This window comes from Pelmatolapia mariae, linkage group LG3_W (genome assembly GCF_036321145.2).
Source record: "Pelmatolapia mariae isolate MD_Pm_ZW linkage group LG3_W, Pm_UMD_F_2, whole genome shotgun sequence".
Taxonomy (NCBI): domain Eukaryota; kingdom Metazoa; phylum Chordata; class Actinopteri; order Cichliformes; family Cichlidae; genus Pelmatolapia; species Pelmatolapia mariae.
The window spans coordinates 64,031,572-64,175,750 of NC_086229.1; the positions used below are offsets into that span (position 1 = coordinate 64,031,572).

At 42.4% G+C, this 144,179-nt stretch overlaps 2 protein-coding genes and 1 long non-coding RNA gene across 6 annotated transcripts; all 3 read left to right on the forward strand.

The window, feature by feature from the left end:
* The first annotated feature begins 33,997 nt into the window (after nucleotides 1-33,997).
* On the forward strand, nucleotides 33,998-34,988 carry LOC134624724 (uncharacterized). The gene is made up of 3 exons (XR_010093628.1): nucleotides 33,998-34,073; nucleotides 34,181-34,282; nucleotides 34,837-34,988. It is a non-coding gene; the product is annotated as an uncharacterized LOC134624724 (long non-coding RNA).
* A 2,608-nt stretch (nucleotides 34,989-37,596) lies between these two features.
* Nucleotides 37,597-60,723, forward strand: LOC134624714 (protein NLRC3-like). Of its 3 annotated transcripts, none has more exons than XM_063469735.1 (10): nucleotides 37,597-37,715; nucleotides 39,690-39,821; nucleotides 40,126-40,257; nucleotides 42,755-42,990; nucleotides 43,113-44,898; nucleotides 46,715-46,888; nucleotides 50,868-51,065; nucleotides 53,781-53,981; nucleotides 56,350-56,525; nucleotides 60,531-60,723. In XM_063469735.1, the coding sequence occupies exons 1-9, from the start codon at nucleotides 37,684-37,686 to the stop codon at nucleotides 56,456-56,458; spliced, it is 3,000 nt and encodes a 999-aa protein (XP_063325805.1). In that variant the 5' UTR covers nucleotides 37,597-37,683; the 3' UTR covers nucleotides 56,459-56,525; nucleotides 60,531-60,723. The 3 variants fall into 3 exon arrangements, with proteins under 3 accessions (XP_063325805.1, XP_063325804.1, XP_063325806.1); XM_063469734.1 differs by having other exon boundaries at nucleotides 37,598-37,715; nucleotides 43,110-44,898; XM_063469736.1 differs by lacking the exon at nucleotides 50,868-51,065 and having other exon boundaries at nucleotides 37,598-37,715; nucleotides 43,110-44,898.
* A 44,845-nt stretch (nucleotides 60,724-105,568) lies between these two features.
* On the forward strand, nucleotides 105,569-132,992 carry LOC134624713 (NACHT, LRR and PYD domains-containing protein 12-like). 2 transcript variants are annotated; one of them, XM_063469731.1, is made up of 11 exons: nucleotides 105,569-105,653; nucleotides 112,184-112,349; nucleotides 114,785-114,919; nucleotides 116,403-116,644; nucleotides 116,758-118,546; nucleotides 120,390-120,563; nucleotides 124,667-124,861; nucleotides 126,564-126,761; nucleotides 129,467-129,667; nucleotides 131,783-131,956; nucleotides 132,630-132,992. In XM_063469731.1, exons 2-11 carry the CDS (start codon nucleotides 112,210-112,212, stop codon nucleotides 132,637-132,639), a joined length of 3,258 nt encoding a protein of 1,085 aa, XP_063325801.1. In that variant the 5' UTR covers nucleotides 105,569-105,653; nucleotides 112,184-112,209; the 3' UTR covers nucleotides 132,640-132,992. The 2 variants fall into 2 exon arrangements, with proteins under 2 accessions (XP_063325801.1, XP_063325802.1); XM_063469732.1 differs by having other exon boundaries at nucleotides 116,761-118,546.
* Nucleotides 132,993-144,179: the final 11,187 nt, after the last annotated feature.

Sequence of the window (144,179 nt, forward strand, 5' to 3'; positions counted from 1 at the left end):
ATATTGACTATGTCAACAGATAAAGGCACGACTGACATCACAGACGATATCACATACAGTGAAATGAAAATATCACATCGTCGGCAACAACCAATCAAACAAAGCGGAGGTAAAATTTTGCTTGTTTTCAGTAACTCGGGGTGATGGTGGCTGTAGCCGAAAACATCACTGTGTTTGCTGTGATGCATTGTTGAATATGTTTCCTGTTCCGGCTGCTGAAGCAGGAAACATATGGCCTGCTTGTTGTCAGTGTAACAAAGGTAAAGCATTTATAGAGCTACCTCAAATTTTAAATGCTAAAGGCCTAAAAGTAATTCTACAGTGACCAGGTTTTATGGTCAGGTGAGGATATTCTCACATTAGATTACAAACGAATAATGAATAATTTCCTTCTTTTTAGTAATGTACCAGACTGGCCACTCTAACAACTTTGGTTTGCTGTTCATCCTGATGATGGTTCATTTCTTCATCAACATCTCTCTTGACCTTATATTGAGAGTTCCAGTGAACGACTGCAAACACTAGATGTTTTACCTGCTTGATGCACAAATCGAATCCATTTTATTGTAGTTGTAGAAAAGCAGAGGTGTACGCAAACATACACTTCCCTCCTTTTTTCTAGGTAAGCAGGTTCTTGGACACATTCCTCCAACTTACATAGGAGGCGCCCATTAGTCAGATGCCTATCTACCTATCTATCTATTAGTTTAACATGTAAAAAGTCACAGACTGAATTATATAAAATGTCTACATTTTTGACCTCATTAAAGTTACTCATGTAAAACCACAGCAGCAGCTTCCTGTTGCTGACTCCAGTTAACTGCATTCTGACTGAGACATTTCACCGCAGTCTGTCATGCTTTGGCTAGTTCATGTTCATGAGAAAACATTTGCTTTGTGCTCTGTGGTGCAGTGCACCAGCTTAGATCAAAAGAAGATAGCATCAAAGATATCCATCTTCCTTTACACAGAAATACCTACCAGTTCTCTCTGGTCGATTGTTGTTTTAAAGCAAAGGTATTAAGAAGCGGTGGGAAAAACCCTCTGAAAGGATGCTCCAGTTTCGAAAATGTATCGCTTAATTTAAGCACGAAAAAAAAAAAATTGCTTCCACATGGAGTGAAATAATTTTTCAAATACTCTTGCAGTTGTGCCTGGAGAGAGTGATCAAGCTGTGGTCTACTCAACAGTGAGAACTAAAGATGCCAAATATGGACAAATAGGTGTCAGACCAAAGAAGACCACAGGTAAAGCTGCTCTTTATTTTAACTTTGAACAAAGAAAAAAATATTCTACATTTTGTCTTAAAGAATATCCTTCATAACAAAAACAGAACTAAAATCTCTCAGGTTTCCATTTAGATTTGGTCCCTAAACGTCTCTTGTTCCTGCGGTGGAAGATTATATTAAACATGAACAAAGTTTGAAATAATTAGTTAAGTTGATGTGCCAAGTAATACAGTATGAGACAAAAGCTTGGACTTAATTTCACACAGTTTTTTTCTACCCTTTGATCTGTGTGACATCATTAAATTGAGATATGCCTAATGTGGAATCTTAGTCAAAACTGCCCATCCAGCTGCTGTTCAGACTGTTTGTTTTTGAAGGGTAGCTAGAAACCTTGAAAGAGTAACGCTAAATCATTTAGTTTCAGGCTGAGGATTAACTCAGTTGCACTAAGGCCCATTATACCATAACAAATGTCTTTTTTGTTTTTAGCTATAAGTAAAAATAAAATAAAAAAAGAGTATCTATGTCTTTCCTCCACAGTGGAAACCATTATTAGACTTCACCAAGTTTACAATCAAAATGTGGAGAAACTGGACCAACATTTTGAGAATCAACCAAAAAAAAGTGTTTCAGTTCCCTACACGTCTTTGTAGTATATCATGGAAATCGTGTACACCCTTGTACTTACGCACGAACCTGCTGTCAGTGAACGAGATGTGAAACAGGCAAGCTAAATTATAGACTGTAAACCTAAACAGCCAGAAAACATCTACTGGAGTTTTTTTGCAAATGCAGGCTGGTTCCCAGTGCAGTCAGTTTTCACTTGTCTGAACTGGGACGGTGTGATGCAGGGGAGTTGAAGATGAAAGTTTTGATTAAACCACAAAGCTTGTAACCATGTTTCCTGTTTTTTGAACTGTGTGTTTTTCTGTTCACACCTTAAACCAGAATGAGATGTGATCGACTCTTCAGTCCACCAATCCAACCACTGACATCCAGCTTCTGGTCTCTATAATGTCAGCTCTCCATCTCAGAGGAGACCACATTCACTTGTTGATAAAGATGTATGTTTTATGTCTTTTGATGACTGAATAAGACCCAAAAGTCACATCCTTTTTTAACAGGAATTTTAAAAGAGGTTTTTTTCTGTAATATCAGTGATAATTATTTAAATAAGTTCATATGATTTATGTCCTTAGTAACTTTTGTGTTATTTATATTTTATTTATGTTTGTTGTATTTTAGGATGGATCAATAAACTTTTGATTTTACTTGCTTTTCACACGTGGTTCTGTGGGTTGCATGAAGGTCACACATGGAAAATTTGATTTGTTACAGTCTGCATGTGGTTAACCGATAGTGCAGAAAACGATGAAAATTAAACCACAAGTGCAGACTAAAAACTGCAGGAGCGTCATTCAGTGGCTGTAGGATGCACAGAAAAGCATCAGTACAGGATGTGTGCATGTGTGTGTGTTTGAAGCTGAAGAATTTGATCTTTTTTCATTTCCGCACTCAATGAGAAACCAGTTGGCAGCAGATGACGTGGCAATTTTTTTTCCCATTTTTCATTGAATAATTCTTGACTTTTTACAGCAAACATGCAAAAACCCATTTTGCTATTTTTTATTTATTTCATTTATTTATTATGATGTGTTTCAGTGTCTGATTAACTAAAAACTTATGAACATCTCAGGCAGACTGGATCACACCACCTGAAGCTGATTAGAGCCCCATATGTTAAACATCTCTGTGAAGATTAAAATCCACAAATCGTACAGTCTTCTAAGTCTTCTGGGACTTAGTGATAATTCCACCTGGGTGTTTCAGATGGCAAACAAAGGATTTTGCTAATCACGTTCACAAGATGCAAATCTAAATTAGGGGGGGGTTCAGATATTGTACAACTTGACAGGACGCATGAATTTTGAAATTTTCACTTTTGAGTACTGCAGTAATGATCTGTCTGTTAAGTATCTGTTGTGTGCATATTTTAGGATATCAAACATTTAGTATACAGATAACATCTGTCAAATATCTAGTTTTGGGACATTAATATACAGAATCTCAAAACTGGATATTTCAAAGATAAAGTTAATATGCAAAGAGATCTGAGAACAGCTCTTCGGTGGATTAAATATTTGGATTTTGCATGTGTACTTTACTCATCTACTCATGAGGGCCTTTTGAATCGCCAAGACCAATTTGCCATCGGTGACCCTACCTGGGTGCAAAAGCCGCCCTAACAACACAGCTTATGGGATCCCTAGTGTTTTTTTACTGGACTTCTGTGCAAATATACAGTTTGTCCATAACAAACACCATGTTTAAAAATAAGGGTGTCTATAAGTACACATGGCACCAGGACACCCTATGTCGCAGGACAATGATCGATCTTGTAATCCTGCCAGACCTGCAGCCATTGTTTCTGGACACTCGGGTGAAGAGATGGGGGATATCTCGCCTATCACTGGGTGTGAGGTCACTGAGGCAGTCAACAACTCCTTGGTGGCAGGGCCCACAGGGTAGATGAGGCTTGATATAAGGAATGAGAGAACTGACAGCTGTTATTTTAATCAGCCTGTCTCAGTTGTTTTAACTCTCAGTATCACAAAGTAATGTGGTAACATCTGGACTGACGAGTTTACTGTCAGCATTGTAATCGCTAGTTTAAAGGCTGTAGGTTGCAGCCATTGCTCTAACACCGTATAAATGTAACAGGGCTCAGTGCTGGTTCTAACAGTCTGAGCTGCTTCCAGCTTTATTTGTGAAGAGCACAGCAGCTTACGAAACACGTAGCTAGCTCGTACAGCTGCGACGTAAAATAATTCATAAGCTAAGATGACCTTAAAATAACGGGGCTACGTGCGGTGATGCTAGCATTAGCCATGTTAGCACGTTACCTTCAACAGGTGCTAACATGTTGAAGGTAACATGTTAGCACCTGAGTAAACAGGCACTCAGTTTGGCTCTCCGTTTTGGTGCAGGGTCCCTTCATTCTTCACATATCCCGAGGCTGAACAGCCTTTGTACAAGCAGACATGCTTCTTAGCAGGCTGTGAACACAAACAGTAGCATAGAAAAATCCAGGCAGCCAGCCTGTGTCTGTCCAACCAATCAGAGAGCGCCTTACATCTCACGCTGTGGCTAATTTGCCTTGCAGCAGAATTTTTTAAATGAGGAGTGGAATTGCCATTTGAAATGTCAGAAATAAATATTTGATTTTTGAAACCATTAACTTATTTTGGAATTTGAAAATTTGTTCTTCTTCCAAGCTTCTCTTTCTTTCTTCTTTTTTTTCCCCATCCCCTTTTCTGTTCTGACTGTAATAACTTAAAATAATAACAACAAAAAATTCTAATTAAAATCTAATACACAATGACAATCAAGTGGACCAGTATAGCAAAAGTCGTAATGCTCCACTTGGGAAAGCAAACCTGCTGTGCATTTTTCTTGGCCTTCAGACAATAATTCTGATTGCCACACGGACAGGACAGGCAAATTAAATAAATAAATAAATCTTTAAATAAAAGACAACCATTTAATGAAAACATGTGCATTTTGAGTGTGCTATTTATTTATTTATGTTAGCCTATGGAGGCAGTATTGATGGTTGGCTTTTCTGCCTGTAGTGTTTCTTTATTAAACCGTGTGTGAGAACAGCCCATATAAATATAAAATGTAACTCCTCAGTGTGTTTCACTGTAGCGGCAAATTAAACGTACCAATTTGACCTGGAAGTGGCAGTGATGTCTCTCTGCATTAATGTAAATATATATATTATCATCTTCACTGTAAAATCCACCTTTTAAGGCTTTTCTAAACATCAGGATTATCAATATTTTGTCACCACACAGAATTATTTTAATCAGGTCACAGTTTAACAGTTTTTAAAGTTCGAGTGAAATTCTGATCAACAACCAACCGGTTTATTCATGGTAACCAACCGTGTCAGCTGCGTGTGACAGAAAACAAAACAGCATTTGACAAAGAGCAGCTGGTTTGAAGTCATGCAGACGGTGCTTGTAAATCCAACCGACAAGCCACAGCACGTTTCAGAAGCTGCTCAGCATTTTTTTAAAAAGGAGTGTCTGGGTAACTGGTTATGATAAGGTCACAAATGGTCAAATATCAGCAACACTTCCTAGTTCATAATTGTTAATTATTTAATTCACACATCCCTGTGTTAATACACGCTATGTCATTTTCCCAGCTTTCAACTGATTCTAGAATTAATCATTTCTATGTAAAAACAGTTTTTTGCTTGTTTGTGTTTTAAATAGAAGGTTAGCGATTACTCGAGCCACACCATTACTATTACAGCCTATTAGATTTATCCAGTGTCATGTTTCAGTCTCACCTCAGTGATGTCTTATTTTTATTTATTTACAGAGTCAATTAATCAAAATTTAGAATAAGAATCTTTATTGTCATTGTGTTTTAAGAACAGAAATTGTATGCAGTTTATGTACGCATTACAGCCTGACGAGGAAACTCTTCTAGCCTCAGGATCCAGAGGATCTTTCATTACTACTCTGAACACTTTTGTCTAGTTTATGCACATTTTTGTTTGTTTCTTTGTTTGTTTTTCAGTAGGATGTGATTTGAAATGTAACTTTTCAACCAGCACAACAAACGACAGCAAACACCAAAACTGGTTCTGCACATTTCATAAACATCACATTTTAATTTAGTGTTTGAAGCAGATGTAAATGCAGGTTGCTGAATTATGTACTGAAACAAACTGAAGCACACTAATTCTGTGTCACTCAAACTTTGCATGAACATCCTCTAGGACTGTTAAACAGTTGAATAGAAATTAGCACAGATTGAACTGGTTAGTTTGTAGTAGTGTGGTGAGCTTTACAGTGATGCACTATACTGGTTGCATTTGCAATGTTAATAGATCGCATCAGGTGAAGCAATCATCATATTTAGATTCGTTCAGTGAATTCGACCTTTAACTTTATGGTCCCAAAGGTTAGAAATCAGCCACACAGCTCATGAAACAGCTGCTTATATCTTACTGGTCAAATCCTAAAAAGACCAGTGAAGATCAGCTGATCACAGCCTGCACAAACTGAGATCTGCACAAAAAACACGTTATTATGTGACTGACAGGTTAGGCCTAATTTATATTTACGTCTCTTTTGTTCTTTGTATTTATTTATAAACTATTTTATTCACAGATACAGAGATGCAACAGAAGAAATACAGATTGTGAAGGTTTAAATGCATAAATGACAGTATGCAAGTATCCGACTGAAAATAGTTGTGGATGATTACTATACCTTTCTAATGTGAGGTTGTTGTCCCTGCTCTCTTTCTCTCTCCCTCCCTCCCACTGTGTTCCTGTGCTACTGAGAGTGTAACTACCGCCCCTCCTCCCTCTTCCCAGCGCAAAGCACAAGGCTCGCGTGTGGAGTCGTGATTCATCAGACTTATGTTTGAAGTTGCGGTTGAAAATTAAATCTGGTCGCACAGTTATGCCTTAAATTTGAGCTCTAAACTGAGGTTATGTTATTCCCCGAAAATATGCACTCTGACTTTTATAACTAATATCTTTAGAAGATCAAAGGACGGAAATGTCTGCTGTAACGGATAAACTCTGCCTGACTTTGCTGTTTGTCGGGTTCTTCATGTTTGTCTCTGCAGGTGAGGTTTGACTGTTTGTCTGTGTGTGATATATACGGGTCAGAGTTGTAGCACGAAGGAAGCTGAGCACAGCCAGGATGTGTTTGTGTTACTTACTGTGAGTGTAACTGCCCCCATGTCAGCTGGCAGTGACAGGGGGGCAGTTATCCATTCCCTGCTAAACAGGGCTTTTTGTTCCAAGGTCTGTGCGCCCGCACGTTTATGCGACTCCTTCTGCACAATTTTTTTTTGTGTGTGTCGCCTCAGCAGACATCATCAGATGATGAGGAAGTGGTGTTTAAAGCTGAAAGAGAAATGAAACAGTAAAGTGCAACATGTTGCTAACATAACAAAAGACGAATGCTGTAGAAAAAAATGTGGTGATTTGCTGCACAGAGCGGTAAAAAAAAGAATATTTAAATATGAAAAAACAACAACAACAGAAAACACTACAGTTATATTTTAACACCGAATAAGCTCTTAGTGCTGCTGGGGTTTTTTTTCTAATTTAACTCATTAGAGCTTTGAAACTGTATATTGGATCCATTCAAACATTGAAGCTTAATGTTTGCTGATCAGAGGCAGAGAATCTGTATTTTATTTAAAATACACTGTAAATAAAATATGTCCTTTTTGATGATGTCTGGTAGGTGACACTCATAGAGATCATTTTCTGTGGGAAAAAAAAGTCATATGATTCATGAAATGGCACTTTTAGATTAACAAGATAGTGTCAACATGTAAACACGTACTGGCTTAGTTGTACCAGCTATCTGTAGTTACTGACTTCCACTCTCAGAGTAAGTGAATCCAGACAATGGAAAGATGCTTTGATTATGTTTCTCCAACTACAGAAACGGTAGCATGCAGAGACCCACAGCTTTAAGTGCAACAATTACGAGACAGTTAACATCAGCATCTGCCAAGCAAAAATATTTCTAATCTGTCCTTTAAAAATGAGTGCTTGACTTTTTAGAAATGCTCTCTGGTGTCTCGCCAATGATGAAATCAAATATTCCTACCTACTTAATGCCATTAAAATCCCAAATAACTGGAAATCTAACTCAAACATATACACAAACAACACCTTTAAAATCACAAATCACTGTGAATCAGTGTAAATCATTCCAATCACAGTTACCCTGTAATATTTACACACTTGGTACAGTCCACTTAGCAGTTGTTCTGTTTGTGTGTGAGAGTTTAATATTTTCTGTAGCTGCTGTAGATATGAACAGTTATATTTTGACCTTTAACCTCTCTGCCCTGTGTTGTTTCCTTTTTCAGATCAGAAAAACATCACAACTGAGTCTGGACAGAACATCATTCTGCCATGTCGAGCTTCAAACAACAAAACAATCAGAGTTGTAAAGTGGAGCAGAGCTGACCTGGGAGATAGATATGTGCTATTGTACAGGGTTGGGCACTTTGTTCCAGATGACCAGCATCCATCTTTTAGGAACCGGGTGGATCTGCAGGACAGACAGATGAAGGATGGAGACGTGTCTTTAATTCTGATGAATGTGACGACTAATGATGCTGGAACATATGAGTGTCAAGTCTTTCTGGAAGAAACACGCTCCTTGCAGTCGTTCACAAACATCCACCTTCATGTTGATCTTCCAGGTGAGTGAGTAGAGTTGAGTGTGTGTGTGATCAGAGGTGAAGCTGCTTCCTGGTTGTTGATGTTTGTTTCTAAAGATGTTGTTGATGAGACTTTGTAGAAAGCAGCTGGTCTGAGTGATGTGATCAGAGTACAGTAGATAATGTCTGACAGCAGTTTGAAGAGGAAATGGATTCTGTTCTGTTCTTCACTCATCACCTACCTGACAGCTGACACCTCACACCTGTTTCTCACCTGCAGGTCAGCCAAGAGGATTCAGAGACCGTGGACTTATAGTCAGTTTGTCAGTTTGTACTGCGCTTGTTGCTGCTGCTCTCATTGGTTGTTTGATTTACTACAATCGTACATAACAGAGTCCCCAACCCAAGTAATCAGACTAACCACTCTTATCAGTAATTTTCAGTTAAATGTTCTTACCAATACACTTGGTCATAATCAGTAGCAGTAACTGAAAACACCATGGCATTATCAGCCGTTTGGATGAAGAGGAATTATGCATTTTGGGTTTAGAAAAAGAAGGTTATAATCTGTGAATAATGACTGGAGCCAGCATACACCTCAAAGTGCTGCACCGGGGCCTCCAAGCACAGTGGTGCTGTGCTTTAACTGATTGTTACAGACTGAAATGCACTTTGACACGATTGATACATTAGTGAGATTGATAAGAGAATCAACTGTGTCTGCACTATGCTTCTACAGGAGCCACGATAGTAACCAGCCATTCTAAGGAAATGGGTAAGCTCACATCTGATGTGAGGCACAGGTAAATCTAGAATGGCCTGAATTTCAGCAGTGACTGACTCACCTGACTTTGTCACACTTCATTTGCTAAGTCACAGCAGCTCTTAATCACATTGAGCCAGACTTGAGTTGAGGATTGGCTCCTACAACCTGTCAAAAATAATTTGGGGTAAGCTCAGAACAGGTATACCTAACAGTTTTAATCAACAGCAAAGTAAATGAATGAAGTTAATGATCCAGATCATCCAACAGACAGACCTCAGACAGAATGTAGCTTGATTATGTATTTTGTCATCAGACATGTTTAGTCTGTCTGTCAGAGACTCTGTAACTACTGTGTTTGCTCATCTTGTCCATCAGTGTTTCCATTGGTTTTGTTTGAAAAGGGGGAAAACATTGTTTGGTATCAGGTCATGAATTTACTGTACAGTAAGTACAGTATTGGGATCAATGTGTGTTTTCATTTTTTTTAGCTGCTAGCTTAGCGTTTGATGTCGGTTTAATTTTTACATTTCTACCCTAATGAATGTGGGACATCCAGGATTCATGTTGCAAACAGACATAAAAACAAACAAAAAAATCAATTTCTGAATTAAACCTTTTCGACCTATTGGTTGTTTATTCTGATTACACATGGATGCAGTGTCATGTTTGTTACAGCAGAGAATGAGTCTTTGTTTTATCTTCAGGTTCAGAGGCTGTTTTAAGATCAAACATCTTCTGTAAGGTTTGAACCACAAAAACTGATCCTTATGTAGAGATCTGCAGTTACAGTATAGATAAAACAAACACTGTAAACACAGAGTGTTGATGAAACTCTGCATTATAGACAGTCATTCATCTGCCTGATGGTGCTCAGGAGCTATTGATCAGCTAAAAATGAATGATGTGACAGTATTATGAAACACAGGAGATGAATAACTAAGTCAGATGTTCCCTCCCTGTGATCTGTGAATTATTTTTTTTTTTTACCTTGAAGACTCTTCAGTCTGTTGTACTAATGTTGGTGATGTAGTTCTTCTAGTTTTTGTTTAATAAAGACTTACACGCAGTTTTGTTGAATGGTTTTCTTAATTCACCCTTTTTTTGTTCAACAATTTTATGACCTGTGAAATCACTCAATCTGGGTTCATGCAGTTCATTGAGCAGATGTCAAGCAAAAAGCAATAATTTTACTTTGATTTTTTTAAACCTTTAGATTCATTTTAATGGATATTTGTAGAAACATCAAAATGCTTAGTGATCAAGCAGTCGATGCTATGCACTAATAAGGTTTTGCATTGGGAATCTTGGTCAAAATGTACACAGTATTCACATTATTGTAATATTTTTTTACTTGAAAATTCTGGATTTGAAAATTTTGATGAGTTTTATTACAAATAGCAAATGTTCAGCAACCAAGAGTTACAACAAACCTTTGAAGCATCGTTGATGATCTGCTTGTATTCATGTTAGTATGTAAAGTCCAACATCTCCCTCTAGTGGCCATATATAAACCATGTGTGAGGATGGTGTTAATGTAAAATGTGAATCATAGTGTTCCAGTCAGTCATCAGTGTGTCTCTGCACAGCTATAATTAAAATGTGTTCAGAGGGCCTCAGTGTCTGAATGGTTCCAGTTCAGCTCCATAACAGCAGCGTCCCTGGTTTGATTCCTGTGTTTCAGCTCATATCTGCCTCTCTCACTGAGGGGGACGTCCACTAAATGGAAATGGAGCAGTCCTCTCCTCTGTCTTTGTACTGATTTAAAAGCTGGTGCTCAGAGGAAGAGGGCGGGCTTTATTTGGTGTCAGTGACAGAAATGAAAAAAAGCTCAAATGAGTGAGAAGGACGATGAAGAAAACATCTGTGCTGTGTCTGCTCTGTAAGTAGAATCTCTGTGTTTGTTTGAATTCTTGTACTTTGACTGTCTGCAGATTTTTTTATATTAAAGATCAATACAAAACTAGGAAGGATGAGGTGTGCAAAATTTGTGCAGTACAAGTAACAAAAAACACTTCGAGAAATTGTAAACACTTTTGACATGAAAGACTTGTTTTGAACTTACCAATGGCTGTGTCAGTAATCACGCAAAACCTGCCAGAAAATATGTTTACATGGAATGAATAAAAAGAAAAGATATTAAAAAACTGAGGAGATACAGAGATGAGTTTGTGTGTTTGTCAGCTGTTTGTGTGGAGTTGTTCTTTATGTTCACCTCAAATCAACCTGAGTGTCATTTCTCTTTAGTTCTGATCTCACTGCTGAGCTGCACAACAAACCAAGGTCAGTAACCTTCTTCTGTCACAGTTTAAACCTGAGAAATGCTCACTGATATGACCTGATTGGGTTCATGGTTCAGAATATATACAAAATAACATATTTTAATCCTCACAGCTCGTCTGACTGTGAGTCCCAGCAGCTCTCAGTTCTTTGAAGGAGACTTTGTGTCTCTGAGCTGTGAGGAGGACGACAGCTCTGCTGGATGGACTCTGAGGAGAAACACAAGCAAAGGACAGAGGACTCAGTGTGGAGATGGGTGGGGGAAACCAGCTGGTTCCACTTGTGACATTGTTGTATTCCCATTGGACAGTGGAGTTTACAGGTGTGAGTCCAGAGAGGGTCCCATCAGTAACATGGTTAACCTGACAGTCACTGGTAAGCTGAGTGTGTGGAGTTAGTGTTGATGAAGCTGTGTGTAAATGGATGAAATGCTGTAGTTTGTCTCTGTGTTGAGGTGGATCAGTGATCCTGCAGAGTCCTGTCCTCCCTGTGATGGAGGGAGATGACGTCACTCTGCTCTGTAAAACAAAGACCACTCCCTCCAACCTCCCAGCTGCTTTCTATAAAGATGGCTCCCTCATCAGGAAGCAGCCTACAGGTCACATGACCATCCAGCATGTTTCCAGGTGTGATGAAGGCCTCTACAAGTGTGACATCAGCAGTCATGGAGAGTCTCCATCCAGCTGGATCACTGTCACAGGTGACACACTCACCTGTCTGTGTTTCTGCAGCTTTCAACATTCACAATGTGACGACAACTTCATGACTGTGTTTGCTTTATTTTAGGGGAACACACCACCACACCTCCACCTACATCCACACCTCCACCTACATCCACCTCACCTCCTGGTTCCACCTCCATCACTCTTCCTCCATCACTCTCTCCTCCTGTTCTCTCTGTGTTGTCATGTGTTGGCTCCTTGTGTATTGTGGTTCTACTGGTGTTACTGGTTCTACTGGCGCGACGATGTGTTCACAGGAAACCTGAAGGTGAGACTCAGACTTCCTGATCTTTGAGTTTGTTATACTGAATAATCTGGACTTTTCAATGGATATTTTTTTATAGTGTCAAGGTGCTCTGCACTGAAATGTTAACCTCTGACTCATGTACCGGGAGGCAAAAAAAGGAGATTCGGTTTAATCAGTTGTAACACGTAGTCAGTTACGTCTGTAAACAAACACAGCAAAGCCTCGTTAGCATGAAACCGCGGCTAATCAAGCAAACAAGTTTCATCGCGCTAAATCCAAAATTTAACAAACTAGCCACCAAAGAAAACTACTGTCTGACGCTTGATAAACAATAACCCAATAACTTGTTTACAAAGCAAAAAAATGTATTTGATACTTGTTTTCTGACTAACTCGATCTCCCACAATGACTTAGAGCTATTTCGCTTTCAAAAAAAAAACACAATTTTTGGGCCAGTTAGAGAGATGTGATTAGATGAGGGCAAGTGTTGTAGATTTAGCATTAACATTAACATGACAGTGGTGGAATTCCATTGGCTCAAATGCTTAAATAGAGGTGTCTGTCATGTAAATCAGCAAATAGAAGGTAAAGTTGAAAAGTTCCAAAACTTGATTACACAGAAAAAAAGGCCCAATGTACCTGAGTGGGTGTGTAATTCTTAAAAATATATATTAAAAAAATAATTAGTAATATGCAATGTAAATAAAGAATATCTGTTTTTCAACTGACAGATGGTGCCAAAATGTGCCAAATGGCAAAAAAGCAGGTTATCTATTCATTAAAGTGTGTAATTTTTACACAGAAAATTAACTTTGACACAGTAATATCTGTTGTAATATTTACACCTCTGATGAAATCTCACAAGTTTTAGTTTTATTTTTATACCAAGATTGTGTAAGAAGAGTTTGCAATTGCAGAGAAATACTCATTCATTTTAGACATGTCATTTTTGAGCAGGAACCTCAGAAAGATTCTTGTGGCTCAAGCTGTAAATCTTTTTTAAAAGCTATTTTGGAGAAAAGTCATCAAAACATTTATCAGCATTTGTAATATTTCAAGTGCTGTCAAAAAAAATGCATCAACGCAAATTAATCCGCCATCACAGCCAACGAGATTAAAATTTTTAACGCAATTAACGCATCTGGAGTGCAGAATGATTCAAAAGCCCTGAAAAGTTTCTGTCAACGCATTTCTGGCAGTTTGTCCAAGTAGAGCTACCGTGGCACATGGTAAATGGTAAATGGCCTGTATTCATATAGTGCTAAGGACCCCAAAGCGCTTTACACATCCCGTCATCCACACATTCACACACTGGTGATGGCAAGCTACATGTAGCCACAGCCACCCTGGGGCGCACTGACAGAGGCGAGGCTGCCGGACACTGGTGCCACCGGGCCCTCTGACCACCACCAGTAGGCAACGGGTGAAGTGTCTTACCCAAGGACACAACGACAGAGACTGTTGGAGCCACATGCACAAATGGGCAGTTGATCTGGTAGTGACGAGAAGCTGAACCAATCAACTCAATGTGGAAGATGAGAAACACACATTAGCCCTCTCGATGGGAAATTTGAGTATAAAAAAAAATAACAAGACGGAGCACACAACTGACAAAGCATTATGCAAAAAGGAATTTCTTTTCACTGAAGACCTTCCAGCTTAAAATATCACATTGACGCGAAGCATACGCTAGTTGGTGATGCTGCTAGAACTTTGGCTAACACGTCACCCAGCTTGCCACAAACCACTCACGGAGCATCGGGGACTCAGCAAATCTTCCTCGGACGTATTGACTGACACAATTGCCCAGTGGATTGCAACAACCTTCAGACTTATTAATATCATTGAGAAGACGTACTATGGTTCTTCGTTTCAAGGACTTTTAGTGCCTCCCCAAGAGTGACAGAGAGAGAGTTGATAAAAGTTTACAGATCTTTTGTTAACATGAATGTGCAAGATGTTCAATTAACTTATGTGCGTATATTTTCCCCTTTTTACTAGAGACGGTTTGCTCCTGCAAAATGAAATGTGATTAATATAGAATAAGGTACTGCGCTACAGTGGCTTGACTCATATCTATGTAAAACAGAAATCTTTTTTCACAAAAATCTAAAATGAATAAAAAAAATTAAGTTGCATGTGTTGAACCACAATGGTTGTAGATTAAAAACATAACTTATTCATAAGGACATCAACTGAACTTGTATGATGTGACTTTTAGCTGACTTTATGTGATACCAACATTTTAAATTCCATAACATCAGTGATGTACTATCTGTGTTTTATTTTGCAGAGAGTTATGCAGCTGCAGTCTGCTCAGCAGTGACAACAGAAGATGTCAGTTACGGAGGTACAGCTGCTCTTCTTTGTCTCTGTCATAGTTCACGTCTATAGCCAGGAGCTCAAGTTCATTAAAAGTTCATTTGAGATTTGGACGAAAGCATTTTCGGTGCAGTGCAGTTTTTAAAACCCAGACCAAAAAGTAATAGTTCCCAGTAAAGCAGCAGGACCTTGTGTGGCTACAACTTTCCACAGAATTACTTTGCATGCCCCTTATAATACGGGAATTTTTGGCTGCATGCTTGGTGGACAATAACAAACATGCCCACTAAAGTCATGGTATTTTGTTTAATTTGTTCCTACTCCTAGAGAGAACATATTGAATTTTTTTAATTAGAGGATCCCACAGTCTATCCATTTTCTTCTGCTTATTTAATTCAGTGTTCAGATTTCGTCCTCTTTGTATGAAAGGCTGGGGACAACCTGGACAGTTGGTCAGTCTATTGTAGGGTTACCACAGAAAAGACAGGCATTCACTGCCACAATTAACCTAAGCTCATGCATGTTTATGGACTATGCGAGGAAGCCAGAGTATCTGGAGAGAGTGAGGATGTGCAATCTCCATACAGAAAGGCCCTATACAGCCCATCTTTGCTGCTTTCATAGGAAATATAAAATCTCTAACTCTACAGGCATCGGTTAGCATGTTAAATGTTAAAGTTCATGCCAGTACAATGAGAAAAAGAGTGAATGATTGTGGCTTGTTTGGAAATGTTGTCAGGAGAAAGATGTCTTTGGTTTGCAAAGGAAGTCTTGGAGCACATCATTCACAACTAGCTGAAAGATTGTTGAAGTGTTAGTCAGTCTGACTGGCATTACTAGAAATTCAAAATGCTTCAACGGTGGTTTGAATGCAGACTTCAAAAAAGTTTGTAGTAGCAGTTTTGGAGTGAAATGTTTGGTGTTTCATGCAATGTTCAGAAATCTTTTACTTTTTGTAGTTATATATTTTGTTTTTAAATTCATCAGGTCCCAATCGGCCCAAATAGCAAAAAGAAAATAAAAATGCATGACATGAAAAAGTTCGGGTCTTAGGAGGCTAAAATTTGTGGCCATCCATGATCTCTGTTTCTCTGTTGTTTGGTTCCATGTTAAGCTCACTCTTATTGTTCTTGTCTTGACTGCTGCTTTAACGGACTGACTGGGCACTTGTGTATTTTTGTGTTGATTTAGGAGAAGTTCAGAAAATCAATCTATAAAGTCGAATTTCTATTTTATTCCAAAGCAGATGATTTTCTCAAACAAATTAGAAATAATGTATTGGTCTGGTTCTGATATGCAAAGGAGGACGAAAGCGTTGTTAAAATCAAAGACACAAAGAGACAGACGGAAAAGGCCAAATGACCTGCATGCAAAACCACAGCATCTATTTCCTGTTGATGATTCTAGTTAATTGTACTGTAAGGCAAATGACACTTGCCACCGCAGTTTGTCCTGGTTCATGTCGTACAGTGTTCATGTCGTGAGAAAGTGTTTGCTTTGTGCTCTGTGGTGAACTGTATCAGTTTGCACAGAAAGAAGACAATAGCTTTCTGATAATCTGCCTTCCTTTTCACACGATACCTCACGCACAGGAGGTTAACAAGTGAAAAAACGTCTTCTGTTTTTAAAAGTTATCACACAACCTCTGCATAAAAAATAAAAAATGGCATGACCATGGCTGCAATATAATATTGTTATACTTGCAGTAATTTAAATGTGTTCTGTTTTGCAGAGTATGATCCAGCTCTGACTGTTCACTCGGCAGTGAGAACCGAAGACATCACTTATGAAGATATCACCATCAGCCCAAAGATGGCCAGAGGTACAGCTGCTCTTTGCAGCTACATTTTAGCTGCATTATAGTTTTAAACAGTGCAAAATCTGTCATTTAAAACAAACAGTGAACTTTACATTTTAGCATATTTTAATATGATAAAACCTTTACATATAACAGCTTTTGACTCAGCAGATCACAGATCTCAGCAGTGCTTTATCTGATAATTGGTTGCATTCATGTTATTTTAGAAATAACTCTTTTTGTCACCAAAGATAACTTATCTTCGCGTAAGCAGGATGTCAGGCAAGACAGTAAATAGTGAAAACTGACCCCAAAAAACACATAACTTGTTGAACATTTGGGTGAAGGCCTATTTTCATCCAGTAGTCTAGTAGTAAGCTTTGTGGTTCCTGTTTTAAATTCTGAATGTTTGGCCAGTCCGACAAATCTTCTTTCTGAGTTGCAAAAACAGAGAGAGGGAAGCTGGAAGGAGCAAATATTTGAGTTTTTAAAATGTCATTTAATGTAGAACATGAGTTAATTGTTTGAATTTAAAGAAGCAGCTAAAGTGTGGCCGTTATAGAAGCTCTCTAATTTGTATCTGAGCTGGTTCACAGTAACGTATGAACTATGTGATGCAGAGAGGTGAAGACTGGAGGTCTTGATTGAACTACAAAGCTTGTAATCATGTTTCCTGTTGTTTGAACTGTGTTTTTGCTTTCAGACTTTAAACCAGAGCCAGACGTCGTCTACTCTTCACTGAAATAGTCCACTGCTGCCCCCAGCACCTCAGACCTGAGGACATCCATATGTTACTATTTATTAGAATAAAATAATTAAAAATAATGTGCTATTTTAAAAGTGTATTTATCCACAAAATCAGCAATAATAATAGAAATATGTTAATGGGATTTATGTAATTTAAATTTAATATATGAGTTTGGCACCTTGCTCTTTTTCCACTGGCACCACTTTAGTCTCTCCGGTTGTTTTAATAAACTCTTACTCTCACTTTTTTTTTCTCACATGGTTCTTTGGATTGTAGAAATATGTCAGATAGAAACTTTGACTTGTCTCGGTTTGATTGATGCTAACATGGCTACACTCAAATTAGAATAACCATAAAATTGAAGAAGCTGTGACTTTTTAATAGTTGAGTTTTTACCTCAGTATACGTCACACAGAAATTAACCGGCAGCAGCATGACATCTGGAAGGCACACAGAGTCTTTGCAGACTGCTAAGGATCAGACTGTTATGGTCCTGGGCCGGTGACCCAGTGTTTTTGGTTTTTGTACTTTTACTTTTGATTTCATAAAGGTTTGTGACTGTTTGTGTTTTGGGTTTCTGTCCTAGTGTTAGCTCCCTAGTTTCGTGGTACTTCCTGAGTTCTGATTTTTAGGTTTTGTTATTTGACCTCCCAGTGTTAATTCCGTGCTCCCTCTGTTCTGTGTCATCCCTACCTGTGTATACCCTCTAGTGTAGTCAGGTCTCTGTGTAAAGCCCGTGTCTCTGAGTCTGTGTCTTCACGTGTGTTTTGAGTTTCCTGCTTTATTGTGAAAGTCTGTGTCTTATGCCAGTGTGTTCAGTTTGCATTTCCCCTGTCTCGTCTTGTCGATCACAATCAGCTGTGCCTCCCTCCTGTGTGCAGCCTCGTTCCCTTCTGTGTATTTATAGTGTGTGTTCACTCATGTTAGTTGCTAGTCCGTCTGTGTTTCTTCCCTGCGTGTTTCTCCCAGAGTCATCCATTCAGGTTCGTTTTGTTAGTCATTCCCAGTTTAGGTCACCTTTAGGTTTTGCTTTGCTCGCCGTTTTTCTGTTTGTGCCACCTGTGTTAATAAAAACTCGCTCACTTCCAAGCCAGTGCCTGATCCTGTCTCACACTCATCACACGTCTGCCGCCGCAGCCGTGACACAGAGATCCTATCAATATGCAATTGATTATGTATCTCTAAGAATATATGATTAAATATTTTTAAGCATAAATGACAATCCAACAATATAAACCTGACAATTATTATTAGTCTTAGTTTTCAAAGTATAACAACTCCCTCTAGTGGCCATGAACAACACATGCCTAAAAATGGTATATAAACCATCTATAAGGATATTGTTAAATCTGTGGTCTGGAGCACAGGAAGTTGTTGATCAGGGCAATCTAAAGAATGATCTAAACATTTTGTTTCCTTATGAAATCAGCAAGGGGTGGGGGAAAGCCATTCACCAGAGCATATCTGAACTGCTGTTGATGTGGGCTGGCCTTCTCTGAACGCTCTTCAGGGCCGCTGTGTTTTCTGAAAACTTCTAACATTTGACATTTTCCAGCAACCAGTTTAACCTCAAAATCACATTGGTTATGACAATATCCGAAAAACTTTGCGCTGCCAGGAGCAATTTTTTTAATGAATGTGTCGTCTCCCTGTGAGGCAGTCTTGCTTACTCGGGAACCCATGATAACAACAACAACCAGTGCCACAGACCACGCCTGCACTCATTCACACAAACGCACACAAACAACACAAATTAGGCCTATTGTCTCAACGCAGTCTCACCCAGTGGGTGCATGCTTTGCTGCACTTAGTGCCAAAGACTTGCAACTTACTTGGTGTTGTTGTTGTTTTTTTCTTGTTTGCTTTTTGCGTGCAGCATCAGTCTTGGATCCCGTCAATCGTCACTCATCGAGGAGGAAAAAACACCATCCCACCGGCCTGGTGTGAATTTTACGTCACAGGTCCTGTAAGACTCCGGCATGTCGCATGCCCCTCAGTGAATGTCGATCCCAAGGATCCAGCTCGATAAGGACCAATTAATGATGGGTTTGCCTAGCACAACCCTAGTTCTACTGTAGTTCTACTACAACAGCAAAAAGCATTGGACACCAAGCAGAGCCCTTTGATCTCGTGCACGAATGAGAAAACTATGACAAGCACCGTTCCTTCGCTTGACCCCAGTCGCTCTCGTCTGCTCCCTCATAACACTGCTCTTTATTGAGGTTACATGAATATGCATAAGTTCATTAACATATGACGTCTTACATAGATATACATGTAACCAAAGAGTACCGTCTGTGTGTATGTGTATGTAAGGCAGTGACTGGAATAAGTCACAAGGTGTCGCTGTTGAGCTGCATATGTATGGTAGATTTTAGCAATTTTGGCCATTTGTCCTCTGCAGGACACCGTAGTTCAGATTTCTCGTTCGCGCGGGCGCCATCTTGGTTCAGTGTTTACTGTGATTTGCAAAGATAAGCACTGTCCGTGGTGTACTGCAATGGTTTTGTTTAAAAATAAGTGTTCCACTGCGTAAAATGGCGATTTGCTAAGCATATATTGTGTTTATTGAGATGTTCATGTACTGTCTGATGAGAGTACAAGGAGTTTGTGTGCATGTTTCATTCTGTAATATCTGCCGCGATTTCGGGTTACATTTCCGCTAGTTAGCAGAGCACTCATTCGGGCAAAGTAATGCAAGATGAAGCATTAGCTTTTCAGCAACAGTTCCCTGGTAATCCTGTAATGTTAGTTTTGTGTTATACTCATTCCTGAAACCGAGGAGTTTTGTAAAGAGATGATTATTTTTGTGTAATGTGTTTTTTTTACATATTTGTTGTTGGCTTTCACTATGTGTTGATAATCACGTTCAGTGTTTACTGTGATTTGCAAAGGGCCAGCAGCAGAGTTGGAGTGGTGTTTGCCCCAGCATTTGAATAAACAGCACGGTCCGAGCCACAAATTGAACGCCTGTGTCCGACTGGTCTCTCTACTGTGCACCCCAATCCAACACAAAATTACACAACGCAGAGTCCGGGGTGCAGGGAGGCCCCTGCACTGGTTGGGTTACATCTTTGGTGCCGTGACCCGGATTTGTGGCACTTCGAGACCGAAGAGAAAGCAATGCCGACACCCCCCAGCTACGCTACCGCAGTAAGAGGTGTTGCTATCTGATGGGGTACCGAACTAAGTTATAACTGCCTGTGCAGCTGTATTACTGGGACTTTCACCTCCCCAGGCATATCCTTTGAAAGTGAAATCTTGGGGTGGTTTCCTTTGAGGGTTTTCTGTCATTGGAAAAAAAAAAAAAAAAAGAAAAGAAAGAAAGACTCAGAGACCTGAATTGTAGCGGGAATGTTAAATGATGTTCCCTTTCTATAATGATAATCATTGAATACGGCGAAGGAAACGCTGCTGATTTGTGTCATTCACAACCTTTGTGCTGAAGATAGAGTTTAACTGCACCTTAAGTTTAATGCTGTTTTTTTGTGAATTCTTTTTTTGCGCTATGAGATGCTAGTTGTCTTACATCTGTGTTGTGTTCTATTTTACTAGAAATAGATTGTACTTACTCACAGTTAAGCATTCTACAAGTAACCCACACACATTTTCTGGTGCAGCTAAATTAGAGATACAGGACAGTGAAAATGATGAGAGACTATGCAGACACTCCAAAGAGGGCACAGCCTCATCTTTTGAACGAAGGGGCAACAGCTAGCGCCAGTACAGTGAACCAACAGTCATCAGTGAAGTCGAAGCTAGTCACCCAGTTCCCCAGCTTCACTGGCCAGCGGTTACAGTACCACACCCCAATCAGGGACCTCACCGACTCTGGACTGAGCACACAACAGACCCCACCACCAACCATGCTCTCACCCCAGACTGATCTTGGTGTGGCTCCAGCTCATGCCCCACCACTGCCAGCTTATGGAGGCCAAATGCAGGTGCCCTCACACCTATCTAAAATTCGCCAAAGTTCAGTGCCAACCAATCAGACAAGCCAGTCCAACCACAGCCCTCTAACTACAGCCCCTCCAGTGTTTCAGCCAGATGTACAGATAACTATGCCCCCTGCTTTTTCCCCTCAGGCCAGTGTCCATGGGCCCACTGCTACACCGGCACCCCATGTTGCCTCATATCCCAACTACCCAGCGGTGCAGAGTACCCAGCAGCCCACCCTGAACCAATCACTTAACGCTCCTTACCCAACGATGACTCCACTCAGCTCCCAAGCATACACCGGCTATCTGTATTCCACACCTGCCCCCCAAGCCGCCATGCCAAGCCCCCTAACACTGCAGGGAGTGGGCATAATGAATAATCCCTCTGCAGCTGAGCAGACCCTTGAAAGTTCAAAGCATGGGCTGACCCCCCGTCCGCCCCATATGCCACTAGCTGCTGTCCATGACTCTCGAGCTCCCCTCCACTCATCTGCTATAAGCTCCAACACTGTCATGCCCCCTATCGTGAATATGACCCATGGAGGTTTTACAGCCCCACCCGGCACCCATGCCTCAATGCGCCTACCAACCTCTGCTTCAGACCCCCAAGTTAGTGGACACCCTGGTATACCCCCCCAGCAGGTGCATACCTCTTTAAGTGCTCCTGGCGGGGCTGCAGCCAACTCTAACCCCCCAGTAGCTGCCTACGGTGGTTTTATACAGACTCATCAAGTAAAAAATGTCCAAGCCTTTACTGGCAGTGTTGACAGCAAGGTGCTTGTAGAGGACTGGATTCGTGACATGCAGTATCTTCTTGAGGCAATAGAGCTCCCCATTCAACTCCGCTTTTCCACAGTGGTGCGTCACCTAACTGGTGAAGCCCGAAAGCTGGTTCTGAATCTACCTCTCCATGACCAAACACCTGAAAGGGCATTTGAAGAACTGAGAGCAGAGTACGGTGACACACAGAGCTCCTCAGATCTACTAGCTGACTTCTATGAGCGTGTTCAGAGGTCTGGGGAGTCTGCCTGTTCATATGCTATAGCACTGGAGGCAACGCTGCGAGCCATGGAGGAAAACCAAAGAGGAGGCAAGCCTTTCCCTGACCGTGACAGTAAACTCACCCGGCAGCTCATACGGGGACTTAATGATGAGGATGTGTATGCGAGGATCTCGCCAATGAAGCCCCGGCTTTTGAGTTTCCGTGAGCTGCAGGCTGAGCTTCGAAATTTAGCGAAAGAAACTAAAAGATTCCAGCCTCAAAACAAGTCAAAGAAAACTTATGCTCAGGTACAAGTAGCATCAGAGTGTGGTGTAAATGTGAAGGCAGAAAAGGCTGAACATTCCTCAGAGTGGTCAGAGCTAGCAGAGATGGTTAAGAAATTAGCATTGAGCCAGGAGGAGCAGATGGCCAAGTTGACCCACCTTGAATCGAGAATTAATGCTCCATCCTCTGCCACTCCACTGAGAGTCCGACCACCTCCTGGGGCTACAACACCAACACCAGTGGTCACATGCTACCGGTGTGGGAAGCAAGGACATATAGCCCGGGTTTGCAGAACAGTGCTACCAGGGCCTGATCAGACATGGCCACATGATCCTCAGCCTGTGACCCCCATGGAGGGAAACACTTACTCAGCTCAGCCTTTAAACAGATAAAGCCCATGGTCGCTGGGGCAACCATGGGCGAACAGCGAGACCCCACACTGCAGGTGAACAAAGGTGACGGAGGAGAGAGCACTCCCCTAGTTGGTCCCAGGAATGAGGGGGAGGTGGAAGTCAACGGAATGAAGTGCAGGGCACTCATTGACTCTGGCTCCCAGATAACCAGTATTACGCATCAGTACTGGCGCAGCCACCCCACCCCCCATAAACAAAAGCTACAGCCCTCTAAGATACCCATAGAAGGTGCAGGGGGCCAGAGTGTCACCTACCATGGTGTGCTACGCATCAACCTAAAATTGTTGGGGAGAGAGTTTAAGGCTGTGCCTGCTTTTGTTGTCACCAACACAGAGTACCGCTCCTCCGTTCCTCTGCTTGTGGGAACTAATGTCCTCCGTGCCTCCAGAAGCCACCTCCAGGCAACCTACGGCCAGCAGTTCCTTCTCCGGGTCAAGGAGACTCACCCGGAGTGGTTCACCTCCCTGCTAGAGATTGGGAGCACTGAAAAGTGTGATATGGATGACACAGTGGGCCCTGTTGTTTACACTGGCCGTAAGGTACACATTCAAGCAGGGAAAGAGATGGATTTAATGTGCAAAATAAAAGCTGGACCACAAAGAAAGACTTATACAGCCCTAATTGAAGGCCACCCCTCCCTGCGGCTCAGCCAAGAAATCCTGGTCGCCAGAGTTCTTGCCGATGTAAAGAAAGGATGTGCCCCGGTAAGAGTGATGAACCTCTCCCAGCATGCTATCACTATCAAGCCTCACACGCATCTGGCCAAGGCGTCTCTGGTGGAAAGTATTGTGGACTTTTCAGACAAGATGCAGGGCAGTCTTCATGCCAGCGGAGGCAGAGAAGCATGCCTGGGTATGGACCATGCGGTGGCAAGCCAGGAAGTGGATTTAAGTGGAGCAGACGTTGAAAACGAGCACCAGCGTTCCCTTCTTAAAGAGCTTGTGGAAAGGAATGTAGGTGTGTTCTCACAACACCCCATGGATTATGGCCATACAAAAACTGTGCAGCATGAAATCCCTCTAGTTGACTCTAAGCCATTTCGACTGCCTTACCGTAAGATCCCCCCATCACAGTGGCAGGATGTGAGAAGGTTGCTGACAGAGATGGAGGCTGCAGGAGTTATCAGGCCCAGCAAAAGTCCATATGCTTCACCTGTCGTGATCGTAACCAAGAAAGATGGATCACTAAGGCTGTGTATTGACTACAGGAAACTGAACTCCTGTAGCACGAGAGATGCTTTTTTCCTCTCCCCAGAATAGAGGAAGCCCTGGAGGCTCTAGGGCAGGCAAGATACTTCTCCACCCTTGACCTCACTTCTGGTTATTGGCAGGTAGAGGTGGCGGAGCATGACAAACACAAGACGGCATTCAGCACGCCTATGGGGCTGTTTGAAGCAAATCGTATGCCCTTTGGACTGCAGAATGCTCCCTCCACCTTTCAGAGACTCATGACCTGCTGCTTTGGCGATCTGAACTTCACCCACCTCCTAATCTATCTTGATGACCTCATCATATTCTCCAAAACCTTTGATGAGCATCTGGAAAGACTGCAGCTGGTGTTCGATCGGCTTCGGGAGCATGGCTTGAAGTTAAAGCCTTCTAAATGCCAGCTAGTGAGAAAGGAGGTTCAGTATTTGGGTCACTTGGTGTCTGCTGAGGGGATCCGGACAGACCCAGAGAAGATCAGCAAGGTGAAAAACTGGGTGAGGCCCACAAACCGCAAAGAAGTGTTGCAATTCCTGGGATTTGCTGGATACTATAGGCGGTATGTAAGTGGGTACTCTACCCTAGCTGCTCCCCTGTACCGCCTAACTGCTGGTGACCCCAGGAAGGGCCACCGATCCACCTTTTGTGTGGACAGATGAATGCGAGAAGGCATTTCAGACCCTAAAAGAAAGGCTGACAAGCGCTCCAGTGCTGGGATATCCTGATTATAGCTTGCCTTTTGTTCTGCAGACGGACGCCTCAGGGGAAGGTCTGGGCGCCGTTCTAGCTCAGGTCCAAGGGGGAGCTGAGAGGGTCATAGCCTTCGCCAGCAGAGGTTTAAGCCCAGCAGAGACAAGGTATCCTGCACACAAACTCGGGTTCCTTGCTCTCAAATGGGCAGTCACAGACAAATTCTACGACCACCTCTATGGGCGTAGGTTCTCTGTCCAGACAGACAATAACCCTCTCAAGTATGTTATGTCCTCAGCAAAGCTGGATGCCACAGGCCAGCGGTGGGTCTCTAGGCTGGCTGCTTTCGATTTCGATGTCCAGTATCGGAGGGGACAGAGCAACACAAACGCTGACGCCCTCTCTCGCATGTCTAACCAGGAGGTCATGCACATCCTACAGACATGCCCTCAGTGGGTGGGTGTCGACGAACAGGGGCATGGTGTGAGACAGGATACCCAGGATACTCAAAGCCTCACTGGCCATAGCACGCCTGCAGGGGAGGAACTGGAACTCGGGCCCCCTACATCCACTGAGCCTTACAGGGATGTGGGGATGGAATCCCTGCCCACCATGACCAAACAGGAGATCCGTGCAGGGCAGAAAAAAGACCTTGTTATTGGCCCTGTCTTGCACTATAAGAGTTTGAACCAGAAACCAAGCCGCAGTGAGCGAATGAGTGGTGAAGGGCACATGCGCCTTCTCTTAAAGGAGTGGAGAAGGTTAGTGGTAAGGGATGGCATCCTATACCGCTGCATCCAAGACAGCCAAAGAGGAGTAGTTGAGCAATTGGTGCTACCAGCGGATTTGCGTATATCAGTGAAGACTGCTCTCCATGATGACTCAGGCCACCTTGGTTTTGAGAGGACATTGCACATGATGAGGGAGAGATTCTATTGGCCACGGATGTTTCAGGAAATCAAGGCTTGGTGTGAGCAATGTGAGAGGTGCTGCCTTAGAAAAACCCCAACCGCAGGAGTCAGGGCCCCCCTGGTCAGTATCCACAGCAGTGCCCCCTTGGAGCTAGTTTGTGTGGATTTTTTGACCCTGGAGAAATCAAAAGGTGGTATCGAAAATGTCCTCGTTGTCACTGACCATTTCTCACGCTATGCGCAAGCATACCCCACTAAAGACCAAAGAGCCAGCACAGTGGCTAAGGTGCTGTATAGAAACATTTTCTGTCGGTTTGGCTTCCCAGCAAAATTGCATGCAGACCAAGGGCGCAATTTTGAAAGTGCTGTGGTGAAGGAGCTTTGTAAATGCACCGGCATCACTAAGACCCACACCACGCCCTACCACCCACAGGGCAACGGGACAACTGAACGGTTTAACCGCACCCTTATGAACATGCTGGGGACCCTAGAACCTCACCTGAAGCACCGGTGGCACGAATATGTGGATGCAATGACACACGCCTATAACTGCACCCGCCATGATTCGACAGGGTACACACCATACTACTTGATGTTTGGCAGGCATCCCCGGCTCCCTGTCGACTTGGTCTTTGGGCTGTCAACCACTAATGGGTCGGGTGGATATAGCGAGTATGTCCAGACCCTGCATGACTGCCTGTCGCAGGCTTATGCACAGGCTAATCAGGCCTCCCGCCAGGCTAAGGGTCACCAGAAAAGATACTATGACCGGCAAGCAAAGAGCCAAAGCTTCAGCCCGGGTGACAGAGTCCTTGTTAAAGTGTGTCATGTGGAGGGGCGAAGCAAACTAGGAGACAAGTGGGAGTCACGTCCATACATTGTGGTGAAGAAACAGCCAGACATGCCGGTGTATGTGGTGCGATCGGAAAATGGTGATACGGAGAGAGTGGTCCACCGCAACTTACTCACACAGTGTATGTTTCTTCCCGTGGAGCAGGTGGGAGAGGAGACAAGGGAGGAAATGGAGCTCGACATGGAGGAGACCTGGGAGATTGAGGACATAGAGGACAGTGGAGAGCGGGCTGGTGAAGTAATCAGACAGGAGGAAGACTCGGACACGATCGAGGACGGGGAGGCTGATAGCCTGGAAGGAGGTGTGGAGGGAGCTTCACCTGAAACAGCAAATGGAGCACTTGCCACCACAGCACCAGAGGAAAGGGACACAGGGGTAGAACAAGATAGTGAAGAATGGAGGGGGAATGAAACTGCCAGTGTCATCCACTCACCTCCCAGACCCAGTGAACCAAGGAGGAACTTGCCGAGGAGTCGGCATCCCCCAAACAGACTGACTTATGGGTCAAGAGTTATTGAACCAGGGGAGGATCAGAAGAAGATAGAAAGGGGATGGAAGCTGTGGCAGAGGGCAAAAGCAAGAAGGGCTGCAGGACACACGTAGGATGACACCGCCAGTGTACCCATACTAATAGGATACACACATAGACATTTTTGCATTACACTGCACATCTTCCCACACTGTTATTCCTTTGTACATAGTGAGAGTATTCTGTTTTATTTTGTTTTGTTTGATGACTGGGACGCCATCACGTAAAGGAGGGGCGGATGTAAGGCAGTGACTGGAATAAGTCACAAGGTGTCGCTGTTGAGCTGCATATGTATGGTAGATTTTAGCAATTTTGGCCATTTGTCCTCTGCAGGACACCGTAGTTCAGATTTCTCGTTCGCGCGGGCGCCATCTTGGTTCAGTGTTTACTGTGATTTGCAAAGATAAGCACTGTCCGTGGTGTACTGCAATGGTTTTGTTTAAAAATAAGTGTTCCACTGCGTAAAATGGCGATTTGCTAAGCATATATTGTGTTTATTGAGATGTTCATGTACTGTCTGATGAGAGTACGAGGAGTTTGTGTGCATGTTTCATTCTGTAATATCTGCCGCGATTTCGGGTTACATTTCCGCTAGTTAGCAGAGCACTCATTCGGGCAAAGTAATGCAAGATGAAGCATTAGCTTTTCAGCAACAGTTCCCTGGTAATCCTGTTATGTTAGTTTTGTGTTATACTCATTCCTGAGACCGAGGAGTTTTGTAAAGAGATGATTATTTTTGTGTAATGTGTTTTTTTTACATATTTGTTGTTGGCTTTCACTATGTGTTGATAATCACGTTCAGTGTTTACTGTGATTTGCAAAGGGCCAGCAGCAGAGTTGGAGTGGTGTTTGCCCCAGCATTTGAATAAACAGCACGGTCCGAGCCACAAATTGAACGCCTGTGTCCGACTGGTCTCTCTACTGTGCACCCCAATCCAACACAAAATTACACAACGCAGAGTCCGGGGTGCAGGGAGGCCCCTGCACTGGTTGGGTTACATGTATATAAACCTTACAGACATAAAGACCTGGATGGCCGCTAACTTTCTGCTTCTTAATTCAGATAAAACTGAGGTTATTGTACTCGGCCCTGAAAATTTCAGAAATATGGTTTCTAACCAGATTCTTACTCTGGATGGCATTACCTTGGCCTCCAGTAACACTGTGAGGAACCTTGGAGTCATTTTTGACCAGGACATGTCCTTCGACGCACATATTAAACAAACATGTAAGACTGCTTTCTTCCATTTGTGCAACATCTCTAAAATGAGAAACATCCTGTCTCTTAGTGACGCTGAAAAACTAGTTCATGCCTTCATTACTTCCAGGCTGGACTACTGTAATTCTTTATTATCAGGATGTCCTAAAAACTTGCTGAAAAGCCTTCCGTTAATCCAAAATGCTGCAGGAAGAGTCCTGACAGGGACTAGAAAGAGAGAGCATATTTCTCCTGTTTTGGCTTCCCTTCATTGGCTTCCTGTTAAATCCAGAATTGAATTCAAAATCCTGCTCCTCACATACAAGGTATTAATAATCAGGCCCCATCTTATCTTAATGACCTTCTAGTACCATATTACCCTATTAGAGCACTTCGCTCTCGCACTGCAGGCTTGTTGTTCCCAGAGTATTTAAAAGTAGAATGGGAGGGAGAGCCTTCAGTTTTCAGGCCCCTCTTCTGTGGAACCAGCTTCCAGTTTGGATTTGCTAAAGCATATAGTTAGGGCTGGACCAGGTGACCCTGAATCCTCCCTTAGTTATGCTGCAATAGACGTTGGCTGCCTGGGATTCCCATGATGCATTGAGTTTTTCCTTTCCAGTCACCTTTCTCACTCAGTATGCGTTAATAGACCTCTCTGCACTGAATTATATCTGTTATTAATCTCTGTTTCTCTTCCACAGCATGTCTTCATCCTGTTTTCCTTCTTTCACCCCAACTGGTCGCGGCAGATGGCCGCCCCTCCCTGAGCCTGGTTCTGCCGGAGGTTTCTTCCTGTTAAAAGGGAGTTTTTTCTTCCCAGGGTGGTCATATGATTGTTGGGTTTTTCTCTGTATCTATTATTGTAGCATATACTGTACAATATAAAGCGCCTTGAGGTGACTGTAGTTGTGATTTGGCGCTATATAAATAAAATTGAATTGAATTGAAGTTTCTCTTTACTGACATGAGGTTAGTGCATCACACAGATACCCAACATGGGGCGGTTCATTTACAACCTATTTACAAGTCTTATTTGAGTTTCACACTGTTTTTTGTTAGAAAATAAACAAATTGATTATAAACCAGCACAGGGACAAACCTGCAGGCCTGACAACAGGAGGTGTATCACTTCGCCGGTTTTCTACTTAGTGAGAGTGTTTACATTGCAATATGCCTTTGTGACATTCATTAGTGCCCTCACTGACACACAAAACAAAACAACGACTACACAACAGACTAACTATGCAAGAGAACAGAACAGACTAACTACACATCCATGCTAAACGTCACAAATCTCCCACATCTAAAAACTCTCTCTCTCTCACTCGCTCGCTCTGTCTCGTTGCCGTTACCGTCACTTTCCCCTCTTCCTAAAATCCAAATCCCACGTGTGGCTTTTTTTCTTTCTTTACTGTTTTCGCGCTGTCCTTAGAAAAGGCTTAAAAAAGAAGAAAAAAACACAAAAAAAAACATTACAACGACGACAGTATTTTTTAAAAAGCATGGCTTATATATTTTTATATCATAACTCTGGGTTTACTGGCCTGCATAGCTGGACTGGCCATTGGTGCCTGGCTTCAGTAACGGTATAAACAATGAAAGGTGGTGGATTGTCCAGATGCTGGCAGATGTGTAACAATAACTCAGTTGTTTGGTGGTGGCTATGGCGGAGCCTCCACAGAGGCCAGCAGGTGGATGAGGGAAAGGGGAGGCAGGAGAAGGAGAGACCCAAGGCGGCACCCGGTCCAAGTGTCGGTGAACTGAACAGGTAAGAAGTTATGACCTGCAGTCTGTCTTGGTCAGATATAAACCAAGTTTAGGTGGAGTTTACACAAAGACAAAGACAGACTTGACGAAAAGGCAAAAAAAAAAAGAAGTAAAAAATCAAAGGAGTGAAAGGGTTAGACCCATACGAGCATACAGAGTGGAGTAAGGACGTTAGCGTGCTGCCCAACTTTCATCATGTACATATTTATTATTATATGGTCCTAAGTGTGAGTGCATACACTCACAAACTGTTATTAACTTCAGATCCCTGCAACAAGCCCAGGTCCAGTTTACTTTGGTGATTTGGACTATTCCATTTCACAGCTGTTGTTAAATTCTTTTCCTTTATCTCCTGTACAGGCCAACGCAATCTATTTGTCGTTTCAGGTTGTAGTATTACACAACATTTTCAGATCTAATAGAAAGCAAATGAGTGTTTCATAATTCATTCAATTTATTGTCTTCATTTATAACTGGCATTATTGTTTCATTCTAGTATAGAATCTTACAAGAAAGAGGCAGCATTGTATTTCATTATGCTTTATTAGCTGCTTCAGTGAAAAACAAATCAACAATGCAAAAAAACCCCATAAAACAACATTGCAAAACAATACTGAATTGGAAAAGTATAAAACAGTTATTCATGACTTGATTGCTTCAATACAACCCTTGGGCACATATATGCGGGACGTTTCGTGGCTGTTTTGATATCGCTCTCTCTCTCTTAACTGATCAAATCTCGCTGTGGTAGCAGCTTTAAACTCGGTGTGACCCAGGTTGATAGAGGGTGCCCAGTTTGGATCGCATTCCAGCATTTTGTAGGCTGGTTTCTGAGAGACAAATAACACCAGGATCCTTTTCTGTGTAGCTGACAGCTGGTAACTGTGCAGGGGCAGCTCTAGCAAAGTTTTGCCAGGGGGCCAGGTAGGGTATTAACAGGGAAAGGGGGGCACAAAGAAATACTTTCTTTCTTATTCTCATTTAAAATGTTTCGCTTTTAATAAATAATTATCTGAATCTTACAACCAAAGTTTTTATCTGATGTAAAATGTATAGAAATCATACGTATAGCAACAAAACAGTGTACATCACTGTCACAACAGCGTTTGTTTTCATTCAAAGGCTTTATGGTTTTTCCTATAATACCTGGTGGGCCAGTCTCTAGTCAAAATGCCCGGGCAGATTTTTTTTCTCAGTCCAGCCCTGCAGGCCTGTAAATACAATTTAAAAACTTTGAAGTCCGAACTTTCAACACCGGCTGAAAGACTCAGCGTGGCTGCAGCTTGATGCTGTGTCAGCTTAAATCAGTCATGTGATTTGAAGGTGCAGCGTGTCCGTGGACCCCTGAGGGTTAATAACACTCACCTTCCTTCCATTTCCAGAGTGTAACATCCAACCACCTGTGTGAAATCCGAAATTCCCATGGTGTTGTTCAAAATGTGCTGTGGCACAATCACAAGCAGCTATAAGACAAAAAAAAAGCCTGTCGCGCTATGGGCTGAACCATTTGTTAATGGTGGACGGGGGGTAACAATATGCAATATATTCAGTTTTAGCATTTATATTCACTGTTAACTGTAACTACGGTCAAGTGTTAATGCTATTCTTTTTTAATAAACAACACTGTCATACGCAAAACTAGGGTGGCACCTGGGGTGGCAAGGAATTATTTTAGGGTGGCACTTGCCACCCCATGGTCCGGGGGGATTTTCGAGATTGATAAAAATGTGACGTGTGTGACGTCATTCATCCCTGAACTGCTGCTTTGTGAGCTGAGCACTTGTTCTGCGCTCACAGACGGAACAGACAGCGCGCAGCAACGCACCTACTGATGTCTAAAAGATCCCATAGCGCAAGTGCATCTTTTCAGAAGAACTGCAAAAGAAATTTCCCTCGTACTGACCCAGTACTGGTAATTTTTCTTATGCAGATGAGGCATTATTTCCGTACCATTATTTAATTTCAGAGGCTTTTAAGTTATTTGTTTTGCACTTGTTGACTTGTAAAAGCTTATATGACACATTTTATTTCACAATTCATTAACCGCACAGAGAAGGCATCGTTTAAATATGTTATTAAATATGTTTCTTTAAGTAAGTTCTTCATGACTGAGCCAAGTGTCCTCTTATTTGGATATCAAAATATGGTTACCCTAAAAGTTTACATGATTGAAATAACTTGAAGACATACACAAAAAGAAGATAGCTCAGTAGGTGGAGCGTTAGCCCCATGATCTGGGGTACCCATGAGATACCCCAGAGCAAGGTACTGTCCCTACACACTGCTCCCTGGGCGCTGCATTGGTGGCTGCCCACTGCTTCACTGAGTGAATGGGTTAAATGTATAATTTCACTTGTAATTAATCAATACACCGGAAGACAAAAACTCGAAGTTATAAGGTAAAAACTACAAGTCCCAGCATCCTCTGTGTTTAGCAGTGAAAGTGAAAGTGTTGATCCTCCGTTCAGAGCAGCAGGAAGAGGAAGGTGGAGCTGGTGAGTGCTAACGTGAATACGTTTTTTCTTATCACATAAAATAATCCACGCTGTTCGTGGGTGAAATGTGAGGCCGGTCGGCTTCTCTCAGCACTTTACGTTCACTCCGTTGATTTCCTGTAAGTAGAGTTTAGTTAGCTGAGCCTCCATTTAGTGTGAGAGAGCAGGAGAGTGAGAGCTGTGCTGAGGCAGGGTGAGTGTTAACACCGCTCTGACATTATTGTCTCTGTGGCGGGAAGAAGAGTCTCCGTCAGTGGAGGAAAAAATAATCAGACTTTGGTTTTTCAAAGGAAACTATTTTATGTCACAGACCAAATACTGTTCCAATTCAAAATACGCATTAAGCCGTGTACGCTAAAAAGAGTCTCCGTCAGTGGAGTTGAGGCTGACTTTATGAAAGTGTGACGTTTGAGCCACTTCTTGTTCTCAGTCCCGGCGTCCTGATCACCGACGTTTCTGTTGCTCTGATATCTGATATTGATTATATCGGTAAACGGGCTGTAGCAGAAACATCAGGTCTGATCTGAAAATCCTTCAGAAACAAACTTTAAGAGTTTTATGTCTGTGAAGCCGCACGCTGATTGGATAACGACCTGTCAGTCTCAAGTTATTAGCCAATGAGCGCTTAGATTCACAGTAAGACCTTATCACGCTTTCTTTTTCAACTAAATTGGCGACAGTAAAACTGTAATGTGTCCTGTAATCTATAAACACTCTGTGATGAATAATCTGAAGTCATTTTGAGCCTGACAGTAGTTTCCTGTCACAGAGTAGAAGCTGCAGTCAGTTTTTGACTTTATATTTAATTTATTCCAAAATAAATCAATAAAGGTAGAAAAGAACTCTCAGTGACATTAAAATCTATTTTTAAAGACAGATGTGACAAAGTGCAACAAATATAAAATGACATGTTTACAGATATTTGAAGTATTGATCATATGTAGAGCACAGAGCAGGTCCAATAACACAGAGTCATCCTGCTCACAAACAGCAGTTTGGTTTCATGAGTTCACTTCCTGCAGGGATCCTCAGCTTCTCTCCAAAGGAGCCGTAACATGTGGGCTCCTCAGCATGATGATGATCCCAAACACACTGAGTTCCTTCATCCACCTGATCATGTACTTATTAAATAATGATGGTTTTGGTGTTTTTCTAAAGACTTTGAGCCTCTAAAAAAGGGGTCTCAAAATCGCGGCCTGCGGGCCATTTGCGGCCCACGTCACCTCTACTTGCGGCCGCATATTGATATGAAGAAATATTTTTTAAAATTATTATTCGAAAAATGATTTAATATGAACGCATTATGACTGGAGTGTTACTGGGCGGTGTCGTTACTGCAGGGAGACCGTGTGGGACTGCCCCTCCCGCTGTGTGTGTGTGAGCGCCAGGAGCTGCTACGGAGCAGAAACGGGAGATGGAAGCATTTAAATATAATAATAACCACTGCAGCCAAAAACAGTGTCTGACAAGCCCAGTTGTAAGTAAGCTATTAAGACTCAACTGTACAATGTGTTCCTGTTTTTCTCCCACACAATAAAGTTCTGTTGGACCAGCCTTTCAACGCCTCTCTCTGTCTCTCGCTAGCAAAGTTGGCCCAGACAGTAAAGCTAGCTCCCGGCTACGAGCCCGACACAGAACCAGCCAGGGGTCCCTTTACTATGGTTTGGAGCCACGGACCTGGCCGAGGTAAAAAGAGAGTACAAACATGTTGAGGGATTGGCTGTGTTAGTTCAGTGACAGATTTATTTGGAAAGAAAACAATTTTCACTTGCAATCAAAAACTAAAGTGTACGCCTATGTCTGCATTTTTATTTTGTTAAATACAAACAAAATTATAGCAAATGTGCTGTCACGTGTCTGACCAGAAAGAGCGACCAATCTGATTATTTGGTAGTTCAATGAAAGGCTTCAGGTAGTTAAGAGTGAGAAAAAAATTGTGTTCATGTTTGCAGTTTTTTCTTGTTATACAATATTTGAAGTTAAATAAAACAAACAAAACACTACATTTCAGGAAATATTAGTGGGTGTTTTTTTGTTTGTTTTTTTGTACTACTTGGACACTAAAGTGGCCCTCTAATGAGATGACGGTGCCAGAAGTGGCCCACCGCTCATTTGAGTTTGAGACCCCTGCTCTAAAATAACTGGTTTGGACTTTAGGGCCAAAGCTCCAACATTAGAAACCCGTCAGTGTGATGCTTCCAGTACAACAGCACCTCTGAGTGTGTGTGTTTACCTCTCAGACTAACTCCACCCTGACATTGAGAAGATGGAGGAAGAGGACGGAGCAGCATCTGCGGCATCCAGCTTTGTGTCTGTGAGGAGTGACTGGTCCAAAAACAGACCTCCTACCTTCAGTCATGAACCTGCACCAACAATAGTCTTCAATCATGGAGCTCAGATAACCATGTAAGAGATCTGTTAACTTAGAGTTCAAAGGTTGTTTATAAAAATGTGTTCTGCCAGTGACATCATAAATGATTTCTAACAGTGGTCTGTGTATGATAGGTCTATGTTACGTTATAATTATACTCGTGGAGTTGCAAGTTTGCCTCTCTTTCGTCCACTTTTGTCTCTACACAACTCCCCCTTCCCCATCGCTTCACCTGCAGGCAACGAGAAGATGGACACACAGCCAAAAAGAAAGCATTTGGAGATTGCTATTTTAGTGCTGGTAGCGGTAATCTTGTTAAAATGACATTAACGCCATAACTGCATTAACGTGGGAAATCTCTGTCAACAAGTTACCGCAGATCGCCATGTGCGTGTAGCTGCACGGCGTCAGCGTATTGACGGTGTTAACGTGTTGACGCTGTGCAGCTAGCACTAATAGTATTCTCACCATTTACCAAATCGCCATGAAGTGCAAAATGAAGAGTGTGTGAAACTGTGTGCTGTATCCCAGACCGCAAAGTCTCCCAGCCTCCTGCCCCGAAACAAACCACCTTACAAAACTCGTATACCGTACAGTATTTTTGGGGCTATAACCTTACACTGAAATGCTTTCATTTTCTCAAAAATCGACAGTGCACCTTACATATAAATTTTGGTTGTGCTTACTGACCGCAAACTGATTTTATTTGGTACACGGTGCTCAGAAATCTGTTAAAAATGTTTTGGTGCGACTTTGGTAAGCTACGAAGCCGCACCGACTGATGGACTGTTGGAGCATTACGGCTACCGTAGTCTGGAGCCTCGCAGAGTAATACGTACTGTGCTTCAACATATTATTACTGTATTGAGTGTGTATAATTGTCAGGAGTTTTCCTGTAATTCAACTCAGATTGGAATAAATGACACTCAGACAGGTTTTACAAATTAACGTGCACGGGAGAGAACTGGACAGGCGCCGTTCCTTCGCTTGACCTCAGTTGCTCTCGTCCACTCTCCTGTAACACTGCTCTTTTATTGTGGTTACATGAATATGCATAGGTTCATTAACATATGACATCTTATAGGTATGCATGTGAACAAAGAATACCTTGTGTGTGTGTGTGTGTGTGTGTGTGTGTGTGTGTGTGTGTGTGTGTGTGTGTGTGTGTGTGTGTGTGTGTGTGTGTGTGTGTGGTCATAAAATGACTTCCTAACCCTGCTGGCCTGGAAGTCCAGCAGTTCATCTAAACAAAATGCACTTCGAGTAAAACAGACATAGATACGTTTATCCTACCATAAAACAATAAAAGAAGGTACGACCTCTCTTAGGAGACGTGTGATCTATGCCAGAACACTCTGAGGAGGAGTGAACGCACTCCCCTCTTCATGCTGCACAGAGTTGTTACAGACCTCCTAGGATGAGACATTCTTTCAATCTACAAATGACTATATACTTCTAAGCATAATGAGATAAACAATAAGACAAGGTGTGTGACCTCTCCCATGATCCCAGGATGTGGGTGTGAAAGTCAGGGAGCTCTGGAATGCACACAAAGCTTGCACAACGTAACTTCTCTAATAAAAAGAGCAAACACATCTATAAAACCTTAAACAAAATATACTTCTAAGCATAAACATAATAAAATCTTTCAACAATAATGAACACAAATGGCTCCTGTTAAGAGACATGATTACAAAGAGGATTTCAAACTCCAGGCTGTCAGTCACGCAGTAGAACTTGGGAACAGAGCAGCTACGAAACCTGTCTTTGTTATTATGCTCAGCGTCTGTTAGTTTACATTTTGACTGCACAATTGTGAGCTTTTTGTTTTGCACAAAAACAACATTGTTTTATTTTATTTATGGAGCATTATTATTTAATAAATGCTGATAATTATATCTGAGTAATTGTTTCATGTACATTAATAAAAATGCCTGTGTGAGATTTGGGACACAGTGTGACTAAGAACTCTTTTTGTTCCTATTTTATGGCTTAAAAAATATCGAGATGTATATCGTATATCAACATCCAGCTAACGAATATCGAGATATGAATTTTGGGCCATATTGCCCACTCCTAGTGTACGATAATGCTAGTTTGGGGCGTATTTTCCTGCTAATGCAAACGCATTTACTTTGCCCATTGTCTGTCGCTTTGGACAAAGACGTACAATGAAACTCAGAAGAACACAGTATGCACCGCCAGCAGGCAGAGGAAGTGGCTGACATCCAGAAGTCCTACCAGTGGCTGAGCAAAGCTGGACTGAAGGACAGCACAGAGGCACTAATCATGGCAGCACAGGAACAAGCTCTGAGCACCAGATCCACGGAGCCCGGGGTCTAAATGGGTCTTTTTTGGGTGGTTTTCGTGGTGTGTTAATAGCGACTTTGTTTCTTTGGACCTGACCAAAATATTTCATTTTCCAGTTCAGTTGTGTTCTTCTGCAGCAATGAATAACACTAATGGTATATTTTTAGCTGGATCGTTCTATAAAGACATGAATCAAATCTGAGAAAAGTTCCCACCTGACTGATCATACTTGCTTCTTTTATGGCTTTTGTGGTATACTTTATCAGTAATTCATGTGATATGAATATCATGTGTTTGTGTTTGCAGGGGTCAGAGGTCACAGTCTCCAGTATCCAGCTGTGTGTCTGTGAGGAGTGACTGGTCCAAAAACAGACCTCCAGAATTCAGTCATGGACCTGCACCAACAATGGTCTTCCATCATGGAGCTCAGCTGACCATGTAAGAGATCTGCTAAGTTAGAGTTCAAAGGTTGTTTATAAAAATGTGTTCTGCCAGTGACATCATAAATGATTTCTAACAGTGGTCTGTGTATGATAGGACTGGGCGATATGTCAAGTTTTTAAATATATCGATATATTTTTATACGAGATATGAGACGTGACAATATCGTATACATATATATATATATATATATATATATATATATATATATATATATATATATATATATATATATATATATATATATATACATATATATACATATGTATATGTATATGTTACGTTATAATTATACTTGTGGAGTCGCAAGTTTGCCTCTCTTTCGTCCACTTTTGTCTCTACACAACTCCCCCTCCCCCATCGCTTCACCTGCAGACAGCGAGAAGATGGACACACAGCCATCAAAGATGAGCTGGTCGGGAAAAAGAAAGCATTTGGAGATTACTGTTTTAGTGCTGGTAGCGGTAATCTTGTTAAAATGACATTAACGCCATAACTGCATTAACGTGGGAAATCTCTGTCAACAAGTTACCGCAGATCGCCATGTGCGTGTAGCTGCACGGCGTCAGCGTATTGACAGTGTTAACGTGTTGACGCTGTGCAGCTAGCACTAATAGTATTCTCACCATGTACCAAATCGCCATGAAGAGTGTGTGAAACTGTGTGCTGTATCCCAGACCGCGAAGTCTCCCAGCCTCCTGCCCCGAAACAAACCACCTTACAAAACTCGTATACCGTATTTTTGGGGCTATAACCTTACATTGAAATGCTTTCATTTTCTCAAAAATCGACAGTGCGCCTTACATATAAATTTTGGTTGTGCTTACTGACCGCAAACTGATTTTATTTGGTACACGGTGCTCAGAAATCTGTTAAAAATGTTTTGGTGCGACTTTGGTAAGCTACGAAGCCGCACCGACTGATGGACTGTTGGAGCATTACGGCTACCGTAGTCTGGAGCCTCGCAGAGTAATACCTACTCTGCTTTAACGTAATATTACTGTGTTGATGTGTATAATGAACACAAATGGCTCCTGTTAAGAGACATGATTACAAAGAGGATTTCAAACTCCAGGCTGTCAGTCACGGAGTAGAACTTGGGAACGGAGCAGCTACGAAATCTGTCTGTTATTATGCTCAGCGTCTGTTTACATTTTGACTGCACAATTGTGAGCTTTTTGTTTTGCACAAAAGCAACATTGTTTTATTTTATTTATGGAGCATTATCATTTAATAAATGCTGATAATTTATCTGTGAGTAATTGTTTCATGTACATTAATAAAAATGCCTGTGTGAGATTTGGGACACAGTGTGATTAAGAACTCTTTTTGTTCCTATTTTATGGCTTAAAAAATATCGAGATGTATATCGTATATCAACATCCAGCTAACGAATATCGAGATATGAATTTTGGGCCATATTACCCACTCCTAGTGTACGATAATGCTAGTTTGGGGCGTATTTTCCTGCTAATGCAAACGCATTTACTTTGCCCTTTGTCTGTCGCTTTGGACAAAGACGTCCAATGAAAGTCAGAACAACACAGTTTGCACCACCAGCAGGCAGAGGAAGTGGCTGACATCCAGAAATCCTACCAGTGGCTGAACAAAGCTGGACTGAAAGACAGCACAGAGGCACTAATCATGGCAGCACAGGAACAAGCTCTGAGCACCAGATCCACGGAGCCCGGGGTCTAAATGGGTCTTTTTTGGGTGGTTTTCGTGGTGTGTTAATAGTGACTTTGTTTCTTTGGACCTGACCAAAATATTTCATTTTCCAGTTGGGTTGTGTTCTTCTGCAGCAATGACTAACACTAATGGTATATTTTTAGCTGGATCGTTCTATAAAGACATGAATCAAATCTGAGAAAAGTTCCCAGCTGACTGATCATACTTGCTTCTTTTATGGCTTTTGTGGTATACTTTATCAGTAATTCATGTGATATGAATATCATGTGTTTGTGTTTGCAGGGGTCAGAGGTCACAGTCTCCAGTATCCAGCTGTGTGTCTGTGAGGAGTGACTGGTCCAAAAACAGACCTCCAGAATTCAGTCATGGACCTGCACCAACAATGGTCTTCAATCATGGAGCTCAGCTGACCATGTAAGAGATCTGTTAACTTAGAGTTCAAAGGTTGTTTATATACATGCATTCTGCCAGTGACATCATAAATTATTCTTTATGGTAGTCCGTGTACGATAATGCTAGTATGGAGCAATCCCAGGTGATGATTTCTCCTGTTTTGCTGTGAACGTTTCTGCAGCCGTCTGTAATCTAATCTGTGATAACTGTTGCTGATAGAAACCATCACATTATCCAGTTTGTGTGTTAGAGCTGCTTAAAAGATTTTAAATGGAGATTAATCAGTAATTCATGTGATATGAATATAATGTGTTTGTGTTTGCAGGGGTCAGAGGTCACAGTCTCCAGTATCCAGCTGTGTGTCTGTGAGGAGTGACTGGTCCAAAAACAGACCTCCTACCTTCAGTCATGAACCTGCACCAACAATGGTCTTCAATCATGGAGCTCAGCTGACCATGTAAGAGATCTGCTTACTCATTTATGGGTGTTTGAAATGTTGTGATCACTTTGTCATTTTAGTTTATATTTGTGCATAAATGTGATTTTAAACTTAAATTAGACAAAAAATGACCCAGTTAGACAAATGAGAGAAGAATATTGGACTCTGGTAAATGATATGACATAAAATCTACTTTAAATATTTTAAAAAGTTTTGTTTTTATTTTTAGTTGTTTGTATTTTTATGAGAACATGTGTGTGTAAGTGTGTCTATACATGAATCAAACAGATTTGTGAGGCTGTGAAAGAAACAGGTGTTAACAAGTCTGACAACCTGGGAGGTTGTTTCCCCTCTGCAGAGTTTCCACAGATGGATTATTGATAAGAGGAGAAAATATGAGATGATTAAAGCCAGAGTTAAAATTCAGTGCTGTGAAAGTCAGTTAGTTCAGCTGGTTGGAGGAGCTGTGTGAAATTGTGTGTCAGCAGGAGGAGACGGTGACATCACTGTTTACAAGACTGTTGGAAATGAGTCTGTGACAGAAATCTGTAGCATCAGTCTATGAGAATCATTTTACTGTCTCTGACAGCCAAGAACAGATACGACCAACATAAGCTTTGAATTTAGTGACGGGGACAGAACAGCACTGTGTGTGACATGGGGATTTTACACTAAAGTGCTTTGTGCAAGCAGAACAACCCAAATGACCAAAGTGATGTAAACAGAGTGAGCAGAGTAATATCAGCAGTAATGAAGCAGCAGGATCAGTGTAGCAGTGTGTGATGTCATAATAAATCAGATGTCTGTGAAGGTTCTCAGTCATCCAGGTCATCGTAGTCAAAGGAGTTTGCAAAGAAAAGCGTCTGGACTTCTTTGAGTTGCTTGAAGACGTTTCACCTCTCATCCGAGAAGCTTCTTCAAACAGCCACTTCACAAGCGCATGGCACAACATAGAAGAGCCACCTCCACAGGACAAGACTCAGCAGTTCATCTGCATCTAAAGGACAAAGGTCACTCTTTCGAGGATGCCAATGTTCACATATTGGACAGAGAGGACAGATGGTTTGAAAGAGGAGTGAAAGAGGCCATCTATGTCCACTGTGAGCGACCATCTTTGAACAGAGGCGGTGGTTTATGACACCAACTGTCTGCCATCTATAATCCAGTTTTGAGTTCCCTCCCCAGACGCCTTAACGCCCACTCACATCCTGGGCCATCTGACCTCAGGAATTCACATGATAGGGTGGGGCCAGGTTTCACAATGAGCTCACCCGAAACCCTGGCTGATTAGGTCCCACACCCGCTTTCACACCTTGGCGCATGTGATTAGAGGATCACCAGGGGGTCCTTTGTCCCTCCTTGGGGGGATACTCCCACTGGGTTTAAATCTGGGACTCTCGGCCATTTGACCTTAGAACTGAAGAAGCTTCTCGGATGAGAGGTGAAACGTCTTCAAGCAACTCAAAGAAGTCCAGACGCTTTTCTTTGCAAACTCCTTTGACAATAAATCAGATATGATCTGACATATGACAGTGTGACAAGAACATGATGTAAGGTCCTGTTTTAAACCCTGATGGTGATGCTATGAGGAGAGCATGTTCTGATTTAGGACTTGGATGGTCTGAGGATAGAAGCTCCTCTCTGTTTGTGTCCTGATGGTGCAGAACCTTCTGTCTGATTGTAGAAGGAGCTGAAGCAGCATCATCCCAGAGGTGAAGCTCCACTGTGTGCAGACCTGAGGTCAGATTCCTCCAGGCTGATGTTCAGGATCTACAGAAACGTGTGGTTGTAGTTACTGCTGCACTGTGTGCTGACAGCAGATACTCAGAACAAAGTGTTGCAGAGTTGTTCTTTATAAAGATCAGTAGATATACAATATGGATTATGGCAGTGAATGAACACGTTTCTATCATTTGTTTCATTGACTTCTTTTTTCTGCCTGTGTTCATGTGATTAATGTCTAACACATAAACAGGTTTGTAATCAAAGATCACATCATCAGGGAGGCATCATGAAACAAAGTTACTGCTGGAGGCTGAACTCAATTTGGTGGCAATGTTAAAAAATATCACTCAGATCATTTCAAAGCTTTTAGTTCTTCTTCTTCACTTCTGTAAAACAATAGAACGAAAATCAGAACCCAGAAGGTCACTTCCTGATGACTGAACTCTTTCAAAATAAAGCTGAAAGCTCTGAATGTGACACTGCTGCTCCACCACAGTTTTTACAGGAGTTCAAAGGTCAGTTCAAAGTGATGGATCCCAAACTTCCAGTACATCCAGTGAAGGACATAATCAGCTCTGTGATGAAGGCTTTTACTGTGCAGTTTGTAGGCTGATCACTCTGTGTTTAATAAGACAGGAACAGCAAAGGAAACACTGATTCTGAACTCAAACACAAGTTTCTCCACTTTGACTTTTCTCTGTGACCATCAGAGCTTCTGCACAGTGTCATCAAATCTGGATGTTTGTCACTAACAGTAAATAATTTTAGTGATAAAGAAATGTGTTCACAGAGGGAGGAAGAGGAAGAGGAGTGGTGTTTGTGAGGAGGAGCAGCCATCCTGCTGTGCTTTGTGTCAGGACGTCCTGAAGGATCCAGTCCCTACCAGTTGTGGACACTGGTTCTGCAGACAGTGCATCTCCTCATACTGGGACCAGTCTGCTTCATCAGCAGACTCCTCCTGTCCCCAGTGTGGAGAAAGAACCAGAGTTGGACTGCAGACGGCCAGTCAGAGCAGCTGTGTACAAAGTAAGACTGAACATCTGTCTGCTGATGGACTCATTTCTGAAAACTGGACTTCTTGTTGTGTTGTTCAGACATTGAAGAGTTTTCTTTCTCTTTAGTCTCATTGTTTTTCTTTCTTTCAGCAGATGTTGGTCTGCAGGAGGTTTTAGATGAACATAAGATCAGTCTGAGGAGGAGATGTGAAAGTGTGACTGAAGGAAGTGATGAAACAGGAAGTAGAACCCTCCTCAACAGGATCTACACTGAGCTCTACATCACAGAGGGACAGAGTGAAGAGGTTCATATCCAACACGAGGTGAGGCAGCTGGAGACAGCTTCCAAGATGGACGCCCTCCATGACACTCCAATCAGGTGCCAGGACATCTTTAAAGCCTTCCCTGACCAACAGAGATCCATCAGAGTGGTTCTGACCAACGGCGTCGCTGGTGTTGGAAAAACCTTCTCAGTGCAGAAGTTCACTCTGGACTGGGCAGAGGGCTTGGAGAACCAACACATCAGTGTGGTGGTTCTGCTTTCATTCAGGGAGCTGAACTTGGTCAGAGATGAGCAGTACAGTCTCCTGGAGCTGATCCATGTTTTCTATCCAACATTACAGAGCGTCACAGCAGAGCAGCTCACTGTGTGTAATCTTTTGTTCATCTTTGACGGCCTGGATGAAAGCAGACTTTTGTTGGATTTCACCAACATGAAGCTTTTGTCTGATGTCACACAGAAGTCATCAGTCAGTGAGCTGCTGACAAATCTCATCCAGGGGAATCTGCTTCCCTCGGCTCTCCTCTGGATAACTTCCCGACCTGCAGCAGCCAGTCGAATCCCTCCTACATGTGTTGACAGGCTAACAGAAGTACGAGGCTTCACTGACGCCCAGAAGGAGGAGTACTTCAGGAGGAGATTCAGTGATGAAGAGCTGTCCAGCAGAATCATCTCCCACATGAAGACATCCAGGAGCCTCCACATCATGTGTAGTATCCCAGTCTTCTGCTGGATCACTGCTACAGTTCTGGAGCACATGTTGACTACAGAGGAGAAAGCAGAGCTGCCCAAGACCCTGACTGACATGTACTCACACTTCCTGCTGGTTCAGACAAAGAGGAAGAAGAACAAGTACCAAGAGGGACATGAGACGAGTCCACAGGAGCTGATGGAGGCTGTCAGGGAAGTTCTTCTGAAGCTGGGGAGGCTGGCGTTTGAACATCTAGAGAAAGGAAACATCCTGTTCTACCAAGAAGACTTGGAGCAGTGTGGTCTGGATGTCACAGAGGCCTCGGTGTACTCAGGAGTTTGTACAGAGATCTTCAAAAGAGAGTCTGTGATCTTCCAGAAACCAGTTTACTGCTTTGTTCATCTGAGCATTCAGGAGTTTCTGGCTGCAGTCTACATGTTCCACTGTTTCACCAACAGGAAGTCAAAGGTGCTGAAGGACTTCCTGGGAACAACATGCAAGAAGTCGTCTCTGGATGATTTTCTCAAGCTAATCATAAAGAAATCCCTCCAGAGTAAAAATGGCCTCCTGGACCTGTTTGTTCGCTTCCTTCATGGCCTCTGTCTGGAGTCCAACCAGAGACTCTTAGGAAGTCTGCTGGGTCAGACAGAGAACAGTCCAGAAACCATCCAGACAGTCATCAACAACCTGAAGGAGATCAACAGTGATAAAATCTCTCCTGAGAGAAGCATCAACATCTTCCACTGTCTGATGGAGATGAACGACCTCTCATTATTTCAGGAGATCCAAGAGTTCCTGAAGTCAGAGAACAGATCAGAGAAACTCTCTGAGATCCACTGCTCAGCTCTGGCCTTCATGCTGCAGATGTCAGAGGAGGTTCTGGATGAGTTTGACCTGCAGAAGTACAACACATCACCAGAGGGACGACGTCGACTGACTGCAGCTGTGAGGAACTGCAGAAAGGCTCGGTGAGTCCAGATGTGATCATTAACATCATTAATTAGTGTAGATTAGTAGTTTAGTTCTTCAGATATACACAGTATTAAACGACTCTCATTATTTTGAGATTCTCAAATAAAATGAGATTTTCTGTTGATCAGGAAGTGTGTGTGATCCTGCATTGGTAGTCGTACGCTGTGTGTTGTAGACTCACAACAGGGGCGATCATGGCTCAAGAGTTGGCAGTTCTCGGTCGTTGTGTCCTTGGGCAAGACACTTCACTCGTTGCCTACTGGTGGTGGTCAGAGGGCCCGGTGGCGCCAGTGTCCGGCAGCCTCGCCTCTGTCAGTGCGCCCCAGGGCAGCTGTGGCTACAATGTAGCTGCCATCACCAGTGTGTGAATGGATGGATGACTGAACGTGTAAAGCGCTATACAAATACAGGCCATTTACTCACATCTACATGTAGTACCTGTGTTGTGTCATTAGGGGGCAGTATTTTAAATCTGCTGCTGCTGTTGTTGGTCATTCAGATGCTCCTGTTGGAGAGAAGACAGAAACAAGAATCTATGAAGAGCTTCTTTGTAGTGAAGTGAACTCTAATGTTAAAAACAGTGACAAATATCCAGAGCAGTCACCGTCTGAGCTTCTCCTCTGACTACAGACCAAACTACAGACAGAGTTTAGTGGCATAAACATGGTGAGTGAGGATGAAGGTGCTGAGGAAGACTCTGGTTTAGTGTGATGCACTGACGTCCCTGAGTGACAGTGCTGTGGTTCAGAGTGAGGGCTCAGAGGTGAACCAGCTGTGCTCTCTTACTGCCAACAGTGGGACAAACTGAGTGAGAAGACACTGCTGACATCTGGACTGAACATGTGTCAAATATGTGAGCTAACGCTGATGTCACAGCAGCACATGGATTCACTCTCAGTCCTGCTGCTGCTCCTAATGACAAATGTCTGACTTCATGTCCTCATTAATCACAGAGCTGATTGTTCAGTGTTTAGTTGTTGCTGCTGAAATGTCGTCCCTATTTTCTGCTGATGGAATTCACTGCTGTGTTTTTTGCCAAAGACAAACTGATCCATGTCAGTTTATAACAATATTCAAAGTGAACACAGGTTGCTGCTGGACACAGACAGGTAACATCATTTTGACTTGCTGTCACCTGGATCTGGAGTCATAAACACTGAAGCCCAGAACAGGAAAACAAATCTTTTTCTGCCAACTAGTGATAAACCTGCAGACTAATGGCTCAGAAAGCTAAAATGAGCCAATCATTTCTTTGTTTAGTTGAAATCAGATCTGATATCAGCAGCTCTGAGTTCATTCATCATTATTGTCCAGTGGTGAGATTTCTGCTGCGTTTGGTAACAGTCAGCAGGTTTTTCCTGCGTGTGGACATGAACAGTCGTACCTGACAGCAGCAGGTAGCAAACAGAGATCATCTTTCCCAGCTGGAACTCTTCACTGAGCTGAACTCATTCAAAATGTTCTGGATTCAAAACAGGAAACAGTCCGAATGTGTGTCTTCACTCTGACTCTAGATCAGATCTCAGTGACAGACTGTGGATATTATGGAAGCCTAAATGTGACGCCATCTTCCTCCCTCATCTGCCGATTAAAGCCAAACAAAGATTCTCATTAAAGTCTGAAGGTCTGAGAGAGACTGAATCATTGTGTCATGTTGAACACAGTAAGAGGAGCTGAAGCACAGATGTGAAGAGCAGATGTTCATCAGATTATGACGTCACTCTGTTTTGTCTTCATGTACATTCAGTCTGTGTTTATAATGCAGATTTTCTTCTTTTATAATAACACATTTTATATTTTCTATAATCACAGACTGATTAACTGTGGACTCTCAGAGACTCACTGTGAAGTTGTGGCCTCAGCCCTGAAGTCCAACCCCTCCCATCTGACAGAGCTGGACATGAGTCAGAACAACCTGCAGGATTCAGCAGTGAAGCTTCTGTGTGCTGGACTGGAGAGTCCAAACTGTCGACTGGAGACTCTGAGGTGAGTTCACTGACTGCAGCTGTTGTTGTTTTTCTATATTTCAGATCTTTGATTGATCTTTGAAACTTTCTTTAGTTCCTAATTGTTCAAGATGTGTCCGAAGACAAATGTGAAGAAGTTTGAGTGCTTTCAGAAATGTTGAGTCTTTCCAAACGACTAAACAACAGTTTTTCCTCTTGGCTCCAAATAGAAGTGACAGACTTGAGCAGGGTTCATTTAAAGGCTGACAGAAGTGGAGTGGTGATGAGGAGATGTTTGACAGGACAGTTTTTAGCCTCCACAGGTTCATATTGTGCTTCATCAGTCAGTGAAGATGAAGTCAGTACTGAATAGGCTGTAGAGTGTGTGAGAAATGTGAATGAGGCTGTTGAAGATCTGATGATAGCAAATAAAACCAGGCTGCAGAGACTTTGAGCTTGTTTAGAAACAGAGAGAGAGAAAAGAAACTCATGAATGGCTGTAGCTACGCTAAGCAAAATGTCGGCAGTGTGGACTTACTTCATAATATGTGAAGATGACAGAAGCAAGGCCGAGTGCAAATTGTGTACTGGTAAGGTTTTAGATTAGATTAATAAAGTTTTATCTAATCTAATCCCTCAGGTGGGTTCCTCTGGGAAATTCAGTTTCCAATAGCACAGCACTGATAGAAGTTACAGAATGTGAGCGGAAATATACCATATATACACATATATAAATACAGAGACATATATAAATACAGAGACATATATAAATACAGAGTATACAAAAGGGATAAATAGAATAAATAGGAATAAGAATACAAGGGAATTGCACATTTCAAGTATTGAAGTCTATTGCACTGTTGGATATTAACAAAAAGTATTGCACAGTGAAGAGGCACTACAGCTCAGTTGTTCCCCCCTCTGTCCCCCTGTTTCTCCTCCCTCTCCCCTCCAGAGAGGAGTTAAACAGTCTGATGGCGTGTGGGACAAAGGAGTTTTTAAGTCTGTTGGTTCTTGTCTTTGGGAGAAGCAACCTGTCACTGAACAGACTCTTCTGTTTGTTTATGGCCGTGTGCAGAGGATGCCCAGCATTGTCCATAATGTCCAGCAGTTTTTTTAGTGTCCTTCTCTCTGCCACTGAAACCAGAGTGTCCAGCTTCATGCCGACCACAGAGCCAGCCTTCCTGATCAGTTTTTCCAGCCTGGATGAGTCCTTCTTTGCTGTGCTGCTCCCCCAGCACACTACAGCATAGAAAAGTACTCCAGCAACCACCGACTGATAAAACATCCTCAGGAGCTTCCTGCAGATGTTAAAGGACCTCAGCCTCCTGAGGAAGTACAGTCGGCTTTGGGCTTTTTTATACAGGTGCTGTGTGTTGCATGACCAGTCCAGTTTGTTGTCCACCCACAGCCCGAGGTACTTGTATGTGGTGACCACCGCCACCTCCTCTCCCTCTATCTGAAATGGCAGTGGACCTGCTCTGGACCTCCCGAAGTCCACAACCAGTTCCTTGGTCTTTGAGGTGTTGAGTTGCAGGTGGTTTGTGTGACTCCATGTGACAAAGTTCCTCACCAGACTTCTGTACTCCTCTTCCTGATTATCCCAGATACACCCCATGATGGCTGTGTCATCTGCAAACTTCTGAATATGGCATAACTCAGAGTTGTAGCAGAAGTCAGAGGTGTACAGGGTGAAGAGAAGAGGGGACAGCACAGTTCCCTGTGGTGCTCCTGTGCTGCTGACCACAGTGTCAGACATGATGTCCTTCAGCCTGACGTACTGTGGTCTGTCAGTGAGGTAGTCGGAGATCTACCCCCTGTACAGGGGACAGGTAAATAGGAGAGTACATCGTTCAATACAAGCGATTTAATAAAACATCTGAGAACACATCATGTGCTGGAATACACCAAGTTTACTAAGGCTAACGCAAAACCAGAACAGCCAACTTTAACTCAGGTTTTGGAAAAGTGACGAAAAATGTCAAGAAAAATCCACGAGCAGTTAAAATAACAGAGGCTCTGACTCATTTTATCCCTCTGGATGACCAGCCCCTGTCGGTCGTGGAAAACGTAGGATTTCGCCATCTTCTCAGCATACTCGAGCCGCGATATGAGATTCCCAGCCGCCCATACATCACGGACATAATGATGCCAAAACCTTTTGAAGAGTAAAAAAAACATGCATAACCATATGCAGGAAGTTTCAGGCTTAAGTTTCAGTACAGACATTTGGACAAGCAATGTGTCCCTGATGTCACTCCTCAGTTTAACGGCGCAGTGGATTGATGAGGAGTTTGTTCGTCATCAAGTCACACTACATGCAAAGTCGTTCAGGGGCTCGCACACAAGCCAAACCATCGCAGCTGCTTTCAATAGCATGCTTCAGACCTGGGATATACTGAAGATGTCGTGCTCCGGACAACGCAAGAAATATGATTAATGCCATGAGTGATGCTGAGCTGCCCAGCCTACCTTGTACTGCTCACACTCTCCAGCTGGTTGTTCATGAGGTCCCGTCTCGAGTACATATCAACCAATCTGCAAAGCGGCACCAGCAAGACGTTCAGACCCGCTGTAACGGCACTGGATAGTCATTGATTGGGCAGAAACGGGCTCTGGAAATATTCATGTCTGAATATGGACTCCCTGATATGCTCATGGCTCACCAGTGGACACAACTGAAGAAGGTGATATCTGTTCTGGGTCCATTCAAGGACTTAATTCGAAAAGTCAGCTCTGCAGATGCCATGACTGCAGACGTCATTCCACCAGTCGCTGTGCCCCACAGATTTCTAACAAGGGAGACTGATGAGGACCATGGGATCAAAGCAATGTAGGGAACCTTGGCTGCAGCTGTCAGGATGCGGTTCACTGATGTGGAATAGGTGGTTCATTAATGTTATGTGGATCTGAAAGCTGGAGACAGTGCCAAATAGTTCACTTTTATTTTGTTTGGATATAATATGGACATTCTGCAATAATTTAACAGAATTCAATTCAATTTTCTTTATACAGTGTTAAATCACAACAACAGTCGCCTCAAGGCACTTTATAGGGAGACCCTATAATAATAGATACAGAGAAAAACCCAACAATCATTTGACCCCTATGAGCAAGCACTTTGGCGACAGTGGGAAGGAAAAACTCCCTTTTAACAGGAAGAAACCTCCGGCAGAACCAGGCTCAGGGAGGGGCGGGGCCATCTGCTGCGACCGGTTGGGGTGAGAGAAGGAAAACAGGATAAAGACATGCTGTGGAAGAGAGGCAGAGATTAATAACAGATATGATTCGATGCAGAGAGGTCTATTAACACATAGTGAGTGAGAAAGATGACTGGAAAGGAAAAACTCAATGCATCATGGGAATCCCCGGCAGCCTACGTCTATTGCAGCATAACTAAGGGAGGATTCAGGGTCACCTGGTCCAGCCCTAACTATATGCTTTAGCAAAAAGAAAAGTTTTAAGCCTAATCTTGAAAGTAGAGATAGTGTCTGTCTCCTGAATCCAAACTGGAAGCTGGTTCCACAGAAGAGGGGCCTGAAAACTGAAGGCTCTCCCTCCCATTCTACTTTTAAATACTCTAGGAACAACAAGTAGGCCTGCAGAGCGAGAGTGAAGTGCTCTAATAGGGTGATATGGTACTACAAGGTCATTAAGATAAGATGGGGCCTGATTATTTAAGACCTTGTATGTGAGGAGCAGGACCAAACAACTACCCAAGCAAACATAACTCATCTAAACAGGAAATGAAGTTTTACTGAGCAGAAGATGATCATCAGTGACGTTGTCTTTAAAATACTCTTGTTAGAAATGTATGACTTTAATGTGAAACATTCAGAGTTTTTTCTCTTCTTGTGTTTGTTTGAAGCTGCTTCCTGTTGGCTTCAGCTGTTTGGAGTTTCCATTTTCTAAACTTCTACATTCTGAACCTTCTTCAGCTCTGAACAGATGATGAAACACTGAATGATTTCAAGCTCACACTTTGTCTAATAAACTTACATCTTTCATTCTTTATACAGATTGAAGGACTGTGGTTTGTCAGAGATCAGCTGTGATTATCTGGCAGCAGCGCTGAAGTCCAACCCCTCCCATCTGAGAGAGCTGGACCTGAGTAATGGCTCCCAGTTGTCAACTAACAGCAACAAGCTGCAGGATTCAGGAGTGAAGCCTCTGTGTGGTTTCCTGGAGAGTCCAGGATGTGGACTTAAAACTCTGAGGTCAGTCAGCATGTTTTAGTTGTGCTGAGATGAATATGATGTGAAAGTTGTGCTGACACTAAACTGCAGACATCAGGCTGATATTATACTGATCCACACTGAGGATCTTCATGGTAAAGTCTGTTTTCTTCTTCTCTGGTTTAGTCCATTGACTGCAGCAGAACAATGTTCACATTTCAAACAGTGATACTCAACGTATGGCCCGCGGCCCACACGTGGCCTGCCCACCTTTCCTGATTCAGAGAGAGTGGACCCTGATTAACTGTGTAGCTTCTTCCTCACAGTTCTAAGTATCAGACACAACAATGAATAATCCACAGCTGACTCTCTTTAGCAGGTCAAAGGTCACAGCACGCAGCAGACAGTCAGAAATCTTATAATTCTGATCATTTATCAGTTGTGACACTGTGAGACTTGATCAGAGGTGTGATCATCACAGCAGAGGCCTTTGTGTCAAAGTCACTGAGGATCAAACAGAAACACATGAAGCAGATTTTGCTGTTCTGGCTTTTTATAGCAGATAACCTTCAAAATATTCTGCAGTCGATCAAAAACTGAAGCAAACCATGAATCAACATGTGAACATGAGCTGATGCTGCTGAAGTGAAGCAAAGTTACAGAGGTTTGATTTAGGGATGGACCGATCAGATATACAGTATCGGTCTGATCCTGACCTAAATTACTGGATCGGATATCAGGGAGAAATAAAAACTGTAATCTGATCCATTAAATATCACCAAAGCACCTCACAAACCTGCAACATGGTGTAACCAGGGTAGTGACCTCAGCACGTGGGAGCAGTACGTGTCACATGATAGAGCGGCTGTGGTGTGCCAGATGTTGGCAGTGTGGAGTTACTTCACACTGAAAGCATCTGGAGCCTCGCTACGTGCTGCCAAAGCGGCCTCTCCGAGCAGCTATCCCAGAGAAGTAAAGCTAGTGTGTAAGTTCATCTGTGAATCTTGGTGAAGCATTCCTACGTTAAGCTTAACAGCCGATATATGGAGCTCAGACGTCTGTGTGCTGTCATTGCTGAGTCTGACCGAACGATGGACAGACTCAAGTTTGACTTTGAAACAAACTGTGTTGTTAAACAGTTTCATGGTTCAAAGCAAAACAATGAAAAACACTTACGTTTGTATAGAAATGAAACAAATTGATTGTGAGGTTAAATGTGATAGAAACAGCTCACACTGACATCCATCCTGTTTAAACATGAGTGTCATGAAGCCTGTTTGCATTTATTTGCTCTGCTTTCCACTCTGGATGTTGTTTCTGTTCAGCTGTGAGTATAAAACGCTCCATTCTACAAGCTGTTTGTTTTAGTTGTTCAATAGAAACATTATTTTGTGCTGATGTTGCACTTCTTTTTTTCACAACCAAAGAGTTTTTGAAAGCTGGATAAAACTGCATTTAAATGACTTTTTGAATATTACTTTAAATACAAAGTTCAGTAAAGTCTAATGTTTTGGGGCAGTGTGTTTTTGCAAACGGGTATAACAGAACAGCTTTAGTGTTTAGATTTTTAAAACTTGAGTATGAACTTATACAAAATGCAGCAAGATATTAAAAAAAAGTTTGATTATAAAATCGAGTATATGAGATTCATATCGATGTCGGACATAAAAAGTGGCATCGTTCCATCTCTGCTTTTATTACAGACACAGCTCAGTGTTTTCCAATTTGGTATCATTTTAAAAAGTTTACATTTCTTCAGTGCTGAACAGCAGACATTAGACTTTCCTGTCAGAGGTCATTTTTGAAAAAATGAGGTGCGTAATATTCAAGAGAATAATGCAGAAAACAGAGATTTGAGATGTGAACCTATTCTTGGAGAACACTGAGAGCGAGCGAGCTGTGCAGGCAGTAACAGCCAAAGTCAGAGAGAATTAATTTATTTATCAAACGTGAAGCAGAGTTTGATCTTCTTTTGCTGCTGGTTCACTCAGTTTTGGTTGGAGACAGATGAAACCTGCAGCTTCAGGATCTGTGAGCTGTGATACTTTCAGCCCCGACGGCGTGTCCGTGTCCGTGCCGTCGAGTGAACGATCCACGCTCTGTGTTTCCATCTTTGTGTGTTTAGCTGCTCTCATTTACTGTTTTAGCTGTTTGCTGCTGGTTGAAATAGTTTGTGAGCTTTAAGCTGAGATTCTGGAGTTTGATTGGAATTTCCAATAAAGGATCCACAGAGTTTGGTGACAATAATGACAGTAGATGTTTGTGTGATGGAAGCAAATGAGTGTGTGATGTTCTTTCAGTGTTGCACTTTGTAGATGCTCCCTGAGCACTGGTCTGCACATAGAGACCAGTGTTGTTAGTCCAGGTCAGAAGATGACTTGTTGGAATGAAAATGAGCTTGTAGTTTGTCTGCTTTAATAATGTGACTGGAAAAAGGTGTTGGACTTCAAATATGTCCATTTCTTTCACACTTCACCTTTAAAAGTGAAGCCATGTGGTTCCTGGAAGGAAAAACACGACTTTTTCAAGTCTTTGTCCTGTTTTTATGAGAAATGTACGACTTTAATGTGAAACATTCAGAGTTTTTTCTCTTGTTGTGTTCGTTTGAAGCTGCTTCCTGTTGGCTTCAGCTGTTTGGAGTTTCCATTTTCTAAACTTCTACATTCTGAACCTTCTTCAGCTCTGAACAGATGATGAAACACTGAATGATTTCAAGCACTTTGTCTAATAAACTTACATCTTTCATTCTTTATACAGATTGAGGGCCTGTGGTTTGTCAGAGATCAGCTGTGATTATCTGGCAGCAGCGCTGAAGTCCAACCCCTCCCATCTGAGACAGCTGGACCTGAGTAGTGACTCCTCCCGGTGGTCGACTGACGACAACAACCTGAAGGATTCAGGAGTGAAGCATCTGTGTGGTTTCCTGGAGAGTCCAGGATGTAAACTTGAAACTCTGAGGTCAGTCAGCATGTTTTAGTTGTGCTGAGATGAATATGATGTGAAAGTTGTGCTGAAACTAAACTGCAGACATCAGGCTGATATTATACTGATCCACACTGAGGATCTTCATGGTAAAGTCTGTTTTCTTCTTCTCTGGTTTAGTCCATTGACTGCAGCAGAACAATGTTCACATTTCAAACCTTCAAAGAAGAAGAAAAATCCTCCACTGGATAATTCACTGTGAAACTCTCAAACTCTTCATTCCACCTTAAAGTCTGTCTGACACTGAAATCCAAAAAAAATGTGCGTTTGCTTTACAGACAGCAGTCCAACACAAACATACACACATCATCCAAAACACAGTCCAACATCCAAATCTCCTCCACTGCCAGCATGAATGATGGGAAAGAGAAGGAGGAACACTCTGACATTCAGGGTTAGAATGAGTTTCATGAAGCAGACTGTGAAGATCAAAGGTGCATTAGAAGCTTACATGAATGAATGAGTGGACAGAAGTGGACAGAGATCATCTGAAGCACTTCAAAGGCTTTAAATCAGCACATTTCTCTTTATTCTTTATCAACTCTGTTACTTTCTATCAGTTTTCTGTGGAATGAAGCTAACAGCAGGCTAATAAGATGCTGACCAATAGGTTTCTATTAAAGGTTGTAATTTGTATATTAAAAGGTGTTTTGGCTCAGCAGGGATCAGCTTACAGGTAGAACACAGCTGCTGGATGGGATTAGCATGTCATAGCTATCTACCAAACTGCTAACTGGGGGATTTCAGGCCATCTATGGATCATTTTCGCTAACTGTTTATTCAGCTTAGGCTCACAGGGCTGCAGCCTGTGCCCTAGCTGTCATAGGGCAAGAGGCGTGGTCCACCTGCACAGGTGAGCAGTCCATCACAGGGCCAACAGAGAGAGACAGAGGAGCAAGCTCTCACATCCACACCTACAGCCAATTTAGAAGCACCAATGAACCTAAGCAGCATTTCATTGGACTGTGGGAGAACATCCAACCTCCACAGAAAGGCCAACAAGCTTCAACCTACAATCTTCTTGCTTTAAGGCACTAGTGCTAACCACTTTTCCCCATTTCAGCCCAAATCCTGCATCTTCCTGTTTCTGACTCCAGGCCAGCTCCACTAACACTTTCTCATCAGACACTGCCACCTAGTGGAGGAGGTCCTAGTTCCATTTGAAGCTTCAGATTACAGTTAGTTCCTTTACAAAGAGGTGGAGGTGGTGGGGCCACAGCACCATCATCACTGAGTGCCATAGGACACTTAACCTTTGTTTCCATATGCTGGGAACTTCCTGTTGTTCCAAGGAGGACTGGAAAATGTGTGAAAATCTCCCAGTCAGTTCCTCACAGCACACTTCAATCATTTCCCTCCCACAGCATCAGGACCAGGGCTTTTTCTCTCTTTGGTCCCACTAAGAGATTTCCACACAAACACCTCATCAGTGGGACTCTCAGAGCTACCAGCCCTTTGCTACAATCACAAAGCTCTTCATTGAAATCAATGATATCAAAGCTGGAATCACATGAGTCCAAGTCTTCTGCTGATTCAGCATCACATTCATCTTTGCTCCTTGTTCTGCATCCCCACCATGGACTTCATTCCTTTCCAAGCCAGCCTTAAGTGTCCTTTATTCAGCTCATCCTCTGCTTTACTTTTACACCTGATTTTAGCTGCTTTATCTCTCTTTGAACAAGTGACTGTGCCTCAATCTTTTTCTTCTCTCCCTCATAACAAGACAGCTTCTTCTGCCTGAGAACATGTTGGACTGATTTACTAATCCAGGGCTGCTTATTGGGGAAAATACTTCCTGTTTTCAAAGTAATCCCCATTTTTCCCAGAAAGAAATGTCAGTAGAAATCGATGATCTAAGTGAGAACATGAACCTTTAAAAAGTCCCAGTGGGTGCAGTCAAAGCAGCCCCTCAGTCCCAGTATAGAGTCTTTGGTCCAGACTGGAACCACTGTGTGCCCAGTTTGAACTCTCGTCAGTCCTGTGACCTGACAGACCCAGAGGGGCCATCACATCACATCTAGAAGCTCCCCTAATGGAGCCACAACACACGTCCAATACTTAGTCTTTCTTGTTGGATCAACTGGAAGAAATGATTCAAGGAATTAGTCATAGAACAGAGATTCAAATCTCCAAAATCCAACTGGCTGCATCAGGACATATAGTCTGAAACTCTGCACAGTTTCCTGTTTGAAGCTGCTTCCTGTTGGCTTCAGCTGTTTGGAGTTTCCATTTTCTAAACTTCTACATTCTGAACCTTCTTCAGCTCTGAACAGATGATGAAACACTGAATGATTTCAAGCTCACACTTTGTCTAATAAACTTACATCTTTCATTCTTTATACAGATTGTACCGCTGTGGTTTGTCAAAGATCAGCTGTGATTATCTGGCAGCAGCACTGAAGTCCAACCCCTCCCATCTGAGAGAGCTGGACCTGAGGTGGAACAACTTCTGAAGGATCCAGATGTGAAGCAGCTGTCTGATCTTAAGGAGAGTCCAGACTACAGACTGGAGACTCTGGTGTAAGTAGAGTGTTGGAGTGAGTGGGTGGTGCTACCAGCAGTATTGTACTAAACACAGTCAGTATGAAACAAAGATCCAGTGTTTCCTGTAAAGCTGCAGCTTCTCAGTGAAGCTGTGAGAGGAGAATGGTGACAGGCTTCAGGATTGGACACAAACACTTCCTGTTTCTCACCTTTATGGTCACCATAGTAACGGCTGACACGCTGTGATCAAACACTGTCAACAGCCAATCAGCTCTCTGAACAAAGCAGCACGCAGACCAATGACTGCATTCATTTCCAGGGCCCTGTTTCAGAAAGCCGGTTTAGTGCAAACTCTGAGTAAGTATACCCTGAGTTAACGAAAACTCTGGGTTTTCGGTTTCACAAAGCGAGTTTAGATTAATTCTGAGTGAGTTACTATGACGACACACTCCGTGAAGCTAACCTGCCCCCTAGCAGGTTTACTTCAACTAACCCTGACCTTCTCCGCCTCTTTGTCGGAAACCTGACTGTAGGAAGTGTCAGACATGGTGCCCCTGCCTTGAAGAGCCAGTAGATGTTGAAGCCCAAATTCTCCGCAGAGCTCTCCGCCGGGAGAGAGTGATTAGAGCGCGTTTGGACATTTTATCATTTCCTGATGATTTTCTGTGTGAACGTTACCGTTTTTCAGCACAATCGATAATTTATTTGAATAACATCCTCAGGCCTTATATTGCTCATGTGACACATCGCGGACATTCTCTCAGTTCTGTACATATTATTTGTATTGCACTTCGTTTTTTTGCAAACGGGAGCTTTCTGTATAATATTGGTGACGCTGAGCACGTTTCCAAGGCTACCGTCTGTCGGGCAGTCAGGAATGTTACAGTTGCACTGAAACGTCTCCTGTACTCGTTTGTGGTGTTCCCCGGTCACAGACCCACAAGATTTATCAAAGAGGGATTCCACAAAATTGCAGGTATCAGGATGAACAAAACTTAATTCATGATGTGGTGATACTTGAACTACTACTTAAATTTTACATTTATTTTCAGGGTTCCCAGGCGTGATTGGCTGTATAGATGGCACTCACATTCCAATCATTGCCCCTTCAGTAAATGAAGGAGACTATGTGAACAGGAAGTCTTTCCACAGCATTAATGTACAGGTACATAGTTCCCTGTAGCATTTCAAACTAACAAATTATTTCATTATGGTAATGGATGCTAATTTGTGTCCTCTGCACTGTGAGGATCATATGTGATGCTGCCAACATTATCACAAATGTGGAGGCCAAGTGGCTCTGTTCATGACACACGAATCTTCGTGAATGTACACTGAGCACAAAATTGGGACATGGTGAGTTGAAAATATATAAAGACCAATTGCTACAGGGACATTTGAACTGAAGTGTATCCTTCTGTCTTAGGAGAGTTCACTGGCTACTTGCTTGGTGATAGGGGGTATCCATGTTTACCCTATTTGCTTACCCCTTACCCTGACCTTGAACCGGGCCCACAGCAGCGATATAATCTGGCTCATTGCAGGACAAGAGCCAGAGTTGAAATGACTATCGGAATGCTTAAGGCCCGGTTCCAGTGCCTTCAAAGACTCAGGGTCACCCCAGAAAGGGCATGTGACATTATTGTGGCATGTGTGATTCTTCACAACATTGCCACAATTAGAGGAGAACACTGTCCTTCTGAACCAAACATCAGCAGTGATCCAAACCATGAACATCCTGACCCTCCCACGGACATACAAGATGGAAGAGCAGTCAGAGACACCATATGTCACAATCATTTCCTTTGACCCATCACCTCAACATGTTGAAAGAAGAATAAACAGATTTTCTGTTCAACTGGCTTTATTGGTCGCCTGTATTTCCTGTACACAAAGTATTAATAAGTATATTAGTATGTTGTTCAAACACTGAAATAATTCGTCCATCTCTGACCACTTCACCCACCCTTAACTGATGTTCCAGCAGTAAAACCTCAATCTTGGTCTTTTGGATCTGCTGCTTGAAGTGTTCCATTTCCAAGTCGCATTTTTTTATTTTCTTGATCAAACAGGTCTTGTACAGCTGCTGTACAGGGAGCTATTGAAACACAGAAAATAGCATTGACATTCATAGTACATGCCTACTTAGGTTGGTTGTAAATCAGTGCTGAACATCTTACTGAGGAAAAGTTTGTTGGAGAAGTGGCTGGACCCTCTTCATTTCCATCATCACTCTGTTAGAGACATAGAAAGTCCATGGTTTTATTATAGTACCACATTTTATTCAATTGTTGTATTTTCCATTGTAAGATGTAAACCTCATAAAGTGTCTCTGTTGCTTCCTCCTCTGTAACAGCTGTCAATGTTTCTTCATTATTTTCCTGTAGTAAAGACATTAACAACATTGCTGTTCTACTGTAAACTCATATAATCTGTGGAGTATTAAGAGTACTCACAACTGCATGTTGGTCTGGCTCAACAGGAGGCTGCACCAGATGCAGTACACCATCACCATCAACTGATAGAATATGAGGTTTATACAGGTCACTTATAACTTACAAGGGACCAAATGGCAATTAACAAACATATACCAATCACCTTACACTTCATTGTCATTATGCTCTCAAAGACAACCAAGACTGCGGGAAGGCAAAATCAGTAGGAAAATAACTTCACTACAAAATAATTCATTATGGTAAAGAGTTTATCACATGAATGAGTAGCACTGCAAAGGTGACTGTGAAGAAAGGATGTATGCACTTGTGTCTTGCGGGGTTATTGACTCAGAGGATGTCCCCGCAGAGATGCCTTCAGCCACAGGGCGCCCACTGTTTTGGCTGAGGGCCAACTGCTCCGCCTCTGTGAGTGGTGGTGGTGGGGGACCCCCACCTGTTTTTCGGGCCTCCGCTTTTTTTCTGTTGGCTATAACGGGTCACATTTGAGCATACAGAGTAAGCAAATATGTACTTGTAATGTGCTCAGATAATTTCAATAAGTGCTTACAGAAAGAAAATTAATGTAGCCTCTAACTGCAATTGATTTACATAGGACAAACAGACCAAGCACTATGGCTCATAATACAATTACACCTTACCTGTTTGGACTATATTTTTATATTTCATTTTTACTTGCTGCCAGGAACGTTTGGGGCCTGTTGGGTTGCACCTGCGCTCACATCACATCACAAAATAAAATGTATAACATAAAAAATAAAATGATATATAATAAAATAACGTGTTAAATGGGTGGAAATCCATTGATCAATGTTTAAATTAACACTCACGCATTGACTCTGTCGGCTATGTATTGCCATGCATGCTCCCTTTCTTTTGCAGCTGAGGCTGTGTTACTTTTTTTCCGCAAAATTTGCATGTTATTGGCATATGCTGCCATCAGAATTTCAGCCTCAAGCGCTGTAAAATACATTGACCACGCCTTCTTTCCCTCTGTCTCCATGGTGACTCGCTTAATCTGTGCTCCACTAATCAGGGCTTTATGCGCGCGCTTAACTTGGGGTTAAAGCAACTCCGTGTTGATTGAACTAATTGTTATCAGCCTTTCTGAAACCGAATATTCCGAGTTGGACAGTTCAGGGTCACTCAACCCTGAGTATCATTTTTAACTCTGAGTTTTCAAAACCTGCTTTCTGAAACAGGGCCCAGGTTTAAAGCAGTGAAGAACACAGTCTGTAGGTGAGGAAGAATTTAGTGAGAGCAGATGTTTGGATGGAACAGCTGGAACCGTCCATCTGGATTGTTGGGGTAGTTGTTGGGGTTCCTACAGAGCTCAGAGTGGACACACCAAGGTTCTTCTAATGAATGAAAGTCCAAACTCAAACTAGGAGGGAAAAACATTTTCATCAACTTCAATAAAAATCCAAAGATTAGAAAAAGTGAAGCAACAATGAGTCCTAGTACAGTCCCAGCACTGAAGTCCCTGCTGCTCTTTATACTGGATGTGCTGCATCACTGACTGACAGCTGATGAAGAGTCTCTGGAAACACTCGTTTATCTCCTCTGCTCTTCCTCCTTCTCTCTGCAGGTGGTGGTGATGATGGTAAACAGGACGGTGTGTGCTGAGAGAGGAGGAGCTGTGTCCTGATGATCCAGAGAGGTTGAAGCTGTTAACTCAAAATACACGACGACGTAGTCTCATTCCAAAAGCTTTATTCCATCCGCCATTTTTCCACAGCACTAACAACAACACTTCGCGGGCAAAACGGTACTCTCGCGATATAACAGAAAATAACAAGTTAACAATCTCCCTCTTTCTTTTAAAATAAATAAATAAATAAAAGTATAAACACACCCCTGTAAACATTTGTGTATGTATGTGTATATATTCATATAAACAAAAAAACATTTCAACGTGCTTTGCTTTACTTAAAGCAAACTATCATAGCACACAATAAACAATAGTGCATTTTAATGCAAAGACAACTTTGTAAACAAAGGATTACAGTATCCAGAGTCCTTCATCTAGTGCCTTTAGAAGGGTCAAAGGTGAAACTCCTTTTTTTGTCAGACAATCAGCAAGTTGAGATTTTGAATCTGACCAACAAACCTGTCTGATTTTCTTGGCTTGTATGAGCTCTTTAATGCTGCTCATTTCCAGCCTGAGTCTTTTTTCTGTAACCTGCTTGGTAGACCTGAGGGCATCAAACAAGGAATGATTGTCAGTGACACAGATCAAAGGAAGAGCGTTCAGACCAGTGTTACCAGTAGTAAGCTCAGAAAAAAGTGTTGCCAGGAATACAGCACTGTCTATTCCATCTGACATGGCAAGAGTTTCTCCTGCCAGTGTACTTCTGACCACACGCCTGATTTTTTTAGACTGCCAAAAGAGAGGACAAAACTGTCCTCCTTTACCCATGAGGACGATTAATGCCCCTCCTTGGGTACCTCCGTCAGGAAGGTTGCCAAATGAAGCATCACTGAAAATAACCAATGCCAAATCCTCACTGTTACCCAAGTGCTGAAACTTAAGAGTCACTTTCTCTGCCTTAAGTTTACGGATAACTTTGTTCACTTCATGAATAGACTGTACAGTCGCATGTTTGATATTGGATCCAAGGCTGCATGTGTCAAACATAACATCAGGCCTCGTTTGTTTGGCAACCCACAAAATCTGTCCTATTTTTGACCTGAGTTGCTCACATTCTGTTTCACTTAAGGAAGCATCTCTCTGTACAGCCCGTGCTGCTTGTAACTGAACGGGTTGTAGGTTGTCAATGTAAAGTTGTTGATGCACCTCTATTACATCGTTAACTGTACAAATGTCCATACCAACATAAGAAAAGGTGTCATGTTCTTCACGACCCACAAGGAAGGTAGATTTCAGTACAGGAATGATATGAGTTGCAAATTGACTTGAACCAGCCCAAAGGAAATCATCAACGTGACATGCAAGCACTCCTGTAATCTCAGATTGGTCATTCTGCCAATAGAACACTGCAGGATCAACCTGTGATATTTTACCACCAGTTTTGAGCATAATGTCTTTGACCTTATTGTACCAATAAAGTGAAGCATCTGCAAGTCCATAAACACACTTTTTCAGTTTCCATAGAACATTGTCTTTACCAGCTTCAGGTGGGGGGCGAAGATAAATGTCTCTTGACAGTTCCATTCCCTGCAAGAAGGCAGATTTAATGTCCATTGAATTTACTCTCCACTTGTTTTGGCATATCACAGCTAGTACCAGTCTGAGGGACTCAGACGCACATGTTGGAGAGTCTTTCTGTAGCTCTTTAGTATTTACCTCTTCAAACCCGCGTGCCACAAGTCGAGCCTTTGGGACGACACCATTAGCAGTTTCTTTGAGTGTACAGACCCATCTAGTAGACACACATTTTTGACCCAGGTCTTTCACTTCATCAAACACACCATTACTTTGCCAGCTCTCAATCTCCTGTTGCTTGGCAGAATCAAAAGAAATATCTTTTGTTATGAGTACATCTGCATCTGTGTTGTCAGCGTCAGTGCAAAGACCATTAACAAGTGACATGTCTACAGCTTTCTTTTCACCTTCACTACCATCATGCTCAAGATATTGCACATTGTACCAGTTTTTGTATTGCCCTTTTGCTTTTCCCGCTCTGCCTAGCACTCTGGCTGTGTGTTGAACACCGTTGTCTCTGTTGGTAAAAGTGATCAGCTGTCCTGCCCTTAACTTTATATTTGCAGAGGAGACAGGATCAGTGGGTGTAGAGGGCTCATTTACAGTTTGTGTGACAGACATGTTTTCTGTAGTGTTAGTTTCTCTATCAATAATGATGTCTTCTTCCTCACTAATACTCTGTTCACCATCGGGTGTGTCAGTGTCATCATTTTCAACTGTGTCTTTGTTGTCAGTGTCATCATCTGTAGTAGTGTATGGCATTTGTTTATCTCCGCTCTGTGCATCCACTTTACTCAACCTTGACTGGTGCACTCTTACTAGAGTCCCCCCATGTCTTACAAATACAACAGCTCCATCCTGCCCAATAACTACACCTGGACCCTTCCACTCTGTACAGTCGACTCGTTTGTAGTATACTTTATCTCCTGCCTCATATTTGTCATCTGTAGGCCTAAGTTGCTTGCGTAGTGCTCTCCTAATCCTTTCTGAACACTCAGCCTCAGTAAATGCTTTCCTGGAAGCATGTAATGCTGATATATGTTCAGCTACTCTTGCACTTACAGTTGTGCCCTCTAGGGCAGGTGGCTTGTCTAGCAACACCGAAGGAAGGTTGGGGTTTTGGCCAAACACAAGTTGATGTGGACTATAACCATGTACATTAAGCATACTGTTTTTGGCCATGAGGGCCCAGTCTAACGCAGTGTGCCAGTCGCATCCTCGTTCCTTTTTTACCTTCAGCAGGATTTCTGTAAGTGTCATGTTATGTCTCTCCAGCAGTCCGTTGCTCCAGGGACTATAACCCGCCGTTGTCTTTACCTCAATGTTGAAGTTTTCAGCCATGTCCCGAATCTCTGTGTTGTTGAACTCTCCGCCGTTGTCTGTGTAGAGCCGCTTAGGGGCACCGTGAACGCTTATCCAGGTGTGAATGAAGGAGTTGACGATCTCTGCAGCTTTCTTTGTCTTTACGATGTTGCCAGCGCTGAAGCGTGTGAAGTGGTCGATGATGTGAAGGTACCACACATTGGGCTCCAGCTCATGTAGATCCATCGCTACTGTCTCATTATACTCAGAAGCCAGGGGTAGACCAACAGCAGGTCTCGGCTTGGTTTTGCAATATCTCTGACAAATGTCACAGTCACGAACGATTTCTTGTAGAATAACTGCACATTGTCTATCTGTATTACCAGAGCTTTGGATGAGCCTCAATAACCTCTCTGCAGATGCATGACCAAACTGCTTATGAAGCTTCACAAGGACTTTCTGTTTCTCTTTTGTAGACATTTCAGCAGTAACCATGAGAACTTCATTTTCATTGCAGCTTTCTGTGATATTTTCATCTCTAATGTCCACACAATAGTGTCCCGAACTAGTGAGCTCTAGGGGAACAGGCTGCTTGAACATGACAACGCTGTCATTCTCCATGTCTAGAACGGTCCCTGCTTTCTTGAGAGACGTTTTGCTCAGTAATAGTGGAATGCCAACAGAAACTACTTCACTTTCAATGTCACATTTCGTTTGTCCAATCTTGGCTGGAAGTTTCACTTTTCTGCTGGAATACACTACAGTACCATCCCCAAAGCGAAATGGTCTGGAGCTGGGGGTTTCTGATTGCAACAACTTGTTTACTTGGCCTTGGCTGAGGTCACGCATGTAACTATCTAGCCACTTCTGACCACAAACTGTGCGTGTACATGCAGTATCAATGATGGCTGACCCCAGTGCTTCAGTCAGGAAGATTTCAGAGTCCGTCATTGAGGCTTTTGTGTACAAAGTAATGTTACACTCCTCCACTTTCCCATCTTCAGTTAGCTTTACTTGGTCACCATTACGATGAGGACAGTCTTTCGCCCAGTGGTAAGTGCTCTGACAAATAGCACATCTTGTTCGCTTGCCAAACTTGTCAAGTGGGTTGGTACCTTGTAGTGGTTGTCGCTGTCCACTCCGCGACGAAGCACCGTTGTTTCGTTTGTATTTGGGACCTTTTTGCTCCGTAAGGAAAACTGCATCTTGGTTCAGTTGAATTCCGCTGGAAACTCCGGCTACTTTCCCTCTGAAAATCCGTTTCAGTGCAGACTTCATAGACGCAAACGTTAAGTCCGTGCACGCTGTCAGTGCAAGCTGTCGACTTTTCTCATCAAGACAAGCTGTATCTAGAAGCTTAAATGCTAGCACAGCGTCAGGCAACGTCATGTTGTACTTTTTCATCCGATTGTAACGCTGTTCAAAGTCTATAATGTAGTCTGCCATTGACACGCCGTGGTTCTTTGTAATGGAGTCAAAACACGAGTAGGCTTCATAAGCGCGGTCTTTCTCTTCTCTCTGAAATACCGCGTCAAGTTTTGCAAGTAGTATTTCCATACCGTCATCTTTGTTCAAATCTTCCGCGGGTATCTCCATGACCGTTTCTCTGGCTCTTCCCTCGAGCCCCAGCGCCACCGCGAGAGCCTGTTTCTTTTTATCCAGCTCCGTAACTCGTCTCCAGATATTGACTTCATTCTTCCAGCACTCGTATGGCCTGGCTTCATCAAGCTTTGGTGGTACTTTGTAGTTGGAAACCATCCTCTGCTACCAATGTTAACTCAAAATACACGACGACGTAGTCTCATTCCAAAAGCTTTATTCCATCCGCCATTTTTCCACAGCACTAACAACAACACTTCGCGGGCAAAACGGTACTCTCGCGATATAACAGAAAATAACAAGTTAACAGAAGCAGCAGCAGCTTGTGTGTAGAGACGCCGTGACTGGGAGGTGGAGTGGAGAGGAGAGCTTCATCAGAGAACAGCTCCACTGTCAGACACAATGTAGAGTCCAGCATCATCCCTGTGTGTCCCTCTGGATCTGACAGAGGATCATCAGTGTATCTGGACTGCTCTGCTGCTGCTCTGTCCTTCTGCAGTCTCTGCACAGTCTCTGTCTGACTCTGTAAATATTTTACAACTTGTTGTAATTACAGAACATTAATATTATATTCAAACATGTGATCTTATCTTTATTTCTGAATCTTTACCAAATAAAGAAAAAACAAACTAACAAACAGAAACTGTCGTGTCCTTTTTCACCACATCTGTGAATCTTTTCTGTGTTTTCCTCTTTTCCTCCTTCCTGCAGCTCCATATTCATCATTCTTTGTCCAGTATATCTGAACATGTCCAAAGCATCTGAGCCTCATGTTACCCGTTTGTGTGAGTTACGCCTGTCAGTGCATTGTGTTCTGGTGGATAAATAAGGGGCAGGAGACAGCGCTGGATCTCTGCGTTCTTTACTGTCAATTTCTGCAACATCTGCAATATATAGAAATCCAAAACTGTGAGCTGTGTGTGTTGTGCATCTCCTCGGCCACCTCTCCTCCAGCCATGCTGGAAGGAGCTGTGCGTTTTACAGTTTTATCGACTCTACAATAATATAACAAATTAAATGCAATGTTCTAAAATATCAACTTAAACACTTCAAAGTCAATAAAAAGCTTAAAACAAAACAAATAATATATCACTGACAAATCATCACCAACAGTTCATAAGAACAATATACAAAATAATATTCAATTTTTTTTCAATTCAATTTTATTTATATAGCGCCAAATCACAACAAAAGTCGCCTCAAGGCGCTTTATATTGTACAGTAGATCGCACAATAATAAATACAGAGAAAAACCCAACAATCATATGACCCCCTATGAGCAAGCACTTTGGCGACAGTGGGAAGGAAAAACTCCCTTTTAACAGGAAGAAACCTCCGGCAGAACCAGGCTCAGGGAGGGGCGGCCATCTGCTGCGACCGGTTGGGGTGAAAGAAGGAAAACAGGATGAAAGACATGCTGTGGAAGAGAGACAGAGATTAATAACAGATATGATTCGATGCAGAGAGGTCTATTAGCACATAGTGAGTGAGAAAGGTGACTGGAAGGGAAAAACTCAATGCATCATGGGAATCCCCGGCAGCCTACGTCTATTGCAGCATAACTAAGGGAGGATTCAGGGTCACCTGGTCCAGCCCTAACTATATGCTTTAGCAAAAAGGAAACTTTTAAGCCTAATCTTGAAAGTAGAGATAGTGTCTGTCTCCCGAATCCAAACTGGAAGCTGGTTCCACAGAAGAGGGGCCTGAAAACTGAAGGCTCTCCCTCCCATTCTACTTTTAAATACTCTAGGAACAACAAGTAGGCCTGCAGTGCAAGAGTGAAGTGCTCTAATAGGGTGATATGGTACTACAAGGTCATTAAGATAAGATGGGGCCTGATTATTTAAGACCTTGTATGTGAGGAGCAGGATTTTGAATTCAATTCTGGATTTAACAGGAAGCCAATGAAGGGAAGCCAAAACAGGAGAAATATGCTCTCTCTTTCTAGTCCCTGTCAGTACCCTTGCTGCAGCATTTTGGATTAGCTGAAGGCTACACTAACAATCAAACAAATACAAGTTATTAACCAGGATCCAACGTTTTTGTCACAGTCCTGGGTCAGCTGATTCACTCTTTATGTTTTTGAGTTCAGTTTGTTTTGTGATTATAGTTCTGGTTTCTGTTTCTGTGTCTTCACTGTGTCCCACGTCTCGTTACTTTGGACTCTGTGTTATATTTCCTGTTTTACTTTGACAGTCCTGTGTTACTGTTTCCTGTCTCATGTGCGTAATTGGTCCCAGGTGTGTTTCCCTCCTGTCTCCCGTTCCCTGATTACTAAACTGCGTCCCCGCCACCGGCGCTCCACAGCTGGATTCCAGGATTTCAGAGCATCCAGCTGTGGTGAGTGATGGAGACACTTTCTCTGCTCCCTCAGTAATCAGGACTGTTTATTGAAAATCAGAGAACATAAGTCCTTTATGTTCTCTGATTTTCAATAAACTGTCCTGAGCACCTGCCCATTCTGAACCTGGACATTAAAGACTGCTCACCTCAAGGACATTAAGCCCAGTGTCAGCCAGCCAATAACAGCCTGTGTTTTTCTGCTCTTTAGGAGTCAGAAATGATAAAGACAGAGACTGCTAACCTCTCCCTGCAGGAAATAAGCTCCGCCTCTTCCTTTCCTGTATATGAGTGATTTGATTCTGACATGAGACACAATGAGTTTTCTGTTTATTGTGACTTACAGCGAGTAGGCAAAGACACTAAACTGTGTTTCCCAGATCTCTGAAGCTGCTTTTTGTGTTCCTCCCACAATACTGTCTAAAACAGTCAGTGAGGAAAACTCAGTTTATGCTTCCAAGCTCATTGTGAGAGGGCATATTGTGTTCCTGCAAGTGCTGATTTTGTCTGCATCCCTGAGTTTAGTGAGCTGCCTCCAAGGACTTGTGAAACCCAGTGTGTTAAGGCTGCATCTCCCAGATGTTTCTACCTTTCCAGCAGAGACAATAAATGTTCCCACAAAGGCTCAGCCAAAGACTGTTTTATTTTCTGAGTGTTCGCCTCAAGAAATTGCTCAGTGAGCACCTGAGTGTTTGTTTCTGGGACATCGGATACTAACTCGAACTTCAAGTCTGGTTCTGAAGCTGCACATACAAAGACTGTTTCTGGTTGTAGAGACCTGGCTGTTCGAGGGATTGTAGCTTCCCCAGAGGCTGAGCTGCTGACCTCAGCTGACTCTGGACCCTTGAAGGTAACTAAGTTTGCAGCGCTCGGGTGAGCCATCTCAGCTGCAACAGCCTCCACAGAGAGCTCACGCAAGCTTACCCAGCCTGCTGTGGGTTTTATGTTGCTGCAGCCCAAAAGGCATCCTGAGCTGGCTGACAGCCACCCACAGCTTCAGCTGCCTCAGCCAGGGGTCTCCACACCTGCTGGCCCTGCATCTGCTCCGACTGGGGGCTCCTGTTTGAGAATGTAGGAGTGTAAACTTCAAATATCTGCTTGGTTTGTCAAGATATCACATATTTGCAAAAGTGCTCCCACGTAGACCGCGAAGGCCGGGTCCTCAGGATTATGCAGCCCATGAATTTGGACACACCATGACACATGATGTTCTACACCTGATGTGTTTAAATGAGCTCTACAGGGGAACAGACTTATTAATGTTACCAGCATAATAAACTGTCCTGTCACTGAAGGTGTCTGCCCAACAAGGACGTGGTGCTGAATGCATCCAAACCCCTGCTGACTGTCTTTTCAGCTTTGGTCAAAGGTACAGACCCACTGTGAACCTGAGAGCAGGATACAGCCAGTGTTGAGTCAGCAATTACAAACTAAATGCTGCTGACATGAATTCAAACTGCTGGATAACCCACTGGTCATGAAAATGGCACCTTTCTGTTGTTTTTTAGCAAACCCAATTTCGCTTAAAGTTTGGACCAAATTACCATCCAACATTTCAAGTTTTCCTGACTACAAATCCAGAGATTGTGACTCTGATGGTCAAAGACCAAGAGGGGACAGAAACCTGGGAATCATCTGTTTACCTGCCAGGTATATATATATATACGTATATATATATACGTATATATATATTAGTGGTGTAACGATACACAAAATTCACGGTTCGGTTCGATACTTTGGTGTCACGGTTCGATATTTTTTCGATACAAAAAAAATGTTCATGCCTTTTTAATTTGTCATTTATTGAATTTATAAATATATATTTTAACTCAAAAGTACAGTTTTTAAATTTAATGTTGCTGTAACAACAAAATAATAAAATAAAATAAATCTATCTGATCGAGAAATCACTCATCTTTGGAAAAGAGAGTTTATAACAGAGAAATGGCTCTTTCCAAAATAAAAGCTATACTATTCGCTTCTTCTGGGGTATATTCTCAGCAGCATATTAAACATATCAGGTCCCCATAAGGAGAATCATGTGCTAACGGCTGTCTAAATGACTCGGGTAAAGTTTGTAGCATGCGTGCTTGTTGTTTTTGTCTGCTTCCACTTGTCTTTGCACTAGGATGATGTCGGCGTAAATGTGCAGTCATATTCATTGTGTTCCCACTAGTGCTGTCAGCGTTAATCTCGTTGAAATGACATTAACGCCACAACACGACAAATCTCCGTTAACGACCTACAGCGGATCGCCCTGTGCGTGGGGCTGGACGACGTCAGCACGCAAACTGCGCTAACGCACTAGTTCCCACCAATGTAATTGAGCATTGCGTGGCACATCCGACATACTGTTTTACTTTTGTCCATGACGCGCTTACCTTCAGGGTCATACTTCACATGAAGACCAAAATAGTTCCAAACGTCAGATCTGAATGAGGGTGGGGGAGGTTCAATTTGCCATGTTGCAATGAGCTTAACTTCTGTCTCGCTAGCTTGCGCTGCACTCAGTGGATCTGCACTAGGGCTGCCACAAACGATTATTTTGATAGTCGACTACTCACCGATTATTTTTGCGATTAGTCAACTAATCGGATCATGCATCCATTGGACGTAAAACGTACAGCTTATTGCACCAGCAGCATCTGCTCTTATATAACATTAGCTTACAGTTTTAAGTGTTTAGAGTATGTGCTAACTAAAAATAAAGACAAGATGATAGTTTATTAAATTTAATGAGATTTACAGATTGTTTCAGTAAAGTTTAATAAACTCCTTGCTATCTAAAATATAACGGGACACCGGAGTATATTCTCGAACATCTCACACTTCTGATAATCAGTTGTCTGCTTGACGTTTATTCAGTCGTGTATAAACTATAACTTTAATCTCAGCCAAACCGATTTACTCAGGAACAAATAAAATACTAAAAAAAAAGGCCAAACAATAACATTTTTAAGTTATCTAACTGACTTATATATGTTTAACCTGAGTAGCGAAAGACGGCGGTGGGTTTGAAAACGATTTGCCGGGAGTCCGGTGTTCTCACGGGCTCTAGTGAGCCTTGACCCCGGCTAGCTATCGAGCTAGTGGGTAACAGACGTCTACGAAAACGTCAGAGCGCTTTTGAAAATATGCAGTGTCTTGATAAACTGAGCAGATATTTGAGGTTTACACAGCTACATTCTCGCCTGAAAATATGTTAAACGTTTATTTTGTGACCCAGAAAGATTAATAAGAGTAATATTAAAACGAACTAGCTGCCGCCATTGTTGAAAACTGAGCAGGGCCGCACTATGAATTCTGGGACACTGCTTCTTCTTCTTCTTCTTCGGAGTGTAACGGCAGCTGGCATCCTTGTACATGCAGTGCTGCCATCTTCTGTTTCAGTCCGTTATTACACTCTTAAATCCTACTACTTATTCCTGCGTCTTTTGTGATCTTACAAAGCTTCAAATGACGCGTTGACTATTAAATCAGTCGTCGACGATTTTGATACTCGACGTAATCGTGACTAGTCGACTAATCGTGGCAGCCCTAATCTGCACTCGACAGTGCAGCCCAGGCGGATATGTCAAATGCATATGATATGAGATTTTGGTCATATCGCACAGCCCTAGTATTGATAGTAGTGTTGAATATTCTTACAGAGTAAAAAGAGAACTACATGTAAAATAATTACAGCATAAAGATGGTTTGTTTTCCTGTTATTTCAAAGATGTAGAAGTTTATTTTATTGCAACCTGTAATTTATTGCAGTTTACCTTTATTTGTTGAATTGTTTACAAAAGGTTTGAGGGTGAAATAAACGGCAATGGGTGTATATGGGTGTGTGTGGTTGGAGGAGGTGTTTGTGCTGGGAGGGTGGGGGCAAAGATTTTATTGTAAAAACAAAGGGGGCATAGCAAAAAAAGTTTGGGACCCACTGGCTTAAATCAACATTATTAACAAACTGACTCATGGACAAATAAATAGATCAATAAATGACTCTTCTAAAAGCCATCAGTGAAACGCTTTGCCTGTAGTTGTTGCTCGATACATTTGTCCAGTTGCCCAACTTTACTGTGAAGACATCTGTGAGTTCTGCAGCAAAGTCCCTTAGATGTTAATGGGGCCTGGGGCTCAGTGGGGATTGATCCTGGCAGAGGATCTCCACCCACTGTCTGGGGATAGTGTCACCACCCGGTCGGCAATCACATTCTCTCAGTAATGAGTCATGTCTCCTCACTGTGCCACACCTCAGATTGTGCATCATGAACAGCGCTCTTTATCCAGTTGTGACAGGTGAGACCTGAGTCTGGGAACTGCCCCTGGTGGGCGGAGCTGGTCTTTGCTCCTTTCATAAGCTCAGGTGTGGGCAATTAGGGATTCCCCAGCAAACCTGAAGCTGCAAGTGTGTGGTGCAAGTTGGTGTTAACTTCTGTCTATGAAAGCTTCTGTTAGAATGGTGGGAAACATTGCTCCCGTGAGAACGGTACAGTGGACTTCATCGCCACTGACCCACAGTTATTAGTAGTGATGGGCAGATGAAGCTTCATGAAGCACTGAAGCTTTTCATCCAATTGGTTCACCCCAGCGCAAAGCTTCGTGAAGCTTCATTTGCTCTAGTAGGACATCTAGTGGACGTGAAAATATTAGTTGCCATGAATATGAAGAGTGTGGCATTTTGCACACAGCCTGTAAATGTCAACAACAAAAGGAGTGTGTAAAACATGTAAGTAGTAATATAGCTATAGCTTTTTTTGCCCCCCAGCACATGCTTATCAGGGGGCTGATGCTACTGTATCTGTTGCTGTTGCTGACGCATCACCACACAGCCCCTCAAACAATGGAAATTCCTCAAGTGTTAACCATACACAAACACATGCTGCAGTAGTTGAGCCCATTGTTCAGTCTGGGTCTGGCAGTCACAGCCAGCTTAGCATCAGAGAGATACCTAATTTCAACGCACGAGAGTTGCGCGAGCGCCTTGATTTTAGGGACATAAGTCTTGATGATCCAGAACAAGTGCCAGAAAGAGTTAGAAGCTGCCTAGCTAATGTGATAGATAGAGCAGTGGCTGGATCTCAGCAGGGTTGTGTTCTAAATGTGGTCCTCCGTGGACCCTCGTTGGCTTCTGATGTTCAAGCTGTTTTAAATCCTGATGATCAGTATGACCCTGACCTGTTTCTCGACCAAATAGCACAAGTTATGCAAAGTAACGACGAATCTATCGGTGATGATGAATTAGAGTTTATTGTCACAGTTGCACAAAACAGTAGCGGTGGCGGAGGTGCTCGCTTAAAACTGGCAAACATCCCTTATGATGAGATTCTCTCAAAGAAGGGTAAACATCTGTATACACCAAACAATACGCACAACAATTTGTGCTTCTCCCTTTGCATAGCACATTCATTAAACCCAACAGCCCCAGAGCATGAAAAATATGCTACTGCTAAACAGTTACATGCTCAAGTAGGTCTACGCGACACACAGACAGTATCATTCTCTGATGTCTGCAAATTTGAGAAACACCTAAACATTAAGATAGTGATCTATTATCACGCAGCAGGGCTTAAACGTCTGCATACTTTTTTCACACATGATGAGCCAAATCCAAACACTGTAATGCTGTACCTACACAATGAACACTATCACCTGATTGAAAAACCCACAGCTTTTCTAGGGGCAGGCTATGTGTGTAATTTTTGTTACAATACATATGAATCGCCGCTCTATCACAGCTGTAAACATAGATGCAACGTATGTTTCACACTCTGTCACCACCACAGAGGGCCCACCGTGAAATGCAGTGACTGTAACCGCATCTGCAAATCACAACCCAGATAGCAAGACGACATTGAATCTATGTTGATTTTTCATCCGAACCGTCGTATATGGTCGGGGTTGAAATGCCAATGTTGTAACAACATTGAAATACTGTGGTAAACCGACGGTCTTACTATAGAGACGTTGTAACGATGTTGATTCACCGTTGTTTTTTTGTCATTGATATTTGATCTATTTGTAGTCGACCAGGTGACAACAACAACATCGAGAAAACGTCTATTTATAGTTGACGATCATTCGGCTCCGGTCACCATCAAAAACCATCGATTTGTAGTTGAGCATTAAATTGCATTGCAACTGATCGGGTATAAAGTACCAGAGAAAGTAGATTTATTGTTCATTTGTTAACAATGACTTGGTCTAGTTCACCAGCTTTAAAAAAATCGTGTCTACGTGCAATTTATGTATAGTTGACCGGGAAATTAAAGCAGCGATCACTTGGACTATTCCGCAGCACCCCTCTCACATTGGTACATCCCCCCAGGTATTCATTGTCTTCTACAGTAGAGCGGGACATTTGATTTACTCTCAGCGGAATTGACCGGAGAAGGCATCAGTTCATGCACTGCACTGGCCTGCACCACGATTAGTATAAGGTGAGAATGAATGATTTTTTTTTCCTACTCGTTATTTCCATGTTTGCATTTGAATAACAGTAAAAAACTCGTTAATGTTGTACATTAACAAATTTTTTTTACTGTTATTTACGTTGCTCCCACAAAATGTGGGAGCCCGAAATTGTGTCTACTTCTTGCAATCCGGCAACAAATAAACTGCACTGCGAACAAAGTATATCAACAAAGAAAACATTTTCGTTTCATAATTTCTTCGTTATATTCCCTTACAAAGCTAGCTTTAACGCTTCGAGGTTTCCTTTGTTCTTGCCGCCTCGGCGCTTGACCCAGACTTTCGCTCTGTAGTTGCTTAGTACTACAAAAAATTCTAAATCTGTGATATATGATTGATAAACGTAAAGTTAACTGTATAAACGTGTTCAATGACTTTGTTACTTTTGATGATTGGAGAGCACTCGCTTCAATTCGCACACGAAAACTTTAGACTCAGTTTGAATGCTCACGCAGCATGCCCACGTGACTGTACGTTGCACGCGTACATGACTTTCCGTTTGTGCCTTGAATAATGAATAAGGCTACGTCCACACGTACCAGCGTATTTTTGAAACCGCTGATTTTTCTATGTGTTTGCACCTTTTGTCCACACGTAATGTATGTCTGGCCGTACATTGTGTTTGTATTTCCAGGCACATTTCACGAAGAAGAACGCAGTCTTCAGAGATATCCACGTGAACGCTGTGATACGTCTGACCTTCAGTCCGAAGAAGAAACCCAGACCAGTCTTAAAAGAAAGCACAAGTAAAACCTTTTTATTCACAAACATATCTTTGATTGTTAAGAATTTATGATCTTGTCTTTTATACATATCTGTGGTGCTTGCATACTGCAATATCACCACATAATATAGTCCAAAAAGTGGAAGTTTGTAAACTTTTTAAAAATGCAAAGTAGTGTACACTTGTGCACTTCAAAAATTCATTGTATACTGTACCTTCTTGCACGTCTCTGTTTCCTGTGTGTGTTGTTAGAAATCAAACTAACTTTAGGAAACAATATGCCAAAAGCATATTTACAATTACTTAAGACCGTTTTTAATTTCTTTTCTTTAGACCAAATCCCCTGTACACATATACGGACTCAGAGGATGAGCAGCCTACAAAAAAACGGTTTCCCCAGGCCCCTCGAGTGAAAATACCAGGTAATAAAATATTGTCTAGTGTCTGTTTACATATCTGTGTCTGACACGAGGAAACTTTTTTGACAAGTTGTCTGTATTCTTAAATACTTAAAAAATTATCTTTTTCTAAACAGCCCTCATCACTCCGCAGTCTGCCCCCCAGCCCACTGATAGCAACCATCATAATGCCCCACCCAGCTTCCGGCACCTTTCGCCACTCCGGCACAAACCGACACAGCTTTGCGATCTCGCCAGCATGCAGAGTCTGATGTCTTCCCTATAGATGGTATGCTTTTAAAAAAAGCTTTAAAGCTGCATCACAATGTCATTGTACTCTTATCTAAAAAAAACCCCAATTTATACTCCTGAATGTCATCTTGTTGTGATTTTTTTTTCTTTTTCTGTAGATTCCAGAGACTCTGTGAGGCCACTATTACAAGGCAAGTTTGAAAATCTTGGAATTTCACAGTTTACATGGTATAACAAATATATGTGACAGGCAAAAACTAGTAAACACTTTTAGCAGTTACAAGAACTAACAAATGAATATCCAACAAAAGGGAATAGAAATACATTGTACTGCCAATACTTTGGTTTATTCTTTGTATGACTTGAAAATCAGGCTTTAGGGAAAACTAAATGACATGTTTCTATCATCAATTACATGAAGTAAACACACAAGCACTTGCATACACATTTAAGACATGAGACACGCTAATTCCATCTCATAAAATATGTCTATAGGTGAGACGCTTTGCGTTGATTGGTGCTGCTGGACCACACTGGAGGTGCGAGTCTGCCGTGTAATGGTTTATGCCATTACAAAGGAGCTGGCCTCTGTACTCAACTGGGCAGGGGAAAAAAACCAAGGACCAGACAAAGCAAAAAAGGGCATTTAAAGAGACAGCGCTGTGCAGATGCATATTTGGTAAGTTTTAACATTTATTGTAGTTTTATGAGCCTAAAGTGAACAATAAAGGGATCAATTGATGTGCTGGGTGCGTTTCACATTTCCTATGTCTGGTTTTTGCTATATTACTTTGTCTTTCTTAATAACAAGACTTTCATGTCCGGTTAATCTGGAGATGGAGTCTTTGGTCTTCGGCTTGTTTTGTCCTCGGGTTGTACACTTTGTACAGCCCGAGGACCCCATGTTTTCTTTTTTTTTTTTAAAGGATACACGGCACACCATGCTAAGACATATCACATTTTCAGCTTATAGCTCTTTGGGAATCAAATGCGGCAGTTTGCTGATTTCCGCCTGGTGACTTTCATGTTTATCAGCCTAGGAGTTTACATACTTTCTCCCTGCTGAAGACAGTTAACAAGAGCTTATTCATGTGCTCTAATTCCCTTTTTTTTGTCTTTGTTTTTTTGTGTGTGTGTCTATTTTTGTCCTAGATGGCCCGGCGCAGCAGGTAGGGGCGAACTCTATGTCTGAGTTGGTCTTTGCTCAAGCAGTCCAGAAATGGCTCAGATATGCTCCAGATCGTACGGGTGGCGCGCAGGACGCACATCATCCATCCCCATCCCGGAGTAAATAATAAAAAGTGACGTGAAACATAGAAATGTAAATAGGAAACTTTGTCTTTTAATAAAGTATTTTGCAAATGATACATGTCTATTGACCTTTTTTGTTTTTTTTTCAATAAAAAGCAACTGTGCGAAAGAGGTGGAAAATCAATACCATAGCTCAACAGTGTTTCAATATCAGAATCTGACATTGTTTCAATGTCAACAGTGTTAGAAAATATAACGTCGAATCAATGTCAGGTTTCAACATTGATTCAACATCAAAACCTGACGTTGTTTCAACGTTAAAAATGGGTGCAAGAATGATGTTGGGTCAACGTCACACTTCAACGTTGCTTCAATGACGTCGCCTGATATTGACTCAACATTGTTTCAATGTTTCCTTGCTATATGGGAACACTGTTACCAACAACACAAATTACCAGAAATAAAACACAACATGGTCCCGTGTGACAATATGAAGCATTGCATGAGCTGTGGTGTCACATATAAAGAATCAAAGAAATCACCACACAGATGTGTCCAGCCTAAATGTGAGCACTGCAGCGAGCCTAAATTAGCCGGGGACTCTGAGCATCAGTGTTTTATACAGCCTGTTGAACAACAGGAGCCTTGTGATAAATATATTTTATATGATTTTGAGACACGGTATTACAACGGCAAACATGAGGCCAACTTTGTGTGTGCATCTGATCTGAAGGGCAACAAGTTCTCATTTAATACATTAAAATGTGTGGCTGCGTTTGTGCAGCATTACAGACGCCCGAGGTTTCGTGGGTACACATTCATAGCCCATAACGCGTCCGGCTTCGATAATTACATAATTTTGGAGTACTTCGTCAAGCAATGTATAACACCTACCGTCACGAGAGGGAGCCGTGTGATTTTGATGCATGACAGGGCCTATGACCAGCGGTGGATTGATTCGTTCAGCTTTTTGCCCATGTGTCTTGCCAAAATACCCTCTGCTTTAGGTTTTCAAGACCTGCAGAAGGGCCATTTCCCACACAGATTCAACACTAGGGATAATGAGTATTATGTCGGTCCATACCCGGATCCCTCCTTCTATGGCTATGAGCGCATGTCTGAAAGTGGTAAGGCGAGCTTCATGGAATGGTACCAGACCGCCTCACAGAACACCTTTGATTTTCAGGTTGAACTCAGACGCTACTGTGTTAACGATGTTGATGTCCTGCGTAAAGCATGTACCATATATCGTGACACTCTGTTGGGTTGTACACAAGTTGATCCATTCATGCACACCACCCTGGCTGCATTCAGTATGGGTGTGTATAAAACGCTGTTTCTGCCTAGAGACACGCTCGCTCTCACGTATGATGGTGCATACGTTGAGCAGAATAAGACATTTTCAAACGTCTCTATTGAATGGCTTCAATATGTGTCCCACACCACCAACACAGTGATAAAACACGCTCTCAGAGGAGGCGAACAAAGGGTTGGGCCGTATTTTCTGGACGGCTTTGACCCCACAACTGACACGGCTTACGAATTTGCAGGATGTTTTCACCACGAATGTGTTAAATGCTACCCCGAGAGTGAAGTAAATCCTGTCAGCAAAGCGTCCTACGGACTGCTGCACCGTATGTTTTGTGACAAAGTGGATGCACTGAAATCACAATACAGTTTGAGCGTTGTTGTGATGTGGGAGTGCGAATGGGCTGCCTTGAAGCAGACAGACCCTGCTGTTGTGGCTTTCATGCATACATACAGAAAGCCAGAACGCCTGAACCCCCGAGACGCCCTTTTTGGCGGTCGCACAAATGCTATAAAACTGTACCACAAGGTTGCGTGTGATGAAAAAATATTTTACTACGACTTCACCAGTCTCTATCCCACGGTGCAATCTAAAAAAGATTATCCTGTAGGACATCCTCAAATCATTCACAGCAACTTTGACAAGCTAGAAAATTATTTCGGCTTTGTTAAATGCACAGTACTGCCACCAAGAGGGCTTTTTCACCCCGTCCTTCCCTACAGGTGCCACGGCAAACTGATGTTTCCACTCTGCAGCATGTGCGCTGAAGACCAGAACCAGCACACTGCATGCGGGCACAGTGACAGTGAACGGGTGTTGAAAGGCACATGGGTCTCATTTGAGCTTGAAAAAGCTGTTGAGAAAGGATACAAGCTTGTTTCAATTGATGAGGTGTGGCATTTCCCCAACAAGACCGACACATTGTTTAAAGACTATGTGAAAGCCTTCCTAAAACTTAAACAGGAGGCCTCGGGGTATCCAGAACATGTGAAAACCCCTGAAGAACAGCAAAAGTACATAGCCGAGTATTATGAAAAGGAGGGAATAATGCTGGATCCGTCCAAAATATGTGTAAATAAAGCTGTTCGAAACTGCAACAAGCTGCTGCTAAACTCATTATGGGGTCGTTTCAGTATGAGGTCAAACATGGCGTCGTCTGAGCTCATCACAGACCCGTCCAGGTTTAGTCAGCTAATGTTCAGCGATCAGTACGACGTGCGACAGTTTTGTTTCATTTCTGACGACGTCGCCATGGTGCAATGGCGCCACGCCGATGGTAGAGCATCCCGCGTCAAGGACGTTAATGTCTTTGTGGGTGCCATGACCACTGCACACGCCAGACTCATGTTGTATGACTTGTTAGACAACTTGCAACAGCGCGTGCTGTATTGTGATACAGACAGCGTCATTTTCACAGCATGCCCTGGCGACTGGATGCCTCCTCTAGGCCCTTTTCTGGGTGATCTCACCAGTGAATTAGCTTCTGGAGAGGGTGGTGTGGAGGATCACATAGTAGAATTTGTTTCCGGTGGGCCAAAATGCTACGCGTATCACACATCGCTGGGCAAAACACAGGTCAAATGTAAAGGTGTAACACTGAACGCACAAAACACCAAAGTTGTCACCCACGAATCCTTGAAAGGATTAGTCCACAAGTTTGTATCCAATCAGGTTTCAGATGCACACCTAGTGGCTGTGTCTGATAATATCAAACGCGATAAAAAGAAGCTTCATTTGAAGAATGTATCCGTTGTGAAGAAGCTTAAAGTTGTCTACAACAAGCGCCGTGTGCTCCCAGACTACACAACCCTGCCTTATGGATTTTAAATTAGATCAGGGGTTTGACGCTAGGTTGCAGCACCCGTTCAGCATGGTGGTCAGCGGTCCCAGTAACTGCGGCAAGACTTTTTTTGTCAAAAATGTCATTGAAAATGCATCCGGGATTATTTCGCGCAACATTGATAACATTGTGTATATATACTCATGCTGGCAGCCTTTATATGACCAGCTTCTTAAGATAAGAGACATAAACTTTGTTAATGGTATACCCGAATCTCTGGCTGATGACACCCTTCTGCCTATAGACAAGAACAATTTGTTAATTATAGACGATGTAATGAACGATGCCGCTAACAATTTAGAAGTACAAAACGTGTTCACAAAGTATGTGCATCATAGGAATTTGAGTTGTATATATCTGGTTCAGAATTTGTTTATTCAAGGAAAATCCAGTAGAACTATTTCCTTGAACACTAACTACCTAATATTGTTTAAAAATCCTAGAGATAAATATCAAATCATGCTTTTAGGTAGACAAATGTTTCCCGGTAATACTAAATATTTTTTAGAAGCGTTTAATGATGCCACATCCGCAACATACGGGTATCTTTTAATAGACTATAAAGCCAAGACCCCGGACTATTTAAGACTCAGAACAAATTTACTGTCAGACCGTCCGGTTGTTTATATCCCAAAACAAAAAACTGTGAAGAGGTGAAAGGATGTCATCACGCATGCGGAGGAATCTGTCTCTGTTGGAGTTGATATACAAGTCACCACCGGCTCTACGCAGAGTTATTATTAGCAATGCAAACTTGGATTTCATCAATGCTTTGTGTGAGATAGCCTTTAACGTATTGCAAGGTAACATTCCACTGACCAATCAACAGTACAAACAGCTAAAAAAGAAAAAATCTCTAATCAGACTGATTGCCGACAAAAAAATAAAAACTTTGAAAAAGAGAAAGACAATCAACCAATCTGGAGGGTTTTTACTGCCGTTATTAGGGGCTGCAATCCCTTTCATCACCAGTCTGATAGCAAACAGGTGAAAATGGAACATGTGCAAAAGATGTTTTTGGTGCCCCAACATCAGTTGGACTTATTGAAGCAACCACCACAGCACACAGGCAACATCAGACAACAGGCTCAGAATGACTTGGACAAGGAAATGCTTCAGGTGTTGCAAGAATCAGACATAGATGTGTATGAGAAAGCTAAAAAATACAGCGATATTCTCCAAAGATACCTAGCACTTGTGAGACAAGGGGCCCGTGAAAAGAGCGTATTGTCTTTATCCCTACCGGAGCAGCTTAACACAGAGCCGCAAACCCCTCCTGCAGACACCCCTCTTGCTTATGGCGCTGAAGGTGTGAAGGACTTTATCGCAGAGAATGTTTTGACACACATATCTAAAAGGAGTAGGAGGAATGCAGAACTCATTCTATCAGCTCTGAACCGTTCGCCAAACACTATTTCTTACAATGACAAAGGCGAAATTGTTGTCGATAAACACACTATACCGGGCTCACACATTTATGATCTGATTAAAGCCGTCACATCCACACACACACCTTCTGAAGGTTTCAGACCTATAGGCTGGACAGAGTTTTTAAAGGCTGTTTCAGATTTAAACATACCGTTATCAGCCATATCCAATGCCGGTGTACGTAAGACCCTTGCGTTGTATAAAACAGATCACACACTGCCTGAAGACACTGTTTTTTTAAAACATACGCCTAGAAAGAACACACCGGGCGTCTCACTGCGTGATAGTACATTAAAGAAAAAAATAAAGAATAAAAAAAATAAATTAAAGGGTGGTCCTGTCGAGTGGTTGGATTTTTGAATTCAGACTATTTCTTATCACAGCTGTAATGTTGTTGTTTTTTTCTGCCTAAAATATTGACTGTTTGTTGTTTTTCTACCGTAATTTTTTTTTCACTAACTGATAGATTGTTTTCTTTTATTACAGTTTTTATTATTGTATAATGTTTGATTTCTTTATTACTACATTGTTTTCTTTTATTACAGTTTTTTCTATTATTGTTTTTATTACTCTTGAAGTCTGTATGATGTGGCTGTATAATATATATGCAACATTTTTGATAATAAATACAATTGACTCGATTAAATCATGCTCTCATATCGTTTTTTATTATAACCACTAGTACACATCAGTATCCTTGTTGCACACATACATAATCGCTACATCCTGCCACAGGCTCTATGTTGTTGACAAAGCGACACACCATAGCATCGTTACAAGTTAAATTAGTAGAATACATGTTAAGCAAACGTGAATAAGATACACCATTTTGTATATGAAATAAAAAAAATACACAATGTTGGCCGCATGTGATGGAGAAGTCATTCTGCACTTGTTTTCCTGAATATAAAATAGTGGAACAGTTTTTTAGAACAAACACCTTTATCTCTGGTGGAAAACGGTCTAGTGAGTTTCCAAAACTATCAAAAAAATAACAGCGTTTGTCTCTCGAAATATAGACAGCAAGCCAGTGTTCCCCGGGCATTGTAGAAGGGTGAGTGTTTACAATAGCCATAGCAGGCAGTCTTTGAAGCTGTGCATTGGGTAGCTGATCGCTGGCTAACACCCCTAGAAAATGTGTGTTTTTATTGATAATCCTGCCGATCACAGATGTTAGCTCTATAGTGTTCATGACCGTGTTTGCTGTCTCAATAGTAATCCAAGAGCACCTGTCTCATATTAGATATTTCAATGACTGAATCAAATACTGAATAACACAAGATGTTCATTGTGCGGGGTAGTGGGTTTCTGAAACGGGCTTCAAGCCTCACGTTCCCAGTTTTAATTAACGATACATTGCATGAATGTCCTTCGTCAGCTTCCAGATTGAAACAGAATAAAGTATACCAGTTAACAAAGTCGTTACGCGATATGGCAAGTGCCCTGTCCTTTAAATGTCTTCCAGTGGTTTGTATCAGCTGATAGAATTCTCTGGTATACTGTTTTCTCTGAAAATTTGGCTGGAACGGTTTAGCAGGATAAGCCTGACCATCAGCGTATAAAGAAATGAATTCTACATCACAGTTTTCGAAATTAAATGGGTTACGGATGGGACTTCCTGTAAAAGCTTCATTATCAATGAATGCAATGATGACAAATTTAGGTATCCTGCCCATAAATAAATTGTCATTAGTTGATATTCGAGACCCTGCTGGTATGGAGAAAGTCTTTAAAGATACTCTGTCTATAGCATATTTTGCGTTTGCATGGTGCAATACCTTGCTGTGTGCAAGTCTGACGCTCGGTGATATACTAACTTTCTTGACAAAGAGACTGGCTGAGACAATTTTAACTCTGTACGCATTGGCATCCGCTGTCATGAGAGCAAATTCGTCTTTAGAACGCACAAATTTCAGTGACAGGTCGATTCCATTAAGTAACAGTTTTTCTTGAAAAAACAGATCTGCGTGTACAGGAGCTATCAATTCAACAATGCTGCTATTCGCTGTATATTCGCCTCTGGTCGCAAGGCCCTGGTTGTCCCCTTCTATGGATGTGTCATTCATGTGTGACGCTGTATCCTTACAGAATAACCCTGTGCTGAACTGTGTGTCTAAAGTGTCCTTATTATAATTGATAAGACATTCTATCACACCTCTGTATGGATATGTGTTGGATGATTGACTAATGAGCGTGTGTCCCAAATTAACATCGACTTGACTAAATAAGCTGCATCCGGGATAATTAATAAATCCCACGTTAGCATCTCTAGCCAGGTTTGAGCCATCAGCGTTTGTGATTCTCACACGTGTGTAGATATATGTGTCATTTAGATCCAGGTAGTCTTCGCCGGACGATGAGATGTAAAACTCGATCGGGCCTCCATCGGTGATTGCCGAAACAGGAGGTATTTCAATAAACGTACTTTTCTCAATGCTGGTCTGTGTGTAGGGAACAGTAAACAGGTCCAGCTCTGTTTTTACACATTCTCCAGATTGACTGTGTAACAGCGCCATTTAGAATATGTCAAATGCTGTAGTTTTTGAACGCTTGGTTCTGGGTCTTTTCACTCCGCGTGACGGTGTCCGTTTGTTGGATCTTCTGGCTGGTTTTGCGGTTTTACGCTTTCTAGATGGTATGCGTGCTGTGGGTGGAGTTTTTGAAGAATTGGGCGTATACACATACACTCCGTTACTGTCCTGCTTAGTGTTTGTGGGCTTAGTTATGTTGGATATGACATCAGACACTATTCCTGACGCTGCGGTTTTAAGGTGGGGTTTGAGTATACCGACACCTTTTTTAAACAGCGGTACTGCAAATCTAAATAAGCTGCGGAACAATCCGCCCAGACCCGCGCCATATTGCGTGCTGGTCCCTATATACCCCCCCCAAATCACCCCCAGCTTGCCCGATGTAATATTTTAGATATCTTGTCTCGTCTGTGTTGTAGGCAACCATCCTTTCTTTTTTTTTTAAATTGTTGTCTTATCGGACGGAAGTTTAGCTTGACAAACACCTTAACGTATAAAAAGGGTATATGCTGATTCTGATCGTCTTTCAAATCAATTTCTATGTCGTCGATTAATGTCTTTGACACAGGTGTGTAGTGTGGAGTGTCAAATTGTAAAATGGCTACGCGCCGGGCATCGTCTGTGATATTTATAGCCCTTAATAGCCGCGCGTGGGCGTCACCCACAAGTTGATAATCGGCGATATCTGCATAAATAAACATGTTGTATTTTCCCCCGTATATGTCAGCAGGATGCGGAGCATATGTGTTTTTATAATGAAGTACAAATGGTTCTTCTGTTTTGAATCCTAGGATTTCTGCCAGTCTCCCTCTAAATGTGAGAACGCTGCCTCTAGGCCCCATAACACCTACATAGTTACTAACGGTGTTGTATTGTGTTTTAATGTCCGCCGTGCCTGGTTGCTGTTGGCATTTCAAATTAAATTCTTTTATTATCTGCTCCACAGAGGTATAATGACCCACAGACAGCTCAATCGTTGTTACGGATAGGACGTCATCTTTGACAGGGTTATAAATTTCTACTCGCGAATCTGCTTGTGGAAAAGACAGCCAAGTGCGCGGGTACTGTATCTCTATAACAGCTACCTCATACTGATGATTCAAAACAACAGGTTTTGCTAACTTTGTTCTAAAATTAGATATCTTATTGCCTGGGTAAACATGAGCTGACGCATTTGAGAAGAGGGTCACATAAAAACCAGCCTTGTTGTTCTTTTTATCCATCCTTCTTAACTCTGTCTCTGCACGTTGGTGAATGAATGCCTGCAGAGCTGTGTCATCAGGGTTAATCACACCTCGATGATGTCTTTTTCTGGAATCCATGAATTAAAACTTGTTGGCCATCCTAGCCATTTTACTAGAGCCATCTTTTTGCGGCCCACCTTTTTTCTAGCCAATATGCTTTCAATTTTAAATGTTTTGTTTTTATCAACAATCACCCGTTGTATTTCAGGCTCATAAAATGTGCCTTTCAACACCTCTCCTGCTAGATCGGCTAGTCTGTACACTGGGGGCTGTCTCCCTATACGTTCTTTGACTGTGAAAATCTCATCGGTGTAGGTTTGTTCGTATCCTTTTCGAAACACTCCTCTCAGTTTTGATATTCGTACTGTGTCGCCAACATTAAATTTAAAACACACTTTCCTCTGAGGCTTGGTTTTGTACAGAGTGTTAAAGACCAGCTTCTCATTATCCTTATTTACCTCAGCTGGGGCCATATGGATAGATCTGTGATAAGCATTGTTCTATGCCTGTGTGAGCTCGGGGATGACGTGTACATATCTCCTTGAGTTGACGGATGTTAAGTACTTCCACATTCTACCCTTGAAGCTGCGGTTGAATCTTTCAACAATACTAGATTTAACCTCACTAGCTGTTGAGAAGTGTTTGATGTTATATCGCTTCATTAGCTGTTTAAAGGTTGTATTATAAAACTCTTTGCCTTCATCTGTTTGTAGTTTCATAGGGATCCTTCCCTCAGCAAGTATATCCTCGAAAGCGGCTGCTACGGCTGGGCCCGTCTTGGTTGTGAGACATCTAACCCATGCATATTTTGAGAATACATCTATACATGTTAGCAGGTATCTAACATTATCATTATCTGTCATGTATTCAGACATATCAACCAGATCGGCTTGAAACTGTTTGTCGATTCCATTAACCAATACTCTATTTCTGGGAAAGTGGATCCTAGCTGGTTTATGGAGTGTGTAAGTGTCGTCTCGTTCTAAATAATGTTTAACCTGTGATAATGAGGGTTTTACACCTATTGCCTCAGCGGTAGCTATACGGAGCTTATTTAAACTGGCCAAGCCAGCCGGATGGGCCGGATCATGATAAATTTTATACAAGGTGTTTTCCATGATGCATGCAAGACACAAATGATAAAGCTGTCGGTGTTAACACGTCTTTTTATTTCATTCACACAGACAATGAATACTGAACAGCATACATTAAACCAGGTGTCTCCCAGCCCAGTAGTTACCAATCATGCGAAGCATGGCTGGTTTAGCACGTCGGTCATAACGACTTGCTTCTAGCAACTGCACAATGTTGTCGTTAATTGCGCATACTATATGTTCTGATGATCTCAGTTCGGTCATGGTGTGTTCTGCAATCCGGCTGAATTGTGTTCCAGTCCCATCAACTGTGTACGAGCGCACAAACAGGCGTATGGCGGGGATGAATCGGTCTGTCTTGAGCCTTATCATCACATCGTCATAGTAGATGTCAAAGAAATACTCGGGCAATTCGAGCAAGCAGCTGTGTTGCACCTGACTGGGGTGAGATATTTGACATCCGTAGCATGTATCCTGTAGAAACTCGTTTAGCGCCAACATCAGCAGATGGTGGGTTGCAAGCTTGATGTCGATAATGGTTTCCTCAAACAGCCCCGATCCTGTAGGATCCTGCAGCAGCAGCTGTGGAGAGGGGGGTGGAGATGGTGGGGTCTGGATTAACAGCGATGGGGGTGGTGAGTCTGTGAGGTCCCACGGTTGCGTGTCTCGCTCTGAAAATGGGAACAATAAAAATGTTATATTTTGTTGCTTAGGTACACACACACACACACACACACACACGCACATATATTTAACCTACCATTTGGTTTATTTAGTTGTCGGACGGCCTTATGATTTTAGGTTTGCACAGGGTAGAAGGCAAGCCAGTCTTCGGGCAAGTCGCGAAATCATCAAAAACAAGGCGTTTTCTAATACCCTCGTGCGCAGTGTTGAGTCTATCTCTCTTGATGGCGTCGTCAACCTTGCTAAACATATGCAGCATAGCTCTCCAGTCGCACCACTGTATAAAAAACATATCCTTAAACCATGTAGTGCGCTCTTCTATGCTCAGAGGGTAAGGATTTAACCTCCAGTTTTCAACCCCTCTGGCCGCTATAAAACTTTCCCTGTCATCACATACGCTGAGAAAAATAAAGTCATCGGGGCTACGGTTGAAACGATCAGCCTCGACCCTGTAAAGCTCAGGGCCTGTTGGACTGTTCCACTGGGAAACATACAGCATCTCTGGGAAGCCCACATTGTCCAAGTCCGCACAAACAACAGTGCGAAAGAGTTTCCAGTTTCTAGTAGACATGCGTTGTGACTCCCCCCAAAACACTCCCTCACCACAATCTACACGAAGTATAACTGCTCCGTTGGTATATTTAACGGTATACACATACCCGTTACTGCCTCGATATTCTAACTTAAATTCAGTCCCATCTACGACGTTTTCACAGCGTTGCTTTTTGCGGTGAGGGCCCCGGCATACGCCTGTAGACGTACCTAGAGCTTCTGTTGCTTGGGCGATGTCCAGGCTGCTCGTCATGGTTGATACAGATGTCATCCTGCACTCCTTAGTTAGTTAGTTAGTTAGAGGTGTTCTTTAGGTTGCTCTGTTGATGTTCCAAATGGTGAAAGAGACCGTTTTTATATGTATTGGAGCAGTCCTCTAGGAGGTGTCGTTACCGCCCCTTGGGGTTGGGCTTGGTTTCAGGTGACCTCTGAGATGTAGAGATAAAGGTGTAATGGCATGATAAAAGGTGAAAGTGTAATGGTGGCACCGATGGACCTGGCACCGCCGGCCCTCTGCCATAAGATAAAGGAGACTGTTTGTATTGAAAACTATGGCAGTACAATTGCGATGCTCTTGATAAGGATGACCTCTTCTGCTGACTGTAGGGGGTCTAACTGTAACCCCCCTCTGTATAGCTGTTGCAGAATTAAGAATCCCATTTCTAAAGGAATGCCTGCTGTTTGTGGTATTCTGTTTGAAACTATTAGCCTCTGTGTGTGAATATGTGTTTTTAGAAGGTGGAAAAAACTTTCTGTTTAAAAACTATTAGCCTCTGTGTGTTTCAGAGCCCTAAAGAAAAAAGCAAAATGCTCCTAAAACAGTTACATTAAATGCTGTGTGTGTGAATATGTGTTTTTAGAAGGTGGAAAAAACTTTCTGTTTAAAAACTATTAGCCTCTGTGTGTTTCAGAGCCCTAAAGAAAAATACCCCTTAACTAGTTAAATTAAATCATCTATGTCTAAATAACAGAACTCTGAGACCTATACAATCCTTTAAAAAAGAGTTTAATTAAAACACATAATGGTTTCATTAAATAAAACGCTATTAAACACATGTAAACTCATATGACCTCTGAACTCACAAGTCCGTTCGCGCGCAAAGTCCGTTCGCGCGCAAAGTCCGTTCGCGCGCACACATGGACGCGGAGGGGGATGCGGGTGGGGGCAAAAAAAGCTATAGCTATATTACTACTCATGTATATTGTAGTGATGGCAGTATACTGTGTATATTTATACTGGCAGTATGGAAAATGATTATTTGGAAATGCTTAAAATGGAAATGATCATTTACTGTGAGGTGAGGTATGGACAGTGGTTGTGCTTTTGTAACATTGAGGTATGGACAGCTACACACTGAGGCTTTGAGCCTCAGTCCTGCCTGTTCACATTTTATTCTGTAAAAACTAAAGTTTCACTGCTTTTATGACCTTTTTAGTGGGGAGGACATAGCTAGAATTTAATGATTTAACATATCTTTTAATTCTTTTGTCCTCCACAATGCTAAATGTCTGGGAGTCCTCAATCACCATGCTAACCAGGTCTTCATCTATTTGAGATTGTTCGCCTGAGGAAAGACAATAAAAACAAAGCACAAATATAAATATCACACACGTAACTTATTACAGTTGTATAATATTGTTATATCATTTAGTAAGATTACTGCATGCTATATTATCATGGCATTTGATGGCTCACCTGGTCTTGCTCCACAATCGGTGTTCCCCTTATTCTCATGCAAAGCTCTGTAGTGCCTGAGCATGGATGAGGTGTTGTTGTTATATCTCAGCTCCCTGGCACATAGCAAACACTTCACCTTTTACAAAAGTAAAGACAGCTTAACATAAATTGTATTGCACCATCAGTATTATGAAAATACATCATCTGTAGAAATGTACATACCTTGTTCGGAGGAATAAAATCAAAATGTCCCCACACAGGAGAGGACATCCTCCTCTTCTTAGCTGGCTCCATTCTCTCCTGACTTTCTCTCCTCACTCTCATAAACCTCCAAACTGTCTCCAAACTCTCACTAACCGCAACTCTCCATCAAACACCCACATTTTGAATGAAGTCTAAGGGGTTTAAATCGCTGTCATAGCTCGCGGCAAAGTTCGAACCGCTTCATGAACCAGTCACGTGGTACAGCCGGGCAGCGAGGCTTCGGAGGTCATCATTTTCAACTCCTCCCATAAATGAAGCAAGCCTCGATACGCGCTTCGCGGAAACGCCCCCTCCATTACTCGACACACGCTTCGAAGCCTCGATACAGAACGTCACATCACTAGTTATTAGGGTGTGACACGAACTTGTGGACAGAGTACCGAGCTGCTGCTTTGCCCGGTGGATTTCTGGTTGCGGGCAAAGGACCGGACACATCAGTGTGTTTTAATTTGTTTTAAACTGGTGTAAGTCGACAGACTGACTGTTGCGGCTGTCGGTTGTTTTGTTTTGTTTTTGTTTTATTTTTTCTGTATCAGTAGGCACCACAAATATTGATTCTTTTAGTGTTTTAACCTTTTTCTTAAATATATATATATTGTCGCGAACGGTGAAGGCGCTGCAGGGAAAAAAAATCCTTTTTTTTTCCTCACCGCTTCTGCATGCACAGCGGTGGGCCTGAGTGAAAGACGGCACTGAAGCTTTTGTTTTTCTCTATAGTGTTTTGCCCATTTGGGGTCGTGTGTCATTTGCCGTCCCTTTTTAACCTGTGTTATGTTGATTTGTTTTTAATGGTTCCCCGCAGCACTTGTCCTGTCTCACGGGCAATCATACAGTTTTATCGTTTTTAAATAAGGTAAAGTTTTTAATTGTTTTTAAGTGCCGCTGTTACATTGTTACTTTTATTTTGTATTAAAAATTAAATTCTTTTTAACTGACTGTGCGCCTACGGCTCTGTCCTATTTTAAATAGGTACCTACCATGGGTCACAAACTGGCGTTGTCGGACAGGACGAGCCTCTAGGTGTACAAGGCGATTAGTCAGTTGGTTTGTGTAAAATTCGTTTATTTTTTTTATGAGTGTGTGTTTTAAACTGTTTTATATTTGTATTTATTTATTTATTTTAGGCAAAGCAGCAGCTGGTAATTCCTGGTGGTAACAAAGTGTAATCTGCATTTAACCATAGTAGGCACACTTATTGGCGAGGGTTTTTATATTTTTTTATTATGGAGTCCCAATCAGGCATTTCTAGCCCCCGTAGACCTCATGACTCTACCCCTATGGAGGGCTCTCCGCGAGAGAGGTTGGTTTATATCCCTAGAGAGAGGTCATGCCCCCTGTTTAGCGGAACTGGGGAAATTAGTGTCCAGAGTTGGGTGGAGGAAATAAAATCTGTGATGCGCACTCGTAGACTTGCCCCTATTGATAGAGCCCATTATATCTATGACCATTTGACTGGTGATGCTCGTGAGGAAATAAAATATAGGTCCCAGCAAGTAAGAGAAGATCCAGACCACATTCTTGATATTCTCCTTAGCCAGTATGGTTGCCCCATGTCCTTTATTGCTGTTAAGGAAGCTTTTTATGCAAGAAGGCAGCAAGAAGGGGAGTCATTGAGGGAATTCTCCCATGCATTGTTTTCTCTCATGGACAAAATGATTCAAAGTTGTCCAGAGAGGCGAATTCCTGAGGCTGCTAGACTGCTTTCCGATCAGTTTGTAGAGGGTGTCCAGGATGGAAATTTGAGCCGCGAGCTTAAAAGGATTGTTCGCGAACATCCAGATTATGTCCTCCATACTTTAAGAGATGAAGCCCTCAGGTGGGAGCGGGAAGGCAGAGTAGGAGTAGAACCAGGCCGGTTCAGGACTTATTCTGTCCCAGCAGTCTACAGCATTCAGCATGCAGGGCAAACAAAGGTGCCAAGGGATACTATTGGGTCAGAATTAGCAGAGGTCAAGGAAATGTTAAAACGGCAGCAGGCCCAGATTGATCAGCTTACATATGAGTTGAGAGTTGCCCATACATCAAGTAAGCCTCGGTTCACACAGAGAGGAAGGCAGGTTATTTGCAGACGGTGTCAGAAACCTGGCCATTTTGCTAAAGACTGTGATAATGAGAGGGTAGTAGCCTTTGAGTCTACAACCCCTAGCAGGAGCTCATCTGGTCAGGGCATGTTTTCCATGTAGACGGAAAACTAGCACCCTCTGTTATGCTGAGCCACATACCAGATGGGGATATAACTGGCTCCAACAGTTGTAATGCTCAAACGTCTGGCCCCCCACCCAAGTTGGTAGGCTCCTGTCCAAAGGTTACCATTAATATGGGAGGGGTAGATGTCTCCTGTTTATTAGACACCGGGTCCATGGTCACTACCATCACGGAGAGTTTTTTTGCCAAACATTTTAAGAACTGGGGTCCAGAGAAACTGAAAGCATGCCATTGGCTGCGGTTACGGGCAGCTAATGGGCTAGATATTCCCTATGTTGGCTACCTGGAGCTTGATTGCCAGGTGTTAGGGAGGCAAATACCGAAGCGTGGTGTGTTAGTTGTTAGAGATCCTTTGGAGCCCAGCCCCAACTCAGAAATATGTGGAGTACTTGGCATGAATGTGATCCGTGAGTGTTATAGGGAGCTGTTTTTGGAACATGGCTCTGCTCTTTTTGACCCTTCCTTTAGTGCAGGAAGATCCTTGGCAGCAGGCTTTGCAGCGTTGCCATACAGCCCAGCTACAGCCCGAAGCACCGGTTAGTGGCCCAGTGAGAGTTAAGGGTAGAAGAAAAATTTGCATCCCCGCAGGCACAATGAAGTTTGTACCTACCACATGTCGGAAAGCCCCTTCAACACACACTGGAACAGCGCTTTTTGAACCATTAGATGCCGGTTTGCCTCATGGTCTCCTTTCTTCTCCAGCTTTGGTCCAAGTGGTCAGTGGCACTGCATTTATCCCAGTTACCAATGTGGGATTAACTGAGGCCATTTTGCCACCTCGCAGTCAGCTTGGCACCTTGTGCCAAGTTGAAATTATCAGCCAATCGGATGGCTCGACCAGTTTTTTGGAAGATTTGGGAGAAGGAAAATGTGTTACCATGGCAACTCAGAGTGTGGAACCCAACTCTCTGAAAACTGCAATTGATGCAATTGATCTCTCAGCTCTTTCTGTACAGGATCAGGACAGGGTAAGATCCCTTTTGCGTGACTACCAATCTGTTTTCTCTTCTCATGATGGTGATTTAGGCTGTACCAATTTAATCACTCATGAGATGCCACTCTTAGATGAGACTCCAGTCCGCCAGCGGTATCGACGCATTCCACCTTCAGAGTATGAGAGCGTATAGGCCCATATTTAACACCTGTTGGAGAGTCAGGTGATCAGGGAAAGTTGTAGTCCTTTTGCCTCTCCAATTGTGGTAGTACGAAAGAAGGACTCCAGTATCAGGCTTTGTGTGGATTACCGTTTGCTGAACTCAAGGACTAGGAAGGATGCTTTTCCCTTGCCCCGAATTGAGGAGTCCTTGGACGTGTTGTCAGGTGCACGTTGGTTCTCTACCTTGGACTTGGCTAGCGGCTACAATCAGGTCCCTGTTGCTGAGCCAGACAAAAAGAAAACTGCTTTCTGCACTCCTTTCGGGTTATTTGAGTTCAACCGCATGCCATTTGGCCTCTGTAATGCACCAAGCACCTTTCAGAGATTGATGGAGCGAATGTTTGGTTCCCAGAATCACCAGTCTTTGTTGTTGTATCTGGATGATGTGATTGTCTTCTCTACCACAGTAGACGAGCATATTCAGCGCTTAGGAGCAGTACTGGAGACCTTGCGGGTACAAAACTTGAAGGCCAAGTTGGAGAAATGCTGTTTTCTGCAGACAGAGGTAAAGTACCTTGGACATGTGATCTCCAAGGATGGGGTAGCCACAGACCCAGATAAAATATCTGCTGTGTCTAATTGGCAAACTCCTAGCTCTGTTGCTGAATTGAGGTCATTTTTAGGGTTTGCTAGTTACTATCGCCGCTTTGTTCCAGGTTTTGCATCCCTAGCTGCTCCGCTTCACCAGTTGGTGGCAGAGCTGGCGGGGACTAAGCACAAACGCCCTTCCAAGCGTACACTGCAGGACGTTTGGACAGAGCAGTGTGAAAATAGCTTTCAAGAGTTGAAAGCTCGGTTGGTGCATTCCCCCGTATTGGCTTATGCTAATTTTTCACAACCTTTTATCTTGGAGGTTGATGCCAGCCACTGGGGTTTGGGGGCAGTGCTTTCACAACAGCAAGAAGATGGCAAGGTGCGTCCTATAGCCTATGCTAGTCGAGGACTAAAGCCCTCGGAGCGTAACATGTCCAACTACAGCTCCATGAAACTTGAATTCCTAGCCTTGAAATGGGCTATGACTGAAAAATTTAGAGAATATCTGCTGGGTAACCAGTGTGTTGTCTTTACTGACAACAACCCCTTGAGCCATCTGACTACAGCAAAGCTTGGAGCTTTGGAACAGCGCTGGGCTGCTCAGCTCTCTTCTTTTGATTTTTCAATTAAGTATCGTCCAGGTCGTACAAATGGCAATGCAGATGCTTTGTCCCGACAGTGTCAGCCATCAGATCAAACTGTGTCTTTGGAAACATTGCTTCGTGGTACTTCCCTCCCAGACTCTTTGGTCCAAACAGTTTTACCACCCCAGCAAGTAATCCAATCGACGATTTCGGTTTTACCCTCTCATTCACCGGCAGACCTTGCTACTTTGCAGAGGGATGACCCCATGATTAGTGGCTTTTTGAAGTTTTGGCACAGAGGAACTGGCCCTACTCGCCAGGAGAGGAGAGATTTGCCAGCAGCAGTGCTGGAAATGTTGCGCCAGTGGAGGAAGCTGGTAGAGAAGGAGGGCGTCCTTTATCTGCAGATTTTCCAGCCAGATGGGGGGGAACCCGTGTGCCAATTAGTGGTCCCTCAGAGTCTCAAGAATGAGGTTTTACATGGCTTGCATAATGACCATGGTCACCAGGGAACTGACAGGACTGCAGACCTGATACGCAAGAGGTGTTATTGGCCAGGTATGTTTAAGGAGGTTCAGGATTACTGTCAGCAATGTGAACGTTGTGCGCAGGCTAAAGCAGTTTATCCCAAACCTAAAACAACCATGGGTCACCTCATGGCTGCGAGGCCCAATCAGATTCTGGCAATTGATTTCTCATGCCTTGAACCATCTGTTGATGGCCGTGAAAATGTATTGATTCTTACTGATGTGTTTTCAAAGTTCACTCAGGCCATTGCTACTAAGGATCAAAAGGCAACTACTGTGGCCAGTGTTTTGGTTTATGAGTGGTTTTATCGCTTTGGTGTTCCCTCTAGGATCCACTCTGATCAGGGGAGGAGTTTTGAAGAAGCAGTAGTTCAGCAGCTGTGCCAGTTATATGGTGTGGAAAAGACTCGCACCACTCCTTATCACCCACAAGGTATTGGCCAGTGTGAGCGTTTTAATCGGACTCTGCATGATCTGTTGAGAACCCTGTCCCCTGAGCAAAAGCGTCATTGGCCCATGTATTTACAGCCGCTTACCTTTGCTTACAATACCACCATCCATCAAACTACGGGTGAGTCACCTTATTTTCTTATGTTTGGCCAAGAACCCCAGCTTCCAATTGACTTCCTGTTAGGCCGAGTAGAGGAACCCACACAAGGCCCGGTGCACACTTGGGTCCAAGAGCATCAGAAACGTCTGGATGTTGCTTATAAAGGTGTGAGAAACCGGACCCAAGCAGCAGCGACGCTGCGTGCAGATCGTCAATCTGCCCCAGCTTCTGACCCCTTGCCATTGCATCAGTTAGTGTATTTGAGAGATCATAGCATTCGGGGCCGGAATAAAATCCAAGATTTTTGGGGCACTACACCGTATTGTATTGTCCGTGCCCCTGTTGACGCTGGTCCTGTGTATACAGTGGCCCCACTCCATGATCCAGAACAGAAAAGGCAGGTTAATAGACAATTCATTAAGCCGATCCCTGCTGATATCTGTGAGAAAATAAGGGCAGAGCTCCAGCACACTCCTAACCCTAGAAGTTCACCTGGGCGGTTATCCCTGTCTGAGGATGCTGGAGACTTTTATGTGTGGCAACGAAGGGAGTCCCCGAGAGGTAACCCTCAATGTTCACAAACGGCATCTGAACCTGGGTTCCAACAACCCCCAGAGGACCTGGCTATAGTAATGAGGCCGCAATCCAGAGGGACTGAACCTGGTACCCTGACTCAACAGTGTAGTGTCCCCACTCCATTAGCTGAAAGTGGTACAGTTAGAAGAACGGCACGCTCAACAGCCGGCCACCATTCCAATCCACACCATCTGCCCCAATCAGCTGAAGCCAGGCCACCTAGTGTACATTCAGTTACAGCTTTTTACACACCTTGGCTTTAAAGTTTCATTGTCGGGTCGCCAATGCAAAAACCAGGGGGGAGAATGTGACAGGTGAGACCTGAGTCTGGGAACCGCCCCTGGTGGGCGGAGCTGGTCTTTGCTCCTTTCATAAGCTCAGGTGTGGGCAATTAGGGATTCCCCAGCAAACCTGAAGCTGCAAGTGTGTGGTGCAAGTTGGTGTTAACTTCTGTCTATGAAAGCTTCTGTTAGAACGGTGGGAAACATTGCTCCCGTGAGAACGGTATAGTGGACTTCATCGCCACTGACCCACAGTTATTAGGGTGTGACACGAACTTGTGGACAGAGTACCGAGCTGCTGCTTTGCCCGGTGGATTTCTGGTTGCGGGCAAAGGACCGGACACATCAGTGTGTTTTAATTTGTTTTAAACTGGTGTAAGTCGACAGACTGACTGTTGCGGCTGTCGGTTGTTTTGTTTTGTTTTTGTTTTATTTTTTCTGTATCAGTAGGCACTACAAATATTGATTCTTTTAGTATTTTTAACCCTTTTCTTAAATGTGTATATATATATATATTGTCGCGAACGGTGAAGGCGCTGCAGGGAAAAAAAATCCTTTTTTTTTCCTCACCGCTTCTGCATGCACAGCGGTGGGCCTGAGTGAAAGACGGCACTGAAGCTTTTGTTTTTCTCTATAGTGTTTTGCCCATTTGGGGTCGTGTGTCAGTTGCCGTCCCTTTTTAACCTGTGTTATGTTGATTTGTTTTTAATGGTTCCCCGCAGCGCTTGTCCTGTCTCACGGGCAATCATACAGTTTTATCGTTTTTAAATAAGGTAAAGTTTTTAATTGTTTTTAAGTGCCGCTGTTACATTGTTACTTTTATTTTGTATTAAAAATTAAATTCTTTTTAACTGACTGTGCGCCTACGGCTCTGTCCTATTTTAAATAGGTACCTACCACGGGTCACACAGTGCTGCTCAAACCTTTCAGAATGAGTAGCAGCTCATCAAATATATGGCTCCTAAAGTACCAACCTTATTATACAGTAGCACAGGCCTATTTAACACCATGTACAGTTTACACCAGACAATTTGATTTCTCAGTTTTTATTACCACTAATCATTTGAAAGCTCAGTGTTTAAACCCTGATGATGTAACTCCAGCCCATGCAGCAGTATATGAATGACTAACCTGCTATTGTGGATGGATGATCTCAGTTGTTCTCCTGACTGACGTTTGGTCCGTTTACAGCATCCTGCCATGCGACTGCATTCGTCTGTTACCTTCAGGAATCCTTACGTAAACTTTTATCCAGTGGAAAAAGTTAGCGTTCATCCTCCAGCTTCACTGTGTTTCTGTTACGCTAACATACGAAGCACATCATTATATACCAGCTAGTCCAACTTCAGTAACGCGACAAACGTCACTGCTGTTTAGTTTCCTGTCTGAAGTGATAGCAGAGCTGTACATTTGAATCTTTCAGAAATCCCTCAGTCACAACATGCTATATTATTTCATCTTAAAACTTTGGAGACTTCCACATACCACTAGAGGGAGCCCACAAACCACCAGTAGTACGCGCACCACAGTTTGAGAAACACTGTTACATTTTACACAGAAAATAAAACTTCAAATGAACAAATGGTAAACATGTGACTAAAAGATGTTCACGTGTTATTAAATATGACAAAATAACAGGTGAAAAACTGATAAAGTTGAACGCAGCATTATGAATGACACACTGTTAGAAAGTTCATGACAAACTTAAACTCTGTATATAAAGAGAACAGAGAGGCTCTGCTTTGTGCTTATATTCTCCTCCTGTGTGTTTGTGTGTGCAGAGTTTCTACCAGAGCCAAATGTCATCGACTCCTCACTGAAGTCGTCCACCAGTCCAACCACTGGGATCCAGCTGCTGCTCTCTAACTGGTCCACACAGCAGCTCAGACCTGAGCACATTTACTGTAAACACACTGGTTTATATTCTGTTTGTTCTCCTCATGAAGGAAACCTCAGAAGATGTGAGATGTGAGCGTGTCTGCCCCTCACTGGTTGTTTCTGTCTGATGGAAACATGAGTTCTTGTGGCTAACCCACACACCTGTCTGAGATAACAAAGAACAAACATGAGTCGACTTCAGCCACAAACTAAAAGCTGCAGGAACCTTTGGTCAGTTTTTCTCTCAGGAGTCATAAAGAGAACATCTGTAACATCTGTCCTCATTCAGCCTGAGACATCCTGGAGACTCGGACGATCAATGTCAGAAAGGAAATCAGTCAAATAAGTCAATAACTGTGATACCTGCAGTTCCAGCCACACAGTGGTAATATCCACCAAATTTGAGTCTAAAGGCTTACACAACACTAAACTCACATTTGTCTTTCTTTAAAGGTCCGACATCAGCGTTTCCCAAACGTTTGGAGCCACGGCACGTTTCACATTAAAAAAGTCACATGGCACACCACCAAACAGAAATGTATTGATCATTGTTCCCCGTGCACCAGGCATAGTGGAATTGGCTCCGTTTGTCCTCAGTAGACCTTTGTTGCTTTCTTCTGACCACTAATCCTGCAGGGCCTGGCTCAGAGTTCTCTCCAGGATCAGGTCAGACTGACTACTTTTTCTTTTCAAATACTTCTCTATTGCTATCACGCGCCACGTTGTGTCACTCACAGCGTGACTGTTATGTAGCGGCTGTGTTACTCAGCCCGACTCCTTAGAGGACCAATCAGGAGGAACCGGAGAGTCTTCATAGGGGAATGAATGTGATGTCACAGCTGTCTGTGTCACTGTGAGATATGAAGGATTGAACATCTGAATATTAACACATCGATGGGAAAATGTAAACAGTGTACAGATATAAATATTTATGGATGATTTGTCACATGGATTCTTATGAATTTATATTTATCACTTATTTTAACAGGTACAGATGTGGTTTGTAAAATGATGGAGATTCTTTTCCTCTATTAATAAAATGCCTTCATCTACAATGTGTCGGAGTTTTCTTTCTGAGTGAGCTCGTCTTCCACAGACAGTCACGTGTATATGTTAGAGCGCCCTCCAGTGGAGTTACACTGTGCTTCTGTTTCTATGTGGCCCACTGCGCATGCTCATCAGGATGTTCCTCACATACAAACAACATTTGTCTCTGAGGAGCTTTTACCAACCACCGTGGAAACTCATGAGACTGTAATAAGTGTATTGATGTTTAATGCAGCACTGTCAGCAGTCAGGGCTGCAGGTGGGTTGTTTTCACAGGAAGTGACCACTGCTCCCAGAAACATGACAGCGTGACAGGCATCTGGTGTGACGTCACCTGAAAGCAGCGTATACTTGATGGGTTAGGGGTTAGGGTTATTTCTTTGTGTCAAGCTTGATTCTTTAACGAGAAAGTGTTTGATTGCCTGCTGTGCCGAGATTAAACCGTGGTCTCCTGCTGCCATCTACTGACATTAAAGTGTAACAACACTCTGCAGCTGTGAGTCTGCTCTGCGCCCATGAAAGTTGAATGTTTCCACTTTGTGAATGTGCAGCAGCTGTTTCCTGTCTGATATGGAGGAAACTTCACACTAACACATGTAAACTTTACAAAATGTCTTCTGTAAAGACTTTTTACAGGTTTGTTCACAGCTGCTGTTCACAGCTGCTCTCACATCACACAACAGTGACATCGCACAGGATCAGGAGTGTTCAGCTCTTTACAATCAAAGCTCGTCACACATGTTTTTACTAATGCTGAACATCACATAATAGAAAAACAAATGTGTTCACAGTTTTTATTCAATTTCAGTAGCATACACTCACTGGCCACTTTATTAGGTACACGTCAGAGCTGCTTTAATGTTTTACAGCAGATTCAACATTGTTGTTCTTGTGACATTACCAATAAGTTTGATGTGTCACATGACCCTCTTCCTATTGAAAAAACAAAAGTTGTATCCAAGATGGCCGACTTCTAAATGGCCACCATGGTCACCGCCCATCTTGAGGAGTTTGCCCCCTCACATACACTAATGTGCCACAAACAGGATTTTAATATCACCAACCATTCCCATGTTATTACGCTGTATCCATAGAAATGGCCCACCCTGTACAACCACCTTGAAATAACACATTTATCTCACTGAAACATGTCATTTAAATAAAAACATTTACTGTAATTAAAATAAATATACTGAATATAATATGGCTCAGATTTAATGGACTATAATTATCCTTTTGTGTTGCTGTTAAAGAAAGGGAGAATGTGTGATTACTGTTTTTAAACTATGGGCTACAAACTAAATCCTTTTATTATTTCTGTCCTCGGTTTGAACTCATTAATAATCATTAGGATGAAGCCCCCTAAAAACAACTTAAAGGTCATGAAAATGTAAACAATTCTGCATTTTGATGATGCATCATCCACATTAAAAGTATAGATCATATCAGCCCTGTATTTGTATCGGATACATAAAAAATCTTTCCGTATGGCACAGCACTACAGAAAGCTCTTTTCTAGGGTTGTATTAAACATCTGTAACTACCGTAACTCCTGATCCATTTCCTCAATTAAAAGAAGTCCAGTGATTCCTGAGAGCAGCAACTCTGCGCTTTTCCTTCATATTTGCATCATTACGGTAATCCCAGGTACATTGATGCAGCAGCCCCGTGAAGGCAAAGCTTGAGAGAATAGTGAGTGAGCGTGACGGAACGACTTCATCACACCTCCAAGCCTGTAGTCATCTTCATTATTAGTTAGGCCCCGCCCCCATGTGTCGCTGTGTGTATAGGCACTGTTAACGCTAGCATGAACACATCATTCTTGTTGGCTTGAGCTAACTCTCATCCCAACGGTTTATATTTGGTTACAGGAGCTGGAGCGGCATTAATGCTCCACAGTTTACAAGCTGCTGCTAATCCATGCTGATCATTATTATTCATACTTGGATTTATTGCATTTGTTCTGTTAAAGCCTTTACCCACATCCACACTGCAGGCAGAGGCCAACATCTGCAATACTATTAATAATTACACAGAACTGTAGCAAGAACAAAGAGAGGCTAGAAGAAGAAAGGCGTGAAACCCTTAGAAAAGACTGATCAGAGTTTTCAATGAACTCTGATCATGTTCATTCTGAGTTAAGCTCATGTGTGTTTAGAGACAGAAAGCCATCATGTTACCAGGATTCTCCAGAGAAACACAGAAATAAAGAGCAGAGCCTCCATCTTCATTTAGTGGACTGATCACAAATCAGTGTGGGACAACACTTGGATCTTAAAACTAGGAGGGGGTAAAGTTATACAAACATACTGTAATATTTGTATAATATACACTAGCAAACTTTCATGCTGTGTGTGATATTAAACATATTGTATTGTGATACAGCATTTTAATCTGACCTTTGATTTCTAAATGCTTCATTAAACTGTCAAATATACAAATATAGACAACTGTGGCATTTGTCTAAAGTATTTGCATATGCCATAGAAATGTTAGCACTCACAGTTTACTGGGCAAGGTTTATGCAAAGTTTCAACAAGACCACTCATGACAAACGCGATCATACGAGCATCAGAGTCCGATGCAGTCTCTGCATGATACGACTGTCTGTTCAGCTGCAACCTGACAGGGACCAAATCTAGGAGACAGAAACTGAAGATAGACACCATATACTGATGGACCTGTTATATTAGGTGACAATTCCACGTGACAGCCCAAAGAAATGAATCCATACAGGGCAAGTCTTTTATGAGGCAAACATGATGTGCATCTCACACGAAAGCCATTTAGCTGATTTTCTGTGTGTAAAAAGATCCGTACTCTGAATTTCAGATACTATTGATCTGTTTGTTGTGTGTCTGAGGGTTTACGCAGGGACGTTGTGTGGAAGCACTGATTGCTACAGTAGCATCCAATCAATGCTTACAGTGCAAAGAAACTGGCCTACAATCTGACAGCTGCATTCATGTCTACACAATCTAAGAGTGTGAAAGATGGACACACAACAGAATCCTTTGTGTCCTAACATACTGATGAGAAAATAACTGAAGCACTCGTGTCAAGAACAACAACACAAAAAGGGAAACATGCCCAACTTGGATTTCAGTGATTGTGAAAACAAACAGATGCAAATGAATTTCCTCTGTGCGCTTTGCCTAATTCAGGAAATCACTATCAATCAAGTTGAGTGTGAGTCAGTGAGTATGTTGTGTTGACATAGACTGTTACCTCAGGGGCTAACTTACCAGATGAAATGAAACTTTATGGAACGCAAACCCAGAATTAGTTTCAAGTCACATTTGAGCTGAACCTGCATGGTGGAAAGTGCCTGTACCAGAGACATGATTGTTGTTGCTCAGCTTAAGAATATCTAGTATATGTCAATGATGTAACAGGAAGAAGAAGAAAATCTGTGCTGGTGTCAAAGTCCCACTAAATGCGTCTCTCGCTGTACATCTAAACTATATAACGATTAACCGCCAACTGTGAGTTCAGTTTCAATTTTCCTTTACAAATGTGTGTTTGTTTAGGAAGGAAAAACATGTGTGCACACAGTGTTGGGCAATATAGACTCAAAGGCAGCAGCAAGACTGGCACGAGACTATTTCCACTGCACTGAGGGTGGAACTCCAGGCCTCGGGGCCGCTGTCCTGCAGCTTTTAGATGTGTCCTTGATCCAACACAGCTGATTCAAATGGCTCATTTTGAACTTTGACATATACATCAAGGAATGTAGCAGCCACTGCACTGATGCTTAAACCAGTTCACAAGTTCATTTCTCATCATGAAGCACCAACTTATGAGCAGACAAACCAAAGTCCACTCCAAGATTCAGCTGCTTATAGAAGCACCTTTAGCAGCAACAGCTCAAAGTCCTTGTTTCCTGTATGACTATCAGTCTGACACATCATTGGGGAGTCATTTAGGCTCACTCTTCTTTATAATGTTGCTGCACTTCATTGAGCTTTGCACACATTTGTTTATGCAAAACTCACGACCGCACGACTTCTATGAAGCTGAGGTTTAAACTTTCTAAAATAGAAAACCTGCAAGACACCGGTGTTGTGCCAAAAACTGATTGCTGGTATTTAAACTGCTATAAGTAACTTGTTGGGCTATAATATGTGAAACATATGTCAAATGCATCCCTCATGGATGACATAAAGTCATCTGGAGCCACAAACAACATTCGTGTAACAAGGTAGAAGCTGCGATCAGTTTTTGGCAGTGACTTTTATATAACCTTTATTTATGCAGTAAAAAAAATCTCATTAACATTAAAAATGTCTTTTGTAAGAGTAAGTTGGCCAAGAGGACAGCAGCAAATATTACAATAGTTCAGTAAAAATATTTGAAGTGGGGATAAAGGAGCGGATTGGTTATAATGTCAGTACAATAACACACAGTTGTAAAGATACTTGAAAAACAGATAATTGTTTAATTCTATATAAAAGCTCTTTGTAAACCCTGTTCACCGAAGTCTATTTACCAACATACGCACAGATATTACACATAAAACATACACAGAAACATTGGAAATCAGTTTCTGGCACAACACCGTAACCTCTGTAGAGGTGGTATCAATATTAATATCTCTAAAGCCTCTAAATGTTTCTGTTAAAGTGTGACCAAAGGAAGGAGCTGCGAGAAGTGTGCCTCTCAACCGGTGGCTCGCTCAGTAACGTCTGGCTGCACAGCTGAAACCTTTTTGACCCACCAACAGTCACACAGAGGCCACAAAATCTCACATCCGGGTTTCACTCTTTCAGGCCGAGTCTCTCTAAGAAATTCTAGTTTTAACTTCGCTTCAAACGCTTCATCTTCTGTGAATCGAGTCCAATTAGAACAAAACTAAATACAAAACAGCTTTAAACTCTCATCTGATCATTGTGAACATACACAGTGAGCACTCATGCAGCTTAATCAAGACTTTGGTTTTCTAAAAAAGGCACCTAAAGATTTGCATGAGGAAAAACTGAAAAACACCTTTAAAATGTTTGTTTTTCCCTTTTTAGTTAGATTGTAACCTGATTAATACACAATATTGTAAATAAAACATTTTAAATAAAGAGAAACTTGCCTAGTTAATCATTTTACCCTGTGATTTTTTTATTTCACAATATTTTTTACTGATTAAACATTGTTTGTGTTATTGTTACGGCTGCTTTGATGATTTATGATTCAGTTTTTGCTGCATGTTCTCATTAAATACTGTTTCGCCTGGTTTACAAGCAAAATAACGAGACAATGTAATTAGAGCTGAGTATCAATTTCAATTCCTACAACTGCTTCAATTCCCATTTGATCCCCGATTGGATTCAAGTTTGGAAGTCAGAAATATTCTAATTCTCCTCCTTTCTCAGGACATATCCAGAGAAGGAGCTGTGCAGTGATTGTATCGTGATGGAAGCAAAGCAGCAAAAGTAAGAGGGAAGTAATGACGATGTGTATCAAAGTAAAGCTTTGATCCTCTTTTGCTTTTACCCGGATGATGGAGAAGGAAACCGGCAGCTTCAGTCTGTGAAATGACGGCTTTCATTCCAGACGCCGTGTCCTGTACCTGCCGTCGGCTCGACCGTCAGCGCTTTGTGTTTACATCTTTGTGTGTTTACATGCTCTGCTTTGGTCTTTTAGCTGTTTGGCGCTTGCTGAAATAGTTTTGTGAAATTTAAATGTAAAAAATGAATTTAGGATTGAATGAATCGATATCACATCATTCAAAGCAACATCGATTTGAATCGGGGAAATGTTTCAAAGCCCTAGTTGTGATATCGATGGGACTCATTTCTTCAAAAAGATGGTTTGAAACATCAAATGTGGAGGCAGAGCTGTGAGTTCTAGTGTTTCCATGCTGTTTCTATAGTGTTGCTGTGTCCTCAGGAGGCCGTCTGTGTGCGATCTTTGACTCACAATAAACTGACATTCACTGACAGCATCAGAGGGAGCCTGGCTGCCTCATCTTGGTCACCTGTGTTGTGACATTTGAGCTACGCAGCACTTATTTTAGAGCCACTTGGTGCCTTTTGCTCCACACATTTCCAGTGTCTGACATTCCCAATGTGAGACTGGGAAAGAGGAAACAGAAATGTTGCTGTGTGCTTTCAGTGGTTTATACTGAGATCATATAAATAATAAATGTTTAATGTTGTTTTCGTTGTAGCATAAAGGGAATGTAAACGGAGCTCTTGTATTGTTTTGGTTTGTATGGTAATAAATGTTTTGCCCCTTTTTCCTTCGCCTCGTTTTTGCTAATGAAAGGCGTACAAGCGATTCAACGAAGAGCACGAGTCAGAAACTTTACGTCCTGCAGAAGCGCTATAACGAGGGTGGGGGTCAAAACCCCCAAACATCAGTCAGCACAGCATCCACAGAAGCTTGTAAAGACTGCAGAGCTGACAGCAGATCACAGAGCTGCTCTTCACAGATATACGAGCACTTCCTGTCAGAGAATACAGAAGCTTCTATATACAGATAACACTCATGAAGGCACACATGAATATTTGGAGCCCTTCTTGTTTTATTGCTGCTGGCCTCTGTGAGCTACCAAACAAATCTCGTTGTACAACTACAATGACAATAAAGTTCTTCTTATCTTATTTTCTTACATTTTCAAAACAGACTTGTTACTTTTGCTTTAAGCATTTGAGGGGAGTTATTGTGTCATTTCACTGCGAGCCTCCAAACATCAAACCGATTTGCTAAAGTTGCAGCACAAACTGTCTGTGTGCAGTTTGTCTCACAGTGTGTTGCAGCGAAAGGTCCAGCTGCTTATTTCACAGGGAGAGTTTAACTGTTTCAAACTGGAGGCTTTGTTGTGTGGAAGCACAAAAACATGATGACATGATAATAATGTGACTTTATGTGGTGTATATATGATACTGTAAATACGTTAGTTGTTATTATGCAGATTATATCAGTAAGGAAGCTGAATAGATCCTGTCTGATAAACTGTGGTGAAGGGCTGGGATTAAATCCGTGTGCACTTCCTCCCACTCGATATGTCACTGAATCAGAACACGTGAAGCCACACTGACATGTAGCTCTGATTGTGTATAGTAGTTATTTATTTTCTTTGTTGACATGATCGAAATCACTTGAACATAAACAAAGAAACAAAGACGAAGACCGCACCGGAAGGTAAAAACTACAAGTCACAAGGTGAAAACTACAAGTCCCAGCTGTGTTTAGGGAGGAGCAGTGAAAGTGAAAGTGTTGATCCTCCGTTCAGAGCAGCAGGAGGAGGAAGGTGGAACTGAGGCAGGTGAGTGTTAACATGAATATGTTTCTTCTTATGACATAAAATAATTCCACGCTGTTCGTGTCTGTGGGTGAAACGTGAGGCCGGTCGGCTCCTCTGAGCGCTTGTTTCCTGTAAGTAAAGAGGAAGTGAAGCGAAGTGCGCAGTTTAGCTGAGCCTCCATTTAGTGTGAGAGAGCAGGAGGAGAGTGAGAGCTGTGCTGAGGCAGGGTGAGTGTTAACACCGCTCTGACGTTACTGTGTCTCTGTGGCGGGAACAACAGGCTCCGTCCGTGGAGGCAAAAATAATCAGACTTTGGTTTTTCAAAGGAAACTACTTTATGTGGGAAGAGGCCGCGCACTCATTGGATAACGGCTTGTCAATCTCAAGTTATCAACCAATGAGCGCGTATGTTCGCAGTAAGACCCGCCCTTATCACGGCATTTTTAAAAACTAAAATGGCGACAGAAACTGCGTCACAGGAGCTTTTTTTTTTTTTTTTTTTTTTAATATAATAAACTTTATTAGGAAACAGTATACAGAACATGTATACAACCAGAACAAAATTTACATATGCCAGGGGGTGTAATACAAGGAATTACAAACATTCAAATAATTTGTAATTACTACAAATAGTAATAGTTTTCATAGCCTTTTTGTTAAGTGATCCACTAATTAACTTTATGTAACATAAAACATCAGTATAGTAATGTTTAAAATTAGGCTTTCTGTTACTGTATTTGCATTTGTGAAAATAAAATTTAGCTAAGATAACTAACATATTTATTATAAAGAAAACATCTTCATTTTTTTGCCTTCGAAAGAAACAAAATACAACATTTTCCCATTTCACAGTAAAGTCTTTATAGAGATTTCCAGCAATGAATCTACTGAAGTCTTTCCAAAATGTTCTAGCGTATGAACAGATCCAGAAGAGGTGCTGCACAGTCTCAGGATGGCTTCCACAAAATCCACAGTTCACATTTATGTCCCTTTTGAACTTTATCATGAAATGATTAGCAGGATAAAATTTATGCAGTATTTTAAATGAGACTTCCTTCACTTTATTTGTTACCAGATACTTGTTAGGAATTGTCCATACTCTTTTCCAGTTAATGTCACTGACAAAGGAGTTCCAATAAGAGACAACATGTGGAATAGTTAAAGATTCTGTCTGGAACAAAGCACGAATATTCGTATTATTTTTACTATGGCTTGTTAGACAGATTCTTCCTACGTGTGAATCTAAAGGGTTGGGGAGAGAAACAGATGATATGCAGGGTTGAATACCTTTAAAAAGCATTACAATACCCGTAGGTATTGCATCAAATACTATGGCATATTCTTTGGGTGTGGCTGGAAATTTATAGGTGTTTAAAAATTCTGAATAGGACATCAGCTGCCCATTAGGATTAAACAGCTGTTTCACTAAAACGATCCGTTTCTCAACCCACCTAGAAAAAAATAATGATTTATTTTTATACACTATGTTCCTATTATTCCAAATTGAATACGTATGGGGTGTAAAGTTGTGTTTATATATAAGGGACCAAGCTAATAGAACTTGTTTGTGAAACATCGAAAGGTTTTCTGGAAGCTTATCTATATTATAATCACAACCCAAGATAAAACTTAGACCACCAAACTTAGAGAAAATGTAATGAGGAATAAAATTCCAAATGGATACTGGATTCTTAAGAAAATGTTTAGCCCAATTAATCTTAAATGTACTGTTTAGAGTAGTAAAATCCAAAACATTGAGACCACCGTGTTCATAGTCATTCATCAATACACTTTTTCTGATGTAATGTGTCCCGTTTTTCCAGAGGAAGTTGAAGAGCATTCGGTCGATATCTTTACACGTTTTGTCGTCCACATGCAGAGAAATTGCTGCATAAGTCAATCGAGACAGACCTTCTGCTTTTGAGAGCAATACCCTTCCTCTTAAACTTAAACTTCTCTGCAACCATTGATTTAATTTGGTTTGAGATTTTTTAATAATTGGGGGAAAATTTTGTAAAATTCTGTCTTTTGGATCTTTGCAGATAATCAGACCTAAATATGTTGCTTCATTTTTAACTGTTATTTTACAAATACTCTGAACATTACACTCTTTGACAGGTAATAATTGACATTTGTTTAAGTTTAGGACCAATCCAGACGCTTTTGAGAAATCCTCTATGACATGTAAAGCAATTGGCACTTGGCTGTCATTTTTAAGAAAAATTGTGGTATCATCTGCCAATTGACTGATGACAATCTCTCTGTCTGCTATGTCTATACCCTTCACAGGGCTATTCGAAATATGAGAGGCAAGAATTTGGGTGCAAAGTAAAAAAAGATAAGGGCTAATCGGGCAACCCTGGCGTACCCCTCGATTAAGACTAAAACGAGAAGTGGTGCCAGTTTTCATTCTAATAGAACTATTAGCATTGGAATACAGAGTTTTGATAGCTCTGCAGAAGATATCACCAAAACCAAATTTCTGAAGTGTAAGAAATATAAATTCATGCTCAATTGAGTCAAAGGCTTTATATAAGTCCAGGAGAAGGATAAATGAATCATCAGATATTAGTGCTGAGTAGTCCAGAACATCCAAGACGAGTCTAATATTATTGGAGATATGCCTGTTTGTCATAAAACCAGACTGTGTCTCGTCTACAATATCATCCAAAATATATTTAATTCTACTAGCTAGCAAAAGAGCTAATATTTTATAGTCATTATAAAGGAGGCTTATTGGTCTCCAGTTGTCTATAAAAAGTAGGTCCTTCTTAGGTTTGGGAATTAAAGTAATAAGTCCTTGAGTAAGGCTGGGAGGAAGAGTGCCCCTTTCAATACTTTCATTATAAACCTGTAACAAAAAGGGGGCAAGCTGAGAAGAAAATGATTTATAGAATTCAGCCACCAGCCCATCTGTGCCTGGAGATTTGTTGTTTTTAAGAGATTCAATAGATGTCAATATCTCTTTTTCAGTAATTGGACTATCACAAAAAAGCCTATCGGCACTTTTAATCATTTCAACATTGTTTACAGAGTCAATAAATTGGGTAGCGACCTTTGCGTTATAATTGGATTCATACAACTTTGAGTAGAAATTACAACAAAATTGAGAGATAATTTTTGCATCATCACTGACCGTACCATTTATATTCAATTTGTGGATAGTATTGGCTTTGGATCTATGTTTTTCTAAGCGGAAAAAATAAGCAGAATTCTGCTCTCCCTCCTCTATCCATCTTTTTCTGGAACGAACGAAAGCACCTTCAGTTTTCTGGCGGTAGAGCTCATCCAGTTTAGATTGAAAGGACCTAAGATGTAATCTATCCTCCTCCGAGACCTCGTCTGGTGGCAGTTGATATATTGCGGAAATGTGAACAATTAGATTTTCTTCTTCTGCTGCCCTTGACTTAGCTATTTTTGCCCCGTACTGTCTCAACATTTTACTTGTCTCAAATTTAAAAATTTCCCAGTTTGTGCTATAGGAATTCTCAATATTAGCCTTGTGTATAAAGTGTTTCAACAGTCGTGTGATTTCAGATTTTACAAATGTATGGCTCAAAAGCGAGCTATTTAATTTCCAATATGAGGATCTATTAATTGCAATAGTAGGAAAGAGTTGCAGGTTAATATATATTGCTCTATGGTCGGTAAGTGGAGTTGTAAGGATATTGACCGTGACACTGTCCTTGGATAGACTACTTGATATCAACCAGAAATCAATACGCGATTTCCTTGAACCAGAACGGTTACTCCAGGTAAATGATATATCATCAGGAAATTTGTCTCTCCAAATATCAGTTACATTAAATTTATCCATAAATGTTTCCAATCGCAAATTTTTCCTAAAACGTTGTCCTGGGGGCCATCTGTCTATAGTGTCATTCAGCGAAACATTAAAATCTCCTCCAATTATTAAGTTTGAACTGGGATATTTAGAGAGCCAAAAACTAATCCTTGTATCTAAAGAGTCAATTAAATTATCATTTTCAGGTTTGGTATTATAGCCATATAAATTGACAATTATGTAAACGGAGTTATTGTATTCTACTACCAGACAAATATAATGACCCAAAGAGTCACAATCTGAATGTAGAACAATACCTTCAAAGCTACCTTTGAGAGTTGTGACCCCAGCTGACCTTTCTGTGCCGTGCGAATACCAAACATCGTTACCCCACTGAGACTTCCAGAAGTTCACATCAGCAGATACAGAATGGCTTTCTTGGAAAAAACAAAAATGACTTTTATATTTCTTAGCAAACAAAAATAAGGCTTTACGTTTACAGATCTGTCTCAACCCCCTGGCATTAAGGGAAACAATAGAAAATGACAATTAAGAAAACAAAAAATAAACAGCTAGAAATTTAAGGAACCAATATTGTGTGCTTAATAAAAAATAAACCTCACTAAGGGACCGAGCATTGCAAGAATAAAAATAACTTGGCAGAAATACACAAAATATTTTTTAGGATACAACTCAGGTGCTGAAACTTAGAGTGTCCTCACATTATAAATGAGGCATAGACTCATAGGATCAATGAAAAACAGTCAACCAAGTCCAAGCAACTATGCAACATCGTAGGGCCTTTTCTATTCCTTCGCTTCGCCCATATTCACCTCTCATTCTGAAGACGGGAAAACTTCTGTCCCATTAACAAAACCCCGGCATCCGACATAATAGGCCTTTTTATTTTCTCTGCGAGCCTTCTCGATAATGGGCCACAACTTGCTCCGGCGCTCCCTGTCTTCTCTGGAAAGGTCCTCAGCAAACTTCAAGTCCCAGTTCTCCTTCAAAAATGGAGATGTCTTGGCTGCTTTCCACAGGCTATCTCTGGTTCTGCGAGAGATGAACTGGATGATAATAGGTCTGGGACTGGTGTTGTTTGGGCGTTTGGAGCCGACCCGATGTACGGTGTCAATGGCGTCATGAAGTTGGTTTTTACATTCAGGCAACACGGCCTGACAAATCTCAACAGCAACTTTCCATGTATCCTCCTGTTGCTCTTCTTTGACACCAAACAGCCTGAGGTTCCACCGTCTGGAGTATCGCTCGAGATCTGTGATTCTTTGCTGGTGTTTATCCATACGCTCTTCCTCTTTGGAGATTTTCTGCTCCAAAGTGCCCACTCTGCATTTGACATCTTTTATCTCTTCACATGCAAAGTCCACAGTTTTTCTGATCCCGGCAATCTGTAGTGCAAGGTCATCCATTCTTTCATTTATTAGCTTTGATAAAGTGTCAACAATATCCACGCTATCTACCTTTGAATGCATCGCTTTCTTTGGCGCCGGAGACTGGCTGGGTGAGACGGGTAGAGGTGGAAACTCGTCCATCATGTCCTCAGTTATTGGGAGAGGTAGTGAAAGAGCCGTATAGTCATGGCAGTTGTCAAGCAGTGGGTTTACCGACCCAGTTGTTTGGCTAGCATTAGCCTTTAGCAGTAGCTTCGTTTTAGCGCTAGACGAGGCTCTTTTATTGTCACGCTGTGACATTTTTTGACCAAAATCAGTTCTCTTCTTGCTTAAATACCGAAAAAGCTTTTAAGGTCTGAGTTGACACAGTCTTCCTACCGTATTATACGGTTACATTTGCTAAGCTCGGCAGTAAGCGTGTACTTACTCGGCCATCTTGGAACGCCCCTCAACTGCGTCACAGGAGCTCAGGCTGACTTTAAGAAAGTGTGACGTTTGAGCCACTTCCTGTTCTCAGTCCCGGCGTCCTGATCACCGACGTTTCTGTTGCTCTGATATCTGATATTGATTATATCGGTAAACAGGCTGTAGCAGAAACATCAGGTCTGATCTGAAAATCCTTCAGAAACAGAGTTTTATGTCCGTATGAGGCCGCACACTGATTGGATAACCACCTGTCAGTCTCAAGTTATCAGCCAATGAGCGCTTAGATTCACAGTAAGACATTCACAGCGTTTTTTCAACTAAAATGGCGACAGTAAAACTGTAACGTGTCCTGTAATCTATAAACAGTCTGTGATGAATAATCTGAAGTCATTTTGAGCCTGACAGTAGTTTCCTGTCACAGAGCAGAAGCTGCAGGCAGTTTTTGACTTTATATTTAATTTATTCCAAAATAAATCAATAAAGGTAGAAAAGAACTCTCAGTGACATTAAAATCTATTTTTAAAGACAGATGTGACAAAGTGCAACAAATATAAGATGACATGTTTACAGATATTTGAAGTATTGATCATATGTAGAACACAGAGCAGGTCCAATAACACAGAGTCATCCTGCTCTTAAACAGCACTTTGGTTTCATGAGCTCACTTCCTGCAGGGATCCTCAGCTTCTCTTTGCAAAGGAGCCGTAACATGTGGGCTCCTCACCATGATGATGATCCCGAACACACTGAGTTCCTTCATCCACCTGATCATGTACTTATTAAATAATGTGATGGTTTTGGTGTTTTCTAAAGACTTTGAGCCTCTAAAATAACTGGTTTGGACTTTAGGGCCAAAGCTCCAACATTAGAAACCCGTCAGTGTGATGCTTCCAGTACAACAGCACCTCTGAGTGTGTGTGTTTACCTCTCAGACTAACTCCACCCTGACATCAAGAAGATGGAGGAAGAGGACGGAGCAGCATCTGCAGTATCCAGCTGTGTGTCTGTGAGGAGTGACTGGTCCAAAGACATACTTCCTCCAGACTTCAGTCATGAACCTGCACCAACAGTGAACTTCATTCATGTTCAGCTGACCATGTAAGAGAGCTGCTAAGTCAGAGTTCAAAGGTTGTTTCTATAAATGTGTTCTGCCAGTGACATCATAAATGATTCCTAATGGTGGTCCGGGTACGATAATGCTAGTATTACTTAGAGATGGACTGATCCGATATTACGTATCAGTATCGGTCTGATACTGACCTAAATTACTGGATCGGATATCGGTGAGAAGTAAAAAATGTAATCCGATCCATTAAATATCAAAAAAACACCTCACAAAACTTGCTACACGCGTAACTCAGCTCATATTTATTTATTTTTTGCCTGTCCCGTTTGGCTCTTTTGCCATCACAATTATTGTCTAAAGGCGAAGAAAGATGCCCAACGGATTTACTTTACCAAATAGACCATCCCAGCCTTGCCGTAATGGTCTATTTGATTCACCTTTTATTGTTTATTTTATTTTCACTTTCTGAATACGGGACAGACTTGACTGGGGGAAAGAAAAGGGAGAAAGAAAGAGGGAAAGAAAAACAGCGGGGAAGAGGAACAGGGATAAAGGGCAAAATACAAAAACCAACAAAATAAGCAGACAAAAAATACTTATATCGATCACCTGGATCACCTGTTGAGAAAGAAAAAAGAGAACAAGCAGAAGAAAACGAGAGCAACAGAATAAACAACATCACAATGATATATGGGAATATAACAGTAAATACTTAATATTAAACATTATTGTGCAGCACGTAAGATCGACAGCGCACAGTGTGCTTTAAGGTAGGAGCCAAAAAGGGTGTAGTTTGTGTGTGAGATCACCCGTGTGTACACCTGTGAGCATGGACGCGCTTGTTTTTAAAAGGTTCCTTCATGTAATGATCTGCTAGAGGATGTGGGGGGCCACTGCCCCGTCCTCCAGGGCATGAAGCAGGTATGTAGGAGATCAAAACTCCAGACATCCAGAGGCCCTCAGAGCACAAGAGACCAGGGAAGACCAACAGAGGGGCAGCCGCGCCACTATGCCAGAAAGAGCTGAGGAGAGTCCCAGATGAGGGGTCACTCAGCAGCTGCGGAGCAGAAGCCAGGGGGGGTTGCAGTGACGTGCCCGTGAGCTCCACCGGCAGCCAGCTGTGCCAGAGTGACCGAGCCCCAGACCGAGAGGCCAAGGGCACCCCACCCCCGAAGTGGCCCGAGCGAGCTCCAGGCTCCAGGCCCCGATAAGCAGCCACCAACGAGTGAGCCGGTGTGTACCTGGACGCCCATCCCCGGACACAAAGAACCACCAACGCACCGATGTCTGAGGGCATCCGCCACTGGCAGGGGAAGTGGTGGGGGGAGATAGGCCTCCAAACCTTGGAGGGCCTGAGATGTCCCCAGAGAGGTGGCGTCTGACACCCGACCTGACATATAGACACAAACATCCATTCCCACCCTCATGCTCTCATATGCAATTACTCAGCACACCGCCCCGACTCCGCAGCAGCAGGGAGGCCCCACATTCCAGACCCCAGTCGGACGGCCAACTCCTCCTCCCAGCCCCCCCGCTCCAGCAGGCCGCAGAGAACGGGGGTGTGTGAAGACTCCAAACCTCCCTCCACCCGCTCATATGTAGTGTTGATGCATGTGTGTTCTAAGGTGCATTTAAAACCCAGGAGGGCATGGAGCTACCTGCCAGAGAGCAGCAGGTAAGCGCATAGCCCCTCCTGCTAGCGCTCAATGTCTACGTGTATTTAAAATTGAGAGGTGGGCAACGACGCCAGGGGTGAGGTGTACACCCTGATGGTAATTTGGAGTCCGTGTTGCATGCCCACCCCCAAGATCCTATATGTATGTGTTATGACAGTGTGAGTAATGTGAATGTCTAAGTTGTGAGATAAAATTGAGGCACAGGCAGCCAGAAGGGGACAGAGGTGGGGGGGGGGAATGCCTATTAGTTAGGTTGCTTAATATTTCTGCTAAGTACTCTTTAAAATACCAGAATAGGGAGGATGGAGCAGGTTTAAGTTTATTAGATTGATCAGTGTTGCTGAACTATGAAATATTTTGGGTGCAGTGTATTTTTTACATACAGGTATAACAGAATAGCTTTAGTGTTGTTGTTTATTTAAACTTGAGTATGAACTTATACAAAATGCAGCAAGATATTAAAAAAACAGTTTTATTGATTAAAAACACACTATATCGGATTCATATCGGTATCGGCAGATATCCAAATTTATGATATCGGTATCGGACATTAAAAAGTGGTATCGTGCCATCTCTAGTATTAATCCTAGTAGTAATGCAATCCAAGGTAATGATTTCTTCTGTGTTGCTGTGAATGTCTCTGCAGCCGTCTGTACTCTAATCTGTGATAACTGTTGCTGATAGAAACCATCACATTATCCAGTTTGTGTGTTTGCAGCTGCTTAAAGGATTTTAAACAGAGATTAATCAGTAATTCATGTGATATGAATGTGATGTGGTTGTATTTGCAGAGGTCAGAGGTCACAGTCTCCAGTATCCAGCTGTGTGTCTCTGAGGAGTGACTGTTCCAAAAGCCTACTTCCTCCAGACTTCAGTCATGAACCTGCACCAACAATGTTCTTCATTCATGGAGCTCAGCTGACCATGTAAGAGAGCTGCTGACTCATTTATGGGTGTTTGAAATTCTGTGATCACTTTACAATTTCAGTTTATATTTTAAAAGTGTTTTTATTCGTAGTTGCCTGTATTTTTATTACACTGTGTGTAACATGGTGGTTTATGCTGTTTGGGACTGTTTTGGTGTATTTGTGCCAGAACATCAGATAAATGATTTCATCACATTTTAAAAGAAAGTATCAGGATAATAATCTGAACTGAGTCATCAGAAAGAAGGTCTCAACAGGCCACTGAGCTGATCTCCAAAGAAATGTAGAAGATTGAAGAGTCCAAACACGTACAACACAGTGCAATGTGCTGAGCTGCTCCTGTGACTGGACAAAACATTAGAAACAATCATTAAATGAAATAATGAAACATTGTGCAGATGTAATGTTAACCTGCTTTGTGCCACATTAGCACAACATGTACTGACAGAGCAGTGCAAGCAGAACAAAGCAAATGAGCAAAGTGATGTAAACAGAGTAAGTGAACAGAGTGAGCAGAGTAATATCAGCAGTAATGAAGCAGCAGGATCAGTGTAGCAGCATGTGACGTCATAATGAATCAGATATGATCTGCAATATGACAGTGAGACAAGAACATGATGTAAGGTCCTGTTTTAAACCCTGATGGTGATGCTATGAGGAGAGCATGTTCTGATTTAGGACTTGGATGGTCTGAGGATAGAAGCTCCTCTCTGTTTGTGTCCTGATGGTGCAGAACATTCTGTCTGATTGTAGAAGGAGCTGAAGCAGCATCATCCCAGAGGTGAAGCTCCACTGTGTGCAGACCTGAGGTCAGATTCCTCCAGGCTGATGTTCAGGATCTACAGAAACGTGTGGTTGTAGTTACTGCTGCACTGTGTCATTTGTTTCATTGGCTTCTTTTTTCTGCCTGTGTTCATTTGATTAATGTCTAACACATAAACAGGTTTGTAATCAAACATCAAATCATCAGGGAGGCATCATGAAACAAAGTTACTGCTGGAGGCTGAACTCAATTTGGTGGCAATGATCAAAAATATCACTCAGATCATTTCAAAGCTTTTAGTTCTTCTTCTTCACTTCTGTAAAACAATAGAACGAAAATCAGAACCCAGAAGTTCACTTCCTGCTGACTGAACTCTTTCAAAATAAAGCTGAAAGCTCTGAATGTGACACCGCTGCTCCACCACAGTTTTTAGAGGAGGTCAAAGGTCAGTTCAAAGTGATGGATCCCAGACTTCCAGTACATCCAGTGAAGGACATAATCAGCTCTGTGATGAAGGCTTTTACTGTGCAGTTTGTAGGCTGATCACTCTGTGTTTAATAAGACAGGAACAGCAAAGGAAACACTGACTCTGAATTCAAACACAAGTTTCTCCACTTTGACTTTTCTCTGTGACCATCAGAGCTTCTGCACAGTGTCATCAAATCTGGATGTTTGTCACTGACAGTAAATAATTTTAGTGATAAAGAAATGTGTTCACAGAGGGAGGAAGAGGAAGAGGAGTGGTGTTTGTGAGGAGGAACAGCTGTCCTGCTGTGCTTTGTGTCAGGACGTCCTGAAGGATCCAGTCTCTACCAGCTGTGGACACTGGTTCTGCAGACAGTGCATCTCCTCATACTGGGACCAGTCTGCTTCATCAGGAGACTCCTCCTGTCCCCAGTGTGGAGAAAGATCCAGAACCAGAGTTGGACTGCAGACAGCCAGTCAGAGCAGCTGTGTACAAAGTAAGACTGAACATCTGTCTGCTGATGGACTCATTTCTGAAAACTTTCTTGTTGTTGTTCAGACATTGAAGAGTTTTCTTTCTCTTTAGTCTCATTGTTTTTCTTTCTTTCAGCAGATGTTGGTCTGCAGGAGGTTTTAGATGAACATAAGATCAGTCTGAGGAGGAGATGTGAAAGTGTGACTGAAGGAAGTGATGAAACAGGAAGTAGAACCCTCCTCAACAGGATCTACACTGAGCTCTACATCACAGAGGGACAGAGTGAAGAGGTTCATACCCAACATGAGGTGAGGCAGCTGGAGACAGCTTCCAAGATGGACGCCCTCCATGACACTCCAATCAGGTGCCAGGACATCTTTAAAGCCTTACCTGACCAACAGAGATCCATCAGAGTGGTTCTGACCAACGGCGTCGCTGGTGTTGGAAAAACCTTCTCAGTGCAGAAGTTCACTCTGGACTGGGCAGAGGGCTTAGAAAACCAACACATCAGTGCGGTGGTTCTGCTTTCATTCAGGGAGCTGAACTTGGTCAGAGATGAGCAGTACAGTCTCCTGGAGCTGATCCATGTTTTCTATCCAACATTACAGAGCGTCACAGCAGAGCAGCTCACTGTGTGTAATCTTTTGTTCATCTTTGATGGACTGGATGAAAGCAGACTTTCATTGGATTTCACCAACAGGAAGCTTGTGTCTGATGTCACACAGAAGTCATCAGTCAGTGAGCTGCTGACAAACCTCATCGAGGGAAATCTGCTTCCCTCTGCTCTCGTCTGGATAACTTCCCGACCTGCAGCAGCCAATCAGATTCCTCCTACATGTGTTGACAGGCTAACAGAAGTACGAGGCTTCACTGACGCTCAGAAGGAGGAGTACTTCAGGAGGAGATTCAGTGATGAAGAGCTGTCCAGCAGAATCATCTCCCACATGAGGACATCCAGAAGCCTCCACATCATGTGTAGTATCCCAGTCTTCTGCTGGATCACTGCTGCAGTTCTGGAGCACATGTTGACTACAGAGCAGAGAGGAGAGCTGCCCAAGACCCTGACTGACATGTACTCACACTTCCTGCTGGTTCAGACAAAGAGGAAGAAGAACAAGTACCATGAGGGACATGAGATGAGTCCACAGGAGCTGATGGAGGCTGACAGGGAAGTTCTTCTGAAGCTGGGGAGGCTGGCGTTTGAACATCTGGAGAAAGGAAACATCATGTTCTACCAAGAAGACTTGGAGCAGTGTGGTCTGGATGTCACAGAGGCCTCGGTGTACTCAGGAGTTTGTACAGAGATCTTCAAAAGAGAGTGTGTGATCTTCCAGAAACCAGTTTACTGCTTTGTTCATCTGAGCATTCAGGAGTTTCTGGCTGCAGTCTACATGTTCCACTGTTACACCAACAGGAAGACAGATGAGCTGAAGGACTTCCTGGGAAAAACATGCAAGAAGTCATCTCTGGATGATTTTCTCAAGCAAATCATAAAGAAATCCCTCCAGAGTAAAAATGGCCTCCTGGACCTGTTTGTTCGCTTCCTTCATGGCCTCTGTCTGGAGTCCAACCAGAGACTCTTAGGAAGTCTGCTGGGTCAGACAGACAACAGTCCAGAAACCATCCAGACAGTCATCAACAACCTGAAGAAGATGAACAGTTATAAAATCTCTCCTGACAGAAGCATCAACATCTTCCACTGTCTGATGGAGATGAACGACCTCTCATTATTTCAGGAGATCCAAGAGTTCCTGAAGTCAGAGAACAGATCAGAGAAACTCTCTGAGATCCAGTGCTCAGCTCTGGCCTTCATGCTGCAGATGTCAGAGGAGGTTCTGGATGAGTTTGACCTGCAGAAGTACAAAACATCAGCAGAGGGACGACTGAGACTGACTGCAGCTGTGAGGAACTGCAGAAAGGCTGGGTGAGTCCAGATGTGATCATTAACATCATTAATTAGTGTAGATTAGTAGTTTAGTTCTTCAGATATACACAGTACTAAACGACTCTCATTATTTTGAGATTCTCACATAAAATGATATTTTCTGTTGATCAGGAAGTGTGTGTGATCCTGCATTGGTAGTCGTACGCTGTGTGTTGTAGACTCACAACAGGGGCGATCGTGGCTCAAGAGTTGGCAGTTCGTCTTGTAATCGTAAGGTTACCGGTTCGAGACGGTCTTGGTCGTTGTGTCCTTGGGCAAGACACTTCACCCGTTGCCTACTGGTGGTGGTCAGAGGGCCGGTGGCGCCAGTGTCCGGCAGCCTCGCCTCTGTCAGTGCGCCCCAGGGTGGCTGTGGCTACAATGTAGCTGCCATCACCAGTGTGTGAATGGGTGAATGACTGAACGTGTAAAGCGCTATACAAATACAGGCCATTTACTCACATCTACATGTAGTACCTGTGTTGTGTCATTAGGGGGCAGTATTTTAAATCTGCTGTTGTTGGTCATTCAGACGCTCCTGTTAGAGAGAAGACAGAAATAAGAATCTATGAAGAGCTTCTTTGTAGTGAAGTGAACTCTAATGTTCAAAACAGTGACAAATATCCAGAGCAGTCACCGTCTGAGCTTCTCCTCTGACTACAGACCAAACTACAGACAGAGTTTAGTGGCATAAACATGGTGAGTGAGGATGAAGGTGCTGAGGAAGACTCTGTTTTAGTGTGATGCACTGACGTCCCTGAGTGACAGTCCTGTGGTTCAGTGAGGGCTCAGAGGTGAACCAGCTGTGCTCTCTTACTGCCAACAGTGGGACAAACTGAGTGAGAAGACACTGCTGACATCTGGACTGAACATGTGTCAAATATGTGAGCTAACGCTGATGTCACAGCAGCACATGGATTCACTCTCATTCCTGCTGCTGCTCCTAATGACAAATGTCTGACTTCATGTCCTCATTAATCACAGAGCTGATTGTTCAATGTTTAGTTGTTGCTGCTGAAATATCGTCCCTATTTTCTGCTGATGGAATTCACTGCTGTGTTTTTTGCCAAAGACAAACTGATCCATGTCAGTTTATAACAATATTCAAAGTGAACACAGGTTGCTGCTGGACACAGACAGGTAACATCATTTTGACTTGCTGTCACCTGGATCTGGAGTCATAAACACTGAAGCCCAGAACAGGAAAACAAATCTTTTTCTGCCAACTAGTGATACACCTGCAGACTAATGGCTCAGAAAGCTAAAATGAGCCAATCATTTCTTTGTTTAGTTGAAATCAGATCTGATATCAGCAGCTCTGAGTTCATTCATCATTATTGTCCAGTGGTGAGATTTCTGCTGCGTTTGGTAACAGTCAGCAGATTTTTCCTGCGTGTGGACATGAACAGTCGTACCTGACAGCAGCAGGTAGCAAACAGAGATCATCTTTCCAGCTGGAACTCTTCACTGAGCTGAACTCATTCAAAATGTTCTGGATTCAAAACAGGAAACAGTCTGAATGTGTTTCTTCACTCTGACTCTAGATCAGATCTCACTGACAGACTGTGGATATTATGGAAGCCTAAATGTGACGCCATCTTCCTCCCTCATCTGCCAATTAAAGCCAAACAAAGATTCTCATTAAAAGTCTGAAGGTTTGAGAGAGACTGAATCATTGTGTCATGTTGAACACAGTAAGAGGAGCTGAAGCACAGATGTGAAGAGCAGATGTTCATCAGATTATGACGTCACTCTGTTTTGTCTTCATGTACATTCAGTCTGTGTTTATAATGCAGATTTTCTTCTTTTATAATAACACATTTTATATTTTCCATAATCACAGATTGTATAATTGTGGACTCTCAGAGACTCACTGTGAAGTTGTGGCCTCAGCCCTGAAGTCCAACCCCTCCCATCTGACAGAGCTGGACATGAGTAAGAACAACCTGCAGGATTCAGCAGTGAAGCTTCTGTGTGCTGGACTGGAGAGTCCAAACTGTCAACTGGAGACTCTGAGGTGAGTTCACTGACTGCAGCTGTTGTTGTTTTTCTATATTTCAGATCTTTGATTGATCTTTGAAACTTTCTTTAGTTCCTAATTGTTCAAGATGTGTCTGAAGACAAATGTGAAGAAGTTTGAGTGCTTTCAGAAATGTTGTGTCTTTCCAAACGACTAAACAACAGTTTTTCCCCTTGGCTCCAAATAGAAGTGACAGACTTGAGCAGGGTTCGTTTAAAGGCTGACAGAAGTGGAGTGGTGATGGGGAGATGTTTGACAGGACAGTTTTTACCCTGCACAGGTTCATATTGTGCTTTATCAGTCAGTGAAGATGAAGTCAGTACTGAATAGGCTGTAGAGTGTGTGAGAAACTTGAATGAGGCTGTTGAAGATCTGATGATAGCAAATAAAACCAGGCTGCAGAGACTTTGAGCTTGTTTAGAAACAGAAAGAGAGAAAAGAAAGACATGAATGTCAAAGCTAATAAATAGGGATGTACCGATACTGGTATCAGTTATCAGGGCCAATACTGTAAAATGTGTGTGTACTCATAATTGTAAAAGTTAACCGATACCAACTTATTTCATGAGTCAGAGGGTGGCTTGTCATTTCAGTTGTAATTTTTTAGATTGGCCGCTGGGGGCACATGTCACGCTGAACAGGAACAGGGTTAGGCAAGTGAGACTGGCGGCTCCAGATAAAAAACAAACAAACTGGAGGCTGCTGTAGCTACGCTAAGCAAAATGTCGGCAGTGTGGACTTACTTCATAATATGTGAAGATGACAGAAGCAAGGCAGAGTGCAAATTGTGTACTGGTAAGGTTTTAGATTAGATAAAACTTTATTAATCCCTCGGGTGGGTTCCTCTGGGAAATTCGGTTTCCAATAGCACAGCACTGATGGAAGTTACAGAATGTGAGCGGAAATATACCATATATACACATATATAAATACAGAGACATATATAAATACAGAGACATATATAAATACAGAGAATACAAAGGGATAAATAGAATAAATAGGAATAAGAATACAAGGGAATTGCACATTTCAAGTATTGAAGTCTATTGCACTGTTGGATATTAACAAAAAGTATTGCACAGTGAAGTGAAGAGGCACCACAGCTCAGTTGTTCCCCCCTCTGTCCTCCTGTTTCTCCTCCCTCTCCCCTCCAGAGAGGAGTTAAACAGTCTGATGGTGTGTGGGACAAAGGACTTTTTAAGTCTGTTGGTTCTTGTCTTTGGGAGAAGCAACCTGTCACTGAACAGGCTCCTCTGTTTGTTTATGGCCGTGTGCAGAGGCTGCCCAGCATTGTCCATAATGTTCAGCAGTTTTTTTGGTGTCCTTCTCTCTGCCACTGACACCAGAGTGTCCAGCTTCATGCCGACCACAGAGCCAGCCGTCATGATCAGTTTTTCCAGCCTGGATGAGTCCTTCTTTGCTGTGCTGCTCCCCCAGCACACCACAGCATAGAAAAGTACTCCAGCAACCACTGACTGGTAAAACATCCTCAGGAGCTTCCTGCAGATGTTAAAAGACCTCAGCCTCCTGAGGAAGTACAGTCGGCTTTGGGCTTTTTTATACAGGTGCTGTGTGTTGCATGACCAGTCCAGCTTGTTGTCCACCCACAGCCCGAGGTACTTGTATGTGGTGACCACCTCCACCTCCTCCCCCTCTATCTGAACTGGCAGTGGACCTGCTCTGGACCTCCCGAAGTCCACAACCAGTTCCTTAGTCTTTGAGGTGTTGAGTTGCAGGTGGTTTGTGTGACTCCATGTGACAAAGTTCCTCACCAGACTTCTGTACTCCTCTTCCTGATCATCCCAGATACACCCCATGATGGCTGTGTCATCTGCAAACTTCTGAATATGGCATAATTCAGAGTTGTAGCAGAAGTCAGAGGTGTACAGGGTGAAGAGAAGAGGGGACAGCACAGGTCCCTGTGGGGCTCCTGTGCTGCTGACCACAGTGTCAGACGTGATGTTCTTCAGCCTGACGTACTGTGGTCTGTCAGTGAGGTAGTCAGAGATCCAAGCGACCAGGCAGGGGTCCACCTGCATCCTGTTCAGTTTTTCCTGAAGCAGACACGGCCGGATGGTATTAAAGGCACTTGAAAAGTCGAGAAACAGGATCCTGATTGTGCCTTTTCCCCCATCCAGGTGTGAGTGGGCTCTATGTAGGAGATACAGGATGGCATCCTGTGCAGGGGACAGGTAGATAGGAGAGTACATCGTTCAATACAAGCGATTTAATAAAACATCTGAGAACACATCATGTGCTGGAATACACCAAGTTTACTAAGGCTAACGCAAAACCAGAGCAGCCAACTTTAACTCAGGTTTTGGAAAAGTGACAAAAAATGTCAAGAGAAAATCCACGAGCAGTTAAAATAACAGAGGCTCTGACTCATGTTATCGCTCTGGATGACCAGCCCCTGTCGGTCATGGAAAACGTAGGATTTCGCCGTCTTCTCAGCATACTCGAGCCGCGATATGAGATTCCCAGCCGCCCATACATCACGGATATAATGATGCCAAAAGATTTTGAAGAGTAAAAAAAACATGCATAACCACATGCAGGAAGTTTCAGGCTTAAGTTTCAGTACAGACATTTGGACAAGCAATGTGTCCCTGATGTCACTCCTCAGTTTAACGGCGCAGCGGATTGATGAGGAGTTTGTTCGTCATCAAGTCACACTACATGAAGAAACGGGCTCTGGAAATATTCGTGTCTGAATATGGACTCCCTGATACGCTCATGGCTCACCAGTGGACACTACTGAAGAAGGTGATATCTGTTCTGGGTCCATTCAAGGACTTAATTCGAAAAGTCAGCTCTTCAGATGCCATGGCTGCAGACGTCATTCCACCAGTCGCTGTGCCCCACAGATTTCTAACAAGGGAGACTGATGAGGACCATGGGATCAAAGCAATGTAGGGAACCTTGGCTGCAGCTGTCAGGATGCGGTTCACTGATGTGGAATAGGTGGTTCATTAATGTTATGTGGATCTGAAAGCTGGAGACAGTGCCAGATAGTTCACTTTTATTTTGTTTGGATATAATATGGACATTCTGCAATAATTTAACAGAATTCAATTCAATTTGATTTATACAGTGTTAAATCACAACAACAGTCGCCTCAAGGCACTTTATAGGGAGACCCTATAATAATAAATACAGAGAAAAGCCCAACAACCATATGACCCCCTATGAGCGAGCACTGTGGCGACAGTGGGAAGGAAAAACTCCCTTTTAACAGGAAGAAACCTCCGGCAGAACCAGGCTCAGGGAGGGGCGGCCATCTGCTGCAACCGGTTGGGGTGAAAGAAGGAAAACAGGATAAAGACATGCTGTGGAAGAGAGACAGAGATTAATAACAAGTATGATTCAATGCAGAGAGGTCTATTAACACATAGTGAGTGAGAAAGGTGACTGGAAAGGAAAAACTCAATGCATCATGGGAATCCCCGGCAGCCTACGTCTATTGCAGCATAACTAAGGGAGGATACAAGGTCACCTGGTCCAGCCCTAACTATATGCTTTAGCAAAAAGGAAAGTTTGAAGCCTAATCTTAAAAGTAGAGATAGTGTCTGTCTCCTGAATCCAAACTGGAAGCTGGTTCCACAGAAGAGGGGCCTGAAAACTGAAGGCTCTCCCTCCCATTCTACTTTTAAATACTCAGGAACAACAAGTAGGCCTGCAGAGCGAGAGCGAAGTGCTCTAATAGGGTGATATGGTACTACAAGGTCATTAAGATAAGATAGGGCCTGAATATTTAAGACCTTGTATGTGAGGAGCAGGACCAAACAACTACCCAAGCAAACATAACTCATCTAAACAGGAAATGACCAAAGTTTCACTGAGCAGAAGATGATCATCAGTGACGCTGTCTTTAAAATACTCTTGTTTGAAATGTACGACTTTAATGTGAAACATTCAGAGTTTTTTCTCTTGTTGTGTTTGTTTGAAGCTGCTTCCTGTTGGCTTCAGCTGTTTGGAGTTTCCATTTTCTAAACTTCTACATTCTGAACCTTCTTCAGCTCTGAACAGATGATGAAACACTGAATGATTTCAAGCTCACACTTTGTCTAATAAACTTACATCTTTCATTCTTTATACAGATTGAGGGCCTGTGGTTTGTCAGAGATCAGCTGTGATTATCTGGCAGCAGCGCTGAAGTCCAACCCCTCCCATCTGAGAGAGCTGGACCTGAGTACTGACTCCGATTCTTGGAACAACAACAAGCTGCAGGATTCAGGAGTGAAGCATCTGTGTGGTTTCCTGGAGAGTCCAGGATGTAAACTTGAAACTCTGAGGTCAGTCAGCATGTTTTAGTTGTGCTGAGATGAATATGATGTGAAAGTTGTGCTGACACTAAACTGCAGACATCAGGCTGATATTATACTGATCCACACTGAGGATCTTCATGGTAAAGTCTGTTTTCTTCTTCTCTGGTTTAGTCCATTGACTGCAGCAGAACAATGTTCACATTTCAAACAGTGATACTCAACGTATGGCCCGCGGCCCAAACGCGGCCTGCCCACCTTTCCTGATTCAGAGAGAGGGGACCCTGATTAACTGTGTAGCTTCTTCCTCATGGTTCTAAGTATCAGACACAACAATGAATAATCCACAGCTGACTCTCTTTAGCAGGTCAAAGGTCACGGCACACAGCAATCTGTGAAACAGTTTGGAGCAGGAATTATTGCACATTTACAAACTGACACTGCTGCACGGCATGCTGGGTAATGCTAGCTGGTCAGGTATGGGTGTGCTAACGGCTGTGAGGCTCCGTGGCTGCAGAACACTGAAGAAGAGAAAAGAGGCGGAGATGAAGCAGAAGTTTAGCTCCAGAGAGGAGCTGTCACTGTGTGGGTGGAGCTGAGCCCCGCCCACACAGTGACAGTGAAGCAGGTGAAGAGTAATAAATAAAGACTTTAACAGCAGACAGGATTTGATAAGCTGATGTAGAAACATGTAGAATGATGGTGGCAGCTACAGAAACAGGTCCCTACAGACTAGAGCGTGTCTCCTTTGCATCTTCCATATTTGATACTGAGAGTTTCCAGAAGAGCAAACATCAAACATGCCTCCAAACATGTGACGAGTCAGACTGACATCATTTCTACAGAGAACAGTGTGAGCTCTCAGCAGGTCACTTCAATAAGAAGGACAAACAGTGCAGCAGGAATGACTAAACCCACTAACAGTCTGATATCCTGTGTTCCTGTTGTTCTACAGCATCATCGTTAATGCTGCTCCACCACCATCACTGCAGCTGACCAATCAGCTTCTGTCACGTCATGTGACGCTCTGTGACTCAGACTGGAGAAATGCTAACTGGCTAACCTGAAGCTAACCTGAGAAACAGTCAAAGTACTGATGATTCCTACAAAGTGTGTGTGTTCAGTATGAGATGAGTTTGGTAGTACTGTGTGTGCACAGGTGGACTCCACAGGAGATCTCCTTTATGAAGAAACTGTGAAAGTTTGTCCAACAGTGGGAAACATCTCAGTGATTATCTGTGAAGCAGAAGCTAAACATAATAATAGAAGAAAAGGAAAATAATGATCCAAATCCTGCTCTGAGTTTAAACATCACTACCAGACAGTAAAGGCTTCCAAAGACTGCTCACCTCTCACACTTAGTTAAAGATGCTCGTGCTGTCCATAGATCAGCTGACCTGGTGGGTCTCCATGATCAGCTTTGTTTATTGGAGATAAAGACTGAGCCCTTTAGAGCTTCATTTATTTTAACTGAGCAGAAGATGATCATCAGTGACGCTGTCTTTAAAATACTCTTGTTTGAAATGTACGACTTTAATGTGAAACATTCAGAGTTTTTTCTCTTGTTGTGTTTGTTTGAAGCTGCTTCCTGTTGGCTTCAGCTGTTTGGAGTTTCCATTTTCTAAACTTCTACATTCTGAACCTTCTTCAGCTCTGAACAGATGGTGAAACACTGAATGATTCCAAGCTCACACTTTGTCTAATAAACTTACATCTTTCATTCTTTATACAGATTGAAGGAATGTGGTTTGTCAGAGATCAGCTGTGATTATCTGGCAGCAGCACTGAAGTCCAACCCCTCCCATCTGAGAGAGCTGGACCTGAGTAGTGACTCCCGGTTTTTGTTTAACAACAACAACCTGCAGGATTCAGGAGTGAAGCATCTGTGTGGTTTCCTGGAGAGTCCAGGATGTGGACTTGAAACTCTGAGGTCAGTCAGCATGTTTTAGTTGTGCTGAGATGAATATGATGTGAAAGTTGTGCTGACACTAAACTGCAGACATCAGGCTGATATTATACTGATCCACACTGAGGATCTTCATGGTAAAGTCTGTTTTCTTCTTCTCTGGTTTAGTCCATTGACTGTAGCAGGACAATGTTCACATTTCAAACAGTGATACTCAACGTATGGCCCGCGGCCCACACGTGGCCTGCCCACCTTTCCTAATTCAGAGAGAGTGGACCCTGATTAACTGTGTAGCTTCTTCCTCATGGTTCTAAGTATCAGACACAACAATGAATAATCCACAGCTGACTCTCTTTAGCAGGTCAAAGGTCACGGCACACAGCAGACAGTCAGAAATATTATAATTCTGATCATTTGTCAGTTGTGACACTGTGAGACTTGATCAGAGGTGTGATCATCACAGCAGAGGCCTTTGTGTCAAAGTCACTGAGGATCAAACAGAAACACATGAAGCAGATTTTCCTCTTCTGGCTTTTTATAGCAGATAACCTTCAAAATATTCTGCAGTCGATCAAAAACTGAAGAAAACCATGAATCAACATGTGAACATGAGCTGATGCTGCTGAAGTGAAGCAAAGTTACAGAGGTTTGATTTAGGGATGGACCGATCAGATATACAGTATCGGTCTGATCCTGACCTAAATTACTGGATCGGATATCAGGGAGAAATAAAAACTGTAATCTGATCCATTAAATATCACCAAAGCACCTCACAAACCTGCGACATGGTGTAACCAGGGTAGTGACCTCAGCATGTGGGAGCAGTACGTGTCACATGATAGAGCGGCTGTGGTGTGCCAGATGTTGGCAGTGTGGAGTTACTTCACACTGAAAGCATCTGGAGCCTCGCTACGTGCTGCCAAAGCGGCCTCTCCGAGCAAGCTATCCCAGAGAAGTAAAGCTAGTGTGGAAGTTCATCTGTGACTCTTGGTAAAGCATTCCTACGTTAAGCTTAACAGCTGATATATGGAGCTCAGACGTCTGTGTGCTGTCATTGCTGAGTCTGACTGAACGATGGACAGACTCAAGTTTGACTTTGAAACAAACTGTGTTGTTAAACAGTTTCATGGTTCAAAGCAAAACAATGAAAAACATTTACGTTTGTATAGAAATGAAACAAATTGATTGTGAGGCTAAATGTGATAGAAACAGCTCACACTGACATCCATCCTGTTTAAACATGAGTGTCATGAAGCCTGTTTGCATTTATTTGCACTGCTTTCCACTCTGGATGTTCTTTCTGTTCAGCTGTGAGTATAAAACGCTCCATTCTACAACCTGTTTGTTTTAGTTGTTCAATAGAAACATTATTTTGTGCTGATGTTGCACTTCTTTTTTTCACATCCAAAGAGTTTTTGAAAGCTGGATAAAACTGCATTTAAATGACTTTTTGAATATTACTTTAAATACAAAGTTCAGTAAAGTCTAATGTTTGGGGGCAGTGTGTTTTTGCAAACAGGTATAACAGAACAGCTTTAGTGTTTAGATTTTTAAAACTTGAGTAAAAAAAAGTTTGATTATAAAATCGAGTATATGAGATTCATATCGATGTCGGACATAAAAAGTGGCATCGTTCCATCTCTGCTTGTATTACAGACACAGCTCATTGTTTTTCAATTTGGTATCATTTTAAAAAGTTTACATTTCTTCAGTGTTGAACAGCAGACATTAGACTTTCCTGTCAGAGGTCATTTTTGAAAAAATGAGGTGCGTAATATTCAAGAGAATAATGCAGAAAACAGAGATTTGAGATGTGAACCTATTCTTGGAGAACACTGAGAGCGAGCGAGCTGTGCAGGCAGTAACAGCCAAAGTCAGAGAGAATTAATTTATTTATCAAACGTGAAGCAGAGTTTGGAGCTTCTTTTGCTGCTGGTTCAGTCAGTTTTGGTTGGAGACAGATGAAACCTGCAGCTTCAGGATCTGTGAGCTGTCCACTTTCAGCCCCGACGGCGTGTCCGTGTACGTGCCGTCGAGTGAACGATCCACGCTCTGTGTTTCCATCTTTGTGTGTTTAGCTGCTCTCATTTACTGTTTTAGCTGTTTGCTGCTGGTTGAAATAGTTTGTGAGCTTTAACCTGAGATTCTGTAGTTTGATTGGAATTTCCAATAAAGGATCCACAGAGTTTGGTGACAATATTGACAGTAGATGTTTGTGTGAGTGCTGGAAGCAAATGAGTGTGTGATGTTCTTTCAGTGTTGCACTTTGTAGACGCTCCCTGAGCACTGGTCTCACAGCCAGCTGCACATAGAGACCAGTGTTGTTAGTCCAGGTCAGAAGATGACTTGTTGGAATGAAAATGAGCTTGTAGTTTGTCTGCTTTAATAATGTGACTGGAAAAAGGTGTTGGACTTCAAATATGTCCATTTCTTTCACACTTCACCTTTAAAAGTGAAGCCATGTGGTTCCTGGAAGGAAAAACACGACTTTTTCAAGTCTTTGTCCTGTTTTTATGAGAAATGTACGACTTTAATGTGAAACATTCAGAGTTTTTTCTCTTGTTGTGTTTGTTTGAAGCTGCTTCCTGTTGGCTTCAGCTGTTTGGAGTTTCCATTTTCTAAACTTCTACATTCTGAACCTTCTTCAGCTCTGAACAGATGATGAAACACTGAATGATTCCAAGCTCACACTTTGTCTAATAAACTTACATCTTTCATTCTTTATACAGATTGAGGAACTGTGGTTTGTCAGAGATCAGCTGTGATTATCTGGCAGCAGCGCTAAAGTCCAACCCCTCCCATCTGAGAGAGCTGGACCTGAGTAGTGAATACTCCCGGTGGTCATCTAACATCAACAACCTGCAGGATTCAGGAGTGAAGCATCTGTGTGGTTTCCTGGAGAGTCCAGGATGTAAACTTGAAACTCTGAGGTCAGTCAGCATGTTTTAGTTGTGCTGAGATGAATATGATGTGAAAGTTGTGCTGACACTAAACTGCAGACATCAGGCTGATATTATACTGATCCACACTGAGGATCTTCATGGTAAAGTCTGTTTTCTTCTTCTCTGGTTTAGTCCATTGACTGCAGCAGAACAATGTTCACATTTCAAACCTTCAAAGAAGAAGAAAAATCCTCCACTGGATAATTCACTGTGAAACTCTCAAACTCTTCATTCCACCTTAAAGTCTGTCTGACACTGAAATCCAAAAAAATAGCCGTTTGCTTTACAGACAGCAGTCCAACACAAACATACACACATCATCCAAAACACAGTCCAACATCCAAATCTCCTCCACTGCCAGCATGAATGATGGGAAAGAGAAGGAGGAACACTCTGACATTCAGGGTTAGAATGAGTTTCATGAAGCAGACTGTGAAGATCAAAGCTGCATTAGAAGCTTACATGAATGAATGAGTGGACAGAAGTGGACAGAGATCATCTGAAGAACTTCAAAGGCTTTAAATCAGCACATTTCTCTTTATTCTTTATCAACTCTGTTAGTTTCTCTCAGTTTTCTGTGGAATGAAGCTAACAGCAGGCTAATAAGATGCTGACCAATTGGTTTCTATTAAAGGTTGTAATTTGTATATTAAAAGGTGTTTTGGCTCAGCAGGGATCAGCTTACAGTTAGAACACAGCTGCTGGATGGGATTAGCATGTCATAGCTATCTACCAAACTGCTAACTGGGGGATTTCAGGCCATCTATGAATCATTTTCGCTAACTGTTTATTCAGCTGAGGCTCACAGGGCTGCAGCCTGTGCCCTAGCTGTCATAGGGCAAGAGGCGTGGTCCACCTGCACAGGTGAGCAGTCCATCACAGGGCCAACAGAGAGAGACAGAGGAGCAAGGTCTCACATCCACACCTACAGCCAATTTAGAAGCACCAATGAACCTAAGCAGCATTTCATTGGACTGTGGGAGAACATCCAACCTCCACAGAAAGGCCCAGCTGACCAACAAGCTTCAACATACAACCTTCTTGCTTTAAGGCACTAGTGCTAACCACTTTTCCCCATTTCAGCCCAAATCCTGCATCTTCCTGTTTCTGACTACAGGCCAGCTCCACTAACACTTTCTCATCAGACACTGCCACCTAGTGGAGGAGGTCCTAGTTCCATTTGAAGCTTCAGATTACAGTTAGTTCCTTTACAAAGAGGTGGAGGTGGTGGGGCCGCAGCACCATCATCACTGAGTGCCATAGGACACTTAACCTTTGTTTCCATATGCTGGGAACTTCCTGTTGTTCCAAGGAGGACTGGAAAATGTGTGAAAATCTCCCAGTCAGTTCCTCACAGCACACTTCAATCATTTCCCTCCCACAGCATCAGGACCAGGGCTTTTTCTCTCTTTGGTCCCACTAAGAGATTTCCACACAAACACCTTATCAGTGGGACTCAAATGAGTCCAAGTCTTCTGCTGATTCAGCATCACATTCATCTTTGCTCCTTGTTCTGCATCCCCACCATGGACTTCATTCCTTTCCAAGCCAGCCTTAAGTGTCCTTTATTCAGCTCATCCTCTGCTTTACTTTTACACCTGATTTTAGCTGCTTTATCTCTCTTTGAACAAGTTTCTGTGCCTCAATCTTTTTCTTCTCTCCCTCATAACAAGACAGCTTCTTCTGCCTGAGAACATGTTTGAGTGATTTACTAATCCAGGGCTGCTTATTGGGGAAAATACTTCCTGTTTTCAAAGTAATCCCCATTTTTCCCAGAAAGAAATGTAAGTAGAAATTGATGATCTAAGTGAGAACATGAGCCTTTAAAAAGTCCCAGTGGGTGCAGTCAAAGCAGTCTCTCAGTCCCAGTATAGAGTCTTTGGTTCAGACTGGAACAACTGTGTGCCCAGTTTGAGCTCTATTCAGTCCTGTGACCTGACAGACCCAGAGGGGCCATCACATCACATCTAGAAGCTCCCCTAATGGAGCCACAACACATGTCCAATACTTAGTCTGTCTTGTTGGACCAACTGGAAGAAATGATTCAAGGAATTAGTCACAGAACAGAGATTCAAATCTATACATCTTTCATTCTTTATACAGATTGAGTCGCTGTGATTTGTCAAAGATCAGCTGTGATTATCTGGCAGCAGCACTGAAGTCCAACCCCTCTCATCTGAGAGAGCTGGACCTGAGCAGGAGCAACCTGAAGGATCCAGATGTGAAGCAGCTGTCTGATCTTAAGGAGAGTCCAGACTACAGACTGGAGACTCTGGTGTAAGTAGAGTGATGGAGTGAGTGGGTGGTGCTCTCAGCAGTATTGTACTAAACACAGTCAGCATGAAACAAAGATCCAGTGTTTCCTGTAAAGCTGCAGCTTCTCAGTGAAGCTGTGAGAGGAGAATGGTGACAGGCTTCAGGATTGGACACAAACACTTCCTGTTTCTGCCTTTTTGTCACCTTTATGGTCACCATAGTAACGGCTGACACGCTGTGATCAAACACTGTCAACAGCCAATCAGCTCTCTGAACAAAGCAGCACGCAGACCAATGACTGCATTCATTTCCAAGTTTAAAGCAGTGAAGGACACAGTCTGTAGGTGAGGAAGAATTTAGTGAGAGCAGATGTTTGGATGGAACAGCTGGAACCGTCCATCTGGATTGTTGGGGTAGTTGTTGGGGTTCCTACAGAGCTCAGAGTGGACAGACCAAGGTTCTTCTAATGAATGAAAGTCCAAACTCAAACTAGGAGTGAAAAACATTTTCATCAACTTCAATAAAAAATCCAAAGATTAGAAAAAGTGAAGCAACAGTGAGTCCTAGTACAGTCCCAGCACTGAAGTCCCTGCTGCTCTTTATACTGGATGTGCATCATCACTGACTGACAGCTGATGAAGAGTTTCTGGAAACACTCGTTTATCTCCTCTGCTCTTCCTCCTTCTCTCTGCAGGAGGAGGTGATGATGGTAAACAGGACGGTGTGTGCTGAGAGAGGAGGAGCTGTGTCCTGATGATCCAGAGAGGTTGAAGCAGCAGCAGCTTGTGTGTAGAGACGGCGTGACTGGGAGGTGGAGTGGAGAGGAGAGCTTCATCAGAGAACAGCTCCACTGTCAGACACAATGTAGAGTCCAGCATCATCCCTGTGTGTCCCTCTGGATCTGACAGAGGATCATCAGTGTATCTGGACTGCTCTGCTGCTGCGCTGTCCTTCTGCAGTCTCTGCACAGTCTCTGTCTGACTCTGTAAATATTTTACAACTTGTTGTAATTACAGAACATTAATATTATATTCTAACATGTGATCTTATCTTTATTTCTGAATCTTTACCAAATAAAGAAAAAACAAACTAACAAACAGAAACTGTCGTGTCCTTTTTCACCACATCTGTGAATCTTTTCTGTGTTTTCCTCTTTTCCTCCTTCCTGCAGCTCCATATTCATCATTCTTTGTCCAGTATATCTGAACATGTCCAAAGCATCTGAGCCTCATGTTACCCGTTTGTGTGAGTTACGCCTGTCAGTGCATTGTGTTCTGGTGGATAAATAAGGGGCAGGAGACATCTGCAATATATAGAAATCCAAAACTGTGAGCTGTGTGTGTTGTGCATCTCCTCGGCCACCTCTCCTCCAGCCATGCTGGAAGGAGCTGTGCGTTTTACAATTTATCGACTCTACAATAATATAACAAATTAAATGCAATGTTCTAAAATATCAACTTGACACTTCAAAGTCAATAAAAAGCTTAAAACAAAACAAATAATAAATCACTGACAAATGATCAACAACAGTTCATAAGAACAATATACAAAATAATACACTAACAATCAAACAAATACAAGTTATTAACCAGGATCCAACGTTTCTGTCACAGTCCTGGGTCAGCTGATTCACTCTTTATGTTTTTGAGTTCAGTTTGTTTTGTGATTATAGTTCTGGTTTCTGTTTCTGTGTCTTCACTGTGTCCCACGTCTCGTTACTTTGGACTCTGTGTAATATTTCCTGTTTTACTTTGACAGTCCTGTGTTACTGTTTCCTGTCTCATGTGCGTAATTGGTCCCAGGTGTGTTTCCCTCCTGTCTCCTGTTCCCTGATTACTAAACTGCGTCCAGGCCACCGGCGCTCCTCTCCACAGCTGGATTCCAGGATTTCAGAGCATCCAGCTGTGGTGAGTGATGGAGACACTTTCTCTGCTCCCTCAGTAATCAGGACAGTTTATTGAAAATCAGAGAACATGAAGGACTAAAGCACCTGCCCGTTCTGAACCTGGACATTAAAGACTGCTCAGTTCAAGGACATTAAGCCCAGTGTCAGCCAGCCAATAACAGCCTGTGTTTTTCAGCTCTTTAGGAGTCAGAAATGATAAAGACAGAGACTGCTAACCTCTCCCTGCAGGAAATAAGCTCCGCCTCTTCCTTTCCTGGTGGTGGTCAGAGGGCCGGTGGCGCCAGTGTTCGGCAGCCTCGCCTCTGTCAGTGCGCCCCAGGGTGGCTGTGGCTACGATGTAGCTTACCATCACCAGTGTGTGAATGTGTGTGTGAATGGGTGGATGACTGGATATGTAAAGCGCTTTGGGGTCCTTAGGGACCAGTAAAGCGCTATATAAATACAGGCCATTTACAGGCCATTTATGAGTGATTTGATTCTGACATGAGACACAATGAGTTTTCTGTTTATTGTGACTTACAGCGAGTAGGCAAAGACACTAAACTGTGTGTTTAGCCAGGGGTCTCCACACCTGCTGGCCCTGCATCTGCTCCGACTGGGGGCTCCTGTTTGAGAATGTAGGTAAACTTCAAATATCTGCTTGGTTTGTCAAGATATCAAATATCTTGACAAATATCCAGCATAGCTGGACTGGCCATCGGGCATACCGGGCATTTGCCCGGTGGGCCGCTGGCGATTTTTTGTTTTTATGGGCCGATGGATTTTTATTTTTATTTTTTATTTTTTTTTAGGAAGGGTATATATAATGAAAGGTGTTGGATTGGCCAATTGGTCATGATCGACTCTGGGCTGGACCAATTACAGCCGAGGAGGCCAGATGCACCCTCCCCCTTGTTTAGCAATCTTATAGACGAACTAAAAAAAATGGAGAACAAAAAAAGGAAAGAAGGTGTTTATGAAAATATCACTAAATCTGTCATTTATTAATTTTAATATTAATTAATGATCATGTCTCACCTCTAGTGTTCTTGGTCTTAATTTAAGGTTTTTCCTATAGCGATTGACAGATCACGTGACTTTCGCGCATTGCATGCCGGGATATCGAGGCAAAACAATCCAAGTACCGCATAAAATGCAAGCATTTGCAGCACCGCAAAACGTTTATTCTCCGGTTCCAGTACCTTCTTGGTTTTTCTTTGCCGCACAAAAAAGGAATGTACAAAAGTAAGGAGAACAATGCCGGTCCGTACAAAGACAGACTCGACGAAAAGGCAAAGAAAAAAATCAAAGGAGTGAAAGGGTCAGACCCTTAGGAGCACACAGAGTGGACAAAAGACGTTAGCGTGCTGCCCAACTTTCACCACGCTCAGATTTATAATTATACGGTTCTTGGAGTGAGTGCATACACTCATGAAGTTTTTAGTAACTACAGGTCACTGCAACAAGCCCAGGTACAGTTTACCGAAGGATGGGTACAGGACCTTGAAATGCACCGTGTAGAACGAAAGACCATCGTACAAACAAAGGTAAGTTTACCAGTCTCACAAATCGTCATCATAAATACAGATTCGTTAACCGTTTATTAATATAACCTTTGAGCTCAACGGTAATTAATTAGTAGTGGAAATAATTTCTGGTACCCATTACAGAAATGTAGCAGTGACAATAATATTGTATGTATGCTGTAATCGTACTGGGAAATTAGTGATACAAAACAACTGTTTTATCCTGTGAATAAAAGTATACGTTTTTGTCAATGTACCGTGGTAATAACAGACGCGAAACGCAATATTGTGTCAGGACAATTCACTATTTATGCACAATAAATAAAGGAGCCTAGCGCAACAATTTCTGTTCAGCGCCAGACTTGCTTGTAACCTATATCACCAATTATGTTAAGAAAAATGACGTATTAACTACTACAACACACTGACCTTTGTGGGAATGCTTGGAGCAGACTAACATGTGAGCTGGAGTGTTCTGGGACGTTATATTTGGTATATCCAGACCATCTGTCGGCTCTTACTTCGGAAACATGGCTTAAAAAATTTCTCTTCAACAACGTAATCCGATACCAAAAAAAAAACGATCTCTTTACCCGTCGGCTTTCCGTGGCTGTCATGCGACCGGCTATTGCAGTTAATAATACAACAGCTTCTTGCCATTTTTTGGGTTTCGTTTTATCGCTGTGTAACTGAGTTCAATTGAAAGCCTGCGTGCGCTAGTACCTCTTGCCTCAAGTTCCCAGAATCCTTTGCGGTTTTACCCCTTAATGATGTCACATGGTGGGCCGGTCTCTAGTCAAAATGCCCGGGCCGATTTTTTGTCCCAGTCCAGCCCTGGTCCTCAGGATTATGCAGCCCATGAATTTGGACACACCATGACACATGATGTTCTACACCTGATGTGTTTAAATGAGCTCTACAGGTGAACAGACTTATTAACGTTACCAGCATAATAAACTGTCCTGTCACTGAAGGTGTCTGCCCAACAAGGACGTGGTGCTGAATGCATCCAAACCCCTGCTGACTGTCTTTTCAGCTTCGGTCAAAGGTACAGTGTCCACTGTGAACCTGAGAGCAGGATACAGCCAGAGGTGAGTCAGCAGTTACAAACTAAATGCTGCTGACATGAATTCAAACTGCTGGATAACCCACTGGTCACGAAAATGGCACCTTTCTGTTGTTTTTTAGCAAACACAATTTCGCTTAAAGTTTGGACCAAATTACCATCCAGCATTTCAAGTTTTCCTGACTACAAATCCAGAGATTGTGACTCTGATGGTCAAAGACCAAGAGGGGACAGAAACCTGGGAATCATCTGTTTACCTGCCAGGTAAGGTTGCTGCCAGATGCCAGAGCAGAAATTACCCTGCAAATATCTGGTTATTTCATTAAAGGTTCAAATGAATCTCAAAGACCACTGCCAGTGTCATTGTGATCTTCATGTGACGTGTTTTTAACTGGACTTTAGTTCTGAAAGTGCCTCTCATTAAAACCTGGACTCTGATTAGATGCTGAGCAGGACATTGGATGGACTGAAGCAGAGTCTGGGACCTCAGTGAGTCTCTGCGCTGCTCATTATTAGTGCACAAACCAGGAAATATGTGAAGCTCCATTAATGCTGAACCACATCTACAGGTTGAAGAGCAACACCTCAGGTTATCTGGGACCAGCGTCTGTTTCCAACCATATAACTGAAGCTGTTTTTACCTGTAATGCTGGAATAACCTATTGAATCACATGATCAGTGTTTACAATCTGTTTACTGAGGTTTAAACTCTCCTCTGTGCTAGCTTCTGCTTTGAGCAGCACGTTGTGCTTCTGCCTGTATAAATAAAGTTTTGCTTCTTTCTTTCTTATGCTGGAGTTTGAATTCAGAGATCAGGAACTTAGAAAACTGATAACTGTTGCACAGCAGGGCAATAAGGGGAAGTGGAGACAGGTGGGAGAACAAGACACAGGTGAACTAAATCACAGCAAACAAGACGGGGGAAACAAAAGCAAAGCATGAGGACGACAACTCACCAAAATAAAGCAGGAAATGTGAAAACTGAAACAGACACATGAATAAAGTTAATACGAGAAACTTGACCCGAGAGGGAGAAACACTGAGAGAGGAATAAACTCTGAAGTAGCGGCGAACTAGTAACAAACCAAATATACATGAAAACGTCTAAAACCTGGATTCAAAGAGACTGTTTAAGTAAACACGAGAAAGTCAAGACACATCGGGGTAGCTAAACTGTATATTGTATATCAATTCTGCTCTTGGCTCTTGACGGAGGCGGTCGCACTTTTCTCCCTCTCCCTCTCCCTTATCTTTCCTGCTTCGCTTCTCATGTCTTCTGTATAGTCTCGCTTATTCTCTAAGCCTCAAAGAGTTTCTCAGTCTTGTTCTCTAAAACCTAAAGAATTATGGATTTGATCAACTTTGGGTTGTTCATATCTATCTAATAGACTCCAATTTGCACATGTAAATCGAGAGTCCTCTTCACCCACTAAGGTCAATTATGGTGTTCCTCAGGGTTCGGTGCTAGGACCAATTCTGTTTATATTATACATGCTTCCCTTAGGCAGCATCATTAGAAGACATAACATAAATTTTCACTGCTACAGTGGGGCAAAAAAGTATTTAGTCAGCCACCGATTGTGCAAGTGCCCCCACCTAAAATGATGACATAGGCCAGTAATTTGTACCAGAGGTACACGTCAACTGTGAGAGACAGAATGTGAAAAAAAAAATCCATGAATACACATGGTAGGATTTGTAAAGAATTTATTCGTAAATCAGGGTGGCAAATAAGTATTTGGTCACCTCAAACATGGACAATCCCTGGCTCCCACAGACCTGTAACGTCTTCTGTAAGACGCTTTTCTGTCCCCCACTCGTTACCTGTATGAATGGCACCTGTTCGAACTCATCATCTGTATAAAAGACACCTGTCCACAGCCTCAAACAGTCAGACTCCAAACTCCGCCATGGCCAAGACCAAAGAGCTCTCGAAGGACACCAGGAAAAGTATTGTAGACCTGCACCAGGCTGGGAAGAGTGAATCTACAATAGGCAAGCAGCTTGGTGTGAAAAAATCAACTGTGGGAGCAATCATCAGAAAATGGAAGACTTACAAGACCACTGATAATCTCCTACGATCTGGGGCTCCACGCAAGATCTCATCCCGTGGGGTCAAAATGATCATGAGAACGGTGAGCAAAGATCCCAGAACCACACGGGGGGATCTGGTGAATGACCTGCAGAGAGCTGGGACCAAAGTAACAAAGGTCACCATCAGTAACACACTAAAACGGCAGGGAATCAGATCCCGCAGTGCCAGACGTGTTCCGCTGCTGAAGCCAGTGCATGTCCAGGCCCGTCTGAAGTTTGCCAGAGAGCACATGGATGATACAGCAGAGGATTGGGAGAATGTCATGTGGTCAGATGAAACCAAAGTAGAGCTTTTTGGTATAAACTCAACTCATCGTGTTTGGAGGACAAAGAATACTGAGTTGCATCCCAAGAACACCATACCTACTGTGAAGCATGGGGGTGGAAACATCATGCTATGGGGCTGTTTTTCTGCCAAGGGGACAGGACGACTGATCCGTGTTAAGGACAGAATGAATGGGGCCATGTATCGTGAGATTTTGAGCCAAAACCTCCTTCCATCAGTGAGAACTTTGAAGATGAAACGCGGCTGGGTCTTCCAACATGACAATGATCCAAAACACACCGCCCGGGCAACAAAGGAGTGGCTCCGTAAGAAGCATTTGGAAGTCCTGGAGTGGCCTAGCCAGTCTCCAGACCTCAACCCCATAGAAAATCTGTGGCGGGAGTTGAAAGTCCGTGTTGCTCGGCGACAGCCCCAAAACATCACTGCTCTGGAGAAGATCTGCATGGAGGAATGGGCCAAAATACCAGCTACTGTGTGTGCAAACCTGGTAAAGACCTATAGTAAACGTTTGACCTCTGTTATTGCCAACAAAGGTTATGTTACAAAGTATTGAGTTGTATTTTTGTTATTGACCAAATACTTATTTGCCACCCTGATTTACGAATAAATTCTTTACAAATCCTACCATGTGTATTCATGGATTTTTTTTTCACATTCTGTCTCTCACAGTTGACGTGTACCTCTGGTGCAAATTACTGGCCTCTGTCATCATTTTAGGTGGGGGCACTTGCACAATCGGTGGCTGACTAAATACTTTTTGCCCCACTGTATGCAGATGACACACAGCTCTATCTATCCATGAAGCCAGGTAACACACACCAATTAGTTAAACTGCAGGAATGTCTTAAAGACATAAAGACCTGGATGGCCGCTAACTTTCTGCTTCTTAATTCAGATAAAACTGAGGTTATTGCACTCAGCCCTGAAAATCTTAGAAATATGGTATCTAAGCAGATTCTTACTCTGGATGGCATTACCTTGGCCTCCAGTAATGCTGTGAGGAACCTTGGAGTCATTTTTGACCAGGACATGTCCTTCAACGCACATATTAAACAAATATGTAAGACTGCTTTCTTCCATTTGCGCAACATCTCTAAAGTTAGAAATATCCTGTCTCAGAGTGATGCTGAAAAACTAGTTCATGCATTTATTACTTCCAGGCTGGACTACTGTAATTCACTATTATCAGGATGTCCTAAAAACTCGCTGAAAAGCCTTCAGCTAATCCAAAATGCTGCAGCAAGAGTCCTGACAGGGACTAGAAAGAGAGAGCATATTTCTCCTGTTTTGGCTTCCCTTCATTGGCTTCCTGTTAAATCCAGAATTGAAATCAAAATCCTGCTGCTCACATACAAGGTCTTAAATAATCAGGCCCCATCTTATCTTAATGACCTTGTAGTACCATATCACCCTATTATAGCACTTCGCTCTTGCACTGGAGGCCTACTTGTTGTTCCCAAAGTATTTAAAAGTAGAATGGGAGGGAGAGCCTTCAGTTTTCAGGCCCCTCTTCTGTGGAACCAGCTTCCAGTTTGGATTCGGGAGACAGACACTATCTCTACTTTCAAGATTAGGCTTAAAACTTTCCTTTTTGCTAAAGCATATAGTTAGGGCTGGACCAGGTGACCCTGAATCCTCCCTTAGTTATGTTGCAATAGACGTAGACTGCCGGGGATTCCCATGATGCATTGAGTTTTTCCTTTCCAGTCACCTTCTCACTCACTAGTAAAGTAAGTAAGTAAAATTTTATTTATATAGCACATTTCTAGATAGAAATCACAAAGTGCTTTACAAGATATAACAGATTAAAAAGACAAAATACAAACAAAGTTAGCAAAAAGCAATTTTAAAAAGATGTGTTTTCAGCTGTTTTTTAAAAGTAATCAATGAATCAGCGGATCGTAAGTCCTGAGGAAGGGAATTCCAGAGTCTGGCGGCCACAGTAGCAAAAGCTCTATCACCCCTAGTTTTCAGTCTCATATACGGAGTGACAAGTAGGCCCTGACTACTCGACCTCAGAGACCTACTAGGGGCATAGGGCTGTAAAAGCTCAATAATATATGGTGGTGCTTGTTGTTGAAGAGCCTTAAAAGTTAAAACCAAAATCTTAAAATGGACTCTAAATTCGACGGGAAGCCAATGTAACTGCATAAGCAACGGTGTTATATGTGAATATTTTGAAGCTTTCGTCAACAGTCTTGCTGCAGCATTCTGAACGATCTGCAGGCGCTCCAAAGAACCTTTGTTTAGACAAGTAAACAGGGAATTGCAGTAGTCCAGTCGTGAAGAGATAAAAGCATGAATAACAATCTCCAGTTCGGTATAGGATATTATAGAGCTCAATTTAGAAATATTTCTTAAATGATAAAAGCAAGACCGAACAAGAGATTTAACATGACTATCTAACGTAAAAGCAGGATCAAGGATAATCCCTAATTTCCTGACAGATGGTTTTACAAACGTTGAAAGAGGACCAAGAGCATTCATTATACTGGGTATATGTCTATCTGGGGCACATAAGAGGACTTCGGTTTTATTTTCATTTAGTTGGAGGAAGTTTTCAGCCATCCAGCCTTTAATGGTTTCCAAGCACACATTTAAAAGCTGCAGCTTAGAAGCCTCTTCCGGTTTAAAAGATATATAGAGTTGGATATCGTCTGCATAACAATGGTAACAGATATCCTCAAAAGGGCTCAAAATGTGCTGGAGAGGAAGTAAATAAACTAGAAACAGTAATGGCCCTAGCACAGAGCCTTGTGGCACACCAAAAGACAGGGACGCAGAAGATGATCTATACTTAGAAACTGCCACAGTAGAATATCGTTCAGAGAGATACGAGGAGAACCATTTCAATGCAGTCCCAGAGACACCGACCCAGTATTTCAGCCTGTTAAGCAAAATATAGTGGTCAACAGTATCAAAGGCGGACGTAAGATCCAACATTAAGAGAACAGAACATTTACCTGCATCGCTTTGTAACAAAATGTCATTAGAAACTCTAAGAAGGGCTGTTTCAGTGGAATGAACTTTACGAAAGCCAGATAGAAATTTGTCAAAAATACTATATTTATCTAAAACTGCTGTAAGCTGCTTAGCCACAATCTTCTCTAGAATCTTAGCAATTAACGGAATTTTTGAGATCGGTCTATAATTGCTAGTGAGAGATGGGTCCAGCATAGGCTTTTTTAACAAGGGATGTATAACAGCAGTTTTAAAATAGGCAGGGACTATGCCCGAGGCCAAGGAGGTATTAATTATAGTAAGAATACAGGGACCAGTAGAGTAAAAGACATTTTTGAATAATGATGCGGGTAAAAAATCAAGAGAGCAAGAGGATAATTTTGTTGCACTAACTATTTTTCCCAGCTCTGGTAGTGAGACAGGTGAAAAACCTTCTAAAACAACAGGCCGAGCTGGCGTGGGAACTGACAGCGCAGACGCTGAAAAAGACAGGTTTTTCCTTATGTTGCTAATTTTTTCTAAAAAGAAAGCAAGAAAAGTTTCACAATCTTCGACGGAAGAAATAATAGCAGCAGGTGGAGCAGGAGTAATAATATTAGTAATAGTATCAAATAAAACTTTAGGATTACCTCTGCTCTTTGCAACCAACTGAGAAAAGTAAGCAGCCCTCGCAACTCTAATAGCATTGTTAAAAGAGGCTAAAAGATCCTTTAAATAAAGGAGATGAACATTTAAGTGGGTTTTCCTCCATAACCGCTCAGCTTTACGACAATTACGTTTTATAAGACGAATGTTGTCATTTAACCAGGGTACAGACTTAGAAGCAGGCACAGGTCTCATTTTAATCGGACAGATTTCATCTAAGATCGAAAGACAATGATAATTGAATAGATCTATAGAAAAATCAACATCGTTTTGTGGGGATAATGTTAAATTAAAAGCATCAGAGAACTTCTGTGCTGTGGGGGAATTTAAAGTGCGGGAAATAACTGTCCGATGAACAGGAGACATAGGCTCATAAAAAGACATATTAAAAAAGACACAATAATGGTCAGAAATAAAAATGTCCTTAGAACAAATATAATCAATATTCAGACCCAAAGAAAAAACAAGGTCCAGTGTATGGCCTTTGTTATGTGTGGGGCCCGATACATGTTGGATAAAATGAAAAGAGTCCATGATGCTGGTAAAACCCCTAGCAAAGAGGTCGGACTCATCATCAACATGTATATTAAAATCTCCCACAAGAAGCAATTTAGACAACCTCATAGTAGAGGACAGAAAATCACTAAACTCGGCTAAAAACGAACTGTTTGGGCCAGGAGGGCGATAAACCAACGCACAGTAAAAAGGATCCTTCTTTCCGATTTTGATGAGGTGTAGTTCAAAAGACAGAAAGTGTCCAACTTTCACTGAACGGCAGTTAAAACGGCTCCGAAATGCCACCGCGAGGCCTCCTCCACAACCAGATCCTCGAGGCTGGCTAATGACAGAGAAGCCATTTGGGCACATTTCAATAGTAGACGAATAATCCGACCCCCGTTGCCAGGTCTCAGTCAAGAACAGGAAGTCCAGATTTTTAGAAACAATAAAATCGTTAAGCACAAACGATTTATTCGTCAAAGATCGGGCATTAAAAAGCGCCATGGACAGCGGGGTGAAGACATTGTTGTTGGAAAAAGCTCGAGTTTCTCGAATTAAAGGGCGTAAATTCTCGGGATCAGAGCCTTCACGTTCATATATTCCACTCACCGAGGGGATGAAAAGCCAGTCGGCAGGAGAGACTGGATGAACCCTTCTGAGATAACACGGCCTCGGAGAGCCGGGCCCCTTATATCCAAGTAGGGCCTTGGGAGACAGATTCCCCTCCATATAGCTGTCATGTGCGTAGGCAACAGAAAAAGCTCGACATCGCTTTCCAATCAGCCCCCGCCACCAGAGGAGCCTAAACTTCACCTGGATGCCCGATCTCTTTCCTCTTCTTCTCCGTGGTCTACGGGGAACGCTGAAAGCGCTGGCCGAAGATCCAGTCACAGGCAGAGGGTGGAAGGTACCAGAGGAGTGCGGAGGAAAATGTGGAGAATGGAAAGTCCCACAAAAGGAAGAAGAAAAAACATCATTGGGCGTCATTGACGACCGGATGGATAATAGCGTCAGACGATCGTAGACTAAGGCAGCCAGTACATCATTAAAACAGTTAAAAAAACAGCAGAGTAGAAAGAAAAACCATGCCAATAGAGCGAGACCAGCTACACCCGGCAGCGGCGAAGCCAAACACAGGCGCCATCATGCCGGAAGTCACTATGTGTTAATAGACCTCTCTGCATCGAATCATATCTGTTATTAACCTCTGTCTCTCTTCCACAGCATGTCTTTCATCCTGTTTTCCGTCTTTTACCCCAACCGGTCGCAGCAGATGGCCCCGC

Excerpts from the sequence above, each read along its gene's own strand:
- LOC134624713 (XM_063469731.1), top strand. The coding sequence starts at position 112,210 with ATGGAGGAAGAGGACGGAGCAGCATCTGCAGTATCCAGCTGTGTGTCT. Across the intron at positions 112,350-114,784 it reads ATTCATGTTCAGCTGACCAT|AGGTCAGAGGTCACAGTCTC; the intron begins GTAAGAGAGCTG and ends TTGTATTTGCAG. Across the intron at positions 126,762-129,466 it reads TGTGGACTTGAAACTCTGAG|ATTGAGGAACTGTGGTTTGT; the intron begins GTCAGTCAGCAT and ends TTCTTTATACAG.
- LOC134624714 (XM_063469734.1), top strand. The coding sequence starts at position 37,684 with ATGGTCTTCCATCATGGAGCTCAGCTGACCAT. Across the intron at positions 42,991-43,109 it reads TCAGAGCAGCTGTGTACAAA|CAGATGTTGGTCTGCAGGAG; the intron begins GTAAGACTGAAC and ends TCTTTCTTTCAG. Across the intron at positions 51,066-53,780 it reads TGTGGACTTAAAACTCTGAG|ATTGAGGGCCTGTGGTTTGT; the intron begins GTCAGTCAGCAT and ends TTCTTTATACAG.